Below are 108,713 nucleotides of genomic sequence, written 5' to 3' on the forward strand. Positions count from 1 at the left end.
ATTTCCATCCCCTCCACCTCCATTCCACTTGCACCTCCACCTCCATCATCTCCACTTCCCATCACCCTCCACCTCCACCACGTTCATCACCACCACCTCACCACCTCCAATCTCCCCATCTCGACCTCCCATCACCTCCATCTCCACCACCTCCACCAGCTCCACCTCCTCCACCTCCGTCTTCTTCACTCCACCCTCTCCATCACCTCCACCTCCATCATTTCTATCACTTCCACATCCCTCACCTTTACCTCCATGACCTCCCCCTCCACCACCTCGACCTCTGCCTCCGTCACCACCTCCATCTCCACCACCTTCCCCCTCCCCACACTTCCCCATGATCTTTCTTTTACTCACCCCTCCTCTGCTTTATTCACCTCCCCTGATCTTCATACCCTCATCGACACTGCTGAGCCCCCTCCTCACCCTGGGATTCTCCGAGTATGTGGCCAGCTCTGGATACTCAGCCTTGGGTTCCATCACCACCAGCTGCTGGTGATGACCCGAAGCTGAGTATCCAGTGCTGGCCACATACTTGGGGGGACAGAGTGGCCCTGGACACAGACCCTGGCCAGCAAGCTGGAGGAGGAGTGGGGCGGGGCCAGACTGTCCCATTCTCCTGCAGGCCTCAGCCCCCTCCTTTGTAAGGATGATGCACCCCCTTCAGGCATGTCCTGGTGCAGGCCAGTCCTCCCTGGGCTCCTGAGCTCTTCCAGGCCCTTCCTTCTCCTCACCACCAGCAGCTGCCTCTCCCTCCCGCCTCCTGCCCCGGTCTCAGTCGCTCAGCTCTGCCTCCCTGGCAGGGTCCAGCCTTGGGGCCTTGGGTGCTCTTCCCCACATCCCCTCCTGCCCCCCTCGGCTCCTCCCAGCCTCTGCCCAGGTATCTCCTTCCCTACGAGGCTACCCTGACACCCCTTGTCTGGTCCCACAGCTCTCCCTGTCACCCCTCCACCACCTCTTCTTTAATTTTTTCCCATAGCTCTTAGAGCATCTCAGCCGCTCTGTCCAGGAGCCCCAGAGTTCCGACAGGACGCCCATCTCCAAAGCCAGCCCTGCACCTCCTCCAGGACGCCAGGGACTGATGCTCTGATTACAGCAGCCATCACCCCCACGAGAGGGTCTGATCTGAGAACTCCAGGTGTCCCCCCAACCCGTCTCCCCAACGGTTATCAGTCTTTTTGGAATCTAAGGAGGAGGAGGATCTGGGGCTGGCTCCCGGGGGGTCCCCAAGGCCCTGAGAGGAGTTCACAGATCACCTAGAAGAGACAGAGACCCCAGGCCCACATCTGAGACGAGTAATGGCGTCTTTACCATAGCGTCCCTCCCTCCCGACTCAGGGCAGGGTCCTGGGCCTGCCCCGCCGCCCCAGTACCAACAGGGCGGTGTTTTTATTTGCCGTGCAGGTGGGATCTGGAACTCTCCGGGGGAGGGTCCCGAGAGCCTGGCCGTCCCTGGCCTCGGTCACCTCTGCCGTTCCCGATGTGTCCAGCAGAGGGCAGCCCCGGAAAGGGCCAGGGTGCAGGCTGTGTCTCTTGGGGGCAAAGAGGGCTAGCCGGTGGGGGAGACCCTCCACGTCTGAAGGCATTTCCTACAGACTCCCTGGGATTGGGCCCCCACACACCAGCTCTGTCCCCCTTCCTGCCTTTCTACAAGGTGCTGGGGGCAGCCGACCACCCCAGGGCAGAAGAGGGTGGTCCAATCTGCTGCCCTTAGCCTCGTTTTCCCCAGCTGTAAGACGGTGTTGGTCATGGCTGGGCTGTGGGGAAGGGATTCGCCAGAGAAGTCCTGAATGAGAACGGCAGGGCTCACCCGAGGCTCCCAGCTCCCAGCTGGGGCTCCCCGGGGGGCTGGGCTCTGGGCCCTTGCCTTCCCACCGTCACTCTTCCCCCTCCCTCAAGCGAGGCCTTGACCCTGGAGTTTCTCTCGGGATCTTCCAGGAGAGGGAGAAATGGAGAAACGGAGAGCAAAAGTAGAAAGTTGGGTCATTCCTGGGCCAGGTGAGGCGGCTCACGCCTGTCATCCCAACACCGTGGGAGGCTCAGGTGGGCGGATCGCCTGAGGTCAGGAGTTCAAGACCAGCCTGGCCAACATGGAGAAACCCCGTCTCTACTAAAACACAAAAGTAACCGGGTGTGGCGGAGCATGCCTGTAATCCCAGCAACTCTGGAGGCTGACGCAGGAGAATCGCTTCCGCCTAGGAGGCGGAGGTTGTGGTGAGTCGAGACTGCGTCGTTGCACTCCAGCCTGAGCAACAAGAGGAACACTCTGTCTCAAAAAAGAAACTTGGGTCATCCCAGCCGGAGAACTCCTACACGTTCCTCAAAACCCAGCCGCAGGGCCTCTCCCCAGGAAGTCCTTCCCTTCCCCGCCAGCAGAGCCCAGGCTCCCTCCTCCAGGACTCCCACCAGCCACTGTCCCTCCTCTCAGCCTCGTGGGGACTGAGACCCTTCTGATGCCCAGCGCGGAGTGCAGGTGTGGCAGTGGCCAAGTGCTTGTGCAGCAACTCACCCGTCCCTGGGTTGCCCCACACGAGGGTGGTGAAGCATGAGGGGGTCTCAGCCCAGACTGAAAGCTCCTGCTGAGGACGCCCCGCAGCCGCTGCGAAGGAGCGGAGGAGCGCAGGGTGGGACAGCAGGGGTTCCCCCAGTGCCCTCCGCAGAAAGCTGGCAGCTGAGCAGGAACCCTGGATTCACTCACTGCTGCAGCCCAAGCTCCGGCCCCCCTGCCGACCCCCTCATCCTCCAAGAGGGGACCAGCCCTCCTCCATCCCACCTTCCCCGTCTTACTCCTAGAGGGGACCAGCCCCTCTCCTCCCCCTCCCTCCCCTTTCCCCATCCTCCTCCAGGAGGGGACCAGCCCCTCTCCCCGACCCCTCCTTTTCCGCTCCGCCTCCCTCCCTCTCCCATCCCCTCTCTTCTTCCTCTTCCTCCCCTTCCCTCTCTTTACCGCCTCCCCTCTTCCCCTCCCTTCACTCACTTCCCTCCCATCCCTTTCTTCCTTCCCCTCCTCCTTCCTCTGCCCCTCCTCCTCTCCCCCTTCATCCTCCCCTTCATCCAGACACCTTTGGAGGGGTGGGCTTGTCACCCTGTGTCTCACAGCGGGCCGTGGGTGCCTCTGCACGAGCCTGACCCTGGCTGCGTGCGGGCTGAGTGTGCCATCACTGTGTGGGGCGAGTCTGAGTGAGGTGCTGTGTGTGTGTGTGGAGGGGGGCGTACACTGGCTCTCAAGCACGATGGGGGGCGGTGGCCCCGCGCATCCAAATCCCCCACACCCCCAGTGAGATGCCTGGAAACCAGTGACTATTACAGAGCCGTCCCCATTCTGGGCAGGAAAGCGGAAGTCAGCCTGCAGGGCCCTGGAGGGGCGTTTGTGGGGTACAGCAGGCACGCGGTGTGGGCGTGAGGCAGGAGGGCTGAGCCTGGGCACCGTCTTGGGGTGAAGCCCGCGGAGTGGGATGGCATCCCTGTCCCCTCAACCCCAGGGTGGCTCCTCTCTGCCTCCCCCAGCTCCGCTCCCCACTGGGGCAACAGAGATGTGGGGACTCCGTGGGCTGATGGTCTGGAACGCACACCTGGGCTCTCTGGACATCGGCTTCCTGGTTTATCAAGTGGACGCAGTGACCCAGAACCCTGCGTCCCCCCCGGGCAGCAGTCCCTGAAGCTGTCTATGCATGAAGGAATGACGCCAAAGCACAGGCCGGCAGCCCACTCATTCATTCATTCACTCAGTCATTCACTCATTCATTCAGCATTCATGGAGTAGCAGCTACTGGGCAGACTGGCAGCTCATCATTCATTCCTTTCTTCCTTTCTTCCTTCCATTCATTCAGCATTCACGGAGCCGCTACTGCGTGAGGCCAGGTCGAGGCAGGTCCAGGAGCTGGGCTCTGCCCCCAGTCACGGGGGAGCGGGAAGCTGCGGCTGGGACTCTGAGTCCGGAAGATGAGGAGGGAGGCCGACTTTGGCCGGGTACCGGAGGGGAGGCGCGGGTCCCCGCCGGGCTCTGGGGGGGCCTCCGAGGGGGGAAACACCTGGCTGGAGGGAGGATGGACCGGGAGACCAAGCCCAGGCGCTGGGACAGCTGCAGGGAGGGTCCCCGAAGCTCAGAGGCCAGGAGAGACATGTGCCAGGGTGGCACCAGGAGGAGGGGGCCCTGGAGGCTCCTGGGGGTCCCCAAGATCCTGGGAGGAGATCAAAGACCAGCTGGCAGAGACGGAGACAGCCGGGCCATGCCCAAAGCGGGGAGAAGAAATGCCCCGAGACGCAGCGATGGGCGATCCCCAAGACCGTCCCCCACCCCTGTCCCACAGTGCCCCAAACCAGCAAGCCACGCGCGTCTAGCTGCCGTCTGCCTGTGCCCGGTGTCCTGGAGCCGGCCACCCCTCCCTCCGGCCTCGTGGGACAGACAATTCAATACGGAGCCACTCTCGGGCTGGGATGATGACCAGTTTCCTTGGCGACACGTCCTGCCCTGGCCACCAGCTGCCCAGCCCCAGATGTGGGGGGCACTGACGGCCCCCTGCTGGTGTCTTGTCCCCCTGAGCACCCCCTCATGGCCTCTCCAGAACCGAGACAGTGGTGACTTGCCCAAGGTCACACGTCCAGCTACTCTGAGGGGCCAGAATCACAGGCCTGCACCCTCCGTCTACACCCTGCACCCCTGGGGGAGCCGGAAAATCGATTCCCAGGAGTGGAAGACGGTGGAACCTTCTCGAAGTCGACAGGGCCGAGCCATGCCCCAGGCAGGGACCCCCAGAGGCCTCCCTAGTTGCCCCTCACCTATCCCTCCCACCCCGGGTGGCTTCCCCTCCCCATGTCTGGCCCCGCCCACTTCCCAGGTGACCTCGGAGCCCACCTGGGCCTCCGTGGGTGCCCAGCCTTGGGGGATCCCGCCTCCCTCTCGCCCCCACCCCTCTCCCTCCAGCTTTCCCCGACCGCCTCCCCTGATGGGATTTTAATGGCTGCATTTTCAAAATTAGTTCTGAGCCTTTCAAAAGACTTCACCGGGAAACTGGCTTCCCCCTGGAGTCTGGGGGTGCCCTCCCTCGTGCCTCCATCTGGAGGTTGGGCCGTCCTGGGGTGGGGGCGCAAGGGTGTCAGGGGGCAGCTCTCAGCCCCGGACACTCCAGCCACGGAGCCCCCCCCCCCATTCAGGCAGCCTCATACAGGGCAGAGCGAGTTGGCAAACACATACACAGGCACCAGGCATTGATGAAAAGAAAGATGTCACGGGGACGCAGTGAGAAGTGATTTGAAAAAGATGACAGGGAAAGGAATCGGCGATAAGCCGCGGCCGGAACGGCCACCCAGAAAAGGGGGTGGGGGGGCGGCCCAGCGTTGCAATTATTGGGAAATTAATCCTCAGATAAACACACACTCGCAAGACGATCCACCCCCGACCTATTCACGGCGGCCGCTATGGTGACCGAGAACAACTGGAAACAGCCTAAATGTCAGCGGGGCGGGGACGAGGCCCGGGAAGGCCCGAAACCCACAGATGGGGGAGTAGTAGGCGGCCGGCAAAACTCATTCCTGGCTGAGGTGGGTGGATCACCACCTCATTCCTGGCTGAGGTGGGTGGATCACCTGAGATCAGGAGTTCAAGACCAGCCTGGCCATCATGGTGAAACCCCATCTTAAATAAATAAATAAACAAAAATAAAAAAATAGAAAGGAAAAGAAAGATAAAAAGAACGTATCCCCGGAGCTGCCTAAGGGGAGCCTTTTGCAAGAAGGAGAAACAGACTGTCACACACAGAAGGGAGGGGACTGGAGGGCCCTGGGCTTGCATTTAACTTTGCAACCTGGCGAATGTGTTAACTTCTGCAAAATAATGAAGATTTTTCTTTTTTTTTTTTTGAGACGGGGTCTGTGTTGTCCAGGCTGGACGTGATCACGTCTCACTGCAGCAATCCTCCTGGCTCAGCCTCCTGAGTAGCTGGGACCACAGGTGTGCACCACCGCATCCGGCTTTTTTTTTTTTTTTTTGGTGAGGTGGAGTGCAATGACGAAATCTCAGCTCACTGCAATCTCTGCCTCCTGGGTTCAAGCAATTCTCCAGCCTCGGCCTCACGTGTAGCTGGGATTACAGGCACCTGCCATCACTCCCGGCTAATTTTGGTATTTTTAGTAGAGACAGGATTTCGCCGTGTTGGCCAGGCTGGTCTCAAACTCCTGGCCTCAGGTGATCTGCCCACTGGGGCCCTTCCAAAATGCTGGGATGACAGGCATGAGCCACTGCACCCGGCCGGATCCCTTTAATTTAATACTTTTTTCGTAGAGATGGGGTCTCCCTATTGCTCAGGCCGGTCTGGAGCTCCTGGGCTCAAGTGATCCTCTTCCCTTGGCCTCCCAAAGTGCTGTGACTACAGGCACAAGCCTCCCGGCCTGGCCAAAAGAATGAAGAATATTTTAAGGAACCAGGGAGGACAAACGAGGCAGTGGAGCCGGGGAGGAGGAGCGTGTCCTGTGCTCCGACTGCACTGGAGCTGAGCGCACCCAAGACGGCCGAGGTTCTGGAGCGCCAGAAGGGGTAAAAGGCAGGCCACTGGCGCCCCACGGGCATGGTTTTCCCAGGGGTGGGATTCGGGGGTGAAAGAGCGGGCCCTGCTGGGAGCTGCGCTTTTCTGCCGAGCCCCGTCAGTGACCCTGAGGCTCCGAGGCCGAGGCCGCAGGTGCACAGGGTCCCGGCGCCGGGGCACGTGCGTCCAGGTCCTGCCAGGCTGAGGGTGGGGGACGGGCGCGCTTCCGGATCCACACACCCGCCAAGGACCGACCTGTAGAACACGGAAGCCCCAGCCCTACTCGGCGGCTTCCTGGGCGCTGCGGGACAGCGTTTGCTGGGTGAGGGAAACTGAGGCACGGTCATTTCCTATTCCTCCACCCCCACCCCAAGTCCTTGGACGGGAAAGGGAGCTTGGAAATGCCCCGCTCATGGGGGTCGGCGCGAGGGCAGGAGGGCAGGAGGGCTGGCGGGCGCGGCTGGGGGCGCACGGGGGGCGGGGGGTACGCAGGGTCTCCGGATGGCGCAGCCGTGGCGTCCAGGGAGAGAGGGGGTTCTTCCAGATATCCCTGCATCCCACTTTGGGGCCCTGCTTGCTCAAGACTCTGCCTAGCGGCGCACGGGGGGCCCGGGTCAGTCTGTACTCGTCCTAGGTGAATGTGGGCGTCTACACACGTGTTCCCCGGGTGAGTCTACACCTGTGACCCGCGCACGCCTCTCTGGCAGCCTGCGCCAGGCACATCTCCAGGTCCTTGTTTCTCTCTGCTGTGAATCTGTGGCTCTGTGCTCGTGACTCAGTAGCTCGGCGGGGTCCTTCATCGCCCCCAAATCCACCCACTCGACAAGGCTCAGGAAGGGTGCCGGTTTCTCAGCTCCCCTCTCATCAGCACCTCTTTGGCAGAGGGGAAACTGAGGCTGTAGGTGTCCCAGGACCGCCCAAGGTCAGGTGGGTCTCCCGGCCCTGGTCCAGCCTCTCCCCTCCCCCACCAGAGCTTTCCTCCCTATTGATCAGGGCCCGTATTTAATTAAGAACCTGATTCCAACCCTCACCAGCTCCCTGGTTAAGCCAGGCTGCCTGCCGGGACCGACAGAGGCCCAGCCTCCCTCCTAACAGCCGCTCAGGACTTTCCCACCTCCCTGCCTTTGTCCCTGCTGGTCCCCTCCCACATCCACGCGGGGGGCCAGGGTCGGGCACTGTAGGCCGTTACTGGAAGCCACATTTATATCTTAGGGCTCCAGGGAGCCATGGGCAGGGTGCCAGCCAGGGGGCCACCTTCGAAGGTTCGGGAGACAGCGTCGAGAAGGAGGAGCGGGCTGGGCGGGATGGCTCACGACTGTCATCTTTGGGCTCTGTGCTCGTGAGCTGAGTGGGCATCTCAGCTCTTTGGGAGGCTGAGGAGGGTAGATCATCTGAGGTCAGGAGTTCGAGATCAACCTGGCCGACATGGGAAAACCCTGTCGCTACTAAAAACACAAAAATTAGCCGAGTGTGGTGGCGGGAGTCTGTCATCCCAGCTACTTGGAAGGCTGAGGCAGGAGAATCGCTTGAACCTGGGAGATGGAGGTTGCAGTGAGCTGAGATGGTGCCACTGTGCTCCCAGCCTGGGCAACAGAGCAAAACTCCATCTCAAAAAAAGAAAAAAAAAGAAGAAAAGGGAGTGAAGCTGGGAGACAGAAGAGGAGGAGGAGGAGGAGGAGGGGAGAAGGGGGAGGAGGGGGAGGAGGGGGAGGGGAAGGGGGAAGAGGGGGAGGAGGAGGAGGAGGAGGAGAAGGGGGACGGGGAGGGGGAGGAGGAGGAGGAGGGAAAGGAGGAGGAGGAGGAGGAGGGGAGGGAGGAGGAGGGGGAAGAGGAAGGGGAGGAGGGGGAGGAGGAGAGGGAGGGGGGAGGGGGAGGAGGAGAGGGAGGGGGGAGGGGGAGGAGGAGGGGGAGGAAGAGGGGGAGGAGGAGGAGGAGAAGGGGAGGAGGAGACCATGGTAGTGGTTTAGACTAGAGTGGTGATGGTTGTAGGAGCAGCACAGAATGAGAGGGAGACTCAGGGAGAAGAATGAACCCTTCATGATTAGTTCGAGGACCTCAGGCTAAGCGGACCTCAGAGCCAAATGCCAGCTCCAGCCCGTCACCACTCCAGCGACTCCCCCAGACTCCTCTTTGACGTGGGGGTGAGTGTCTCTGTCTCCCAGGCTACAGAAAGGAATGGTTGGGACTGAGGCCGGTGATGGGAGGGGGAGGTCTGCCAGTGAAAGCAGAAGTGGGGGTGGTCCTGGGGGCTCTGAGCTGGACTTGATGAAGCCGGGACCTGGCTCCCCCATCCTCTCTGGGAGTCTCCAGGGTGGTCTCCCAGGGGAGGGGACTCAAACGCCCACAATACCTGGAGGAACTTCGGGGGAAGCACAGGCCTCACCGCCCCTGAAGGATGTGGCTCTCCTGAGGTGGGGATGCGGAACTGGTTGGTCACCTGTCCCCACCTGAGGATCGCCCCAGCGGCTGGGAACCTGGAAGGCGCCACCACCCCCTGGTCCCTTCTCTGTGGTCCTTGCCCTCAGTCCACCTCTCAGCCTTCCGTCCCCAAATGCCACCTGCCAGGAATCCCATCCCCAACTCTGCTGGAGGCCAGAGCGCCTGGGCATCCCCTGCCCAGTGTCAGACCCACCAGACTCAGTGGCGTAGGGGTCTGAAACCCACACGGCCCCGTCCTGCTACGGCCCCTCCTGGCAGAGGCTGGCTCCGATCAGAAGCAGTGGGGGGCTCTGGCGAGCGCCTTTCTCTGCAGCCTCAGCCCGCTACTCTGTAGGATCCGCATGGGAACCGTGTTGGGCTTTAAAGGTCTTGGTGGGGGGTGAGCTGAGGAGGAGGGAGAGGGCTGTGGGCACCCAGTGGGACCCCTCCCCACCTCAGAGCCTGCCCTCCTCTCCCTCCCCCTTTGCAGGGAGGTGGGAACCTGATCCCTGATTCCTTGGGCTGCTCCATCCCAGGCCCTGAGGTTTAGGGGGAGGGTGCTGGTTTGGGGGCAGCAGTCACCTGTGCCTCAAGGACAGTCCCATAGGGGTCTGGTTCTCCCAGCTTGGGCAGGCTCTACGTCTGTCCCCATTCTGTGAATTCCTGTGGGAACCTGTAGTGTCCCCTCTAGACCCCTGAGCCCCTCCGGCACCTCACACACCCTCTCCAGAGTGATCTCATTCTGTCCCTTTCTCAGATAAGTAAACTGCGGCTCAGGCCCTTTTGCCCAGGATCAGCCAGGGACAGAGCCCAGGGGAGACCCAGATCTCCAAGGCCCCCGGCGCTGGCTATCTCTACTGGCTAGTGGGGCTGGGCATCTTTCTCTGGGGTGTCCGTAAGAGGTGTTGACTCCTTGCAGAGGAAAGTGGGTTTCTTGCAAAAGGCGCAGGGATCTTTACCTCCCTCCCCTCTTCCCCTTCCTTCCCTCCCTTCCCTCTTCTCCTCCTCCTTCTCGGCCCCTCATCCCTCCTTTCATCCAGAGTTTGGGTGGGGCTGTCCAGAGTGCCTGTAGTGGGCGGACACCTGTCCCTTTGAGGGGGCTCCTGGTTGCCTCTCCCCTTTCAGCCTCAGCCCTGGAGGCTGGCATCTGGTAGGGGAAGAGGTGGGGGAGGGACGGCGGGGATGAGCCTGGGTGGGGAAGAGGTTCTGTTGCTCTGACCTTCCCAACTCCACCCCCGCAGGCCCCGGGTCCCTGGCATCCCCCCAGGCACCCACCACCAAGCAGAGTGCCCACTCCCTGCGACAGACGCCCTCAGCATGCAGCTCCATGATGGATGCTGGTTTTTGTCCCTAGGACAATTTGTCCTGCTTAAGGGCAAAGCATCCCATCCACCTGCTGGGGGGGGGGGCTCCCTGCCTCAGTTTCCCCCACACTGAGCTCCACCATCCTTCAGGGATTCTGGGCTCCTGCGTCCCCGTGGTGGCCCTGGGAGGAGACGAGGCCCTTCTTTACCCGCCTCTACCTAACTTTGTATTATCCATATACATATTTTTTCTGATCAGTTACAAAAAAAAAAAAAAAAAATACTTTTCCTCCGGAGTTGCAATTTAAACAATATTTGAAGACGGCCGAAGCTATCGACCCGGCGACGGTGATGAATTAGAGACGGTAATTCGAATTCATCGACCGCCCCCACCCCCGCTGAGGAGCCCGCCTGCCCCTCCCCCAGCCCCTCTCCCATAATTACTGTTGGAGACGGCGCCAGGGGAGGGCTTCGACCAGGCGGCAGCGCCGAAGCTGCCGAAGCTGTGGGACTCGGAGGACCTTGGGGTGGGGGTGGGGTGAGGCTCCCGGCCCGTGGGAATGGCTTGGGGGCTGCAGGACTCCCGAACTAGAGGGGCCCAGAATCTGAGAGTGTCAGACCCGGAATTGGGCGCCCCCACACGCACATTTTACAGATGGGTAAACTGAGGCAGGTAGACTAGGCAGTGGGGCCGGGACTCCAGAGGTCTGCCGTGGGATTCCTTGCGTGCTTTGGTGAAACAAAGAAACCACCCATTCCTGTCTCCCCACTCTTACCCCACGATGGGGAAGGAGGATGTGGGGGTGGGCACAGGTGGCCTCCGGCGCCCCGAGTTCCTTTCCTCGCTCGGTCTCTTTTCCTTTGTCTCCGTGGCGCCTGCACCTCCGCTCCTTTCCGGGCTGCGTCTCTCCTCCCGTCTCGCGTCTCCGTGCTGGGTCTCTCCCGCACTCCGGTTCTGTCTCCCTGTCTCCCTGTCCCCCACCTCCGACTCCACCCACCTCCCTCTCCGTCTGCACCTGCGGGTCTCTCCCTCCCTGTCCCATCTCCCTCGAGGCGCAAGCGCCCGGCGGGACACTCGGTAGCTGCGGAAACACGTGGCCGGCCCTAGCCGGGCGAGCGCGCGAAGCTTGACCCGGGGCGCAAAGTTGCCAGGGGGAGGCCCGCGGGCCCGTGGAGCCGGAGATGGCCACGCAGGAGGAGGAAAGGCTGCGGGGCTGAAATGGGGCGGAGGGGGCCGCGTTCCCTATCTGAGCCCGGGGCGTTCGGGGGCGTCGCTGTGGAGATGAACACGTGCCCGGCCGCCTCCCTCTAACCGCCGCGATTTGCCGCCACTTAACCGCTTTTCATTTGCGCAGCGACCGGAACTAAAGGCCTCGGCCGGAGCCTAATGACCCCGCAGCCCCCGAGGCGGAGTCCAGCGGTGTAGACGTGGCCCCCAGCGCACCTGAGAAGGGAAGCCCGCGGAGGGACGGGGAGGCGGGGGCGGTGCTTTGCGGGGCCACGGCGGGGGCGGCGGACCCGGCAGAGACGCGGCGGGCAACGTGGTCCAGGTTTACCATCCTCAACACCCCAGCGCCCCGCCGGAGACTTGGGGGTGTCAGGCGTGGCGCCCACCCCTCCGGTCCCCCACGCACCCCTGAAACGGCGGCGCCTGTCGTCACTCTCCCTTCCTCGACGGGAAGGCCCGGAACCCAGAGCTGAGACTGTCATTGTCACAAGTCAGGAAGGCGAGGCACAAATGCAGGCTGTTTCCCCACCTGCAACTCCACCCGCAGCGGGAAAGGGAAGGCGGAGGCCTGGATGGTGTCAGGGGAAGCAGGCGATCTCCAGGTCTCCAAGCAGGGCTGGCGGATGCTGCTGACCTGGCCGCAGGGACCCCCCCCCACCCCGCCATGGGACTTGTCGCCTGCGGTTTGTCCTTCTGTGACGCTCTGGCCGATGTTTTCTGTGGCCTCCAAATCTGCAATTCCAGTAGAGTGATGGCAGATTGGGTCGTGTTGCACAACGTGACAGTGAGAAAAATGGAGAGTGCGTGGACTCCAGGTGCACCCACGGTGGACACGGTGCCCCCAAATACGTGCTGGGGAAGAGGCAGGAGGCAGTGGGAATCGCGATGGAGAAACGTCCCTGCCTTACTGGTGTGACGGCAGCCACTTGGTGTCTAAAAGTCACAGCTAGGCCGGGTGCGGTGGTTCAGGCCTGTGTAATCCCAGCACTTTGGGAGGCCGAGGAGGGAAGATCACCTGAGGTCAGGAGTTCGAGACCAGCCTGGCCAACATGGTGAAAGCCCATCTCTACTAAAAATTAAAAAAAAAAAAAAAATTAGCGAGCTGTGGTGGCCAGTGTCTGTAACCCCAGCTGCTTGGGAGGCTGAGGTGGGAGAATCACTTGAACCTGGGAGGCAGAGGTTGTAGTGAGCCGAGATCGCACCACTACACTCCAGCCTAGGCGACAAGAGTGAAACTCTGCTGAAAGAAAGAAGAAAGAAAAGAAAGAAAAAGAAAGAAAGAAAGAGGAAGGAAGGAAGCAGCCAGGCGTGTGCCCTCTGCCCCCTGAGGCCCCGCACTGCACCTCATCTTGAGGGCCGTGGCTGGGTGAGGGATGTGACCACCTGTCTGTGATGGGCACACGGGTGTCTCTGCACTTGTCACGAGGAGAGGACAGACTCAAACCATCCAGGTTCAAGTGACCTCCCTGGGCACAAAGTTACCCTGCCACAGTCAAAAGACAATTTATTTTCCAGTGCTCCAAAGTGGAGAAATCTAAGAGTCCCAGAAGAGGTTCCAGCTAGTCATCTTGCTTGCTCTGCAGAAGGGGAAACTGAGGCCAGCCTGTGGGTCTAGGCTAGGGGGCGTTGTCTGGTCCCCCTGGGGTGAAGGGAGGAAATGGTTTGCTGAGGAGGAACAGCAAAGGGCCCAGCTGCCCTCTCTTCCCTGCCCCCCACCCTGCCTGGCTGGGCTGCCTTGGGGCACAGCCACAAACCCCCCCAGCCTCTTTGCTAGCGGGGCGCCTCCCAGAGCCCCCGCCTTTCTTGCCCTTGTGCTCAGAGAAGCGATCGATCAGGCGCCAGCCGCCGCGGCTATTGTCCCTGTGGCCCGGGTGGGCAGCCCCTCCCCAGCACCACCAGGGAAAGTGACCCCCACCTAGGCCAGGGGCTCTCCTGCACCCCCACCCCCCGCCTAGGAAATGGGGGCCCGGTCGGGCTGGTCAGAGGGCAGGTGTGGACTTAGCTGTTGTCAGCTGGGAGGGAGGAGGGTCCCCGTGGGGCCGGTGGCTGAGTGTGAGACAGAGACTGAGGCAGAGAGACAGAGAGGGAGCAGCGAGAAGGCGCAGGAACAAGAGAAACACGGAGAGCGAGAGAAAAACACAGAGATGCCAGGGTGTTCCGACCCAGAGAGGGGAGCAGTAGACAGGAGACACAAAAACCCAAAAGCCAGGCGGGCAGGGGCGCGCGCACCCGAGCCAGGGCCAAACTGCGCGGGGCGGGCGCCGGGGCCGGGTGTGAAGGCCTCTGGGCCGCGCGAGCCGAGGGTCCCCCGGGCCGCCCCTCCCCCGCCATTCTCGGGTGACCTTTGCCAGCGGCCGGAGGGGAGAGGGAGGGGGTATCGATCGCCCGGCCGAACTACAAAGAAGCGCGCGCTGGGGCAGAGGGGGATGAGCGCAGGCTCGGTATCTGCTGCTGAGCTGCAGGCGCCCGCCGCACCGTCTCGGAGCTCTGTGGCCCAGGGCTGGGGGCTCAGCAGCCCCTCTCCACCAGTGCTGGAGGAGGGGAGTGGCACCTTAGCTGACAACAGCAGCTCGTTCGAGGACACAGCTCCCCTGAACAGGCGCGCGCGCGCACACACACACACACACACACACACACACACACACAATGAGCTTTCCTGAGGGCTGCCTGGGGAGGGCTCCGGGCCTCTCAGCAGTGCAAACAGTACTAGAGAACCCCTACCTGCTCCCGAAAGGGCAGAAGCGGCGACGGGGGGGTGGGGGAGGCGGCACAATCCCTTTCTCCCTTTTGGCAACGGTACAAACGGGCAGGGGCGCGGATCGCTGTCTAGCTCCCTACGAGGGGGTCCCGGGCGGCCGGGCGCACGGGCTGGGCTTCGGGAGCTGGCCCTGAGCATCGGGCGGCGGCCGGCTAGGTGCTGGGGAGTCGGGCCCCGGCGCCCCGCGGGTCTGGCCGAGCGCACCACGCTCCTACCTGCCAAACGCAGCGCCGACATGCGCTGGAACTCCGGCTCCTGCAGCCACTTCCACATCCTGCGGAAGGTCTCACGGCCGGATTTGAGCTTGCTCCACGGCTTGGGGTTGCGCAGCAGGTCGGAGAGCGTGCCCTGCGAGCGACACAGGATGCGCTGCGCGAAGATCGCCTGCGGGATGCTGTAGCGCTTCAGCTCCGCCGTGATGCGCTGCGCCACCTCTTTCGTGTTGATCTCCTCGGCCGCCGCGCCCGCGCTGGGGCCGCTGCCGCCCCCGCCGGGACCGCCGCCTCCCCCGTGCGGCCCGTGCGCCCCGGCTGCAGCCAGCCCGCCCAGCGGCGCCAGCAGCCCCGCGGCGCTCCCGCTGCCCGCGCCGCCTCCGCCCGCGCCGCCTCCGCCTCCGGGCAGCCCGCGGGCCAGTGCGTCCTCCGCGCGTCCCAGCAGCGCGGCGTGCGGCTCGAAGGCGGCGGGCGGCAGCAGCTTGTCCCCGGCCAGGTGGCCCGGCGCGCCGTAGCCGGCCAGCGGCGGGGGTGGCGGCGGCGGCGGCGGGGGCTGCGGGGCGCCGTGCAGCGCGGGCGGCAGCGCGTTGGGCAGCGGCGACAGCGGCGACCCCATGGCGGGCAGCTCCTTGCCGTAGGGTCCGTAGAGGTGGCCCACGGAGGCGAGCGCCGCGCGCTCGTCGCGCATGAGGGTGAAGCTGCCGCTCACGCTGGCGGCCAGACGCTGCGGCGGGGGCGGCGGGGGCGGCGCGGCCGCCGGGTGCGGGTGCGCGTGGGGGTGGCCGCCGTGCGCCCCGGCCACGGCCGCGGCCGCCGCGTGCTGGTGGAACTTGTCGGCCACGGCCGCGAGCGGCGGCAGGTGCTGCAGAGGCGTGAGCGTCGTGTAGGTGCCGCCCAGGCCGGGCGCCTCGCAGGCCATGCCCATGGCCGGGTGCAGCGGGCCCGCCAGCTCCCCGCGGAAGTCCGCGCCGCCGCCCGCGCCGCCCGCGCTGCCCGCGGCCCCGGCGCCCCCGCTGCCGCCGCCGCCGTCCAGCAGGCTCGCCATACCGGCCACCAGACCCGGGCGCCCGGGCGCCACCAGGCCGCGGTGCTGCGCCGCCGCCGATCGCGCGTGGCCCGGGCTCAGCAGCTCGCCCGCCTGCGCGTGGGCCACGCCGTGCAGGCCCCCCAGGCTCTCCAGGCTCAGCTCCATGCTCAGCCGCCCGCCCGCCGCGCGCACTCCTCAGCGCCGGCCCCGCGTGCTCAAGGCTGCCGCATGACTCCCGCCCGCTCCCCGGTGGCTGCGCGCGAGGCTGCCCGGCTGCGCGGCGCACGGCCCGGCCCGGCTGCGAGCGCGGCCACCAGGATGTGGCAGGGGAGCGGCCGCCGGCGCCCGGGCCCGGGTCTGACGTCAGCTCCCCCGCCCACCTGCTCCCGCCGCCGCGGCCTCCCGCAGCCTAGCTCCCCGCCCGCCCCGGGCCCCTCGAGCACCAGGCAGGTCGGAGTCGGGCAGACTTGGGGCTTCGGCGTACCCCCGGGCCGGCTGTACCCGGGGGACAGCGGGCGGGGGTCGGAGGACAGACTCGGTCCAGGTGGGGCTGGGGTCCTCGATCCTGCGTCTCCGATTTCTCGTCTCCGTGTGGTTCTCTCTGGAGTCCCGAGTGTGGCTTTCCCGCCTGAAGTCCCCAAGTCCTTCTCGAGGGAGTTTCTGGAAGTGTGGCTGGACGGTCGCCTCGGATGCACGTGTCCCCCCCACTTCCCTGCAGAACCCCAGGAGCTGGGTCCCTTCGGAGTCACAGCCCCCTTCCCAGGACCTCTTACTGGGGGAAGTGGGGGAAAAGGGAGGTCTGCCGGCTAGAGCAGGGCCTCTGTGCGCCCCAGGTGCCAGCATCTGCCCAGGTGTGGGCACCTGGGCCTCCAAGTCCCCAACTGTACAATGGGCTGTCGGGCTTAGGGTTGCCAAAGCCTCCTTGTCATGGCCCGCTGGAGGCACTGGAGCCTGGCGGTGACCGCTGAGAGCCTCTGTCACCCTGCAGCCCGCAGAGGCTGAGGCTGGATTCCCTGCCTGTCTTGAGACGTCCCTGGTGCAAACTCTTTGGCCCTGGGACTTCTCCTCAGGGTGGGGGAAGCCGGGGCTCTCCTTCTTCTGAGCACCTGGAGACAGGTGAGGCCCAGGAGCCCCGTGGGAACTGGAATAGAGGGCGGCAGGGCTTCTGTAATCATAGAGACCCCCAGGGGACTAGATCACTCCAGTGGGGTAAGGTCAGGGCTGGGGCTAGGGAGGGTCTAGACCAGAACCTAGAGGGGGCCTCGTCTCGGGGGCCAGAGTCTGGGATGGAGAGTCCAAAAACCAGCCTTGGTGCCTTCCTGCTTCCCCGGGGGCCTCTGCCCCCAGATAACCCTTGAGCACTTTCTAGAAGAGGAAAGGGGAGGGTCAGGTTGATGCGGCATCTGGTTTGTGGGAGCCTCCAGTTACCACCCCCCCCAGCCCGTCTCTGCTGAGGGAAGAGAACAGGAGACAGCCGGGGAGTGCCACTCTCTTTCCATGCCACCCTCCTGGGCCAACCCCAGCCCCACCCTACCCCCAGCTCTGCACCTGCATCCAGATTCCCTGGCCCCTGGAGACCTGGCTACACATTGGAAATTCGATTTTCTGAACTAAGACTAGGATTGACTCTGTAACAGGGAAACTTTCTGTGCCTCAGTTTCCCCTCTCTGGTGTGGGAGGGGTGCCTTCCAGCCTGCCCAGCTGAGGCTGATCACAAGAGCAGAGAGGGAGGGGGCCTGATCTGGGCCGGCAGCCTGAAGTGGCCTGATCCAAGTCCTGGGGAGGGGAGGGTTGAAGGGGACCCCTGTTACTACTTGCTGCATAAGGCTCAGCATTTAGTAAGTGCCTGCTGTTTACCAGACATACTCTCTCTCCTCACTCAGCCCCAGATAGGGGGAGTCAAGTCGCCATTTTCCTGGGTGCCTATGTCCCAAGGTGGGGGTGCTGACCTTAGAGCCCCCCTTTCATTCCTACCTCTGCCCAAATGCTAACTCCCGCCCCCCTCCAGTGTCGGTCCCTAAACTTTCGAGTTGCAGGGTTCACGTGTAATTTCTGGACTGTTTACATAATCGCACCCCTGTTCCAGGTGGGAAGAGAGGAGCAGGTCTGAGCAGCTTCGTCCCCCTCCCCTTGAAGGTGCTGGGTCTGGGGGCAAGGAAGTGGCTGCTCTGAGCCCTCATCCTGGGCTCCTCAATCTCACCCTCCAACAATCACAGATAATTAAAAATAATCGTGAGATCTAAAAATCAATCAGCCGCCATAAAACGCTAGCATCCCAGGCGCAGGGAAGTACACGCCAGGTGGGGGCTGGGGGGTCTCTATGGGTGGGAGGATACCGAGGCGGAAGGAAGCTCCCCCAAATGCCGACGTGGGGGAGCTCCTTCGGAGCTGAGGTTATGCAGGCTTCCTTTTTAATATATTTCCTACAGCTTGATTATCGTGTTCATTTTAATAACAAGCGTGTGTGGCTTTTCTAGCAGGGAAAGCATTGTACTAGAAGGAGAAAGAGGAGACGAGGGTCAGGGGCTCAGAGAGGAGGGCGTCTCTCCCCTCTGCTTCCTCGGGACACCCTAAGGTGGCCACAGACCCCTTCCAAAGCTTCCTAGATGCGGAAGGGGCAGCCCAGCCTGGTGGACCTGACCCTATCCAGGTCTGCGAAGCCCCCTCATCCCCCTTAGGCTGATGGAGACCTGGCCTCCCCCAGGGTCAGGGATCTCACTCCTTGTAGAGGCTGTGCGCCCACTGGGAGACTGAACAGAAATTTGCTGGCCCCAAGAGAGGGAGTGTGGCCCCCTGGGGCCCCCAGCCTGCTTCTCCCCACAAGCCAGCGGCCTTTTAGTAATTAGTAAAATAGAATTGAGCCGGCCACGGGGCAGGCCGGCTGCCCAGGCCGGGATCGATCTGGGGTCATTAGGCAAATTGTGGGCGAGGGGAAGGGTGGGCTGGATGGGGACAAGGAGTACCCCTTTCCCGCCCCACAGGGACCTCAGCCACCTCGAGGAAGCTCTCTGCTCTCAGTATCCCCTCCAGGAAAATTGGAATTTAGCTACCAGAGCCCGAGTCCGTGCCTGGGAGTGGGGGAGGGGACCTCAGCAGGTGCTGGGCTGCCCCAGACCGACGACTACCCTCTCTGTGCCTGGCCTGGATCCGGGAGGGGCCAAGAAGAGCAGCCTCTGGTCCCACTAACCTCAGGGCTTGGAGAGTCCTGCGGGTTTGTGTGTGTGGGGGGAGAATTGCAGGGGCTCTACCCACTCCCCAGGCCCCAGGGGTGTGCACTCTTCACCCCTTCAGCCTCCATAAACCGGCCCCTGAGCTGGAGCCCCCCTTAATTCTCCACCCTTTCCCATTTTGGACACACCACCCTCCCTGTTGTTATTGACTCTCTCATTGCAGCTAAAAACATCAATGGCAGAGTTAGATCCCTCAAGTTTCCCTTCCTGGGGCTCCCCCAGAACCTTCCACGATGCTCCCCTAACTGACTTTCTGATTCGATTTGTCTCCCACCGAAATGACAGTCAGCGGGCGCTGCATACCTCTCCCTGCTTTTATTAAAGCGAGGTTGTTACTACATGATGGCCATGGACGACCCCCTCCCCAGGCCCAGCCCCAGCCCTAGATCCGCCCTGCGCCCACTCCCGGCCCCCCGAAACCTGCTGTCGCCCCAAATCCCGGCCGCCGGCGCCTAGTGTTTGCCTGGAGTTCTCCCACGGGACTCCAGCCGCCTTCGTTCTGGCGGGGTCCGGGGACTTTATTTAGATTTGGGGGGAGACTCTGAGCCTTTTCGGCCTGGCGGGGCTTCCGGTGGGGCAGGGCGCGGGGCCCCCAAGGTTCCACGTTGGCCGTGGGGACGTCCCGAGCGCCCCACCAGGGTGCGGCGACTTTGGGGTTTCGCCCCTGGCGGGCCCGGCGTCCCAGATTTCCTGCCCGCAGTTGCGGGGCGCCCGGGCAGATCTGGCCCGCGGGTGGATGCTCCCGCGGGCTCTTCGGCGACAGCTGTGCCCGATCGATCCCCGCGCCCGCCCGGGCTCTGTTGCCCCCGCCGCGGCGAGCGGCTCCATCGAATCCTCATCGCTCTCGGGCCGCGCCGCCCGCCGCGCGCTCGGCAAACACCGCGCCTGTTTGCGCCGGGGCACCGGGGCTGGGCGGCCGCGGCCCGCGGGGGAGCGGAGGGGGTGGTCCCCGGGTCCCCGCGTCCTCGTCCCCTCCTTCCGCAGCTTGGCCTCCGTCGTCCGGGAGTTCTGGGACGCGATTACAGGAGGGAATTCCGGGTCCTCCACTCCGGGCTCCGGCAGGCAGGCGCGGGAGACCGCAGGGCGCGGAGCTTCCGCCGCATCGCCCCGCCTGCGCCTCAGTTTCCCCATCTAGAAAGTAACCCGAGGGGAGGGGAAGGGTCCGGGCTCCGGGGGAAAAGGTCTGGCCGCTCTCCCCTCGCCGCCTCCGCCTGCTTTGCCTCCTCTGCTCCCGGCCCGACCCGTGCAGGCCAGGGAGCCGGGCTGGGGCTGAGGCGCAGCGGGAGGGGTCTGGGGACAGGAGCGCGCCCCCTCCCGCAGGCCTGGTCCCTCCTCGCTGGGCTCCGTTAGAACCGTCTCCTCCCAGCGCGTACCCAGGAGAAAACCAGTTCGCGCTGCAGTTTGCAGTCTGGGAAAAAGGCCTGGCGGGGAGGGGCGCGGGCTGCAGGCCCCTGGAGGGTGCGCGGAGGGGGAGCTGCCTGGATCAGGGGTCGGGCGGCTGGAGAACGCCCTGATCCCGGGCTCAGCTGAGCGCGCGGGGCCTGGGCGCTGCAGGCCACGGACTTCCCCGACGCAACGAAACCCGCGTTGGGCGCCGCGCTCCGGAGGGGCCCAATCGCCGGCCCCGCGGCGGGGTTCGAGGCCCCCGCAGCTGAGCGGGATCCCGGCGCTGAGTTGAACCACCTGAGGGCCCTCCCTGCCCTGCCAGAAGGCAGGTTCCTTTCACCTTTAAAAATGTAAATAGCTTGGTTTAATTGTCTGCGCTCTCCTGCAGGTTGGAGGCGGCCCGCGGATCCTGGACCCGCGCTCGGCGGCGCGCCGTAGGTTAGTTTGCGGAGGCCCCGGGCGAGGGGACCCGAGTAAAGCTGCAGCGGGCCTGCCCTGGGGGCGTCTCCAGGGCCCCCCTTGGCCCGAGGTCTCTGCCGCCGGCTCGGACCCCTGGAAGTATCCGCACCCTGAAAGCCGAGACCAGACGACCGGCAGGTGGGGGAAGCGCAGGCCTGGGGACGCGCACTCCGCGGACGCAGGGACGGGGTGCTGGCCGGGAGTGAGGATCCCGCCCCCCCGAGGGGGACCCCAGGTGGGTTAGGCTGGGCGCATCTGGCTCTGAGCCTCACCTGGGCCGGGCCTGTTCCGGGCAGGGATTGCGCCTCCATTAAGTCTCGGTTTATCTGGACACGCCCGGGCCCTTTCTGCTGGGTCAGGAAGTGGGGAGGGGAGGGCACCCCCTTCCCGCAAGACAGACCAACGCCCAAGTCCTTGCCTCTCTCTCGCTCTGTTTCCCCTCCCGGGCCTCTGGGTGCGGAGGAGGGTTGGACTCGGGGAAGGTGGAAAGGGGAAGGAATGGGCACCTCCTTAGGCCGAATCTGCAGACTGGGAATGGGGGAGGGGAACCCAGCCATTCCCTGGATTTAACAGACGTCTCGGGGCGCTCCTGCTCCACTGCCCCAGCCACCCTAGAGCTGCGGCCTCAGCCCCTGCCGCTCCCGCCGGGGCTCCCGTAGTTAGGGAGGGGGAAAGTCATTCTCATCCCCTGAGGTCAGGACTAGGGAGGCGGCACTCCTCCCTTCCGGCAGGAGGAGCCCTGAGGCGGGGTTTTGTAGGTGGTGTAGGAGTTCAAGTCAGGTAGGATGAAAACACTCCTTGTGATCTGAGGAAGAGGCGGTGGAGCTGGGGCAACGTCGGGTCTTAGCCCAGTTTTGGGGCCCTAATCGGCCTTCATCAGGGAATGTTTGTTGAATGAGTCAATCAGATAAAACTGAATAAAGCTGCGGGTTGTTGGGGGGAGGAGATGTGTTCAAAGGCAGGCCCTGAATGCCCGGCTAAGGACGGGTTGGGCCTTCTCTCACTGGCTGTGAGGCCAAGGAAGGAGGGTCCCGGGTGGCTCCCCCGACCTTAGTATGCACCCAGGGAGGCCATAACAAATGCGGTGGGGGTAGAATGAGTCACCCCCTCTGGGTGCTGTGGGGCAGGCGGTGTGGGGGGGCTGGGAGAGCTTGTCCCTGGGCCAGCAGGTGAGTCACTTTGTGCTAGAAGGAAGCTTGTTTCTCCCTGTTTTTCTCCTTCCGGGCTTCCCAGGGGTGGGGGTGGCGTTCCAATTCCCAGGGGGAGGGGTGCGTCCTGCAGGTCCCCTTCTGTCCCCACTGTGTCTGCAGGGAGCTGTGGGTGGGGGAACTTTGAGGAAGCAACTCGAATTATTCCCATTTTTCAGGTGAGGAAACTGAGGAACAGGGAGGTTCTGAGATCTGCCTCAGGCCACCAGCTGGCCAGCTGACCTCAGGCCTAAGGGACTGGGTGACCTGGAGCTGAGTCCCTGCAGGTGTCCAATGTGTGCACGCAGTGTGGACACACTCAGCATCCGGGCTGGCTGGAGAGGGTTGAACAGATCTCAGTGTCAGAGAACGTCGCTGCGTTGGGGTCCCCCTCTGACTGAGCCCTTCAGGTAATCCCAGGGACCCTCTGGACCCGGCCGTCAGGGAGCTCTTCTGGAGCCGGAGGGGGCCCCCATTCTGGCCTGTGAGCCGGCCCAGGGCCTGGAGGGGATTTGAGGAACCGGCTCCCCACCTCCACCCCTCCCTGCAGCCATCTGGTTAATCATTAGAGGCAGCGGACAGGGGAAGAAGCCATCACCTCCCCCCGTCTGAGCCCCCAGCCTGGAGAGAGCCAGCAGGAAGCAGAGCCCGCCCTGTGGGGCCCAGGGCAGGGCAGAGAGGGAGTCCCAGAGGCGCCTGTTGGTTGGGGAGAGCGCTTGGGGGGTGTCAGAGCAGAGACGTCTCTCTGTGCCTCAGTTTCTCCCACTGGGAAAGAAAAGGGGGATTTGATGCTCTTGAAAGGTGAGGGCAGGATGGGGTTCTCTGAGGATCCTCTTCCCCACTGCTCCCCCTCTTCCTCTCTCCCCCTCCTGCTCCCTCCACCCCACTTCTCCCCTCTCCTCCTCCCCCTCCTCCCCTCTCCCCCTCCCCATCCCCTCCTCTCCCTCCTTCTTCCCCACTCTTCCCCTGTCCTCCTCGCCCTGCTCCCCACTCCTCCCCCTCCTACTCCCCCTCCTCTTGTTCCTCCCCATCCTACTCCCCCTCCTCCCTCCTCCTCCCCATCCTTCCCCCTCCTCCTCCTCCTTTCTCCTCTTCCCCCTCCTTCTCTCCCTCCTCCCCCTCCTCTACCTCTTCCCCCTCCTCCCCTCCTCCTCCCCCTCCTCCCCCTCCTCCCCCCTCCAGTCCCCTCCCTTTCCTTCCTCCTCCTCCCCCTCCTCCCCCTCCTCCTCTCCCTCCTCCTTTCCCTCCAGTCCCCTCTTCCCTTCCTTCTACTCCCCCTCTTCCTTCAGCCCTCCCCTCCCTCCCAGCCTTCTCTCCCTCCCCCATCCACCCCTCCCTGCTCCGTTTCCCTGCCCCCCTCCCCTCTGAGCTAACAGCTGTAAATGCTGCTTCTCCCCGATCCTTAACAAGCGCGGGACCCTCCGTGCCGCCCTGTGGGTCTGCTCAGTAATCACCTCCATGATAAATCCCCGAACTTGGGCTGGGCAGGCGCAGGCGGCTTCGCTCTCTTCCTCCTCCTCGATTTAAACAGAACCAGATGAAACATTTATGCTCTTCTTGAACTCTCAGTAAGCCTCCTCCAGCCCCTCATCACCCCACCTCTGCCCGCAGGTGAGAGAGTGGGAAGCCAGGGACATCATCCTCTCCGTCACAGGCCCCAGAAGGACGGTCCCCTGGGGGCTGCCAGGCCAGGGGGGGTGCAGGGGCTCTCTTGGGGTCACAGCACCAGAAGAAGAGGAGCGGATTGGGAGGGATGGGGTCATCCTGTTGACCCTTTGCTTCTACAAATGAGGAAACTGAGGCAGGTCCAAGGTTCTTGCCTCACAGAGAGGGTGCCTCATTTCCTGGAGGAAAATCGGAGACCCCAGCTCTGAGTGGGGAATAAAAGCTGGGGGCAGGTGTGTGTGCAGCCGGTCCTGCATCTCCACGGGGGGCTTCCGCGTTTCACAAGTGGGGTACACCAGGACCTCCCCGGGCTGCTTTCTGGGGTGATGACCTCTGACCCCAGCCCGCCCAGCTCCGTCAGCCTTGGGTACCTCACCTCATTGCCAAGCACCTTTGTGGTGCCCGGGGATTCACTCCCTGGGGGTGGAGAGTGGGTTCCACACTGAAAATCCAGCCCTACCGTCATTTCGTACATCAGGGAACCCTCTGAAGCCTCCGTTTCCCTACCTGTGGGGTGGGATAAAACACATACAGTGCACCCTCGAGGACATCTGAGCACTCAGGAGAAGCTGTGGCAGGTGTGGTCACCAGGCTCTGCCCACCCCACAAACAGCAAGGGCAGACGGCTGGTGGGAGGGCAAGGAACCCTGGGCAAGGCTCGGAGGACAGACGCTGGAGGCGGGAGGAGGGAGAAGGAGGAGGGAGAAGGAGGAGGAGGGAGGGGGAGGAGGGAGGGGGAGGAGGGGGGAAAAGGGGGAGGGGAAAGGGGGAGGGAGGGGGAGGAGGGGGAGGGGAAAGAGGGGGAGGGAGGGGGAAGGGAGGGGAGGAGGGGAATGAGAGGCTTCCCAGAGGAGCACCCCCACTCCACAGCATGGTGCTGCTGCTGGAATTGATCCTCCCATCGATCCTGGGGGAGCTGCAGCTGTGGGGCCAGCTCTGCTCTGGAGGCCAGGAGGAGGCCGGGCTGAGGAGGAGAGGTTTGCACAAAGGGAAGGGAGGATGCTTCGTCTCCCTCTGCCAGTTCCTTCATAATCCCTGGAGCTGGGTGGTACAGAGGGCACTTCCCAGGTGAGAAAACTGAGGCCCCAGGGGCAGATTCCAGGGGAGGTGGTGCTGGGGCTCCTGTGTAGCTGGAGTTGGGAGGCCTGGGGTTCACCAGCCTCAGTTATATGGATTCGTTCTGCTTTCCCTGTGGGCATCAGGGCCTGGTCTTCTGTTCCTTCTACCTTCCTGGGGCTGGGGCTGTTTTTCAGTTCTCAATGCGTTGAAACGCTTGCTGAGCATGGCGGCTCACGCCTGTAATCCCAGCACTTTGGGAGGCCGAGGCGGGCGGATCACCTGAGGTTGGGAGTTCGAGACCAGCCTGACCAATAGGGAGAAACCCTGTCTCTACTAAAAATACAAAACTGGCCGGGTGTGGTGGTGATTGCCTGTAATCCCAGCTACTTGGATGGCTGAGGCAGGAGAATCACTTTAACTGGGAGGCGGAGGTTGCGGTGAGCCGAGATCATGCCACTGCACTCCAGCCTGGGCAACAAGAGCGAAACATCTCAGGAAAACAAACCAAAAAACGCTGGGGCTGCAGGAGAGTGAATGGGTGTTGGAGGCAGAGTCCAGGCCTCCTGGGAGCCGCTGGCTGCTGAGCTGGGCTGGGGTGGCGGCCCGGATTCTTCGTCTTTAGGAATGGGGGGGCCTCATGTCCCTTCCTTTCCCAGCAGGCTGCCAAGGCGGGGGCACTCCTTCCCATTTTGTGAGAGCAAACTGAGGCCCTGGCTCCCTGACCCTTTGGGCAGTGGAGCTCTCGTGTTCAGCTGGTGCCCCTTCCCCTGCTGACCGGCTTTGGGCAGCTCGTGTCCCTCGGCTTGCCTCGGTTTACCCCCCTGTAAAATGGGGACCACACTGACTTACTGAATTGATATAAGTTGCGTGCTTGTCCCGGGCCATGGGACGCGTTCAGCGCTCATCCGTGTCAGCCGTTCTGCCCAGAGGGCAGCCCGAGGGAAATTCAGGTGTGCGGGGAGCACCCCGGACCGGCAGGAAGCTGCAAAGACGTGGCTCAGGTGTGGACTGGGAGTCAGAGGCTGCCGTGGCCAACAGGGCCCTACTGTGCACCCACCCACCCTGTTCCTGTAAAACCTGTCTTCCCGGGGGCCGGGCCCGCTGGCTCACGCCTCTGCTTCCCAGGTTCCAGACATTCTCCTGCCTCAGCCTCCCGCGTAGCTGGGATGATGGGCTCGCCCCACCATGGCCGGCCTCATAGAGGCAGGATTTCCCCACGTTGGTCAGGCTGACCTCATGGTCCGCCCACCTGTGCTGGGATTACAGGCGTGAGCCACTGCTCCTGGCCTTCTTTCTTTTTTTTTTTTTTTTTTTTTGAGACGGAGTTTCGCTCTTGTTACCCAGGCTGGAGTGCAATGGCGCGATCTCGGCTCACCGCAACCTCCGCCTCCCGGGTTCAGGCGATTCTCCTGCCTCAGCCTCCTGAGTAGCTGGGATGACAGGCATGCGCCACCATGCCCAGCTAGTTTTTGCATTTTTAGTAGAGACGGGGTTTCGCCGTGTTGACCAGGATGGTCTCGACCTCTTGACCTCGTGATCCACCCGCCTCGGCCTCCCAAAGTGCTGGGATTACAGGCGTGAGCCACCGAGACCGGGTTAGAGTGCAGTGGCGCGATCTCGGCTCACTGCAACCTCTGCCTCCTGGATTCAAGCGATTCTCCTGCCTCAGCCTCCCGCGTAGCTGGGATTATGGGCGCGTGCCACCACGCCTGGCTAAATATCTTTTTGTATCTTAATAGGGATGGGGTTTCTCCACATTGGCCAGGATGGTCTCAATCTCCTTACCTCATGATCCGGCTGCCTCTGCCTCCCAAGGTGCTGGGATAATGGGCGTGCGACCCCGAGCCTGGCCTGTAAAGGGTTATTTATGACAGTGGCAGCCCATGTTCAAAGCCTGGGCTCAGCCGCGCACGGTGGCGCGTACCTGTAGCCCCAGCTACTCGGGAGGCTGAGGCTGGAGGATCGCTTGAGCCCAGGAGTTCCGGGCTGTAGTGTGCTATGCCGATCGGGTGTCTGCACTAAGTTCGGCATCAATATGGTGACCTCCCGGGAGCAGGGGACCACCAGGTTACCTAAGGAGGGGTGACCCGACCCAGGTCGGAAATGGAGCAGGTCAAAACTCCCTGCTGATCAGTAGTGGGATCGAGCCTGTGAATAGCCACTGCACTCCAGCCTGGGCAGCATAGCGAGACCCTGGCTCTTAAAAAAACCCCAAAATGCTAGAAATTCAAAGCCTGGGCTCAGACCCAGGGAGGGGAGTTGCCATCCTGCAGGCCCCTGCCAGTGGATTCTCTGGGCTGGGTCACGCTGTGTGTGGAGATGGCGTGTGCAGCCCCGCTCTCCAGCTCATCCTGGCTCTTCCGTCTCTCAGCTGGTGTCCTTGAGGCAACTCTCTGTGCAGCAAATCCCTCCTCTGTAGGAGGAGATTTCTTGCCTCTGGGCCTTTCTTTGCACAGGCTGTTCCCCCTCAGAAAGGGTAGGTCCTTGCTATGCTGTGTCACTGAGGCCTCTTATCCCTCTTTTTTTTTTTTTTTTTTTTTTTTTTTTTTTTTGAGACAAAGCCTCACCCTGTCGCCCAGGCTAGAGTGCAGTGGCGCCATCTCGGCTCACTGCAACCTCCACGTATCCTGCCTCAGCCTCCCAAGTAGCTGGGAACACAGGAGTCCGCCACCACGCCCAGCTAAGTTTTGTATTTTTAGCAGAGACAGGGTTTCACCATGTTGGCCAGGGGCCAGGTCCACCCAGCAGTGGCTGCTGCCCCAGTGCCCAGCACAGAGCCTGGGGCACAGGAGGTGCGTCGAGACTGGGGGATGGGTGAATGAGTGAATGAATGGAGTGAATGAATGAAGGAGCGAATGCAGAGAGGCCCCTGCCTTCCCACCTCTTCATTGCTATGAGAGAAAGGAAGCAAAATTTCAAACAGCTGGAAGATGTATCAGCCAGGAGCCACGGGAAGCAGCCGTTCCCCTGGCAGGACGCATCGACCCACGGCGGGGCGGGCGGGCATCCAGCTTTGTGCAGGCGGAGGCAGAGGGGCTCGAGGTGGGAGGGGGCTGCACCAACCTGCTTGGTGTCGATCAAAACGCGCCCCCCCCCAACCTGGGCTTCAGCAGCCAAGCGCGTGGGGTCTGCCGGCGGGGGCTGCGGGGGCTGGAGGGGGGCGGGCAGCCTCTGCAGCCGCCGGGACAGAAAAGCTCTCTCTCCCGACACACAAAAGCAGGAAGGCCACATTAAGTCCATTATCAATATTTTGCCTGGAAAAAATACAAAAAGCATTTTCTTCTCTGAAAAATTAATAACGTCGAAAGGTGGGAGGCTGGGTTTGATGTCTGGCGAGTGGAGGGGGGTGGCGAGGCTTTGCTTTCCTCCGCCCTCACCGCTTGCTCCGAGGGTGCCTGGGTCCCTTCAGCCGACCTGCAGCCACTGCCACCCGTTCCTTGTCCTGGCTGAGGCCCCAGCAGATCTTGGGCTGTGAGCTCAGGTGCCCAGCATGGCTCCAAGCCTCGGCCTTCCAGATCCAACCCCCACAGCCCCCTCTGAGGAGGGAGCACCTCCCGAACTGAGCCCAGGTGTCAGCCCCTCTCAAGTCTGTCCACATGGGCCATGTTCTCTCATCTTGGTAAGAAACTCCTACTCGACCTGCAGAACCCAGCTCCAATGCCCGCTCTACCAAAGCAGGTGCCTTTGCTTCCTGTTCCCCTACCTCAGGCCTCTCCCTGTGGCCCAGTCTTGTGTCCCTTGTCTCCCCTGAGCCTGGGGGAGCTTCCTGGGAGCTCTGGCTCCCCTCCACGACCTCAGCATCACCCTGTAAAGTGAGACATTGTAATCTGGAAAACGGATGGGGTTCCTTTTTCTTTCTCTCTCTCTCTTTTTTTTTTTTTTTTTTGTATTTTTAGTAGAGACGGAGTTGTACCATGTTGGCCAGGCTGTTACAAACTCCTGACCTCGTGACCCACCTGCCTGGGCCTTCCAAAGTGCTGGATTACAAGTATGAGCCACTATGCTCCTTTTTGTGGGTGGAAGCCTTCCTGGGAGGCCCTCTTCCCTCCTGGCCTCCTCTTGCCCATGAGGCCCTTCATCCTCAAAAAAAGATTCTGGAACCTGGCTGGTAGGAGGTGCACAATTCTCAGGCCTCAGGTTCAGTTTTTTATTTTTTTATTTTTAATTTTTAATTTTTTTTTTTTTTTTTTTTTTTTTAATAAAGACAGGGTTTCACCATGTTGTTCAGCCTGGTCTTGAACTCCCGACCTCAGGTGATCTGCCCACCTTGGCCTCCAAAGTGCTTGGAATACAGGCGTGAGCCACCACGCCCAGCCCCTCAGGTTCAGTTTTAATAAAACAAGGGACTCGGCCTAGGTATGGTGGCTCACGCCTGTAATCCCAGCACTTTAGGAAGCCGAGGTGGGCAGATCACAAGGTCAAGAGTTCAAGACCGGGCCAGGCGCAGTGGCTCAAGCCTGTAATCCCAGCACTTTGGGAGGCCAAGGCGGGCGGATCACAAGGTCAAGAGATCGAGACCATCCTGGTCAACATGGTGAAACCCCGTCTCTACTAAAAATACAAAACATTAGCTGGGCGTGGTGGCTCGTGCCTGTAATCCCAGCTACTCAGGAGGCTGAGGCAGGAGAATTGCCTGAACCCAGGAGGCGGAGGTTGCTGTGAGCCGAGATCGCGCCGTTGCACTCCAGTCTGGGTAACAAGAGTGAAACTCCGTCTCAAAAAAAAAAAAAAAAAAAAAAGAGTTCAAGACTAGACTGACCAACACGGAAAAACCCCCTCTCTACTAAAAACACAAAAATTAGCTGGGTGTGATGGCACGTGCCTTGTAATCCTAGCTACTCGGGAGGCTGAGGCAGGACAATCACGTGAACCCAGGAGGCAGAGGTTGCAGTGAAGCTGAGATCATGCCACTGCACTCCAGCCTGGGTGACAGAGTGAGACTCTGTCTCAAAAAAAAAAAAAAAGATTGGGGGGCTTGGATCTGATTTTAAAGTATCTGTAACTACAGGCATGCACCACCACATTGGGCTAATTTTAAAATTTGTTTGCAGAGACAGGGTCTCACTACGTTGGCCGGGTTGGTTTTGAACTCCTGACCTCAAGTGATCCTCCCGCCTTTGCCTCCCAATGTGCTGGTATTACAGGTGTGAGCTACCGCGCCCAGCACCACGCCCCTTCCGTGGGCAGACTTTGCACTGTTGGAGATACTGAGAAAAATCGGCTGGTGCCCACTGGCCCATCTTCCACAAATGGCATTGGTGCCCGCACCCCCCCACTCCCTGAGGTCATGGCGAGATTTCCATTTTATTGAAGATGCTAGAGCCCAGGGAGATCCCAGGAAGCCCCGGAGGCCTCAGTGGGAAGCAGCTGGGTGCATCTGGGCTGCAGCCACCATGGCTCTCAGGCTGGGGGACAGCTGGCGAATGAGGGTTCCCCAAGGAGCTGTTCTTGGTGCTGAAGCCAGACTGGAGGGTCTCTGGTCTGGGAAGGGGCTTCCTCCCAACCCTGCCACCTGCCAGCCTCTCCCCATGTTGGGGTTCCGTCTCTCTGTGCCCCACTTCCAGGCAGGCTGGACAACCCCGGTTTGGCCACTCTGTGTCTGTCAGTTCCTCAGGTGGTCACCTTCTCCTCTTGAGGGTCTCTGCAGCTCTGCTGCCCCCTGGAACCCTACCCTGCCCTGCCCTGCCCTGCCCTGCCCTGCCCTGCCCTGCCCTGCCCCTCAGTTTAGCACAGTCCTCAGCTGGGAGCACCTGAGCCTAGCTCTGCATCCCCCCCAACCACCTGACAATCTTGGCACCAGGACACTGCTGTATGACCACCTCCCATACCTAGGTCCTGGTCTCTCTCTGAACCCCAGCCCCTTCCCGGCAAATGCACGAGACCATCTGAGCTGCAGAAACTCTGGGAGGACTTCCTGGGGGTGGTGACAACATCAGAACCTGGAAATGGTTTTTCTTCCTGCACCGCCGCCCCCATTTTGAATCTCAGCCCTGCTGAACATGAAAGGCTGGGTGGGTGAGGATGAGGGGGAGCGTCCCCTCCGCCTGGAGGGGAGAAAACCGAGCTCATTAGGGGAGGGGATCAAACGCGAAGCTCCAGGCTGGGTGTGGGAGGAGGCGCTGACAAGAGGGAATATTTTATCCAGGCGGCTCGTTCTCTTCCAAGGCCAGCACCTCGTCAGATATTGAGTATGCTTGTCAATGCTGCCAAGTGTAAGTGGAGGAAAAAAATCGCTTAATGGGCTGCTCCAGGCTCGCTCAGGTGGGTGGGTGCCCGGCCGGCCGAGAGAGGACGGTGACGATGGGTCCTTAAAAGGGCCCCCGCCATCCTCCCCGACTCTGAGGGGCTGGAGGGGGCTCGAGGCATCTGCTAACAACCCCTCGGCGCCCATCCCATCTCCCGCATTCCCACTGCCTGTGTGTGGCTGGGGGGTCTCCACTCATTTTAATTTTACAAGCCAAGCTCTATATTCGGACTTGTTCCACAGAGCTTTTCCTGCACCCACGGATGCCAGGCCTGGAGCTGGGTGTGGAGGGTGTGCTGGTGATGGAGAGGCTCCCACTGGGAGGGTGGCTGACTAATTTTTTTAGAGACAGGGTCGTGCTCTGTTACCCAGGCTGGAGCGCAGTGGTGGGATCATAGCTCACTGCAGCCTGGAACTCCTGGGCTCAAGCCCTCCCCGACACTCAGTTCCTGAGTCACTGGGACTGCAGGCCTGCGCCACCGTGCCCAGCTAATTTTTGTGGATTTTTTTTAAAAATTAAATTTTTTTATTTATTTAAAGAAGGGATTTCACCACATTGGTCAGGCTGATCTTGAACTCCTGACCTCAGGTGGTCCACCCACCTAGGCCTCCAAAGTGCTTGGATTACAGGCATGAGCCACCACACCCGGACGGAATTTTTTTTTTTTTTTTTTTTTTTGTAGAGACGGGGGTCTCAAGATGTTTCCCTTTGGAGGCCAAGGCGGGCGGATCACCTGAGGTCAGGAGTTCAGGACCAGCCTGACCAACATGGTGAAACCCCGTCTTTAAAAAAAAAAAAAAAAAAAGGCGGGGCGCGGTGGCTCACGCCTGTAATCCCAGCACTTTGGGAGGCCGAGGCAGGTGGATCACGAGGTCAAGAGATCGAGACCATCCTGGTCAACATGGTGAAACCCTGTCTCTACTAAAAATACAAAAAATTAGCTGGGCATGGTGGCGCGTGCCTGTAATCCCAGCTACTCAGGAGGCTGAGGCAGGAGAATTGCCTGAACCCAGGAGGCGGGGGTTGCGGTGAGCCGAGATGGCGCCAATGCACTCCAGCCTGGGTAACAAGAGCGAAACTCAGTCTCAAAAAAAAAAAAAAAAAAAGATGTTTCCCAGGCTGGTCTTGAACTCCTGATCTCAAGTGATCCTCCCACCTTGGCCTCCCAAAATGCTAAGATGGCAGGCGTGAGTCCCCGAGCTCACCCAGCAGATGACTTTAAGCCGTGGCTGAGAGCGGATCTGGAAGCCCAAGCTGAGAAGGGCACCTTTGCCCCAGAAGGTGTAGAAGGCGAAGGACTTCGTTCAGGGAAGTGGGAAGAGCATCTGGGCAGTGGGAACAGCCTGCAGAGGCTTGGAGGTGCGGAGAGCATTGAGGTTAGGAGGGGCTGATCAGTGGGGCCTGTGGGCCCGCAGGAGCCTCCGTCATTCCTGGAGAGTCGGGGGCAGGCAGGCGACGGGTGGGACTGCACTGTTTTTTTTTTTTGAGACGGAGTTTCACTCTTGTTACCCAGGCTGGAGTGCAATGGTGCGATCTCGGCTCACCGCAACCTCCGCCTCCTGGGTTCAGGCAATTCTCCTGCCTCAGCCTCCGGAGTAGCTGAGATTACAGGCACGCGCCATCATGCCCAGCTAATTTTTGTATTTTTAGTAGAGACGGGGTTTCACCATGTTGACCAGGATGGTCTCGATCTCTTGACCTCGTGATCCAACCGCCTCAGCCTCCCAAAGTGCTGGGATTACAGGCGTGAGCCACTGCGTCCGGCCTGTTTTGTTTTGTTTTTCATGAAACAAGGTCTCACTCCATCCCCCAGGCTGAAGGTGCAGCAGCACAATCACAGCTCACTGCAGTCTCGCCCTCAACCTCCTGGGTTCAAGCAATCCTCCTGCCTCAGCCTCCCTAGTAGCTGGGACTCCAGGTGCCCAGCCAGGAATGAATTATTTTTTTTTTTAAAGATGGGGTTTCACCATGTTGGCCAGGCTAGAACTCCTGACCTCAGGTGATCCACCCACCTCAGCCTCCCAAAGTGCTAGGATTACAGGCGTGAGCCACCGCGCCCAGCTTGAATGAATTTTTAAGTAATGAAAACAAGTTAATGCTTTCAAGACAAGCTGGTGATATTTTCACTTTTGTGGGGTTTGTTTGGTTTTTTTTTTTTTTTTTTTTTTTTTTTGAGATGGAGTCTTGCTCTGTTGCCCAGGCTGGAGTGCAATGGCGTAACCTCGGCTCACTGCAACCTCCGCCTCCCGGATTCAAGAGCTCCTCCTGCCTCAGCTTTCCGAGTAGCTGGGGTTACAGGTGTGAGTCACCATGCCCAGCCTAGTTTCGCTTTACAGAAGAGGAACTGAGCTCCGTAGACACAAGCCACTCTCTGCTACCTGCTGTGAGCTAGTGAGTTGGGGGATCCGGAGACCAGGGACAGGGATCATGGGAGAAAAGTCCTGGGTCCCCGGGGAAGTCAGATCAAAGCCAGCTGCAGAGGAACTGGGTGGTTGGAGGGGGGTTCCCCTGTCCTGCAAATTTCAAAAAAGCTGACTTATAAATAGGTATCTGTACTTTTGGTCACATTTTTAATGTTTTTGAGCAAGTAATATATGTATACATGTGGTAAAAGCAGAACTGAAAACAGCAACCCTGCAGCAAAAGGAAACCCGCCCACCTCAGCCCTTCCTGCGCCCCTCGGTACCCTTGGGCACAGAAGCTTGGGGTTCCCTTTGTCATCTGTCGTAGAGTCTCATGATACATCGTAAAGAGTATCAGTGGTTGGCGCGGTGGCTCACGCCTGTAATCCCAGCACTTTGGGAGGCCGAGGCAGGTGGATCACTTGAGATCAGGAGTTCGAATCCAGCCTGGCCAACGTGATGAAACCCCGTCTCTGCTAAAAATACAAAACTTGGCCAGGCTTGGTGGCAGGCGCCTGTAATCCCAGCTACTTGGGAGGCTGAGGCAGGAGAATTGCTTGAACCAGGGAGGCAGAGGTTACAGTGAGCCAAGATTGGGCCGCTGCACTCCAGCTTGGGTGACAGAGCAAGACTGTCACACACACACACACACACACACACACACAAATCTGTGTATATATACTGACATATTCTGACCTAATGTGACCAGTCTGTACTCACTGTTCAGCATGTAGGTTTTTTTTTTTTTTTTTTTTTTTGAGATGGAGTTTTGCTCTTGTTACCCAGGCTAGAATGCAGTGGTGCAATTTCAGCTCACGGCAACCTCCACTTCCTGGGTTCAAGCGATTCTCCTGTCTCAGCCTCCTGAGTAGCTGGGATTACAGCCACGCACCACCGCGCCCAGCTACTTTTTCTGTTTTTAGTAGAGACAGGATTTCATCATGTTGGCCAGGCTGGTCTTGAACTCCTGCCCTCAGGTGATCCGCCCACCTTGGCCTCCCAAAGTGCTGGGATTACAGGCGTGAGCCACTGCACCCGGCCTTTTTGAAAATTTTGTGACTGTGTTTAGCTCTTGTTGTCCAGGCTGCTGGAGTGCCAGAGTGTAGCAGTGCGATCTCGGCTCACTGAAGCCTCCACCTCTCGGGTTCAAGCCCTCGGGCTCCTGCCTCAGCCTCCCTTGTAGCTGGGATTACAGGTATGCGCCATTATGCTCAGCTAATTTTTGTATTTTTAGTAGAGACTGGGTTTCACCATGTTGGCTGGGCTGATACCAAACTCCTGACCTCAGGTGATCCGCCTGCCTTGGCCTTCCAAAGGGCTGGGATTACAGGCATGAGCCATTGCACCTGGCCTTTTTTTTTTTTTTTTTTTTTTTTTCACACAGGGTCTTGCTCTGTCTCCTGGGCTGGAGTTCAGTGGCACTGTTTCAGCTCACTGCAGCCTCAACCTCCCAGGCTCAGACAATCTTCCCACCAAAGCCTTCCGAGTAGCTGGGACCACAGGTGCTCACCACCCTACCTGGCTGTTTTTTCATCTTTTGTTTGTTTTTTTGAGACAGAGTTTTGCTCGTTTCCCAAGCTGTAGTGAAATGGCGAGATCCCGGCTCACCGCAACCGCGGGTTCAAGCAGTTCTCCTGCCTCAGCCTCTCGAGGAGCTGGGATTACAGGTATGCGCTGCCACACCTAGCTACTTTTTGTATTTTTAGTAGAGTCAGGGTTTCGCCATGTTGGCCTGTCTGGAACTCCTGACCTCAGGTGATCTGCCTGCCTTGGCCTCCCAAAGTGCTGGGATTACAGGTGTGAGCCACCAGGCCTGGCCTGAGTTCGCATTTTAAAATTTGTTAGACATTGGCCTGTCATGTTCCAGAATGATCTACTTGAATTGACCCAACCACCAAGAGCCTGTAAGTGCAAGTCACTGAGTGTGTGTGAGTGTGTGGGGGGTCTGGTGTCTCTTCTTCCCCTGGGCCGGTGGAGGTAGGGCCCAGGTGGGGCCTTGTCGGCACCCATCCCCGGAGAGGCAGGAGGAGCCGATAAGCAAACACATCAATCACTCAATCACTGGATCCCTGGTATTGGGTTAATCAAGCTGCCAGATGGGGAGACTGCTTCGGAAATCCATGCGTCCCGCCATGTCCAACAGGGACAGCGTGCCTGGACACAGCTGCCGCCCATCAGCACAGGGCCGGGGAGGACGGTGTAGGGGGGCCTGTTGTCGGGGCCTCAGCTTCTCCATCTGTCCAGGGGGCTTCCACGCTGTACCCCCGAGGGCCTCCAGGGCACAGCCCGGCCGATGTTCCATGTTCTCAGGGCGAACCCAGCACCGCGGTGCCAGGCTCTGGGGATGGACCCCTGCTCAAGACGTCTGCTGAGGCCACCGTTTACGGAACAAATGCGTAAGTGGAACCAGCGGCTCCTCCCTCCGTTCAAGACCAGGCGCCTGGGGCTGATAAGCGGTCAGACCGGGGCTGGCGGGTCCGGGGGGGCTCCCGAAGAGGTGGCTGTGGACGAGAGGCCTGAGATGAGCAGGGGTAAGGGGTGGGCGTGGACCAATGTCCCCACGAGGAGAACAGGAGAGGGTCAGGGATCAAGCACGGGGGTGGCGTGGTTGCAGGTGTAGACGAAGGTGTGCACAGGAATGCACACCCTCACGCATGTACACTGCCATGTACACAAATAGCTATGCACACACAGGCACACACTTGTGTAGCCTCTGGCTGTCACGCACGTGCTCACAGAGGTGCACCTACACACCCTCACACCGCAAATGCCGGCACAGACATGTCAATGCACGCTCACACACGGACACTCACAGGCAGACACGCTGTCCTAGGTACCTACACACACAGGGGCTCTCACCCTCAGATGGCCGCCCGTTTGCACATAGCCATGCACACACATGTGCACTGACCTGCACACATGCACACCCTCACGAGCTCACGTACACACGTACCCCACAACACTAACAATACACACAGTCACAGACACTGGCAGGTCTCTGCTTCCTCCCCCCACGTACTCACACAAAGCACTTACACACACACCGAGACCCGCATTCACACGTGACCAGAGGCACAGCCACTGGGTGCACGCTGTCACATGCACACACTCACACATGCACATTCACACGCCACACTCGTCCACACACCCTGCAGCTCATCCACACACTCACACGCAGAGCCACGCCTTACACACTCGCATACCCTCTCCTAGGGCTGTCGTGGAAGCATCCCTCTGTGAAAACCCAAGCAGCCATTTTCCAAACGGCGTAACCTTTGTGAAAATCCAGGGTTTTCATCTTGCACGAGAATCAGCCAGCCTCTGCCTCCCTCTCCCTCCCCACTCAATAACCAGGTTAAAATAAAAATTGAATTCCAGGATCTGCTTGCAAAAATAACCCCCACGCCATCCGCCGGTCAATGCAACCTTCCCTAGCTGTGAGGAATTAGAAACGCAGCAGCAGAGGAAAAACAAGGAGCCATCAGGTGGAACATGATGGGGAAAATATGAAATAAAACGCAGACAACGGGGGGCAAGTGAAGAGTGAGGCTTCTGTGCAGGACAGAGGCTGGGAGGCTTGAGCAGTGTCCATGGCTGAGTTTGGAGGGTGGAAAAGGCGACATTCTTCTTGTCTGTTTCTTTTAGGATGGTTATAGAGCTGCATAGGTTTTCTCCTCCATGACCACAGCGATTTGGGTGGACGTGGGATTAATGGAGACCTTTAAACAAATCTCAGCCCTGGACTTGGTATGGCACGCGTGTCAGAACCATCATGCGTGCTAAATTTTTTTTCCTTTTTTTTTTTTTTTTTTTAAATCCCAGCACTTTGGGAGGCCGAGGCGGGTGGATCACGAGGTCAAGAGATCGAGACCATCCTGGTCAACATGGTGAAACCCCGTCTCTACTAAAAAATACAAAAAAAATTAGCTGGGCATGGTGGCGCGTGCCTGTAATCCCAGCTACTCAGGAGGCTGAGGCAGGAGAATTGCCTGAACCCAGGAGGCGGAGGTTGCGGTGAGCCGAGATCGCGCCATTGCACTCCAGCCTGGGTAACAAGAGCGAAACTCCGTCTCAAAAAAAAAAAAAAAAAAAAAAAAAAAAAGATGGGGTTTCACCATGATGGCCAGGCTGGTCTTGAACTCCTGACCTCAGGTGATCCACCTCGGCCTCCCAAAGTGCTAGGATTACAGGCGTGAGCCACCGCGCCCGGCCCTACGTGCTAAATACTAAAACACTCACAGATGTGTCAAATACTCCAGTCTTGTTTTTCACCCTAAAAGGAAAAAGAAATCATCTTGGCGCCACACAGGGACCCCTAGCATTTTATAACCGGACCATCTTTATTACTCCCCTACACCTTCTTTTGACACAGTCTGGTTGTTCATTTGAATAAGCCCAGTTGGTTGATGAGGGATTTGGGATTTTTTTTTTTGTGGGCGGAGGGTGGGCGGGGGCAGATGGAATCTTGCTCTGTCGCCCAGGCTGGAGTGCAATTGCACGATCTCAGCTGCAACCTCCTCCTCCCAGGTTCAAGCAATTCTCCTGCCTCAGCCTCCTGAGTAGCTGGGATGAAAGGCACCTGCCACCACATCCAGCTGGTTTTTATATTTTTAATGGAGACGGGGTTTCACTGTATCGGCCAGGCTGGTCTTGAACTCCTGACTTTGTGATCCACCTGCCTCAGCCTCCCAAAGTGCTGGGATTACAGGAGTGAGTCACTGCGCCAGGCCAGGATTTTTTTTTTTTTAATTTATTAAATTGGAAGGTTTAGGGCACTACCCACATCCCCTTTAAAATAACCATCAGCTTTGCTCAAGACCACAGCCTTCACTTGGGGCTTCCCCACGCAGGGCCTCTGTGGAATGGGAGTGTCCTTTGGACATGAAGATCTCACACTGGCCTTTCACTTCGACATTGCATTTATGATTATGATGATGATTATTTTTGAAATGGAGTCTTGCTGTGTTGCCAGGCTGGAGTGCAGTGGCACAATCTCGGCTCACTGCAACCTCCACCTCCTGGGTTCAAGCGATTCTTCCCCCTCAGTCTCCCGAGTAGCTGGGACCACAGGTGCGTGCCACCACGCCCAGCTAATTTTTGTATTTTTAGTAGAGATGGGGTTTCACCCTGTTGGCCAGGTTGGTCTCGATCTCTTGATCTCGTGATCTGCTGACCTCAGCCTCCCAAAGTGCTGGGATTACAGGCGTGAGCCACCGCGCCCAGCCTGCATTTATTTATTTATTTATTTATTTATTTTTTGAGACGGAGTTTCACTCTTGTTACTCCAGTGCAATGGCCCGATCTCGGCTCACCGCAACCTCCGCCTCCTGGGTTCAAGCAGTTCTCCTGCCTCAGCCTCCCGAGTAGCTGGGACTACAGGCGTGCACCACCATGCCCAGCTAATTTTTTGTATTTTTAGTAGAGATGGGGTTTCACCTTGTTGACCAGGATGGTCTCCATCTCTTGACCTTGTGATCCATCCGCCTCGGCCTCCCAAAGTGCTGGGATTACAGGCTTGAGCCACCGCGCCCGGCGCATTTATTATTTTTAAGCTACCTCTACTATGTTTTAGGCCAGGTGCAGGGACTCAGGCCTGTAATCCCAGCACTTTGGGAGGCTGAGGCAGGAGGAATGCTTGAGGTCAGGAGTTCGAGACCAGCCTGCCCAATGTGGCGAAACCCCATCTCTACTAAAAAGACAAAAATTAGCAGGATATGGTGGCACGCACCTGTTATCCCAGCTACTTGGAGGGCTGAGTCAGGAGAATCACTTGAACCCGGGAAGCTGAGGTTGCAGTGAGCTGAGACCACACTACTGCACTCCAGCCTGGGCAAGAGAACTAACCTCCATCTCAATATATACAAATATATATATAATTTTTTAGAGATGGGGTCTTGCTCTGTTGCCTAGGCTGGTCTTGACCTCTTGGGCCGAAGCGATACCCCTGCCTCGGCCTCCCAAAGTGCTGGGATTATAGGCATGAGCCACACCACACCCGGCCCATTATCTTTTTTAACTTTTTTAGACAGAGTCTTGCTCTGTCACAGGGGCTGGAGTGTCATGGCTTGATCTCAGCTCACTGCAACCTCAGTCTCCCGGGTTCAAGCGATTCTCCTTCCTCTGCCTCCGGAGTAGCTGAGACTGCAGCGTTCACCACCACGACTGGCTAATTTTTGTACTTTTAGGAGAGATGGGGTTTCACCATATTGGCCAGGCTGGTCTCAAACTCCTGACCTCAAGTGATCCGTCCACCTCGGCCTCCCGAAGTGTTAGGGTTACAGGCGTGAGTCACCGCGCCTGGCCCCAGCCTGTTGTTATTTTTTTAATTTCGTCTTTTACATTTTGGATTCGGGAGTATATATGCAGGTTTGTTCCATGGGTATATGGTGTGATATGCCGAGGTTTGGGGTAGGACTGATTCCACTGTCACCCAGGTGCTAAGTGTGGCACACAGGAGCTTTTCAGCCCTTGTACCCTTCCACCCTCTCTCCCTCCCTCCCTCCCGACTTGTCATTCCCATCTTCCTGTCCATGAGTACCCCACGTTTAGCTGTCACAAGTGAGAACATGGGAGCTTGCTTTTCTGTGCCTGCGTTCATTCGCTGGGGATAAGGGCCTCCAGCTGGACCCCTGTTGCTGCAAAGGATTTGATTTCCTTCTTTTTCGTGGCTGTTCAACATCGCATTTAAAAGTAAGGAACGGTCCCTCCTTACGGGGTGGTGGGTTCCAGGCTGCGAGGGTGCGGGACCAGGCAACGCGGGAAGACGTTTTAGCTTTGCTTGGAGGGTGCAGATGTCAGCACGGCGTGGCAGAAGGAACTTGGAGCCCCTCACCCCACCCCACCCTCATTTTCTGGGCTCCAGGCTCCTTGCACCCCATAAACCCTGTGCGCCTTGGGTAACCCCCAGTCCTTGAGGGCCTCGGTTTTCCCATCTAGGGAATGGAGGGCAGCCCGCCCAGGGAGATAGCCAGGGCGGCGGGCAGGGGACCCGATGTCCAGGAGGGGGGTGCCGGCCACCCCTACCCCCACCCCCACCCCCACCCGGCCGGCCACTCGCCCCCCGCCGCGGGAACCGTGCGTCCCCAAGATAAGAAACGGGTCAATAAAGTTTCTTTCCAAGATAGTCCAGCTCCCTCCGTTCTCCTGGGCCCCCTCCCCGCGCCGGGAAAGGTCAAGACGCGAGGCGGAATCGACCCGCGCAGGGAGCCAGGCCCCCGGCCAAGCCCCGGCCGCACTGACCAAGTGACCACGTGGGGGCGGGGCCGGGACCGCCGCCGGCCAATGGGAGCGCGCCGGGCCGCGGTTGCCGAGCAACGCCCGCGGGGGGCGGGGCCGGCCGGGTGCGGGGAGACCCGAGAGCCGCCGATCAATCCCGGGGCGCCGCGCATGCGCACCCGCGCGGCCCGGAGCGGGCTCGGCGGGCGCCCAGCGGCCATCGACCGCCGCCGCCCCAGGCGCTGAAGAAGCTCGGGAAGGGCTTCCGGGAGGGGCCCGGTGCCCCCGCCTCGGCCTGTCTCTCCGTAACGGTGATGGCAACAGTAGCGACGGCAGCACCGCCTCCCGCCTGCTGGACTGCGCCGCGGAGCCTCCCCCAGCACCCAGCCCAGGGCTTCCTCGGGGTCCGCGGCATCCTGCAGGTGGGCGCAGGGGCCCTACTGTCCGGGTCCCAATCCGGTTCCCCTTCGCTAGCTCAGGCAAGGGGCAGAACCTCGACGTTCCCGCCTGTGAAATGGGATGGAGAGATTGTTTATACCTGGATCGGGGGTGGGGGGCAGGGGTGACACCTGTGACCCCAGCGCTGTGGGAGGCCGTGGCGGGAGGATCACTTGAGGCCAGGAGTTTGAGGCCAGCCTGGACAATATAACGAGACACCCCCACCCCCCGCCCATCGCTATAAAAATTGACCAGGTCTGGTCGTGCCTTTGGTCCCAATTATTTGGGAGCCTGAGGTAGGAGGATCATTTGAGGCCAGGAGTTCGAGACCAGCCTGAACAACACAGGGAGACTCCAGTCTCTGGAAAAAATACACAAATTAGCCGGGCGTGCCTTTGGTCCCAATTACTTGTGAGGCTGAGGTAGGAGGATCACGTGAGCCCAGGATGTCAAGGACGCAGTGAGGCAACATCACACTACTGCATTCCAGCCTGGGTGACAGATCAAGACCCTATCTCAAAAAACAAAACAAAAAAGCCCACAGGTTCATCCTTCTCCAGTGTAGAGGCCAGAAACTTGAAATCAAGATGTGGGCAGGGCCATACTCCCTCCTAAAGCTCATGCCTATAACCACAGCACTTTGGGAGGCCGAGGTGGGAGGATCGCCAGGAGTTTTCCACCAGCCTGGGCAACATGGCAAGATCCCATCTCTACAAAAATAGAAATTAAAAGAGCAGGCAGGTGTGGGGGTGCCTGCCTGTGGTCCAATTACTTTTTCTTTTCTTTCTATTTTTTTGAGACAGAGTTTCGTTCCCAGGCTGGAGTGCAATGGCACCATCCTGGCCCACTGCAACCTCCACCTCCCATGTTCAAGCGATTCTCCTGCCTCAGCCTCCCAAGCAGCTGTGATTACTGGCTTGCACCACTACACCTGGCTAATTCTGTATTTTTAGTAAAACAGGGTTTCATTACGTTGGTCAGGCTGGTCTCAAACTCCTGACCTCAAGTAACCTACCTTGGCCTCCCAAAGTGCTGTGATTATAGGTGTGAGACAACGCACTCGGCCTTTTTGTATTTTTTTTTTTTGTTTTTTTGAGATGGAATTTTGCTCTTGTTGCCCAGGCTGGAGTGCAATGGTGCAATCTCGGCTCATTGCAATCTCTGCCTCTCGAGTTCAAACAATTCTCCTGCTTCAGCCTCCCCAGGAGCTGGGATCACAGTCCCTCGCCAGCACACCTGGCTAATTTTGTATTTTTAGTAGAGAAGGGGTTTCTGCATGTTGGTCAGGCTGGTCTCGAACACCCGACCTCAGGCGATTCACCCGCCTCAGCCTCCCAAAGTGCTGGGATTACAGGTGTGAGCCACCACGCCCAGCCTGTAAAAATTTACTTTTTAAAAACAGTGGTAAAACATTTATAGATAAAGTTTCGCTTCTCAAGATTTTTTTTTTTTTTTTTTGAGACTGAGTCTCACTCTTGCGCAGCCTGGAGTACAGTGGCGTAATCTCAGGTTACTACAACCTCCCGGGTTCAAGCAGCTCTCCTGCCTCAGCCTTCCAAAGTGCCAGGATTACAGGTGCATGCCACCATGCTCGGCTAATTTTTGCATGTTTTGTAGACAGGCTTCTGCCATGTTGCCTAGGCTGATCTCAGACTCCTGGGTTCAAGCCATCCTCCCCGCTCGGCCTCCCAAAGCGCTGGGATTACAGGCGCGAGCCACGGCCCCCGGCCGCCATGCTACTTTCTGTCTCTCGATCTGATGACTTGAGGGCCTTTTTATGCGTGGAGTCACACAGGATTGGTCCTTCTGTGTCTGGCGTCTCTCACTGAGTGTGATGTCGTCAAGGGTCATCCATGCGGTGGCCTGGGTCAGAGCCTTGTTCCTTTTCGTGGCTGGGTCCTGTGTATCCTTCTGTCTGGTGGTGGACACTTGGGTGCTTCCACCCATTGGCTACTGGGGCTCGTACCGCCCTGAACCTGGATGCCCCTCAGTGTCTTCTGACCTCATCAGTTTCCATCAAATAGATCCCGGAGCAGCCTCACATAGGGTCACGCGGGGCTGAGCCTCAAGATGTCACTTGTACCCTGAGCAGTGGCTCACGCCTGTTGTCCCAGCACTTTGGAAGGCTGAAGCACTCGAGGTCAGGCATTTGAGACCAGCCTGGCCAACGCAGTGAAACCCTGTCTCTACTAAAAATACAAAAAAACCCCTAAAAATAATAAGGCTGGGCACAGTGGCTCACGCCTGTTGTCCCAGCACTTTGGGAGGCTGAGGCGGGCAGATCACAAGGTCAGGAGATCGAGACCATCCTGGCTCACATGGTAAAACCCTGTCTCTACTAAAAATTAGCCGGGTGTGGTAACAGGCACCTGTAATCCCAGCTACTCGGGAGGCTGAGGCAGGAGAATCGCTTGAACCTGGGAGGCGGAGGTTGCAGGGAGCCGAGATGGTGTCTCTGCACTCCAGCCTGGGTGACAGAGCAAGACTCCATCTCAAAAAACAAAACAAAAGAAAACATGGCCGGGCGCGGTGGCTCAAGCCTGTAATCCCAGCACTTTGGGAGGCCGAGGCGGGTGGATCACGAGGTCGAGAGATCGAGACCATCCTGGTCAATGTGATGAAACCCCGTCTCTACTAAAAACACAAAAAAATTAGCTGGGCATGGTGGCCCGTGCCTGTAATCCCAGCTACTCAGGAGGCTGAGGCAGGAGAATTGCTTGAACCCAGGAGGCGGAGGTTGCGGTGAGCCGAGATTGCGCCATTGCACTCCAGCCTGGGTAACAAGAGCGACACTCTTTCTAAAAAAAAAAAAAAAAAAAAAAAAAAGTTTCTAAGAAAACAAAAACAATAAAGGAAAAAATTAGCTGGTCCTGGTGGCGGGTGCCTGTAATCCCAGTTACTCAGGAGGCTGAGGCAGGAGAATCGCTTGAATCTGGGAGGCAGAGGTTGCAGTGAGCCGAGATCGCGCCATTGCACTCCAGCCTGGGCGACAGAGCAAGACTCTGTCTCGGAAAAAAAAAAAAAAAAGGATTTTCAGGACGTGTCGGGTGAGTGCAGGTGACACATGCAGGCCATGGGCCGTCGGGGTGGAGGACAGAGAGCCCCCATGTACCCAGCCTCTGCGCCCCCTGCAAGCCTGGGTGCAGGAAGCCTGGCAATGGTGACAGCAAGACAGGATAAAGGTGTGGGGGGATGGTATTTGCTTGAATCCTAGCTGTGTGACCATGGGCGAGTCACTTCCCCGGTCTGTGCCTCAGTTTCCCCATCTGTAAAATGGGGTTGGTGAGATCATTGGCTCCCAAAGCCTCAGCACGGTGCCTTCCCGGTGCAGAGAACGTCCTCCGCGAGTGATTATATTAGGGTGGTTTTGAAATCATTCTTCCGTGTCATCCGGGCTTCTGGGCTCCCGAAAGCCCACGCCCCCTCTCCTGGCTCTGTCCCTCCACGGGCGGGCGCTGTGCCTCTGGCAGCAGACGAATGCTGTAGTTATTTCTGATTTATCCTGGGCCCCCAAAGACATACATATTCTTCAATTATTAATCATCCAGGTGTGAGATTCGTGGGAATGGAATTGGCTCCCTGAGCTTTGGAGAGGGTGGGGGCGGCCCCTGCTCTGGCACGGGTCAGATGGGGGCCCCGGTGGGGGCCGAGACTCTGAGTGGGGCCCTCCAGGAAGAGAGGGGGCCTCGTGAACTGGGTAGTGGGGGGGCCCTGGTCACACTTGCCTTTTCTCTTTATTTTCTCTTCTCTCTCTCCCTCTGGGACCTGGTTCTGGGGGCTCCTTCTGGGTGTGAGTTGGGGGCTGTGCTGAAAGGCCAGAGGGAGCTGTGGGAGGTAGGATCTGCCAGCGGGCCTCAGTTTCCCCAGCACTCGGAGGAAGGTTCTGGTTTGTGTCTCTTGGGCTCGGCCAACCCCAGTCCCTGCTGCCAAGGCCTCGTTCTTCCGCCTTCTATGAAGCGGGCAGGAGGTCCCCGCAGCCAGTCCAGGCTGCGCTGGGAGGAGGCCGCGGGCTGGGGTGCCTCTGGGAGACGCTGCCTCGGGGGGCTTCTGGGGAACGGCTTGAAGGATGAGGAGGGCTTTCCCCGGCATGCAGGGTGGGGGCGACCTCCAGGCCGGAGGAACTGCCAGGACAAGGCTGGGTGGGCACAGGGTGAGTGTGGCACGGCCGGGCGGTGCTGCGGCGTGAGGTGGGCCTGGTGGCCTCACTGGCCGTGAACGCGTCACGGAGTTGGGAGAGCCCTGGGCCGAGGGCTTGGGATGGCCGGGGGGAGCCATGGCGGGGCTTAGAGTGGAGGAGGGCCGAATTCACACCTGGACTCGAGAGGTCTTTGCAGGGCCATTGTGGGGTCCGCGGGAGACACTGCAGAGGGAGGAGGGCAGGACGTGGTGAGCAGTGGGCCGTGGGGGGAGGAGAAGAGGGGAGGTCAGCGCGGAGGCCAGCGGGACACACTCGGCTCTGGGGAAGGAGCTGCCCGGTTCGTGTCACACCTCTGCTCTAAGTCCCCTGTGGCTCCCTGCCACCTCCAGGATGAATAACAAATGCAGCCCCCCTCCCCCCAAAAAATTAGTCTACTGAGGAGGCTGAGGCAGGAGCATCGCTTGAACCCGGAGGCAGAGGCTGCAGTGAGCCGAGATGGCGCCACTGCACTCCAGCCTGGGCGCCAGAGCCAGACTCCATCTCAAAAAACAACAAGACAAAAACCATAAAACAAAAGGACAAACGCTACCCCCAGCAAGTGGCTGCCCGCCCCGCGGCCTCACCTCTTCCCACTGACCTGCTTCCTAATGCGTGTCGTGGCCACTGGTGCTGGCAGCCCCCTGAGTGCTCTAAGCTGTGACCTGCCTGGAAGCCTTTGCACCAAGGAAGAGGCTTTTCAGGCAGGAAAACCTCTTCCCCAGCTGAGAAGGAGAGAAGGCCCCAGAAGGTCACAGGAAATTCCCAACTGGGACACTAAGGAAGCCATGAACTGCAGGCAGGGTGCGTGCCACAACACCCATCTCGCAGACATGGTGATGGAGGCACAGAGAGGTTAAGAAACCCACTGAGTGGCCGGGCGCGGTGGCTCAAGCCTGTAATCCCAGCACTTTGGGAGGCCGAGGCGGGTGGATCACGAGGTCGAGAGATCGAGACTATCCTGGTCAACATGGTGAAACCCCGTCTCTACTAAAAATACAAAAAATTAGCTGGGCATGGTGGCGCGTGCCTATAATCCCAGCTACTCGGGAGGCTGAGGCAGGAGAATTGCCTGAACCCAGGAGGCAGAGGTTGCGGTGAGCCGAGATCGCGCCATTGCACTCCAGCCTGGGTAACAAGAGCGAAACTCCATCTCAAAAAAAAAAAAAAAAAAAAAAGAAACCCACCGAGTATCACACAGCAGCCGCAGTGAATGAGGCAGGGTTCGTCTGAACTCTTTGTTGCTGGAAGCATCTGGGGAAGGACTTTTTCTTTTCTTTCTTTCTTTCTTTCTTTCTTTCTTTTTTTTTTTTTGAGACTGAGTCTTACTCTGTCCCCCTAGCTGGAGTGCAGTGGCTTGATCTCAGCTCACTGCAACCCCCACCTCCTGGATTCAAGGGATCCTCCTGCTTCAGCCTCCCGAGTAGATGGGATTACAGGCATGCGCCACCACGCCGGCTAATTTGTGTATTTTTAGTAGAGTGAGGTTTCACCATGTTGGCCAGGCTGGTCTCGAACTCCCGACCTCAAGTGACCCGCCGCCTCAGCCTCCCAAAGTGCTGGGATTACAGGCGCGAGCTGCCCCGCCCGGCCTGGAGAAGGATTTTGCAGTTCCAGGCCCATAGATAGCACTGGCTGGGTAGAGGAGGGGGCGTTCTTTCCCCATCCCCCAACCCCCCACCTGCCCAGTGTCCTCAGGCCTGGAGCCCGGGCCTGCCCACGGGATGGGGACCTCTTGCCCAGGCCCTCGGGCCGGGGCCGCCATGGGGTGCAGGCAGGGAGCCTGGTTTGCTCGCCCCGCCTCCCCTACCCCCATCCCACCCCCCGCCCCGCTGTGGCTGCGGCACCGATCAGCAGAGAGCGATCGATGGCGTATTGAGCACTTTTCAAGCTTCGGTGATTTTTGTGGATTCAGTGTAAACCGCAGCCTGGGCCCCGGCTCCCATCGACCTCGGGTGGAGGAACCCCCTCCCCACCATCGGCGCTGACAGCTCCTGCCGCAGGCTCTGCGCCCCAGCACCCGGTGCGGAGCCGCCCCTCTTCTCCCGGATCCCCGCGGAGAGCACGAGCACTCACGGGGCGGGGCGGGGTACAGACGGAGCCAGGGGAGGGGAGAGGCTGGGAGCGCTTGGAGTGGGGGAGGGGAGGGGGGAGGGGCAGGGGCGTCTGGAGCCCTGGTGGGTGGTGGTGGGCAGGTGGTGGTGGGCAGGGAGGGCCAGCTCGGTTGTTACAGGGTCCCTCAGGAGGACCAGGCTGGGGCACTGGGCTTTCTACTCACCCAGGAGTCCCTTCTGGCCTGGAATCCTGCTCTTCCCCCCCAGGCGCACCCACCCTTGCTCCCAGCTCCAGTCCCCTGCTGTTTCTGCTGCAGGTGAGACCCTCTTACCGCACTCCACCGCCACTGTCCTTTACAGAGAACTGAGCCGGGACCAGGTGTCCTCACACAGGTTCAATATTGGGAAAGGGAGCTCCAGAAAGCTGGGGTGCTGCACGAGGAACCAGTGCAAAATAACCCACTCAGGCCCCGTGTTCACCCACCTACACCCACCCACTCACCACCATCCTTCCACCACCGCACCGCCTGCCTCTCCACCAAGACACTCTGGCATTTATCCATCCATTCTCCCATACTCATCCATCCTCCCATTCATCTACCCATCTACCCATCTATCCATTCATCCATCCATTCATCCGACACCCATTCATTCTCCCATCCATCTACCCATCTACCCGTCCATCCATTCACCCATCCATCCATCCATTCATTCATCCATTCACCCATCCATCCATCCATTCATTCATCCATTCACCCATCCATCCATCCATTCATCCATTCACCCATCCATCCATCCATTCATCCATCTGTTCACCCATCCATCCATCCATTCACCCATCCATTCATCCATCTATCCATCTTCCCATCCATCCATCCTCCCACACCCATTCATTCTCCCATCCATCTACCCATCTGCTCATCCATCCATCCATCTTTCTATCCATCCATTCGTCCATCCATCCATTCATCTGTCCATTCACCCACCCATCCATCCATCCATCCATCCATCCTCCCATCCATCCATCCATCCTCCCACACCCATTCATTCTCCCATCCATCTACCCATCTGCTCATCCATCCATCCATCCATCCATCCATCCATCCATCTTTCCATCCATCCATTCGTCCATCCATCCATCTATCCTCCCATCCATCCATCCTCCCATACCCATTCATTCTCCCATTCATCTACCCATCTACCCATCCATCCATTCACCCATCCATCCATCTTTCCATCTATCCATTCATCCATCTATCCATCCATCACCCATCCATACTCCCACACCCATTTATTCTCCCATCCATCTACCCATCTATCAATTCACCCATTCATCCATTCTCCCATCCATCCTCCTATCCATCCAGCCACCCACCCATCCACTCATCTATCCATCCATCCACTCACCCATCCCTCCATCTATCTTCCCACCCATCCATCCATTCATCTATTCATCCTCCCACCTTCCACCCTCCATCCTCCCATCCATCCATCCATCCACCCATCCATCCAGCCATCCATTCTCCCATCTCTCTGTTCATCCTCCCACCCATCCACCCTCCATCCTCCCATCTTCTCACCTATTCTGTCCTCCCACTTATCTATCCATCATCCTCCTGTCCATTAATTTATCTTTCCACCCATTCATTCTCCCATCCACCCATTCATTCTCCTCTACCATCCATCCTCCCATCCGTCCACCCGTCTATCCATCCATCCATCCATCCTATCTATCCTATATTCACCCATCCATGGATGGATCCATCCATCTATCCATCCACCCACCCACCCAGCCATTTATCCTATCCATTTATATATACATGCATACACCCTCCTCTCCATCCATCTATCCTCCCATCCAGCCATCCAGCCATCCATCTACCCATTTATCCTCCCATCCGCTGATCCGTTCATTCATCTATCTTTCTAGCCATCCATCCTCCCATCCGTCTACCCATTTGTGTATTCTCCCGCACATGACACATGTATTCACTCGTATATCCATCTACCCACCCACCTAGCCAACCAGCCACCCACTGATCCATTCGCCGCACCATTCACCCATCTATTCATCTACTCATTCATTGTTTATCTTTATTTTGTCATCCACCTGTTCGTTGTTCTGTCCATCCACTCACCCTTCCACCCATCCGCACACCCATGTACCATCTATCCATGCAGGCATCCGTTCAGTTCCTCCAGTCAGCTGCCCTCACACTCATTCACTGATTGATTCCCCTTCCACCCACACCTCTATCCATTTACATACCATTCACTCATCTACCCTACCACACATCTGTTCATTCGCCCACCCACCCACTTATCCACCCATCCCCGCCGACCTCCCACCCATCCATTTATCAGTGCACCCATCCGTTCATCAATCCACCCATCCGTTCATCAATGCACCCATCCGTTCGTCAATCCACCCATCTGTTCCTCAATCCACCCATCCGTTCGTCAATCCACCCATCCGTTCGTCAGTCCACCCATCCGTTCGTCAGTCCACCCATCCGTTTGTCAGTCCACCCATCCGTTTGTCAATCCACCCATCCGTTCGTCAATCCACCTATCCGTTCATCAATCCACCCATCCATTTGTCCACCCACAAGCATTTTCAGTGATCACTTTTAGGCTGTTGTGATTCTCATCCAGGTGAATCTGACCTGGCTCCTGACCCAGTGACTTCCCAGATGAAAGACATCCCCCCACAATATAATCAAGGAGGTTCAGCCTGACATGAGGTGTGGCCTCATCTGATGGAGGTGCTATTTCACAGATGAGAAAACTGAGGCCCACAAGGTTAGGAAGGCGGGACCTAGGACCGCCAGGTGCCGCGTTCAGCCAACACACCCACGGTTGACTCGCTCAGCACAGCTTTACTGGGCATGTGTGCCCAGCGTCAGAAATGGAGCAGGGGAAAGGGAGGTGAGACTCCCAGAGGCCAGCGCACATGACTGGACCATGCTCAGAGCCGCTTTCCAGCTCCGCTCCCTGCTGCCTGTCTCTTCCTGTCTCCTGTGTCTGTGACTTCGCCACCGTCTTGTCACCCAGCACAGTTTCTAGAGCACGTGCGCCGAGCATCACAAACAGAGCAGGGAAAGCACACGAGGTCCCACACGGAGCTTTTCTTCTTCTTCTTCCTCCTCTTTGTCTTCCTTTCTTCTCCTCCTCCTCCTCCTCCTTCTCCCACCTCCCCCTCCTCCTCCTTCTCTTTTCTTTCTTTTCTTTTCTTTGAGACAGACTCACACTCTGTCGCTGAGGCGGGAGTACGGTTTCGTGAGCTCGGCTCACTCCACCCTCCGCCTCCCGGGTTGAAGCAATTTTCCTGCCTCAGCCTCCCAAGTAGCTGGGATTACAGGCATGCCTGGCTAATTTTTGTATTTTCAGTAGAGATGGGGTTTCGCCATGTTGGCCACGCTGCTCTCGAACTCCTGACCTTGTGATTCGCCCACCTCAGCCTCTCAAAGTGCTGGGATTACAGGTGTGAGCCACCACGCCCAGCCATGGAGAGCTTGTATTCTTTTTTTTTTTCTGAGACAGAGTCTTGCTCTGTCGCCCAGGCTGGAGTGCATGATTTCGGCTGGCTGCAACCTCCACCTCCCAGGTTCAAGCGATTCTCCTGCCTCAGCCTCCCGAGTAGCTGGGACTACATGCACCACCATGCCCAGCTAATTTCCATATTTTTAGTAGAGACGGGGTTTCTCCATGTTGGCCAGGCTGGTCTGGAACTCCTGACCTTGTGATTCACCCACCTTGGCCTCCGAAAGTGCTGGGATGACAGGAGTGAGCCACCGCAACCAGCCCTAGAGCTTGTCTTTTTTTTTTTTGAGATGGAGTTTCACTCTTGTTGCCCAGGCTGGAGTGCAATGGCGTGATCTCGGCTCCCCGCAACCTCCGCCTCCTGGATTCAGGCAATTCTCCTGCCTCAGCCTCCTGAGTAGCTGGGATTACAGGCACACGCCACCATGCCCAGCTGATTTTTTTTTTTTTTTTAAGTATTTTTAGTAGAGACGGGGTTTCACCATGCTGACCGGGATGGTCTCGATCTCTTGACCTCGTGATCCACCTGCCTCGGCCTCCCAAAGTGCTGGGATTACAGGCTTGAGCCACCGCGCCCGGCCCCTAGAGCTTGTCTTTTAAGGGGACAGATGGCAAAGCCAGCATGAGAACAGACAACTAGACCCTTTTGCGTTGAGGCTGATTTCAAAGCAAGACGGAGCTCTCTGCTCCTGGCTGAACCCGCTGTTGGGGGCGGAATGCCCACCTCCCTCCCTCCTCCCCTGGCTTCGGGGATGCTGAGCCCTGGGCACTACAGGTCCCAGACCTGAGGAGGCAGGGAGGAGGGGGGAAGCCGCCATGTCACCGCGAAAGAAGGAGATGGAGGCTCTGAAATCCCCCTTCATAATTAATAAATGAAGAATATGGTTGTTAATCAATGGAGCTGTGAAGAGAATATTGATTCCAACCTCACGATATTTTTTTTTTTTTTTGTGCCGCTTAGATTTTTACACCTCATTTAGAACAAGGCTTCCCCAGGGAACTCTTAAAACCAAAGATATTTTCGAGATTCTAGTGGGGCGGGGTGGGGGAGCGAAGTAGGGGTTGGATCACCAAAAGAGGGGGACAAGGGAGGGGGTGGCAGTGGGGAGGGGGTATTATTCCTCATTGAAACGGCCGAAGCACTGTGCCTTTCCTGAAGCATCCATTTGAATATTTGATTAAGGATCAATTAGTGTGGGTGTTGGGTAAGGCCGTGGGGGAAGTCAAGGAGGCAGAAAAAGAAATCCTCTTATTACTTTTTATTACACAAACAATGCGTGTCTTAGGCCGTAAAATCGTAGTAAAATTTGATGGCTGATGGGACACCATCAACCGTCACACCCAAAAGTTATCCGTCTCACCGTTCCAGAGAGAAAGCCTGGGAAATGCCTTCCCTGTAAACACGCACTTATGTGCAAAATAACCTTACGTAAATATTGAAGAAGTTTACAGAAATGGCTTTGCCCATTTTCTGTGACCTGCCGTCCACCGTTACCATTTCTTGCTTTCTGATTGAAAATGTAATTAGAAAATACTAAAAACAAATAGGAAGAAAATGTCACCATTGGTATTTAATTTTAGTTCTTTTTTTTGAGACCAAGTTTCGCTCGTGTTGCCCAGGCTGGAGTGCAATGGTGTGATCTTGGTTCACTGCAACCTCCACCTCCCGGGTTGAAATGATTCTCTTGCCTCAGCCTCCCTAGTAGCTGGGATTACTGGACCCACCACCACGCCCAGCTAATGTTTATGTATTTTTTTTAGTAGAGACAGGATTTCGCCATGTTGGTCAGGCTGGTCTCAAAATGCTGACCTCATGATCCACCCACCTTGGCCTCTAAGAGTGCTGGGATTACAGGCATGAGCCACTGCGCCTGGCCTTTTTTTTGGGGGGGGGGCTGGGGGGCACCTCTGTCTTCCTCTGTCATCCAGGCTGGAGTGCAGTGGTGTAATCTCAGCTCACTGCAACCTCTGCCTCCTGGGTTCAAGCAATTCTCCTGCCTCAGTCTCCCAAGTAGCTGGAATTACAGGTGCTCACCAACACGACTGGCTAATTTTATATATTTAGTAGAGATGAGGTTTCACCATGTTGTCCAGGCTGATCTCAAACTTCTGACCCCAGGTGATCCGCCTGCCTTGGCCTCCCAAAGTGCTGGGATTAGGCGTGAGCCATCATGCTCAGCCTCACGTTCCCATCTTGTTAAACCACAGTACAGGCTGGACACAGTGGCTCACGCCTGTAATTCCAACAGTTTGGGAGGCTGAGGTGGGCGGATCACTGAGATCAAGAGTTTGAGACCATCCCGGTCAACATGGTGAAACCCCGTCTCTACTAAAAATACAAAAAATTAGCTGGGCATGGTGGTGCGTGCCCGTAATCCCAGCTACTCAGGAGGCTGAGGCAGGAGAATTGCCTGAACCCGGGAGGCGGAGGTTGCAGTGAGCTGAAATTGCACCACCGCACTCCAGCCTCGGTGACAAGAACGAAACTCCATCTAAAAAACAAAAACAGAAAAACACAGTACATTCGCATATCTACCATATCAACATGAGTAGACGAGCACTGTAAAGTTTTGTGTGTGTGTGTGTGTGTGTGTGTGTGTGTGTTTTGAGACAGGCGTATTCCACCGCCCAGGCTAGAATGCAGTGGTCCAGTCATAGGTCACTACAGACTCGAACTCCTAACCTCAAGCAGTCCTCCCACCTCAGCCTTCTAAGCAGCTGAGACTATAGGCACACACCACCACACTTGGCTAATTTTTAAACCTTTTTGTAGAGACAGGGCCTTGCTATGTTGGCCAGGCTGGTCTTGAACTCATGAACACAAGCGATCCTCCCGGCTCATCCTCCCAAAGTGCTGGGGTTACAGGCATAAGCCACCACCCCAGCCTCACATCTGACGAAATTTATTTGGACATCACCAGGTTTTTCGCAAATGTTCTTTCTCTCTTCCGTATGCCTACATTGCATTGGCACCTCTCTTGTTTTATTCATGATAATTTAGGCTTTTAAAACTGTAAATGGAGGCCGGGTGCAGTGGCTCACGCCTGTAATTCCCAGCACTTTGGGAGGCCGAGGTGGGCAGATCACCTGAGGTCAGGAGACCAACCTGACCAACATGGCAAAACCCCATCTCTACTAAAAATACGAAATTAGCCGGGCTTGGTGGTGCATGTGCCTGTAATCCCAGCTACTCGGGAGGCTGAAGCGGGAGAATTGCTTGAACCTGGGAGGCGGAGGTTGCAGTGAGCCAAGATCACACCACTGCGCTCCAGCCTGGGCGACAGAGTCAGGCTCTCTCTCAAAAATAAGTAAATAAATAAAATAAAACAAAAATAAAAACACAGGCTGAGTGTGGTGATGGCGCCTTTAGTCCCAGCTACTCAGGAGGCTGAGGCAGGAGGATCACTTGAGCCCAGGAGGTTGAACCTGGGTGAGCTATGATGGCACCAGTGCACTCCAGCCTGGGCAACATAGCAAGAAACCATCTCTTTAAAAAAAAAATGCAACCCTTTAAACTTTTTATTTTTTTATTTTCTGAGAATGGAGTCTCACTCTGTCACCCAGGCTGGTGGAGCGCAGTGGCGTGCCGTCGGCTCACTGCAGCCTCTGCGTCCCGGCTTCGATCGCTTCTCCTGCCTCAGCCTCTGGAGTAGCTGGAACCACAGCCACGTGCCACCACGCCTGACTAACTTTTTGCATTTTTAGTACCGGCGGGGTTTTGCCTTGTTGACCAGGCTGGTCTTGAACTCCTGGCCTCAAGTGGTCCACCTGCCTTGTCCTCCCAAAGTGCTGGGATTACAGGCTTGAGCCAGCAGGCCCCGCCAGCAAGAAGCATTGAGACCAGTTGTGCAATCAGTTTACCCTAGCAGGGACCCTGATTGATACAGACATTTAGATTCTTGCCAATTTTTGAAAAAAAAAAAAAAAAAAAGTGAAAGATACTGGAAGGAGCACTATACAGATATCTCTTTACAATTTGTGAGAGAGACTTTAGATTCCCAGAAATGGATTTTCTTTGACATAACGGAATACACAACCCATGTTTTAGACATATATATATATATTTACTTTTTTTTGAGACAGAGTCTCTAGTTTTTGTTAAGATAGCATCTTGCCCTGTTGCCCAGGCTAGAGTGCAGTGGTGCAATCATAGCTCACGGCAGCCTTGAGCTCCCAGGCCCTAGGGATCCTCCCGCCTCAGCCTCCTGAGTAGCTGCACTTAGAGGTGTGCACCGCTGTCTCCAGCTTCTTTATTGTATTCTTTTTTTTTTTAGACGGAGTCTTCTCTGCTGCCAGGCTGTAGTGCCATGGCGCGATCTCGGCTCACTGCAAAACCCCCACCTCCCGGGTTCAAGCGATTCTCCTGTGTCAGCCTTCCGAGTTGCTGGGATTGCAGGCGTGCCCCACCACACCCAGGTAATGTTTGTATTTTTAGTAGAGACAGGGTTTCACCATGTTAGCTAGGATGGTCTCGATTTCCTGACCTCGTGATCTGTCTACCTCAACCTCCCAAAGTGCTGGGATTACCGGCATGAGTCACTGCGCCCGGCCTTTATTATATTCTTAATGGTACCCAGTTCTGCCAACCACAGCCTTCCCCTCCAAAAAGGAAAAGATGCCTCAATTCCCCTCTAAGTTAATATATGCTTTGATTAGTTTGTGGCTACATGATACTGTAACTTTATAATTTTTGTCATTTTACAATACATTTCAACTTCTTGCAAAAACAAACGACCTTCCTCTACTCTTTTCTTAAAAAAAAATTCCTGGGGAGTCTGAAATGTGTATTCTCCCATGTGAATTTTAAAATAATTGTATTCAGTTCCCCTTGGCTCTGAAAAAAAATCGGACTAGAACTTTGATTGGTATTGAAATAAAGACCTATGGATTAACATAGAGGAAACTGACATTTTAATAGTATTTGGTCATTTCACCTGGCCGTTGGGATGTCTCTCCATCGCTTCCATGTTTTGGTTTTTTTTTTTTTGTCCTTCGATAGTTTTGTATTTTTCTTCCCTCCACCTCAGCTTTATTGAAATATAATTGACTATTTTTTTTTTGAGAAGGAGTCTCGCTCTGTCACCCAGGCTGGCGTGCAATGGCGAGATCTCAGCTCACTGCAACATCCCGATTCAAGCGATTCTCCTGCTTCAGCCTCCTGAAGAGCTGGGATGACAGGCATGTGCCACCATGCCTAGCTAATTTTCGTATTTTTAATAGAGACGGGGTTTCAGCATGTTGGCCAGGCTGGTCTCGACCTCCTGACCTCAGGTGATCCACCTGCCTTGGCCTCCTGAAGTGCTGGGATGGCAGGCATGAGCCACCGCACCCGGCCTGACTAATGTTAAAGTACATTTAAGTTGTGCACGTGACGTTTTAATATACTCATACGTTGTGAACTGATTACCCCATCAAGCTAATTAATACATGGGTCTGGTGGATTTTTGGAGTTCCCATGTGTGTCTTGAGTTTTCTTTTCGGAAGCTTTCGAGTTTTTGTCTGTTTCGCGTTTGAGCTTTTATTTTGCTTCTGCATGTTATTGTGAACCAGCTCTTTTTTTCCCAATATATATTCTCCCTGGCTGTTGCCAACTGGTGGAAAGCTAGTTGGGTTTTTTTTTTTTTTTTTTTTTGAGACGGAGTCTCACTCTTGTTACCCAGGCTGGAGTGCAATGGCGCGATCTCGGCTCACCGCAACCTCTGCCTCCTGGGTTCAGGCAATTCTCCTGCCTCAGCCTCCTGAGTAGCTGGGATTACAGGCACGTGCCACCATGCCCAGCTCATGTTTTGTATTTTTAGTAGAGACGGGGTTTCACCATGTTGACCAGGATGGTCTCGGTCTCTTGACCTTGTGATCCACCCGCCTCAGCCTCCCAAAGTGCTGGGATTACAGGCGTGAGCCACCGTGCCCGGCCAAGCTAGTTGGTTTTGTAGCACTGTAAGTGTCTTGAACACAAGCAGAGTTCTTCGTAAGCTCTCTGGGGGTTAGGGGTGGAGAAGCATTTCCTAATGTACAATGACAGCATCTGAAAATAATGACAATGCCAGGCACGGTGGCTCAAGCCTGTAATCCCAGCACTCTGGGAGCCCAAGGCAGATGGATCACGAGGTCAAGAGATCAAGACCATCCTGGCCAACATGGTGAAACCCTTTCTCTACTAAAAATACAAAAATTACCTGGGTGTGGTGGTCCATGCCTGTAATCCCAGCTACTCAGGAGGCTGAGGCAGGAGCATTGCTTGAACCTGGGAGGCAGAGGTTGCGGTGAGCCAAGATTGCACCACTGCACTCCAGCCTGGGTGACAGAGTGAGACTCCATCTCAAAGGAAAAAAAAGACAGAAATTCTAGGCATGGCCTGAAGTCCCAGCGCTTTGGGAGGCCAAGGTGGGAGGATTGCTTGAGGTCAGGAGTTTGAGACCAGCCTGGCCAACATAGCAAGATCCCCATCTCTACAAAAAACAAACAAACAAAAAACAGAAGACACATTGGGGGCTTCTTTCTTTCTCCCTCTATTTTGAAACCAAGTCTCGCTCTGTCACCCAGGCCAGAGTGCATGGTGTGATCTCGGCTCACTGTAGCCTCTGCCTCCCGTGTTCAAAAGATTCTCCTGCCTCGGCCTCCCAAGTAGCTGGGATTATAGGTGCCCGCCACCATGCCTGGCTAACATTTGTATTTTTTTGTGGAGATGGGGTCTTGCTGTGTTGCCCAGGCTGGTCACAAACTCCTGAGCTCAAACAATCCTCCTGCCTTGGCTTCCCAAAGTGCTGGGATCACAGGGGTGAGCCACCTCACCCTGCTTCTCCTGAGGGTTTTGACTTCGGATATTTCACTGGGTTCCCCTGCGTGCTAGCTGACTTGGTACTTCTGTGTCCTTGACTGGGTGGACATGTCCTGCTGGTGTCTGTTGCTCATCTGTGGCCGCTCAGGGCTGGGGTCGGCTTGCTGCCATTGAACGATTAGGGGACATGTCTGAGATTCCAGGGGGCTGCTGTAACAGAGTGTCACAAACTGAGCGGCTTAAAACAGAAATGTGTTTTCTTGGCCGGGCATGGTGGCTCAGGCCTGTAATCCCAGCACTTTGGGAGGCCGAGGCAAGTGGATCACTTGAGGTCAGGAGGTCGAGACCAGCCTGACCAACGTGGTGAAACCCATCTCTTACCAAAAATAAAACACTGGGTATGGTGGTGCATGCCTGTCATCCCAGCTACTCGGGAGGCTGAGGCAGGAGAATTGCTTGAACCCGGAAGGCGGAGGTTGCAGTGAGCTGAGATAGCACCATTGCATTCCAGCCTGGATGACAGAGTGAGACTGTCTTAAAAAATAATAATAATAATAAAGCTGGGCACGGTAGCTCATGCCTGTAATCCCAGCGCATTTGGAGGCTGAAACGAGGGGATCAAGAGGTCAGGAGTTCCAGACCAGCCTGACCAACGTGGTGAAACCCCATCTCTTACCAAAAATAAAAAATCAGCTGGGTGTGGTGGTGCACTCCTGTAATCCCAGCTACTTGGGAGGCTGAGGCAGGAGAATTGCTTGAACCCGGGAGGCGGAGGTTGCAGTGAGCCGAGATCGCGCCATTGCACTCCAGCCTGGGTAACAAGAGCGAAACTCCGTCTAAAAAAAAGAAAGAAAAGAAAAAGAAATGTGTTATCTCATGGTTCTGGAGGCCAGATGTGCAAAATCCAGAGCTGGATTCCTCTGCGTTCACCCTTTCTTCTCATTTCTTGTGGCCCCGGTCTTCCTCAGCATTCTCTGGTTTGCAGCCACAAAAATCCAGCCTCTGCCTCTGCCCTCACACGTCAGCGTCCTGAGCGTCTCTGTGTGTCTTCACACGGCCTTATTTCCCTTTCCGAGATAACGTCTCCCACCGTCACGCAGGCTGGATTGCAGTGGTGCAATCATACCTCAATGCAGCCTCGACCTCTCTGGCTCAAATAGGCCTCCCACCTCAGCCTCCCAAGTAGCTGGGACTACAGGCATGCACCGCCCTGCCCAGCTAATTGTTATAATTTTCTTTTCTTTTTTTTTTTTTTTTTTAAGATGAGGCTTCACCATATTGGTCAGGCTGGTCTCGAACTCCCAACTTCAGGTGATCCACCCACTTCAGCCTCCCAAAGTGCTGGGATTACAGTCGTGAGCCACCACGCCTGGCTTAATTGTTATAATTTTCTGCAGAGACGTTTTTCTGCAGAGATATCTGCTCTGGAGATCACACATACTCAGGAGTTCAAGACCAGCCTGGACAACATAGTGGGACCCTGTATGTAAAAAAAAAAAAAATTTTTTTTTTAGATGGAGTCTCACTCTTTCACCCAGGCTGGAGTGCAATGGCATGATCTCAGCTCGCTGCAGCCTCTGCCTCAGCCTTCCAAGTAGCTGGGATTACAGGCATGTACCACCAGACCCAGCTAATTTTTGTATTTTTAGTAGAGATGAGGTTTCACCATGTTGGCCAGGCTGGTCTTGAACTCCTGACCTCGTGATCCACCCAACCCAGCCTCCCAAAGTGTTGAGATTACAGGCGTGAGCCATCGTGCCCAGCCAAATTTTTTTTTTTTTTTTTTTTTTTTTTTTTTTTTTTTTTTTTTTTTTTTGAGACGGAGTTTCGCTCTTGTTACCCAGGCTGGAGTGCAATGGCGCGATCTCGGCTCACCGCAACCTCCGCCTCCTGGGCTCAGGCAATTCTCCTGCCTCAGCCTCCTGAGTAGCTGGGATTACAGGCACGCGCCACCACGCCCAGCTAGTTTTTTGTATTTTCAGTAGAGACGGGGTTTCACCATGTTGACCAGGATGGTCTCGATCTCTCAACCTCGTGATCCACCCGCCTCAGCCTCCCAAAGTGCTGGGATTACAGGTTTGAGCCACCGCACCCGGCTCCAGCCAAATGTTTTAATTAGCCAGGCATGGTGGTGCATGCCTTTAGTCACAGCTACTCAGGAGGCTGAGGCAGGAGGATCGCTTGAGCCCAGGAGGTCGAGGCTGCAGTGGGCCATGATTGTGCCACTGCACTCCGGTCTGAGCAACAGAGTGAGACCTTGACTGAAAAAAAAAAAAAAAAAAAGATTGTTGATAGCAGATTTGCTCACAGTAGTCCCAGAGGGCGTATATTCATGTAATAGAATGCTGCAGAACAGTTAAGTACGTACGAGCACCAAAGTAGCCAGCATCGTGGATGAATCTTGCTCAGATGTAGTCTTTATTTTATTTATTTATTATTACTATTTTTTATAAAGGCGGGGTTTCACCATGTTGGTCAGGCTGGTCTTGAACTCCCGACCTGAGGTGATCCGCCCGTCTTGGCCTCCAAAGTACTTGGATTGCAAGTGTGAGCCACTGCGCCCAGTCTCAGATGTATTCTTAAATAAAAGGAGCCCACACAGCTGAACACATGTAGATTCCATTCGGGTGAATTTCAAGAGCAGATGTTGTAACCTCTTCTTTTATTTATTTATTTTTTTTCAGTATGGTGATGCAGTCGTGGCTCACTGCAGCTTCGACTCCTGGGCTCAAGCGATCCTTCCTCCTTAGCCTCCCCAACGTGCTGGGATCACAGGCATGAACTACCATGCCTGGTCCTTCACTCTTATTCATTCTCGGCTTGGAGTGATATCAAGGCCAATTCAGGGGTCTCTGTTGGCCCCGGAAGGCGCTCTGCTCCCAGCCCCTCCTTGCCACTGCTAATCAAGGACACCGAGGCGGGGGTGAGTGTGGGTCCTCCAACTGTACCTGTCTCTGCTTTTAGAATGTGGGAGGCGCTGGGTGGGGTGGCGTGTGCCTATAGTCCCAGCTACTCGGGAGGCTGAGGCTGGAGGATCGCTTGAGCCCAGGAGTTCTGGGCTGTAGTGTGCTATGCCGATCGGGTGTCCACAGTAAGTTTAGCATCAATATGGTGACCTCCCGGGAACGGGGGACCACCAGGTTACCTAAGGAGGGGTGAACCGGCCCAGGTCGGAAACAGAGCAGGTCAAAACTCCCGTGCTGATCAGTAGTGGGATCGCGCCTGTGAATAGCCACTGCATTCCAGCCTGGGCAACATAGCGAGACCCCATCTCTATTAAATAAATAAATAAATAAATCTTTAAAAAAGAAGGTGGGAGGGAGGCAGGTCTTGGCGTGTGACCTGGAGAGTCAACAGCGACCCCACCTTCCCAAAGCCTGGGAGGCCAGGTGCGGTGGCGTTTGACCTTGTGGACTGGGCAGTGAGGGGGTTGCTGAGGGCTGGCAGCATCTGTCTCCCATGCCGATCAGCCCTCTCCCAGCAGATCCATGTGGGTCGATGCAAAATTAATTAGAGTAATCAACTTGGCCACACCGCAGAGAGCACACTTGCAGGGTTAGGTCACTAATTGGTAGGAGCTGCCAGTGTGTCCCATGTCTTTAAGGTATTAGCACCCCCTCCCGCCGCAGATTAATTACCGTTTAGCAGCTTCCACCCCTTGGTGGCTCCCAGACCTGATCTTGCTGGGGAGGAGGTTTGCAAGCTAACATGGGAGGGGGCAGCAAAATGGACTCTGGCTCTGCTGTGTCCCCTCCTCCAGGGAAGTCTGTGCAGGGAGACTGAGACCCAGGGAATAGCAGATGGCTGCATTCTGTCCTGGAAGTGCAGCACCTGTGAGCCAAGAGGGCCTTGGAAGGGACAGCAGGCATCCCCATCGATGCAGGACTCACAGGGACAGCTGACCACCTACCAAGTCTATTCACCTCCTCACCCATCCATGTGTATTCTTATCCATCCACCCATCCACCCTTACCCATCTAATCATCCATCTGTCCATCCATCCATCCATCCATCTATCCATCTATCCACCCATCCACTCATCCATCCGTCCATCCATCCATCCGTTCACCCATCCACTCATCCACTCATCCACCCATCCACCCATCCATCCATCCATCCATCTCTCCATCTATCCACCCATCCACTCATCCATCCATCCATCCATCCACCCATCCATTCATCCATCCATCCACCCCTCTGTACATCTATCCACCCATCCACTCATTCACCCATTCATCCACCCATCTATCCATCCATCCATCTATTCATCCATCCATCCATCCATCCATCCATCCACTCATCCACCCATTCATCCACCCACCCATCCATCCATCCATCTCTCCATCTATCCACCCATCCACTCATCCACCCGTTCATCCATCCATCCATCCATCCATCCATCCATCTCTCCCTCCATCTATCCACCCATCCACTCATCCCTTTATCCATCCATCCATCCATCCATCCATCTCTCTATCCATCTATCCATCCATCTACTCATTCACCCATTCATCCACCCATCTATCCATCCATCCACTTGGCCATCCATCTACACATGCACCTGCCCATTTATCCATCCACCCACTCACCCAAGCACCCATCCATCCATCCATCCATCCATTCATCCATCCATCCGTCCATCCACCCGCCCATTCACATACTCATCCATCTATCCATCCTTCCATCCATCCATCCATCCATCCATCCATCCATTCATCTGCCCATCTATCCATCCATCCACCCATCTGTTCATCTGCACATGTACCTACCCATCCATCCATCCATTCCTCTGCAAACCCATCCGCCCATCTACCCATCCATTCATCCATCCACCCACCCATCCATCTACATATGCACCTGCCCATCGAAATATCCACCCACCCATCCATCCACCCATTTGCACTCCCCATCCACACACCCACCCATCCATCCATTCATCCCTCCCTTTCTCCATCCATCCACCCACCCACCCACCCACCCACCCATCTACACATGCACCTGCCAATCCATCCATTTATCCACCCACCCATCTATCCATCTATCCATCCACCCATGCATACATCCATTCACCCCTCCCTTCCTCCATCCATCCACTCACCCATCCATCCATTCGTCCCTTCCTTCCTCCATCCACCCACCCATCCATCCACCTACACATGTACCTGCCAATTCATCTATTTACCCACCCACCCTCCCATCCATCCACTCATCCATCCTTCTGCCCATCCACCCATCTATCCATCATCCATCCATCCATCCACTCACCCATCCATCCGCCTAACGTGCACCTGCCAGTTCATCGATTTATCCACCCCCCCACCCATTCCTCCATTCATCCACCCATTCACACATCCATCCATCTATACATTTGCCCATCTACCCATCTATCCATCCACCCACCCGTCCATCCATTCATCCCTTCCTTCCTCCATCCATCCACCCACCCATCCATCCATTCATCCCTTCCTTCCTCCATCCATCCACCCACCCATCCATCCACCTACACGTGCACCTGCCAATTCATCTATTTATCCACCCACCCTCCCATCCATCCACTCATCCATCCATCTGCCCATCCACCCATCTATCCATCATCCATCCATCCATCCATCCATACACCCATCCATCCATCTACACATGCACCTGCCTATCCATCCATTGACCCATCTATTCCTCTATCCATCCATCCACCCACCCATCCGTCTGCCCATCCACCCACCCATCCATCTGCCCATCCACCCATCCATACATTCACCCACCCATCTATGCAATCATCTGCCCATCTATGCATCCACACATCCATCCATCCATCCATCTACCCATCCACCCATCCATTCATTCACCCACTCATCTACCCACTCATCTATGCAATCATCTACCCATCTATGCATCCACACATCCATCCATCCATCCATCCATCTGCCCATCCACCCATCCATTCATTCACCCACTCATCTACCCACCCATCTATGCAATCATCTACTCATCTATGCATCCACACATCCATCCATCCATCTACCCATCCACCCATCCATTCATTCACCCACTCATCTACCCACCCATCTATGCAATCATCTACCCATCTATGCATCCACACATCCTTCCATCCATCCATCTACCCATCCACCCATCCATTCATTCACCCACTCATCTACCCACCCATCTATGCAATCATCTACCCATCTATGCATGCACACATCCATCCATCCATCCATCTACCCATCCACCCATCCATTCATTCACCCACTCATCTACCCACCCATCTATGCAATCATCTCCCCATCTATACATCCACACATCCATCCATCCATCCATCTACCCATCCACCCATCCATTCATTCACCCACTCATCTACCCACCCATCTATGCAATCACCTACCCATCTATGCATCCACACATCCTTCCACCATTCATTCACCATCCATTCATAGAGTCACCCATTCACATATCCGTCCATTCATTCATCTGTCCACCTATCGTCAATCTGTCCATCTATACACCCATCATCTGTTCTAATCCACCTTCCATAAATTCATCCGTCCATCCATCCATCCATCCATGCTTCCATCTCTATACACATTCATCATCTCCTCTTCTATCATTTATCCATGCACCCACCCAACTCTTCATCCATAGGCTGTCTGCCCGCTGAGCCATCAATCCACCTCTTCCATCCACCTATCTACTCATTCACCACCCATTTACTTATACACTCATATTATATATTAATATATTGATATTTACAAACAAGTATTTTTTTTTTTGCATTGGAGTCTCACTCTGTCACCAGGCAGGAGTGCAGTGATGCGATCTCAGCTCACTGCAACCACCGTCTCCCGGGTTCAAGCGATTCTCCTGCCTCAGCCTCCCTGGTGGCTGGGATTACAGGCATGTGCCACCACACCCAGCTAATTTTTGTACTTTTTTTTTTTTTTTTTTTTTTTTTTGGAGACCAAGTCTCACTCTGTCACCCAGGCTAGAGTGCCGGGGCACGACCTCAGCTCACCGCAACCTCCGCCTCCCGGGTTCAAGTGATTCTCCTGCCTCAGCCTCCCAAGTAGCTGGGACTACAGGTGCGCACCACCACACCCAGCTAATTTTTTGTATTTTTAGTAGAGACGGTGTTTCACCCTCTTAGCCGGGATGGTCTCGATCTCCTGACCTCGTGATCCGCCCGCCTCGGCCTCCCAAACAGGTGTGAGCCACTGTGCCCAGCCTCAAACAGGTATTTCATGTATATTTATTTATATAGGCACTTACTCCTGTACCTAGTCTGCCTGCGTATTCTTTTGTCCATCGTGGCTTCATTCATTCATTCATCTACCCTTGTACCACCTAGCCGTTCACCTGTGCCACTCTCTCCCCCTGAATCCCTCCTTTCACCAGTCACTATCTCATGGACTGATCACTGTGTGCTGGGCCCTGTTCCAAGTCCCCCCGCCTCCACCTGTCCATCTTTCGGGCTGTCTGTCCAGCCGTGGTCCTGTCTGTAAGTCTCTCTTCTCATCACCCAGTAAACACAGTGAGTGCAGGGGGAGCTGAGGTGGGGACTTGCATCAGCAAAGTATCTTCAACCTAAGAAACAATGTGGCCAGGTACAGTGGCTCTCACCAGTAATCCCAGCACTTTGGGAGGCCGAGGCAGGCGCATCACGAGGTCAGTAGTTCAAGACCAGCCTGACCAATATGGTGAAACTCCGTCTCTACTAAAAGTACAAAAATTACTCAGGCATGGTGGTGGGGGTCTGTAGTCCCAGCTACTCGGGAGGCTGAGGCAGGAGAATCGTTTGAACCCAGGAGACGGAGGTTGCAGTGAGTTGAGATTGCCCCCAGAGACTGCATTCCAGCCTGGGTGACAGAGCAAGACTCTGTCTCAAAATTTTAAAAAAATTTAAAAAAGAAAGAAAGAGAAAAACTTCAGAGATTCATGTCCAAGGATGCTCACTGCTATGCGTTTTCATTCTTAAAAATTGTTTTCTGGTGATGGGGTCTTGCTGTGTTGACCAGGCTGGTCTCGAACTCCTGGGATCAAGCAATTCTCCCACCTTGGCCTCCCAAAGTGCTGGGATTATAGGCATGAGCCTCTGTGCCTGGCCTGTTGTGACTTTTTTCTTTTCTTTTCTTTATAGACAGGGTCTCTGTCACCCAGGCTGGAGTGCAGTGGAGCGATCTCAGCTCACTGCAGCTTTGACCCCCAGGCTCAAGTGACCCTCCGGCTTCAGTCTCCTGAGAAGCTGGGATTATAGACGAAAGCCACTGTTCCTGGCCCAAGGTAACATGTTAAAATTGTAGACGTTTTGGAAAAGATGGATACCGCACTGGATCTGAACGTCTGCCCACCTTCACTCAATTGTTCCTGCCATTTGAGTAGTTTCTTAGCTCTTTTGTTTTTTTGTTTTTGTTTTTGAGATGGAGTCTCGCTCTGTCACCTAGGCAGGAGTGCAATGGTGGGATCTCCACTCCCTGCAACCCCCGCCTCCTGTATTCAAGAGATTCTCCTGCCTCGGCCTCCCAAGTAGCTGGGACTACAGGCACCCGCCACCATGCCCAGCTAATTTGTGTATTTTCAGTAGAGACGGGGTTTCACCATGTTGGCCAGGCTGGTCTCGAACTCCTGAACTGGTGATCTGAACACCTAGGTCTCCCAAAGTGCTGGATGACAGGGGTGAGCCACTGTGCCCGGCCCAGTTTCCTGCTTTTCTTTCTTTCTTTCTTTCTTTTTTTTTATTTGAGACGGAGTCTTGCTCTGTTACCCGAGACTGGAGTGCATTGGTGCGATCTCAGCTCACTGCAACCTCCGCCTCCCGGGTTCAGGCAATTCTACTGCCTCAGCCTCCCGAGCAGCTGGGATTACAGGCACGCGCCACCATGCCCAGCTAATTTTTTTCTTTTTTTTTCTTTTTTTTTTTTTTTCTGAGACGGAGTTTCGCTCTTGTTACCCAGGCTGGAGTGCAATGGCGCAATCTCGGCTCACCGCAACCTCTGCCTCCTGGGTTCAGGCAATTCTCCTGCCTCAGCCTCCTGAGTAGCTGGGATTACAGGCACGTGCCACCATGCCCAGCTAATTTTTGTATTTTTCGTAGAGATGGGGTTTCACCATGTTGACCAGGATGGTCTCGATCTACTGACCTCGTGATCCACCCGCCTTGGCCTCCCAAAGTGCTGGGATTACAGGCTTGAGCCACTGCGCCCGGCTAATTTTTGTATTTTTAGTAGAGACGGAGTTTCACCGTGTTGGCCAGGTTTATCTCCTGACATCGTAATCCGCCTATCTCAGCCTCCCAAAGTGCTGGGATTACAGGTGTGAGCCACTGCGCCCGGCCCAGTTTCCTATTTCTAGTACCACAAGGGTCTTGCCTGTTTTGGGGCCCTGCCTGTTTCCGGGAAGTGGTGTTTCCTAAACTCACTCGTGCTTTGCAGGGGAGAGCCCAGAGGCTCCAGGGAGCGGAGCTCAGCCCAGTCCCGCTCTGAGGAGACCCCAGCCTGGGGTGTGACTCCCCCAACCCTGCAGTGCTCTTCCCACCACCCCAGGCTGTGGATTCTGGCCTGGAGTCCGGGGAAAGGAGAGGAAGCTGCTTTCATCTGCTCGCTGGCCAGGGACCCCACCTCGCAGCTGGCGAGGGGCCCTGGCGGGAAGGCTGTGGGGCCGGGGCCCAGGAACGTGTTCAAACTCGAGCACTCAGTGGACAACAGGCTCAGCCAGGGCCGGGAGGCGGCCAGGAACCCCCAGGGCTGATCCTGACTCTGCCCGGTCCTCGGCTGGGATGGGGGCTCCGCAGGGCACTTCTGCGGGAGATCTCAGGTCTTGCTTTGGGTCCTGTGACGAAGAGGGAGAGGGAGGAGAAGAGAGAGACAGAGAGCGAGGTAGAGACGGAGACTGAGAGAGACAGAGACAGAGACAGCGGCGGAGACAGCCTACTCGGGAGGCTTCGCAGGAGAACTGCTTGAACCCGGGAGGTAGAGGTGGAGACAGAGAGAAAGAGGCGGAGACAGAGAAAGAGATAGGGAGAGACAGAGAGAGGCAGAGACAGAGATAGGGGAGAGATAGAGATAGAGACAGAGAGACAGAGATAGAGAGACAGAGACATAGTCAGAGGAAGCAAAGACAGAGAGACACAGAGAAAGGGAAAAAAACAGGGGCAGAGAGACACAGAGAGACAGAGATAGAGAGACACAGCCGGAGAGAGGCAGAGACAGAGACAGGCAGACAGACAGAAAGAGACACAGTCAGAGAGCAGCAGAGACAGAGAGACAGGCAGAGCCCACAAAGACACAGAAACATGGAGAGCTAGAGAGACAGGAGCCAGGGACACCGGGGGAGACACCCACCCATGCGAGGTGGGAGACCAGACCGGTGGCTGCAGGTGTGCGGAGGTCTGCCCCTCTGCCCCTCTGCCCCTGTGGCCCCAGCTCCAGCCGCCAGAGCCCAGCCCCCACCCCCCATCGAGAGGAGAGAAGCCTCCACCACCGCCTCTGCTATTGATCAGCCTTGGTAGCTGCAACACAGCTGGCAGGGATGGGGTGGCCTCATCTCCCTCCGCAGCAGCCGCAGCGCGGGGGGACCCAGCCCAGAGACCCCAACACCTCCAGCCGGCGGCAAGGGCCAGGAGGAGTCCTGTCCCGTCTCTGCCCCTTGGTAATAGGGATGGGGGTCAAGGTCTGGGTCCCCCTTGCCCCCACCCTCTGGTCTGCCCAGGCAGCATCTCAGCCTCTGACCCCCTAAAAGATATGCATGGAGCATCCTTCCTGCCCCAGGTTCCAGGGCAGGGCGGGGGGGCCGGGCCCCCAGTACATATTGGGTCTCAACGCCTGTTTGTTCTGGAAAGGGAGCGTCCTTGGGGACCTGAAACCTGCACCCTCCCTGCCAGTTCCCAGCGAAAGCCTTGAGGCCGGGCACAGTCAGATCCCACCCCTGGGCCCCGTGGGACCTGGGCCAGCCCCGGTGGCCACGCCTGTCAAATGGGGCCACATCTCAGCCACAAGGGAGGTGGTGACAGTGACTCCAGGGCCTCAACCCCTCCTAGCAGGCAAGGACCGAAGTCCAGGCCAGCTCCTGTCCCCTGTCTCCGTACGGGGTTGGCGTGGGGCTGGGAAGCGACCAAGACCAGCTCGTCCTTGGCTCTGGGAGGCTCGGCTGGGGGCAGGACCCCACCAGCTTCCGTGTGCTTGTGCCTTCTGAGCTCTGCCAACCCGTGTTTCCATCCTCGGGGGGTCACGAGGGCAGGAACCGCCAGACCTGTCACAGACCAGGGCACTGTGGCTGGAACAGAGGCCCCGCCTGTGCCTCCCAGGACCGCTAGCCCTCGCCCTCCAGGGGCATAGGTGCCAAGAGCCACTCGACTCTCAACACCCGGAGCAGCCAAACCCCCAAACCCAGGGTTCCCCTAAGCCTCGCCTGGGGCCTTCCCCACCTCCTAGGTGCGGGGTCTCCCTCCCCTCCCCAGTGGCTGGGGCCAGGCTGAGCATACCCTGGGCTCTGGTTCATTCTAGCATGAGGCTTCTGCAAGGCACATGGCACAGCCCATGCCCCCAGCCCCACTGCCAGGGCTGCCCCGGCCTGGGGAGGAGGTAGAGCCCCTTGTATTTCATAATGCTCAAAACACAAAACAAAACAAACAAACAAATTCAAAAATTAACTGAGTGTGGTGGCTCACACCTGTAGTCCCAGCTACTCTGGAGGCTGAGGTGGGAGGATCGCTTGAGCCCAGGAGGTTGAGGCTGCAGTCAGCTAGGCTTGCACCACTGCACTCCAGCCTGGGTGACAGAGGGAGACCCAGTCTCAAGACATAAAAAGAGAAGGACATTCCGTGCCAAGGAGCCCGTGAGCCACGGCTAGGGGTGGCTTTGGAGCATTTGAAGTCACCTCCAATGACCCAGCCCAGGTGTCCCTGTCAGGGGAGGGGAGGCCAGCTTCGGTCCAGCAGGCAGACCAGCGTGTTGGTGTGGGGGCACCCAGATCTTGACCCCCATCCCTATTCCCAAAGGGCAGAGACAGGACAGGACTCCTCCAGGCCCTCGATGCCAGCTAGTGGGTGTTGGAGTCTGGGCTGGGTCCCCGGCATTGTGGCTGCTGCGGAGGGAGATGAGGCCACCCCGATCCCCACCGGCTCCAGCCACAGCAACCAAAGCTGATTCAGGCCTCGACTCGGAGACAGGCCGGATCGGCCGGGAGGTGACACGGTGATGCCACGACTCCCTCGGCCGATGCCACGTAGGGAGGGGGAGACACCCGGAGACCACCTGGCGAGCTGGCCCCAGGAGGGTGGGAGCACCAGGGCCTCCCTCGCTGTGGGGGTTCCCGCCCGCAGACAGCCCGGGCCGCAGGACCTGGCTCCCAGCCACTCGGAAAGGCTTCGTCAACTAAAGACTGCTTGGTCAACTGTCATCTCCATTAACGCAGAAAAATCATTAGGCACCGGTCCCAGGACCCCGATCGTAAACTGGCCGGTCCCCGGGGCCCTCACCCGGGCGGCAAATGGCATCCAGGGGAGGCCCCAGCCCCGAGGCGCCCGCCCCGCCCGGCCCTCCGCGCCGAGCCTCTTCCGATCGATTTTATGAAGCAGCTCGGGTTCGTCAATGCTCCCACTTTATGCCCCTGTTTAAAAATTCTTAATTAAGCAGGTTTTTTCTGTTTACACTTGAACTAATTACACTTTTAAAACCAACAATAAAACATTAGGCCCAGGCTATTAAGGGCTTCGGTGCAGGCCCGCGGCCGGCCCAGGGGGCAATTCAGGAACTAGGCCCTTCCATGGGAGATAGGAGTGCCCGGCGGCAGGCGGGTGCCTGGCGTCCCTCAAGAGGGTCCCCGGGCCTTATCCGCCTTCCTGGAGGGTGGGGAGGGGACAGCAGGCGCCCGGATGAGCCATGCTTCCGCCCGCCCGGCCGATGGCCCTATCGATCGGAGCAGCTTCCCCACGGCTCATCTTCTGGGGCATCCTCGGAAGACAAGGTCCGTGCCAGGGAGGGCCCAGGGGTGGCCAGAGCGAGAACCGGAGGGCTGGGAGGGTCTCAGGCAGAAGACTCTGGTGCCTGGTCAGCAGATGGTGACAATGGCCCCTGGACAGTGTCCTGAAGGTCATTCAGTGGCCCTGCCCCAGGGCTGGGAGCCTATTTGGGACTGGGGCAACGCGTGTTGGGAACCACTGGCATTCCCAACAAAGCCCCCCATCCCCTGATGGGCATCTGAAGCTCTGTCTGAGCTGGACCGAGGCTGGCCTCCCCTCCCCCCGCAGGGGCACCTGGGCCGCGCCATTGGCGATGACTTCAAATGCTCCAAGTGCACCCCCAGCCATGGCTCACGGGCTCCTTGGCACAGAATGTCCTCCACCAATTTCCTTCTCTTTTTATGTCTTGAGACTGGGTCTCCCTCTGTCACCCAGGCTGGAGTGCAGTGGTACAAGCCTAGCTGACTGCAGCCTCAACCTCCTGGGCTCAAGCGATCCTCCCACCTCAGCCTCCAGAGTAGCTGGGACTACAGGTGTGAGCCACCACACTCAGTTAATTTTTGAATTTGTTTGGTTTGTTTTGTTATATGAGACGGAGTTTCACTCTTGCTGCCCAGGCTGGAGTGCAATGGTAGCATCTTGGCTCACTGCAATCTCCACCTCCTGGGTTCAAGACCATCCAGCCTGATCAACATGGTGAAACCCCGTCTCTACGAAAAATACAAAAATTAACCGGAAGGCAAGGAGGGGAAGTCAGGCCTTACCTGGATGGCAGCAGAGAGAGAGAGAGCTTGTGCAGGGAGGCTTCTGTGTTGAACCATCAGATTTCGTGAGACTCCTTCATCCTCATGAGAACAGCGCAGAAAAGACACGCCTCATAGTTCAGACAGCTGCCACAGGGTTCCTCCCACGACACGTGGAAATTGTGGCAGTTACAATTCAAGAAGAGATTTGGGTGGGATCACAGCCAAACCATGTCATCCACACTTGACGAATGTTTGGATTGTTCTGTGGAGATGGAGGGTCTGTGTTACCCAGGCTGGTCTCAAACTCCTGGGCTCATGTGATCCTCTCACCTTGAACTCCCAAAGTGCTGAGGTCCCAAAGGCATGAACCACCATGCCAAGCCTAAAATTTTGTAAATGTGATTTATGATTGTGAATTTCAGCACTCATCTTTCTGTGAGGCAGTGTCCAGTTTAAATACGAATATTGAAACAATTCCATCATTTGGTCTAAAAATATCAGCTATCTGGTTCTTTTTTTTTTAAAGATAGTCTCACTCTGTTGCCCAACCTGGAGTGCAATGGTACCATCTTGGCTCACTGCAACCTCTACTACCTGGATTCCAGTGATTCTCCTGCCTCAGTCTCCCTAGTAGCTGGGATTACAGGCATGTGCCACCACACCCAGCTAATTTTTGTATCTTTTAGTAGAGACGGGTTTTCACCATACTGGCCAGGGTGGTCTTGAACTGCTGACCTAGTGATTCACCCACCTCAGCCTCCCAAAGTGCTGGGATTACAGGCATGAGCCAGCACGCCTGGCCAGCTATCTGGTTCTTTAAGAATATGTGACTTGTCTGCAGAATCACCTGAATTAGGCCATTTCTGATTTGTAGATGGAATGAGCATATGTTTGATTCTGACTAGAACAATTGAAACATGTAACAAAAGTAACCTGTTTTTTATTTCACTTCTCTCTTTCTTTTCCTTTTTTTTTTTTTTTATTTTCTTTTGAGACAGAGTTTCGCTCTTGTTACCCAGGCTGGAGTGCAATGGCGCAATCTTGGCTCACTGCAGCCTCCGCCTCCTGGGTTCAGGCAATTCTCCTGCCTGAGCCTCCCGAGTAGCTGGGATTACAGGCACGTGCCACCATGCCCAGCTAATTTTTGTATTTTTAGTAGAGACGGGGTTTCACCATGTTGACCAGGATGGTCTCCATCTTGTGATCTCATGATCCACTCATCTTGGCCTCCCAAAGTGCTGGGATTATAGGCGTGAGCCACTGCGCCCGGACCTCTCTCTCTTTTTTTTTTTTAAGAAATGGGGTCTCACTCTGTTGCCAAGGTGTATACAGTGGTGCAGTCGTAGCTCACGGCCACCTCGACCTCCTGAGCTCAAGCGACCCTCCAGCATCAGCCTTCAGAGTCGCTGGGACTGTGGGTATGTGCCACCATGCCTGACTTACTGGTTTTATTATTTTTTTTAGAGATGGGGTCTGGCTATGTTTTCCAAGGTAGCCTTGAGCTCCTGGCCTTAAGCAATCATCCCACCTTAGCCTTCCAAAGTGCTGGGATTACAGGTACGCACCACCATGTCCAGTCTTTATTTTAATTTTTTTTTTTTTTTTTTTTTTTGAGATTGAGTTTTGCTCGTTACCCAGGCTGGAGTGCAATGGCGCGATCTCGGCTCACCGCAACCTCCGCCTCCTGGGTTCAGGCAATTCTTCTGCCTCAGCCTCCTGAGTAGCTGGGATTACAGGCACGTGCCACCATGCCCAGCTAATTTTTTGTATTTTTAGTAGAGACGGGGTTTCACCATGTTGACCGGGATGGTCTCGATCTCTTGACCTTGTGATCCACCCGTCTCAGCCTCCCAAAGTGCTGGGATTACAGGCTTGAGCCACCGCGCCCGGCTAATTTTTTTTTTTTTTTTTTTTTTTTTTTTTTTTTTTTTGAGACAGAGTTTTGCTCTTGTTGCCCAGGCTGGAGTGCAGTGGCGTGATCTCAGCTCACTGAAACTCCCGCCTTCTGGGTTCAAGCGATTCTCCTTCCTCAGCCTCCCAAGTAGTTGGGATTATAGGCGTGCACCACCACGCCCAGCTAATTTTTGTATTTTTAGTAGAGACGGGGTTTCACCATGTTGATCAGCCTAAATGGTCTTGAACTCCTGACCTCAGATAATCCACCTGCCTTGGCCTCCTAAAGTGCTGGGATTACAGGTGCCTGCCACCATGCCCGGCTAATTTTTTTTTTTTTTTTTTTTTTTTTTTGTATTTTTAGTAGAGATGGGGTTTTACCACGTTGGCCAAGCTGATCTTGAACTCCTGACCTCAGGTGATTCACTCACCTCGGCCTCCCAAAGTGCTGGGATGACAGGCGTGAGGCTCCGTACCCGGCTCTTTTACTTCTCAGTGCACGCCTATACTACCAGCTCTCATGCACTCACCTGGTCTTCGCTTTGGGTCTTGCTGAACTCTCGTGAGCTGTGGGACACTGGACCTCTGAGGCCCTGGGCGCAGTGACTGCTAAGTGCAAACAGAGCAGCGTGGAATATCTAAACACACACGTTTTGAGACTCTCCCCTGCTCATGGGCATCTTCCACTGTTCCACAGGACTTCACTCATAAAACACAAGTTCAAGCCGGGGGCAGGGGCTCACGCCTGTAATCCCAGCACTTTGGGAGACCCAGGCAGGCAGATCACCTGAGGTCCGGAGTTAGAGACCAGCCTGGCCAATGAAGCAAAACCCTGTGTCTACTAAAAAGTACACAAGATGCCGGGCGCGGTGGCTCAAACCTGTAATCCCAGCACTTTGGGAGGCCGAGGCGGGTGGATCACGAGGTCAAGAGATCGAGCCCATCCTGGTCAACATGGTGAAACCCCGTCTCTACTAAAAATACTAAAAATTAGCTGGGCATGGTGGCGCGTGCCTGTAATCCCAGCTACTCAGGAGGCTGAGGCAGGAGAATTGCCTGAACCCAGGAGTCGGAGGTTGCGGTGAGCCGAGATCGCGCCATTGCACTCCAGCCTGGGCAACAAGAGTGAAACTCCGTCTCAAAAAAAAAAAAAAAAAGTACACAAATTAACCGGGCGTGGTGGCGGTTGCCTGTAATCCCAGCAACTCGGGAGGCTGAGGCAGGAGAATCGCTTGAGCCCAGGAGGCGGAGGTTGCACTGAGCCGAGATCACACCACTGCACTCCAGCGTGGGCAACAGAGTAAGACTCAGTCTCAAAAAAAAAAGAAAAAAAGAAGAAGAAGAAAATTGATTCTTCCAATACAGCATTCTGACCAGGTGTCATGGCTCACACCTGTAATCCCAGCAGTTTGGGAAGCCAAGGTGGGTCGATCACCTGAGGTCAGGAGTTCGAGACCAGTTTGACCAATATGGTGAAACCCCCTCTGTACTAAAAATACAAAAATTGCCGGGCGCGGTGGCTCAAGCCTGTAATCCCAGCACTTTGGGAGGCCGAGGCGGGTGGATCACGAGGTCGAGATATCGAGACCATCCTGGTCAACATAGTGAAACCCCGTCTCTACTAAAAATACAAAAAACTAGCTGGGTGTGGTGGCGCGTGCCTGTAATCCCAGCTACTTAGGAGGCTGAGGCAGGAGAATTGCCTGAGCCCAGGAGGCGGAGGTTGCGGTGAGCCGAGATCGCGCCATTGCACTCCAGCCTGGATAACGAGAGCGAAACTCCGTCTCAAAAAAAAAAAAAAATACAAAAATTAGCTGGGCATGGTGGCACACGCCTGTAGTACCAGCTACTTGGGAGGCTGAGGCAGGAGAATTGCTTGAACCTGGGAGGCGGAGGTTGCAGTTAGCTGAGATTGCGCCATCGCACTCCAGCCTGGAAAACAAGAGTGAAACCACATCTCAAAAAAAAAACCACACACAGCCGGGCGCGGTGGCTCAAGCCTGTAATCCCAGCACTTTGGGAGGCCGAGGCGGGTGGATCACGAGGTCGAGAGATCGAGACCATCCCGGTCAACATGGTGAAACCCCATCTCTACTAAAAATACAAAAAATTAGCTGGGCATGGTGGCACGTGCCTGTAATCCCAGCTACTCAGGAGGCTGAGGCAGGAGAATTGTCTGAGCCCAGGAGACGGAGGTTGCGGTGAGCTGAGATCGCGCCATTGCACTCCAGCCTGGGTAACAAGAGCGAAACTCCGTCTCAAAAAAAAAAAAAAAAAAAAAAAAAAACCAAAAAAAAAACCACACACACACACACAAATTAGCTGGGTGTGGTGGCATGTGCCTATAGTCCCAGCTACTCAGGAGGTTGAGACAGGACAATGGCTTGAACCTGGGAGGCAGAGGTTGCAGTGAGCTGAGATTGTGCCACTGCACTCCAGCCTGGGCAACACAGCAAGACTCCATCTGAAAAAAAAAAAAAGAAAAGTGTTAGTCTGTGTTCAAGCTGCTGGTAAAGATCACCCACCCATACTTGAGACTGGGTGATTTATACAGGAGAAAAGGGTTTAATGGACTCACAGTTCCACATGGCTGGGGAGACCTCACAATCATGGCAGCGGAAGGCAAGGAGGAGCAAGTCACGTCTTACATGGATGGAGGCAGGCAAAGAGAGGGCTTGTGCTGGGAAACGCCCCCACATAGAAGCAGCAGATCGCATGGGACTTATCCACCATCACAGGAGCAATACTGGAAAGGCCTGACCCCACAATTCATTTTTTTTTTTTTTTGAGACGGGGTCTCGCTATGTTGCCCAGGCTGGAGTGCAGTGGCTATTCACAGGCGCGATCCCTGTGATCAGCACAGGAGTTTTGACCTGCTCCGTTTCCGATCTGGGCCGAATCACCCCTCCTTAGGTAACCTGGTGGTCCCCCGCTCCCAGGAGGTTACCATACTGATGCCAAACTCAGTGCGGACAGCCAATTGGCATAGCGCACTACAGCCCAGAACTCCTGGGCTCAAGAGATCCTCCTGCCTAAACCTCCCCAGTAGCTGGGACTGCAGGCACCCCGCCTGCCCCCACAATTCAATTACCTCACACCGGGTCTCTCCCACAGCATGTGGGAATTTGAGGTGAGATTTACAGGGAGTCACAGCCAAACCATATCAAATAATAATAATATAATGGTAAACTTTATGTTACATCAATTTCACCTCAATTTTTTTATTATACTTTATGGATTGATTTACTGATTTATTTTCGAGACAGGATCTTGCTCTGGCGTTCAGGCTGAAATGGAGTGACACAGTCTTGGCTCACTGCAACCTCCGCCTCCTCAGTTCAACTGATCCTCTCGTCAAAGCCTCCGGAATAGCTGGGACCACAGGTATGAACCACCGTAACTGGGTTTTGTTTTATTTACTTATTTTCTTTGAGATGGAGTGTTGCTCTGTCACCCAGGCTGGAGTGCAGTGGCGCCATCTCGGCTCACTGCAACCTCCGCCTCCCGGGTTCAAGGGATTCCCCTGCCTCAGCCTCCCAAGTAGCTGGGACTACAGGGGCGCGCCCCCATGCCCAGCTAATTTTTGTATTTTTAATAGAGATGGGGTTTCACCATGTTGGCCAGGCTAGTCTTGATCTCCCGACCTCATGATCCACCCGCCTTGGCCTCCCGAAGTGGTGGGATTACAGGCGTGAGTAACTGAGGCCAGCTTCTCTTTTGTTTTGTTTTGTTTTGTTTTTTGAGACCGAGTTTTGCTCTTGTTACCCAGGCTGGAGTGCAATGGCGCGATCTCGGCTCACCGCAACCTCCGCCTCCTGGGTTCAGGCAATTCTCCTGCCTCAGCCTCCTGACTAGCTGGGATTACAGGCACGCGCCACCACGCCCAGCTAATTTTTGTATTTTTAGTAGAGACAGGGTTTCACCATGTTGACCAGGATGGTCTTAATCTCCTGATCTTGTGATCCACCCACCTCGGCCTCCCAAAGTGGTGGGATTACAGGCGTGAGCCACCATACCCAGCCAATAACTGGTTTTTGGTATGGTTAATTTTTAGTAGAAACGAGGTCTCGCTGTATTGACCGGGCTAGTCATGAATTCCTGAGCTCCAGCAATCCTCCTACCTAAGCCTCCCAAAGTGCTGGGATTGTAGGCATGAACCACTGTGTCCAGATCTTTTTTTTTTTTTTTTTAAGAGGGAGTCTCACGCTATCACCAGGCTGGAGTGCAGTGGCATGATCTCACCTCACTGCAACCTCTGACTCCCGGGTTCAAGAGATTCTCCTGCCTCAGCCTCCCGAGTAGCTGGGATTATAGGCACATGCCACGATGCCCAGCTAATATTTGTATTTTTAGTAGAGATGGGGTTTCACCATGTTGGCCAGGCTGGTCTCGAACTCTTGGCCTTGTGATCGATCTGCCTTAGCCTCTCAAAGTGCTGGAATCACAAGTGTGAGCCACTGTGCCCGGCTGATTTTACCTTTTCTTTTTTTTGAGACAGAGTCTTGTTCTATTGTCCAGGCTGGAGTGCAGTGGTGCCATCTCGGCTCACTGCACCCTCTACCTCCCAGCTTCAAGTGATTCTTCTGCCTTCGCCTCCTGAGTAGCTGAGACTGCAGGCGTTCACCACCACATCCAGCTAATTTTTGCATTTTTAATAGAGATAGGGTTTTACCATGTTACACAGGCTGCTCTCCAAGTCCAGCCTCAGGTGATCTGCCCACCTCAGCCTCCCAAAGTGCTGGGATGACAGGCAGGAGCCACCGTGCCTGGCCCTATATTTTCCATTTTTTAATTACCCCCTCCTTTTTTTTTGAGACAGAGTCTTGCTCTGTCGCCAGGCTGGAGTGAAGTGGTGTGATCTTGGCTCACTGCAACCTCTGCCTCCCGGGGTTCAAGCGATTCTCCTGCCTTGGTCTCCAGAGTAGCTGGGATTACAGGCACTTGCCAGCACGCCTGGCTGATTTTTTGTATTTTTAGTAGAGACGGGGTGCAGTGGGGACCTCTGAACTGGGACAGCTTAGGCAAAGGGGTAGCCGGGCACCAGGCTGGGGACCTCCCAGGCCTCTCCACACGCAGAGGCTCCGGCTCATTCCAGAAGGGCTGCCTGGATTTTCGAGGCAGGCACAGATCATGGTTTCTGTCTCTTCCTGACAGGAGGGCTCCCCTGCATTTTGGACACCAGCTGTCCAAGGCCCCCTTCCTTCTCACGGACCTGAGACAAGTGAGGGGCTCAGGTGAGTTAACACCTGACTGAGGATGAGCTTCTCTCCTCCTGGCAGGGCCCTGGGTGAGACCCCCATCAGGGGCCACCAGCAGCTGGTCAATCCAGAGTCTGCCCTGGGGCTGCAGGATTGCAGGGTGGGGTGTATTCCTGGGCTGAGGGCAGCTGATTCTGTTTTGGGGGAAGATCCACTCTGGGGAGACCCCTGTGTCCAGCGTGGCCCAGTTGGTGGGAAGGATGGTCTTCAGGTCACAGTGGCCCCTGCCCTGTGTGGGGAGGGACAGAGGGCACAGCAGGTGGATGGCAGCAGGTGGGGAGCCTGGGGACCCCTTGGGGACAGGCACGTGGCAGGAGACAATGGCCTGGGGTGGAGGTCACGGCTGGAGACGCGGGACATTCCCAGCAGCCTGGGGCGGGGGCTCCACAGGGGCCAGTCCAAGCCCCCTGCCAGCGGCCAGCCTAGCTTTCTGGCCCAGGCGTCTTCCAGAGTCTGGGGCGGGGGGAGCATTTCTGAGAAGGGAAAGAGTCCCTCAGGGTCTCGGGGTTTCTGAGAACCGTTTCCACCTCTTCTCAGAAGTGCCTCCCCTAGACCCATCCCTGGGCCCCAGCCTGACAGGAATTAAACCTCCACTCCAGGGCTCTGGGAGGGGGTGAGCTCCCCGTCCCTGGGGAGTGCAAGAGGCGCGGAGATGGAGGCCAGGCTGGAGACGAAGTCTTCCTCCGAGCCGGTGAGGGTCTGTTCCCAGCTCAGACAGGGGCACGAAAGTAAGCTGTGGCCCCTTCAGTGTTGGGGAAACTGAGACGCAAAGACGAGAAGACCCGCTCAAGCATTCACTGGAGTTCAGAGAGTGGAACCGAGTGGGTGGGGCGTGGCCTCATCAGGGAGCAACTGACGAGGGGAGGGGCGCATGGGCGGGGCTTTGCGGGGGGCGGGGTAGATGGGCGTGGCTTCAGTGGAGGGCGTGGTGAGCCGGCCTGGTTTTGGTCTAGGGGCCGAGAACGTGGGCGTGGCTTTTATGGAGGGGTGTGGCCTGCTTGTGGCTGGCTTACGGCGATGGTTGGTGGGCGTGGCTTTGTGGAGGGCGTGGTGGGAGGGCGTGGCTTTGGTGTAGGGGCTGGTGTGGGCGTGGCTTTGTGGAGGGCGCGGTAGGAAGGCGTGGCTTTGGTATAGGGGCTGATGTTGTGGGCGTGGGTTTGTGGAGGGGCGTGGTCTGCGTGTGGCCTGCTGTCTCGGGGGCGTGGCGCCCGGTCCCCTGGAGGAAAGAGGACTTTTGCGACCTTCCTCCCTCCGTTCCACGTCCAGGCTCCGGAGAAGCGACACACAACGAAGTCAGCCGGCCTGTCCGTGCAGGAGCCGAGGGCCTAGCCGGGCAGGGGTGTGGACCGCGGCGGTGGTTCATTGGACACGGACTTTTTTTTTTTTTTTTTTTTTTTTGAGATGGAGTTTCGCTCTTGTTACCCAGGCTGGAGTGCAATGGCGCGATCTCGGCTCACCGCAACCTCCGCCTCCTGGGTTCAGGCAATTCTCCTGCCTCAGCCTCCTGAGTAGCTGGGATTACAGGCACGCAGCACCATGCCCAGCTGATTTTTTGTATTTTTAGTAGAGACGGGGTTTCACCATGTTGACCAGGATGGTCTCGATCTCTGGACCTTGTGATCCACCCGCCTCGGCCTCCCAAAGTGCTGGGATTACAGGCGTGAGCCACCTCGCCCGGCCCGGACTAATTTCATTCTCGCCACCCAGCCCCTGACTTGCTGGTTTGGAACTACACCCTACTTCACCCTCGCCGCAAATCACCTGTCTCACATATGGGGAAACTCAGGCTCTGAGAAGCCAAGCGGCTTGTCCGAGGCCCACAGAGGGTCTGAACTCGGGTCTGGCTGCCTCTAGAATGTTTAGAGAGCCCGGGTTCAGCCTCACCCAGATGATCAATTTCCCAACTCATACAAAATCGTCCTCAAACTGCCAACCTCCATCCTACCAGGCGGCTCCAGAAACAAATGCCCCCTGTCTGTTGGGGCTGTAATCCTAGCACTTTGGGAGGCCGAGGTCAGGAGATCGAGACCATGCTAGCTAACACAATGAAACACAGTCTCTGCTAAAAATACAACAAATTAGGGCTTGGTGGCAGGCACCTGTAGTCCCAGCTACTCAGGAGGCTGAGGCAGGAGAATCGCTTGAACCCGGGAGGCAGAGGTTGCAGAGCCGAGATCACGCCACTGCACTCCAGCCTGGGCCACAGAGTGAGACTCCCTCTCAAAAAAGAAAAGGAATGCCCCCTGTCTGTCTGGCGCGGTGGCTCACGCCTGTAATCTCAACACGTTGGGAGGCTCCGGTGGGAGGATCATGAAGTCGAGAGATGGACACCATCCTGCCCAACATGGTGAAACCCTGTCTCTACAAAACAAAACAAAAATTAGCCGGGCGTGGTGGCACACGTCTGTAGTAGGGAGGCTGAGGCAGGAGAATCACTTGAACCCAGGAGGTGGAGGTTGCAGTGAGCCAAGATTGCACCATGACACTCCAGCCTGGGTAATACAGTGAGACTCTGTTTAAAAACAAAAAAACATTACAATCCGGAGAAGGGCCAAAAGAAAAAGAAAAAAAAAAAAATCAGTTAGGACTGGTGACGTGTACCTGTGGTCCCGGCTCCTGTGGAGGCTGAGGTGGGAGGATCTCTTGGGTCTAGGAGGTCGAGGCTGGCACAGTGGGCTGTGCTTGTGCCACTGCAGTCCAGCCTGGGAGACACGGTGAGACCCTGTCTCCAAACAAAAAACAAAAACGTCTGTTCCTAGTCCGGCGTCTGCTGCCTGTCTCTGCAGGCTTTCACAGCACCCTCGTTTCCAGCTGGGACGCTGCTCCCAGACCTCCTCCTGTCTCCCCTCCTGCCCTCCAGGTGATCCCAGAAATGAATTTTTTTTTTTTTTTTTTTTTTGAGACGGAGTTTCGCTCTTGTTGCCCAGGCTGGAGTGCAATGGCGGGCGCGATCTCGGCTCACCGCAACCTCCGCCTCCCGGGTTCAGGCAGTGCTCCTGCCTCAGCCTCCTAAGTAGCTGGGATTACAGGCACACGCCACCATGCCCAGCTAATTTTTTGTATGTTTAGTAGAGACGGGGTTTCACCATGTTGACCAGGATGGTCTCGATCTCTTGATCTCGTGACCACCCACCTCGGCCTCCCAAAGTGCTGGGATTACAGGCTTGAGCCACCGCGCCCGGCGTCGCCATTTTTTTTTTTTTTTTTTTTTTGACAGAGTTTCACTCTTGTCACCCAGGCTGCAGTGCTGTGGCGTGATCTCGGCTCACTGCAACCTCCACCTCTGAGGTTCAAGCGATTCTCCCGCCTCAGCCTCCCAAGTAGCTGGGATTACAGGTGCACATCACCACCACGCCTGGCTAATTTTTGTATTTTTAGTAGAGATGGGGTTTCACCATGTTTGTCAGGCTGGTCTTGAACTCCTGACCTCAGGTGATCCGTCCACCTTGGCCTCCCAATGTGCTGGGATCACAGGTGTGAGCCACCTCGCCCTGCCCATCCATGGTATTCTAATTAGACATTCATTTGTTTTTCTTTTCGACGAGAACAGGTCATGTCCAGTGTGATCACCACACTGCCTGCAGCCTCTGCGCAGGGGTTGGTGCACAGCAGGGATTCAAGAGCCTTGTGTATCAGGTCTGAGCCCTGAGTTTAAAATTTTTTAAAAAGCTTTGTGTAGACATTCGGGAATGTGGGTTTTGGTCCCACTCAGAGGGAGGGCCTCCAGACCTCAGGGGCATGAACGTCAGATGGCTGGGCTCATCCAGAGGTGCCCCCCGTGAACTGCCTGCCCCCGGCACCTCCTAGAATCCCCCCTGCCCCTACATTCAAGTCCATGGATACCTGAAGACTGGGGTGCAGGGCCTTCCGGGGAGGGGGGGGTCTCAGCCTCTCCTGCGTCCCTGCCTGGGTGAGACATGGCAGGTATGCCATCTCTACCACAGGAGGTACACAGCCCTTAACCACAAAATCCCAGACCCTTAAAGCAAGGGGTTCTGGGGCTCTTTACTGGATTCAAATCCAGACAAAGCCATTTACCGGCGGTGGGACCTCTCACGAGTCTCTCAATGCTGGAAAAGGGGAGATGAATGGAGAGCCTTGCAAGCCCCTTGTGGGTCTTAAAGTAAATGATACAGCCCGGGTGAGGTGGCTCACGCCTGGAATCCCAGCACTCTGGGCAGCCCAGGCAGATGGATTGCTTAAGGACGGGAGTTCAAGACCAGCCTGGCCAACATGGTAAAATCCCGTCTGTACCAAAAAATACAAAAATTAGCTGGGCGTGGTGGCACACACCTGTAGCTGAGGAAGCTGAGAGGTGGGAGGATCTCTTGAACCCAGGAGGTTGAGGCTGCAGTGAGCCGGGATTGCACCACTGCCCTCCTACCTGGGTGGCGGAGCAAGACCGTCTCAAAAAAATTTAATTTAGGCCGGGGGCGGTGGCTCATGCCTATAATCCCAGCACTTTGGGAGGCCAAGGCAGGTGGATCATGAGGTAAAGAGATCGAGACCATCAAGGCCAACATGGTGAAACCCTGTCTCTTTAAAAAAAATAAAATTAAAAATAATTTAATTTAAAAATAGGCTGGGCGTGGTGGCTCACGCCTGTATTCCTAACACTTTGGGAGGCCAAGGCAGGCAGATCGCCTGAGGTCAGGAGTTTGAGACCAGTCTGGCCAACATGGAAAAACTCATTCTCTACTACAAATACAAAAATTAGCCAGGTGTGGTGCCAGATGCCTGTAATACCAGCTACTCGGGAGGCTAAGGCATGAGAATCGCTCGAACCCGGGAGGCGGAGGTTATAGTGAGCTGAGATCGTGCTGCTGCACTCCAGCCTGGGGGCAAGAGTGAGACTTTGTCTCAAAAAATAAGTAAATAAATTAGTTGATTGTTAGCACTGGCATCAGTCACATGACCCAACGCGGTGGTCGTTATACTATTTTTCTTGTTCGTTTGTTTTGTTTTTGAGACAGAGTCTCACTCCGTCACCCAGGCTGGTGTGCAGTGGTGCGATCACGGCTCACTGCAGCCTCTCTCTCTGGACTCAAGTGGTCCTCCCACCTCAGCGTCCAGAGTGGCTGGGACTACAGGCATGCGCCACCATGTTCTGCTAATTATTTTTTAATTTTTTTTGTGGAGGTGGGGTCTTGCTATGTTGTCCAGGCTGGTCTCAGACTCCTGGCTTCAAGTGATCCTCCCACCTTAGCCTCCTGAGTAGCTGGGACTATAGGAATGCACCACCATGCTCAGCTAACTGTTTTTTAAACGTTTTGTTCAGCGGGTCTCACTCTGTTGCCCAGGCTGGTTTCCAACTCCCAGGCTCGGGGGATACTCCCACCTCAGCCTCCCATGGTGCCGGGCTTGCAGGTGTGAGCCACTGCACCTGGCCAAGCTGTTATCATTAGCTGTTTTCCAGGCCCTATGCCAGTTTGCTCACATGGGAGCACGATCCCATCCTGTAGATGTGGAAACTGAGGCTCAGAGGGCAGCCAGTACCCATCCAGACCCCTGTGGCCGCCTTCCGGGTTGGAGAAGATAAAGCCATGAGCCGTTATCAGCGGGGGCTGTGGTGACGGATGAGATGGAGAATTCCCGGCCGTTGCTGAGTCGTCCCATCGATCGGGCGTTTCAGCCTCCGTGGCCGGCCACGATTAATTTATGTGGGACTGGAGAACACTAATTAAGTCTGTTTAAGAGGAAGTTAACTTTAATGCCCTGACCGCCCGCCTTAAGCACTATCAGAGTGGCTGAGAGGTTCTGCCCACGCACGAGGGCCACCCCAGACTTGGGGATACTTCCTCTGGGGACTGCCCGGTGTCCAGCCTGGGATGGAACCCACACTGGCCCATCCCACGCTGTCGGGTCACCAAGAGCCGGCTCCCAGCCCCTGACGGCTTCAGCAGTTTCCACCAGTGCAGACAGGCAGGGAAGTCCCAGACTTGAGAGCCTGGGACTGGCCTCCTGCGTGCCCACCAGCCTTCGTGTGATCTCGCCTCTAGGGCTGAGGCCGAAGACTGGCACACAGTAGGTGCTCAATCCATGCTTGCCAAACCAGAGCTTGCTCATGGAATCCCGAATGCTCCCACTGGAACTCAGTGCAGCGACCGCTCTTGAGATCAGTTGGGGCCCCTCCCTCCACCTGCTTGAAACCCTGTGTGGCTCCCCAGGGCCCTCCGGAGCTCAGAATCCGTAACTAGAACTTTGGGAGGCCGAGGCAGAACCATCCCTTGAGGCCAGGAGCTCAAGATCAGCAACATAGTGAGACCCCATCTCTACAAAAAATTAAGAAATTACCCTGCACTGGGCAAGGTGGCTCACACGTGTAATCCCAGCACTTTATTATTTATTTTAGAGATGGGGTTTCACTGTGTTGATCAGGCTGGTCTCAAACTCCTGACCTCAGGTGATCCGCCCACCTCGGCCTCCCAAAATGCTGAGATTACAGGCGTGAGCCACTGTGCCCGTCCAACCCCAGAACTTTGGGAGGCCAAGGTGAGCAGCTCACGTGAGGTCAGAAGTTCAAGACCAGCCTGACCAACACGGAGATACCCCATCTCTACTATAAATACAAAATTAGCCGGGTGTGGTGGCACGTGCCTGTAATCCCAGCTACTCAGGAGGCTGAAGCGGGAGCATCACTGGAGCCGGGAGGTCGGGGCTGCAGGAAGCTGAGATCCAGCCGCTGCACTCCAGCCCGGAGGAGTCTCTAGGGCGGCCCCTTCACATCTCCCAGGCTTTGCACATGCTGGTGTCTCTGCCAGAGGTTCCTTCCTGCTCCCCTTAGCCGATGTCCCCCCACTCATCCTCCAGGCCCCACTCCCCGCAGCCCTTCCCATCCCCCCAGGGCAAGCCCTCAGCTTCTCTGCCCCTGGTCCCCAATCTTGAGTCTTCCGCTCTGATCCCACCCTAACCCCACAGAGCCGGGAATGCCGGTGTCCAGCTGTCTCCGGACCATGCCCAGGATGCATCCACTCAGCCTCCAATTCCCCCAAGGTGGGGGTCTGTGCACAGAGAGGCTCAGACCATGCTGGCGTCTGAATGAATGAATGAATGAGTGACACAGTTCACATGACAGCCCTGTAGTCAGGTTTTACCCTTATCATTTTATTATTATTTTAAGACATGGTCTCGCTCTGTTACCCAGGCTGGCGGGCAGTGGTGCAGTCATAGCTCACTGCAGCCTCGACCCTCCGGGCTCAGGTGATCCCTCCGCCTCAGAGTACCTGGGACTCCAGAGGCGTGCCTGGCTAATTTTTTTGTATTATTAGAGACGAGGGGTCTCCCTATGCTGTCCAGGCTGGCCTCTAACTCCTGGGTTCAAGCGATCCTCCTGCCTCAGGCCCCCAAAGTGCTGGGATTACAGGTGTGAGCTACCACACATGGCCTCATTATTAATTTTACTATTTTATTATTATTTTGTTACGGAGACAGAGTCTTGCTCTGTTGCCCAGGCTGGAGTGCAGTGGCGCGATCTCGGCTCACTGCAGCCTCTGCCTCTCAGGTTCAAGCAATTCTCCTGCCTCAGCCTCCCTCAGCTGGGACTACAGGCACCTGCCACCCCTCCCGGCTAATTTTTTTATTTTTATTTTTATTTTTTTTTGAGACGGAGTTTCGCTCTGGTTACCCAGGCTGGAGTGCAATGGCGCGATCTCGGCTCACCGTCAACCTTCACCTCCTGGGTTCAGGCAATTCTCCTGCCTCAGCCTCCTGAGTAGCTGGGATTACAGGCACCGCCACCACGCCCAGCTAATGTTTTTGTATTTTTAGTAGAGGAGGGGTTTCACCATGTTGACCAGGATGGTCTCGATCTCTTGACCTCGTGATCCACCCGCCTCGGCCTCCCAAAGTGCTGGGATTATAGGCTTGAGCCACCGCGCCCGGCCTAATTTTTGTATTTTAAGTAAAGACGGGGTTTAACCGTGATGGCCAGTCTGGGCTTGAACTCCTGGCCTCAGGTGATCCACCCGCCTCAACCTCCCCAAGTGCTGGGATTACAGGCGTGAGCCACCACGCTGAGCCTTATATTATTATCAGTGCCTGCTGACTGCTGCCCCTCAGTTTCCTCATGTATAAAATGGGCGGTGGCCAGGTGTGGTGGCTCCCAGCACTTTGGGAGGCCAAGGCGGGCGGATCACCTGAGGTCAGGAGTTCGAGACCAGTCTGGCCAACATGATGAAACCCCGTCTCTCCTAAAAATACACAAATTAGCAGGTGTGGTGGCAGGTGGCTGCAATCCCACCTACTCAGGAGGCTGAGGCAGGAGATGGGCTTGAACTGGGGAGGCGGAGGTTATAGTGAGCCAAGATCGCGCCACTGCACTTCGGCCTGGGAGACAGAGCAAGACTCTGTCTCAAAAAAAAACAAGCCTGGATATTGGGAGGCCAAGGCAGGAGGATCACTTGAGGCCAGGAGTTCGAGACCAGCCTGGGCAACATAGTGAGGACCTCCCCCACTCTGCCATCGCTACAAAAAATTTAAAAATCAGCTGGGGGTGGTGCAGTGCACCTGTGGTCCTAGCACTCGGGAGGCTGAGGCAGGAGGATCACTTGGGCCAGGGAGGTGGAGGCTGCAGTGAGCCATGATTGCATCACTGCACTCCAGTCTGGGAGACTGCGCAAGACCTGTCTCAAAATAAACAAACGAAAACCCAGAGAATCGGAGGCAGCACCCTGAGCCTGCAGGGAACAGTCAGCTGCAGCTGCGCTGAAATGAGTGGGGGGCAGGGGGCCAGGAGCCAAAACCCGGGGCCCCACAGACACCTGCGGCGAGGGCAGTGACTGCTGGGAGCCACCTGCTCTGAGACAGACCAAGGTGAGGTCTGAAAAACACGATAGACAGCTCGACTCGTGAATCACCAGGAAGGTCTTGGAGGGAAACCAAACGGTCTCGGGTGGTGGGGAGGTGATGGGTGCTGGGATCTGGGAGGCTGGAGAAGGCGCTCCCGGGGGAGATGACCCTGATGCTGAGACCCCAGGGAGCCGGAAGGAGATTCGGAAGGGCAGCTCCCAGGCGAGGGCACAGCGAGGGCAGAGGCCCTGTCGGGAAGGAGCTGGGAAGGTTCCGGGAGCAGCCGTGGGCAGAGGGAGACGGCGCGTGGAGAGTGAGCGAAGCCGGAGCCACAGAGGCCAGCCAGGTCGGGTGAGTGTGGGTTTTCTCTTCAGGGCACTGGGGAGCCATGGACAATTCTTGAGCAGGGTACAGCTGTCATCTGATTATTCATTTATTTATTTATTTATTATGCTTACTTTCATTTTTATGTTTTTGAGACAGAGTCCTACTCTGTTGCCCAGGCTGTGGGATCTCAGTGGCCTGATCTCGGCTCACTGCAACCTCCGCCTCCCAGGTTCAAGCGATTCTTCTGCCTCCAAGTAGCTGGGACTACAGGCACCCGTCACCATGCCTGGCTACTTTTTGTATTTTTAGTATAGATAGGGTTTCGCCATGTTGGCCAGGCTGGTCCCAAACTCCTAACCTCAAGTGATCTGCCTGCCTTGGCCTCCCAAAGCCCTGGGATCACAGGCATTATTATTATTATTATTATTATTTTGGATGCAGGGTCTTGCTGTGCTGCCCAGGCTGGAGAGCTGTGGTGCAGTCCTGGCTCACTGCAGCCTCCACCTCCCAGGTTCAAGTGAGCTTCCATCTCAGCCTCCCCAGTAGCTGGGACCACAGGCACACCCTACCACGCCCAGCTAAAAATTTTTTGGTATTTTAAATTAATTTATTTATTTTTAATTTTTTTATTTTTGAGATAGTCTCACACTGTTGCCCAGGCTGGAGTGCAGTGGCATAATCTCGGCTCACTGCAACCTCCGCCTCCCGGGTTCAAGCGATTGTTCTGCCTCAATCCTGAGTAGCTGGGACTACAGGTGCCCACCACCATGCCCGGCTGATTTTGGTATTTTTAGTTGAGATTGGGTTTCAGGCCAGGCGAAGTGGCTCACGTCTGTAATCCCAGCACTTTGGGAGGCCAAGGTGGGTGGATTACCTGAGGTCGGGCGTTCGAGACCAGCCTGGCCAACACAGTGAAACGCTGTCTCTAAAATAAATAAATAAATAAAGAGACGGGGTTTCATCATGTTGACCAGTCTGGCCTCAAACTCCTGGCTTCGTGTGATCCACCCACCTCGGCCTCCCAACGTGCTGGGATGACAGATGTAAGCCCCTGCCCCTGGCCTGTATTAAAAACAGTTTTGTTTTTTTTGTTGTTGTTGTTAGAGACGGGGTCTCGATGTTGCCCAGACTGTTCTGGGCTCATGTCCTCCTCCGGCCTCGACCTCCCAAAGGGCTGGAGGGCTGGGATCACAGGCGTGTACTACCATGCCCGGCCCACGTTTCTTGAGACCACCCCGAGACCCAAATCTGAGCCCCCTTCCTGCACTCCTGGCCCCGCCACCAACTAGCCTCCCTCTCAGGCGACATCTTCATTACAGAGCTGAGTTGTTTAAATAAATGAATTAATATTGACGAACCATCAGTGACCTAATAAATGATTAGTTAAGGTGCACATACATCACGCCGCGGGGACGCCAGGAGCCCTTAATTACTGCTGCGGAGGGGCCGGCAGGGCCATGGCCACTGCCCTGCACGCCCGGTCCCCAGACCCCTGCCCGGCCGTCCGGCTGCCCCCCGGGGTCACAGGGGCTGGGCAGGAACGGAAGCCTTGCCTGTCTCTCTCTGTCTCGCCATCTCTGACACTGTCTCCTGGCAGAGATCATCTGCGGGGCCTGGACAGCCTCAACCCAGCCTTCAAGCCTCCCCACCTGCCCCCAACATCTGTTCCCTGGAAGCCACCAGGGCTGGTGGCTGAAAAAAACATGACTTTAGGGCCAGGCACAGCAGCTCACACGTGCAATCCCAGCACTTTGGGAGGCTGAGGCAGGAGGATCACCTGAGGTCAGGAGTTGGAGACCAGCCTGGCCAACATGGTGAAACCCCATCTCTACTAAAAATACAAAAATTAGCCAGGCGTGGTGGTGCGCACCTGTAATCCCAGCTACTCCGTGGGCTGAGGCAGGAGAATCGCTTCAACCCAAGAAGCAGAGGCTGCAGTGAGCCGAGATCGCACCACTGTACTCCAGCCTGGGCCACAAGGGCACCCAGAGCTTTGGGAGGCCAACACGGGGGGCTCACTCGAGTCCAGGAGCTCAAGACCAGCCTGGGCGACATAGCAAGACCTCTCTCTCTCTCCCTCTCTCTTTCTCTCTCTCCCTCTCTCTCTTTTTAATGTTTTGTTTTGTTTTTTTGTTTTTTTTAAGAATGAGTCTTGGCCGGGCGCGGTGGCTCAAGCCTGTAATCCCAGCACTTTGGGAGGCCGAGGCAGGTGGATCACGAGGTCAAGAGATCGAGACCATCCTGGTCAACATGGTGAAACCCCGTCTCTACTAAAAATACTAAAAATTAGCTGGGCATGGTGGCACGTGCCTGTAATCCCAGCTACTCAGGAGGCTGACGTAGGAGAATTGCCTGAACCCAGGAGGTGGAGGTTGCGGTGAGCCGAGATCGTGCCATTGCACTCCAGCCTGGGTAACAAGAGCGAAACTCCGTCTAAAAAAAAAAAAAAAAAAAAAAAAAAGAATGAGTCTTGCCCTGTCACCCAGGCTGGAGTGCAGTGGTAGGATCTCACCTCCCTGCAACCTCCGCTTCCCAGGTTCAAGCGATTCTCCTGCCTCAGCCTCCTTAGTAGCAGGGACTACAGGTGCGAGCCAACATGCCCAGCTAATTTGGAAGACTCTACCTCTAAAAAAAGGGGGGAGGCGTGGTGGCTCACGCGTGTAATCCGAGCACTCTGTGAGGCCGAGGAGGGTGGATCACGAGGTCACGAGTTCAAGACCAGCCTGGCCAAGATGGTGAGTCCCTGTCTCTACTAAAAATACAAAAAATTAGCTGGGTGCGGTGGCATGCCCCTGTAGTCCCAGTGACTCCGGAGGCTGAGGCAGGAGAATCACTTGAACCCAGGAGGCGGAGGTTGCAGTGAGCGGAGATGGTGCTACTCCACTCGGCCTGGGTGACAGAGCGAGACTCCGTCTCAAAACAAACAAACAAACACACGAAAACGAATCATGACTCTGTTCACAACAGCCTCCTGGGCGCACCACAGAAAAGGACACCCGTCCTCAGCGCAGCCCACAGGGCCCTGTGTGGCCCGGCCCAGCATCTCATCTTCCTTCCCCAGGGCCTGGTTCCGGCCTCAGGGCGGCGGCTGTCCGGCTCCTCCCTGTACCAGGATTGCCACCCACTCTCTGGGCTCCTGCTCACCTCAGGCCACTGCTCAAGTGTCCCCTCCTCCAGGAAGCCCTCCTTGACTCCAGCCCACCCCAACCCGCCATGCTGGGCCCTTGTCAGCTGCCTTGAGGGAGTTGCTGTCTCCACCCGCCGGCCCCACCCTGGGCTAGACTGCTGTATTTAGGGGTCCTCTTGTTGAACGCCCGTCCTTCTCCGCCCTGAAGCACCGGAGGGCAGTGAGAGCCTGGCGGGGTCCCCGCTGGGTCGGGCGGGCGTGGAGTTGGCTTTGGCAAAGTGCACTGAGGCGTGCCTCGGACCGAAGCCTCCTGCAGAGCCCGGCCTCGCTTTCCCCTTCTGTCCAGCGGGAAGTCACCCTGACCACGCGCCTGGCCCCTTCACGCTCAAGGTGATGCTTCCGGCCGGGAGGTGCAGGCTGAGCCCCTCTCTGCCCGTGCTGTCACCCAGGCTGGGAAGACGGCGGGGAGCCAGCGTGGGAGTGCTGGGGGGTGCACCATGGGGGAGGCGGTCCCAGCCCCGGCCCCTGGCCTGAGGCATCGCCACACCCCGAAGACCACAGGAGGGACGTCCAGGCGCCAGCAGCCTTTAGCCCTCCTCCGGCACCGCTGCCTTGCCTGTGCCTCAGTTTCCCCAGCAGATGGGGGATCTCTGCACGGATCTGGCGGAAGTGAGTGAGGGCTGAGGGGCTGGTCCTGGTTGGCGCAGGGTGTTTGCCCGTGATGGTTGCTGGGCTCTCAGGGAGTCCAGGCTCAGGGGACCGGGCCAGACACGAACGCTCCCAGATGTCAAGGGCAGGGCAGGGCCCACAGAGGGCAGCGGCCGGCCAAGGCCATGCGGCCTGCTCGGGTTGGGGGACAGGGTGGAATTGTGGCGCCCAGGAGTTTCCTGAGTCTCTGTTTCCCAGCACAAGACCCACCGGGGCCATCGGGTATGATGCCCCCACCCCCATGAGGCCCTTCACAGGAGGGCAGGGGGCACCTGGAGAGGCCAGGGCTGAGGGCGGGCAGGGAGGGGCCGGGGAGCTGGGAGACGGGGGCGGGGGGGGCAGAGGCAGGGATGGCAGCACGGAGAGAGCTGGAGAGACGAGACAGACGGGGACAGAGACAGAGAGGGACGGGGGACGAGGAGGGGGCGAGGAGACAGAGATGAAGGAAGAGGAAGAGACAGACATGGAGACGGGGTACAAGAGATGGAGAGAGAGACAGAGAGATGGCGGCAGAGATAGAAGAGAGACACAGAGATGGAGAGAGATGACAGTGGGGGAGAGACACAGATGGAGATGAATGGAGAGAAAGATGAAGAAAGGAAGAGACAGAGACGTGGAGAGAGACAGAAAGATGGAGAGAGGGAGGGAGACAGTGGCAGAGAGGGACAGAGAGAGATGAGGGAGAGAAGGAGACAGGAGAGGCCGGGCTGGAAGAGGCTGGGCACATAGGCTCGTCCTTCGGGATGGCCGGCTTTGGGGGTGCTGAGGGGAGACTCGGGGGGTCCCCCCTCCCTGCTCTGGCCCCCGGAGGCTGAGATGCCCTGGCAACCCTCTCCAGCAGAAGGAATCTCCTGCCTCGACCCCTAAGTGTGGCCTCCCTGACATTCCTCTCCTGAGCTCCCTCCTCCCCTGGCCTCCTGTCCATGGTGGGGTCTTCCCCCAGCTCGTCCCTACTGAAGCGGTCCCAGGCAGCACTGTGTGGTTGTAGCTCAGGCCAGCCACATCCCGCCCTCCTGCCTGGAACCTGCAGGGTGGGTCTTGGCCTTCCGGCTCCTCTTCAAAGCTCTGGGGAAAGCCCGGGTCCTTCCAGGGGCTCTGTGCCTCCCGTTCAGAGCCTCAGAAATACATGCCCAGGCCCCTTTCCTAAGAGGCAGCCTGAGGTTCAGACACAGATGGGTGAGGCCGGGCGTGGTGGCTCACGCCTGTAATCCCAGCACTTTGGGAGGCCGAGGCAGGACGATCACCTGAGATCAGGAGTTCCAGACCAGCCTGGCCAACATGGTGAAACCCCGATTTTACTAAAAATTTAAAAATTAGCTGGGTGTGGTGGTGGGCGCCTGTAACCCCAGCTACTAGGGAGACTGAGACGGGAGAATCACTTGAACCCAGGAGATGGAGGTTGCAGTGAGCTGAGATGGTGCCACTGCACTCCAGCCTGGGCAACAGAGCGAGACTCTGAAAAAAAAAAAAGAAAAAAAGATGGATCTGGGTTTAGAATCTCATCTTCTAGGCTCTGCGGCCTCAGACAAGGCCCTCCACCTCCTAGGTCCTCAGTTTCCTCCTCTGTAGACCAGGCAGTAAAATTCCCTGCCTCACAGGCTGCTGGGAGGATGAAGACGCTATTGGTGCACACAGTCGGTGCTCCACAGTGTTAGGGAAGATGGAAGAATAGAGGTTATCCGGGACGATGGGGCTGGGAGCGTCATCCAGACCCAAAGGAAGTCCAGTCTAAGTGGTTTGGATTTAATCTTCTGCTGTTGCCAAATACTGTCATTGGGTCAATCAACAAACATTGGCAGTGGGGCCATTGCGACTGGGTCTCTGGGATGCTTCGGGGTGAATGTGGGTGGAAGCTGGAATCAGCTCCTACTGAGCCACAATTGAGGGCCGGTTCAAGGCCTGGCACACAGTAGGTGTGCAATGAATGTGTGCTTGCCCACCGCCCAACCCCATGGGCACAGGGTCTCATGTGGGAGCAAAGAGCCACAGAGTGGGAGGGAAGCCAGTCCTGGGCACTGCCCATGAGCACCCCACTCATGCTTTTGGGCCAGGGGCTTTCTGCAGAGGCTGAGAAGTAGGAGGTGGAGGGGCCTCCCCCCGGCCTCACCCATCCTCCGGCCCAGCCTTTCCTCCGAACTCCAGGCTGGGGCTGCTTTAGCACCCCGGGCCTTTGGGGGTGCAGAAGCAGTCATGGGGAATGGAGGGGCTGGTCCCCAGCTCCGTCCACAACCCGTCCATTCCCTTCCTTCTATGGTGATCCCACTAGGGAGGCTCCCAGGAGCGAGCCAGGAGCCCCTCTGGCTTGTATGAGCTCCGGCCTCGGTTTCCCCATCTGTACCACGTGATCAGGGCCTCTGCCACTCTAAGTGTTGGGGTGAGGATCAGATTGAACGCGCACAGAGGCTTGGAGGCACAGCAGGAGCCAGTGAGGAGCCCTCTCGGCTCACTGCAGCCTACGCCTCCCGGGTTCAAGCGATCCTTCTGCCTCAGCCTCCCGGCGAGTTGCACCCTGTTGGCCAAGCTGGTCTCGAACTCCTGGTCTCAGGTGATCCGCCTGCCTCGGCCTCCCAAAGTGCTGGGATGACACGTGAGCACCCCCCCCCCCCCCCCGCGCCCGGCCCGTGGTTCTATTTTTATCGGAAACGCTGATTGGATGAACGTGCCCCGCGCATGCCCGGCACACAGTAGGCGCTCAATAAGTGCAGCTGGGCAGGTCAGCCAGTCTTCCGGGGTCTGCGGCTTCGCGGGAGGGCATTGTCCTCTCTCTGCGCCTCAATTTCCAAACCCACAAAACGGGGGGGCCCTGGTTCCCTGTCCAGGTAGCGCAGGGCCCCGCGGCCCCCGGACGCCCCCCGGGAACGCGCCCCCCGCCCCGCCCACGCGGCCCCCACCAGGCCGCGGTTCCCAGCCGGGATCAGCTAATCGCGTTTCCAAGGCTGCGATCGATAACCCCGAGGCGGCGCCGAAACGAGGCTCTTAAAGGGCCAGCGGCCCCGCCCGGGCCGGCGCGGAGAGAGGGTCGTGAGGCTGGGACGGGCTTGGCAGGGTCCACGCCGCGGGCTCGAACCCCAGCTCCAGGCTGTGTGGCCCTGGGCAGGCAGCCTGACCTCTCTGAGCTGCGGGGGCCGCAGTCGGAAACCGGGGTCCCAGGAGGCCGAGGGCAAACCCTTTCCCTGTCTGTGTCTTCTCCCATTGCCCGGATGGGGAAACTGAGGCTTGGGGAAGGAAGGGAGCCGCCTGAGCTAAGCCCACCCTGTCTGGCCTCTGCCCCCCCAAGGCCCCCTGCCTCCCCTAGGCTACCTGTCCCAGAATCCGTACAAACGTCTTTAGCACGAAGAGCCCTCCAGAGCCCGGCCCACCAGCCTGCCCCGGGCCGCCGTGTGCCTGCAGGGTCCTCTCTCCCTGCTTAGCCTGCCCATCTGCTCCCCAAAACCCAAGGCCGGGCACCTCCTTTCTTCTGCCCTGGTAGCTGGAATGGGGAGCTGCTCAGAGAAGGAAGAATGGAAGCTTCCAGAAACGGCCCTGGTGGAATCTTCTAGAAGCAGCAATGGTGGACTGCCCAGGAGCTCTAAGGGTGAGTTTTCTGGCTGGTCCCCAGCTCTGACTACTGCCCGGCCCGGTGGCCTGAAGCCATTGTCATCTCCTGGGTGTGTAAATTGGGATGAGGGCCGCATTGTCAGCGCAGGGACTGTGTCTCCCATGGACTGGGTTCTCCAAAGGACTCGCCTGGACTGGGCCCAGAGTCCGGACATCAGAGAGGCTGTACCTCGAGGGAAACTGAGGCACGGGGAGGGTCAGGGTCAGTGTGCGGCCCAGGGCTCGCCGGACCTCTGGCCCGGCCGACGCTCCCACCTGGGACCTGTCACCCACTGCGAGTCCCAACCACCCCCTGTCCTACTCACACTGGGAAGCCAGGCCTGACCCCACTTCCGTGTCACCTTCCGGGTCCGGGGTCGGGGGCTGCAGGGGTGACAGGAGATTGATCCAGCAGACGACCTTGTGGCCACCGTTGCCAAGGAGATGGCCCCTGGGGGCGGTGGGGGTGGCCAGGGCCAGGGAGTGACAGAGGGACAGAGGGAGGGAGGGGTGAAGGGAAGAAGGGAGGGACAGAGAGAGGGAGGGAGGGAGGGAGGGAGGGAGGGAGGGAGGGTTGGGGGGGCCCCACTGCTATGGTGACACGGCCTCGGGATGCCAGGCAATGGGCGTTCAGCGTTCACCCCTCCCTGGCAGTCTGCCATTGACGAACCACCGTTGGGCTGCTGTCCACCGCTTCGGCTTGGAAGCGAGACACAGTAGCCACCACCCAGGTTCAGCCAGGAGGGCGGGGAGCCTGGGAGCTGGCAGCTCGTCTGCTCTCCAAGGTAGCCTCTGGTCCATTCACCCACCAGGACCAGGGTAGGGATCCTAGAAGAGGGTCCAGTAGTGCAGGGCCCTGCAGGATGAGTAGGAGTTCGCCAGGTGGAGAGAGACTAGAGAGACCGGTGAGGAGGGAGGCAGCCGGCTCATCCAGCCAGACCAGTGGAGAGGAAGGGGTGGGTGAGTGTCAGGAGGGTCTCTGATGGGGGAAGCTCTGGCAGGGGCCAGCTGGCGACGGCTGGGTTGTGGGAGCTGAGCCTGGAGTTCCCATTATGACGGGTGCTGCTGAGCGTGGCTGGAGGACCGCTGGGCTTCTGAGCTGGTGACTGCGTGCCCGCTGGGTGCCGGAGATCAGGGTGCAGCGTGGACCCCACACATGGCCCTGCCTCCTAAGAGCTCCCCTCTGCGTCGCTCCGCACAGGCAGCGGCTAGGGCTGACTGGGGACCTGTGGCAGGAATAAGGTGCCCGGTGCCCGGAGGCTGCAGCGGCTGGAGGGGCGGAGATGCAGTGGGGAGCTAGGAGGCGGGGTTCGGGGGAGACCAGGGAGAGGCCAGCTGCCGGTGACCTGGACCCTCGGGCTGCAGGAGTCGGATCCTGGTGTTGGGATGTTTGGGGCAGCAGGGCTGTGGGAGGGCCTGGGGTATGTGGGGTGTGACTCAGGGGTGTCCTGCTGGGACCCCGACCATCAGGTGCCACTGCACTTGGGGATCTGGGCATGGGCTGTGGCTGAGTGTGCCCCCATGCGCACACACACAGGTACCTGTGTGGACATGCACAAGCTCCCCAGAACCCGCAAACACAGCCGGACACTGCGGCTCACGCCCGTCATCCCAGCACTGCAGGAGGCCGAGGCGGGCGGATCACCTGATGTCAGGAGTTCAAGACCACCCTGGCCAACGTGGTGATCCCCGTCTCTACTAAAAATACAAAAATTAGCCAGCTGTGGTGGTGGATGCCTGTCATTCCAGCTGCTCAGAAGGCTGAGGAATCACTTGAACCCGGGAGGCAGAGGTTGCAGTGAGCCAAGATCACACCACTGCACTCCAGCCTGGCCAATAAGAGTGAAACTCTTCCCCACCCCCACCCCCCACCCCCCAAAAAAGGGCTGGGCGTAGTAGTGCGTGCCCAGGGAGGCTGAGGCTGGAGAATGACTTCAGCCCCGGAGTTCTGGGCTGTAGTGCGCTGTGCTGATGAGGTGTCCGTGCTAAGTCTGGCATCACTATGGTGACCTCTTAGGAGCGGAGGACCACCAGGTTGCGTAAGGTTGGAGACGGAGCAGGTCAAAACTCCCGTGCTGATCTGTAGTGGGATCGCGCCTGTGAATAGTCCCTGCACTGCAGCCTGGGCAACATAGCGAGATCCCGTCTCTAAAAAAATAAAAATAAAAACACACACACAGACACGTGTTTACCAGGGCACACATGTGCAGACACAGCAGGCCACGCATGAACGTGTGTACGTGTGAAAATTCCTGGCACGTAAGTGCAGGTGCACAAAAACAGAAGCATGTCTCAGATGTAGCAGCATGCCAACGCGTCTGCCATGCACACATGGGTGTAAACATGGCTGATCCTATGCGAATACCCGAGCACACGTCCAAGCACTGTGGGAGGCCGAGGTGGGCGGATCACCTGAGGTCGGGTGTTCGAGGCCAGCCTGGGCAACACGGAGAAACCAGACTCTACTAAAAATACAAAAATTAGCCAGGCTTAGTGGTGCGCGCCTGTAATCCCAGCTCCTTGGGAGGCTGAGGCAGGAGAATCGCTTGAACCCGGGAGGTGGAGGTTGCAGTTAGCTGAGATTGTGCCACTGCCCTCCAGCCTGGGCCACAGAGCGAGACTCCCTCTCAACAAAACAACGAAACGCCGGGAGCGGTGGCTCAAGCCTGTAATCCCAGCACTTTGGGAGGCCGAGGCGGGTGGATCACAAGGTCTAGAGATCGAGACCATCCTGGTCAACGTAGTGAAACCCCACCTCTACTAAAAATACAAAAAATTAGCTGGGCATGGTGGCGCGTGCCTGTAATCCCAGCTACTCAGGAGGCTGAGGCAGGAGAATTGCCTGAACCCAGGAGGCGGAGGTTGCGGTGAGCCGAGATCGCGCCATTGCACTCCAGCCTGGGTAACAAGAGCGAAACTCCTTCTCAAAAAAAAAAAAAAAAAAAAAAACTCGCACCCAACAAAACGGCCTGGCAAAACTGCCTGGGCCTCCGGGGCACTCGGGGAGGGGAGCGGCGGGTGCACGTGGGAGCGCGCGCACCGGGAGCGCCCGCCCGAGGGTTTCTGGGCTTCGGGCGCGCCCTGCTGGATGCCGGCCCCACTGCAGCCCCAGCCCCGTCCGGGAAAGGGGGTCCCAGTCCCGCCTCCCTTGGTCTGGGCGTCGCGCAGGGGTGAGAAGGGGACCGGACAGGGCCAGCAGCAGAAGGACACGCACCGCGGGACCCCTATTTTCTCCTCCTTCCGCTCCTTCCATTCTTCCCAGGGCGCACGCCGAGTCTGGGGGAGTCTGGCGAAGCTCCGTGTCCCACACCCCTGGCGTCCCGAGTGGGGCCGAGGCCTTCCTGAGCTCACCTCCCCCAGTGCAGAGTGGGGTCCGCGGCGTGGAGGCTCCGATGCGGAGGGGGGGAGGGGAGGACCCGGGGCCTCACCTCAATGGCCACCAGGTGGCAGCACGTGCGCTCGAGTGAACCCCAGGATCAGCGAGCACCCCCCAACCCCACTGCACCACACCCAAGCACACTGGGAGAGGACGAGTCTGGGGCGGACCCTGGGGGGCCGTCAGCACCAGCCTCGTGCTCTGGGCCTCGGTTTCCCCACCTCCCAGCGAGAGGAACTGAAGACACAGGCTGCCGGGCGCGGTGGCTCATGCCTGTAATCCCAGCACTTTGGGAGGCCGAGGCGGGTGGATTACTTGAGGTCAGGAGTTCGAGACCAGCCTGACCAACATACCCAAACCCCATCTCACAGATGCGTGGTGGCTCGCATGTGTAGTCCCAGCTACCCAGGAGGCTGAGGCAGGAGAACCTCTTGAACCGGGGAGGTGGAGGCTGCAGTGAGCCGAGATCATGCCACTGCGCTCCAGCCTGGGTGAAAAAAGTGAAACTGCTCTCAGGAAAAAAAAAAAAAGGTATTCTTGGCCAGTATATAATCTTAACCATCCTCAACTTCAATGGGTAAAATCCAAAGGTTTAAAGATATTCCGAGGCTGGGCGTGGTGGCTCAAGCCTGTAATCCCAGCACTTTGGGAGGCCGAGGCGGGTGGATCACGAGGTCAAGAGATCGAGACCATCCTGGTCAACATGGTGAAACCCCGTCTCTACTAAAAATACAAAAATTAGCTGGGCATGGTGGCGCACGCCTGTAGTACCAGCTGCTAGGGAGGCTGAGGCAGGAGAATTGCTTGAACCCGGGGGCGGAGGTTGCGGTGAGCCGAGATTGTGCCATTGCACTCCAGCGTGGGTAACAAGAGCAAAACCCCGTCTCAAAAAAAAAAAAAGATATTCCAATCTTGAATTCACAACTTTCCAAATATGGGATTCTCAGGATGGCGCCAGATGGAGAAAATTTCAGAATCCCGGTTACCCCGGCCAGTGGCAGTATTGAAACCCAAATGCAAGTGTGGGAAAGGCCGGGTGTGGTGGCTCACACCTGTAATACCAGCACTTTTGGAGGCTGAGACAGGAGGCTCATTTAAGCCCAGGAGTTCGAGACCAGCCTGAGCAACATAGCAAGACTCCTGTCCTACAAAAATTTATTTATTCATCTATTTATTTATTTATTTTTGAGACAGAGTTTCTTTCTTTTTTTTATTTTGAGACGGAGTTTCACTCTTGTTGCCCAGGCTGGAGTGCAATGGCGCGACCTCGGCTCACCGCAACCTCCGCCTCCTGGGTTCAGGCAATTCTCCTGCCTCAGCCTCCTGAGTAGCTGGGATTACAGGCACGCGCCACCATGCCCAGCTAATGTTTTGTATCTTTAATAGAGATGGGGTTTCACCATGTTGACCAGGATGGTCTCGATCTCTCGACCTCGTGATCCACCCACCTCGGCCTCCCAAAGTGCTGGGATTACAGGAGTGAGCCACCACGCCTGGCCTCTTTTTTTTTTTTTTTTTTTTTGAGACGGAGTTTTGCTCTCGTTACCCAGGCTGGAGTGCAATGGTGCGATCTCGGCTCACCGCAACCTCCGCCTCCTGGGTTCAGGCAATTCTCCTGCCTCAGCCTCCTGAGTAGCTGAGATTACAGGCACGTGCCACCATGCCCAGCTAATTTTTTGTATTTTTAGTAGAGACGGGGTTTCACTATGTTGACCAGGATGGTCTCGATCTCTCGACCTTGTGATCCACCCGTCTCGGCCTCCCAAAGTGCTGGGATTACAGGCTTGAGCCACCGCGCCCGGCCTTTTTTTTTTTTTTTTTTTTTATGACGGGCTTTCACCATGATGGTCAGGCTGGTCTTGAACTCATGACCTCAGGTGATCCACCCACCTCGGCCTCCCAAAGTGCTAGGATTACAGGCGTGAGCCACCCCGCCCGGCCGACAGTTTCACTCTGTCGCACAGGCTGGAATGCCGTAGTACGATCTTGGCTCACTGCAACCTCTGCTTCCTGGGATCAAGTGATTCTCTTGCCTCACCTCCCAGGTACCTGGGATTGCAGCTCCCAGAGGCAGAGACTCTGCAACCTGTAACCTTCGGGCCAGCACCCCCCAGCTGGGTGAGGAGGGCCCTGGTCCTCACCCCTCCCTGCCTCAGTGGTTTCAGAGACCACTGCACCTTTAAAACCATGGGCCGACGAGGTCGAGAGATCGAGACCATCCTGGTCAACAAGGTGAAACCCCGTCTCTACTAAAAATACAAAAAATTAGCTGGGCATGGTGGCGCGTGCCTGTAATCCCAGCTACTCAGGAGGCTGAGGCAGGAGAATTGCCTGAACCCAGGAGGCGGAGGTTGCGGTGAGCCGAGATCGCGCCATTGCACTCCAGCCTGGGTAACAAGAGCGAAACTCCTTCTCAAAAAAAAAAAAAAAAAAAAAAAAAAAAAGTGCCAAAATTAGCTGCTCTGCTGTCATTAATATGCAAAGATGCAAATCAGGAAGTGATTAAGCCGCAGCCCCAGCGGAGGTTTCTGCAGCGTGTGGATTCTGTTGTCTGTGAGGGTTGGTGGGGTGGGTATCCTGGCGGGGGGGATCAGGGGTGTAGATCCCGGAAAGGGGAGTCTTGGGGGGGTAGTCCCAGCTCCTCGGCTCCTGCCCCGCCCCCCAGTACACACACAGGCCCTCCCAGCTGCCCTCCCCGGGACCACCGGGTAGGGGCGACTGGGCCAGGTTCCCTGTGTGATCTGGGAATGTGTCTAGGGGCGGCCCTGGGAGGGACTCTCATCTCATGGCCCTGTCCTGCCTGCTCCCCTAGCCGGGATTCCTCCGGCCTCTGCGGGCAGAGTTTTGGATGCCTGTAGATGATTCCTTCGAAATTCTCCCTCCACATCTGGCTGGGAGCCCCGAGGGGCTGACACCTCTGCCCTGTGGTCCCCGAGCGCAGCGCCCACAAGGTCCCTGCAGACACCTGCACCTGGGAAGTGGAGGCGCGTGGCACAGGGTGTCCGGCCCGTGAGGGGCTCCTGGGCCTCTCCCCGGGGGCAGAGACCATAGGGCAGGCTCAGAGGCACTGGCTGACCCAGGGGTGCAGACAACAGGGGGTGGGGCGGGGTGGCAGCCCTCGAAGAGAGGGTGTAGCGGCGCACCCAACCCCTACCAGGGCCAGTCAGGGGAGGCCCTGTGAGGAGGGGAGAGAGAGACAGACAGAGACAGAGAGATAGAGACAGAGAGACAAAGAGCCAGTGACAGAGAAACAGACAGAGAGGCAAAGAGAGACAGAGACAGGTAGAGAAACAGAGAGAGAGAGAGGGAGACAGACACAGAGACGGAGACAGAGACACAGAGACATAGAGACATTGACAGAGGCAGAGAACAAGACAAAAAGAGACAGAGAGATGGGGGAAGGGAAAGAGACAGAGACAGAGACGGAGGCCAGCGGAGAGAGGCAGAGGGGGACCAGAGAGGGGACCCAGCAACCCCCCCCCACCGGCAGGGGCTCCACCTGGCCCCCAGCCAGACGCCAGCTGCTGCCTCCTGCCCGCCCTCCCCCACGGCCTGAGCCCCAGCTGCCACCGCCACACACGAGGCCACCCTTTGGCGGCCCCAGCAGCTGCCCCAGGACCCCGAGGCGCCCTGGGCCGGGAGGAAATGCCTTCGCCTGGGCTGGGCTCCCTGGCGCCTGCCAGGCCTCCTGAGCCTCAGTTTCCTCACCTGTGAGATGGGGACCCCACCCCACTCGGCCTGGGGCTTTATGGAGCACCTGCCGTCTGCCAGGCTGGGCCGGGCAAGGAATGGGAAGGAGCAGCTCCCAGCTGAGGGAGCGCCGGCCCGGGACAAAGCGCCATCCAAGCACCGGGGAGGCTGCGGGGAGGGGGGCAGAGGGGGCAGAGGAGGGCAGAGGGGGCCTGGGGCACCGGACTTGGAGGAGAATGGCGCCTGCCAAGAGAAAAATAGAGCTCAGGGCCAGCCGGGCCAGTGGGGGGAGGGTCCCACCTGTGATCCCTCGGCTGTGGGAGGCCGAGGCGGGAGGATTGCCTGAGGCCAGGGGTTGAAGACCAGGCTGGGCAACACATCGAGACCCCGGCTTCACAAAACATAAAAATTAGCTGGGTGTGGTGACGTGCGCCTCTGGTTCCAGCTGCTTCGTGGGAGGCTGAGGTAGGAGGATCGCTTGAGCCCAGGAGGTAGAGGCTGCAGTCATGATTGTGCTGCTGCGCTCCAGCATGGGGACAGAGCAAGCCCTCGTCTCAAAATCATAAGGAGAAGGAAGAAAGAGGAAGGGGGGGAGGAGGGGACGGAGGAGAGGGAGGAAGAGGAGGGGGAGGAGGGGGAGGAGGGGGAAGAAAGAGGAAGGGGGGAAGGAGGAGGAGGAGGAAGAGGAGGGGGAAAGCCACAGCCCCTCAGCCTTCGCAGAGCCTCACGCCCCTTCCCCGGTTTGTTGCTTCCCCGGGTTCTGCCCCCGCCCTGGGCCTGCCCTGACTCAGCCCTAGCTGCAGGTGCCTGTGCCCAGGTCTGTGCCCCTCTCTGCCCAGGCCTCCCTGACAGGGTCAGGCCCGGGCCAGGACAGGAGCGTGGAGTGGCTGCTGAATTTCTTGCCCGTCTCTGCCAGGGCGGAGAGGCCTCGGACCGGCCTGGGACCCGGCGTTCTGCCCTGCCCTGGGGGTCGCTGAGGTCAGGAGGGGCCGTGCCACACTCAGGCCGCCGGGTGCTGAGGAGTCCCAGGCGTGGGGGCGGCTCCGTGGGCTCATTTGACCTGGCTCCTCCCGGGCAGCCCTCCCCTCGGGACCGTCCCCGGCCTCCGGAAAGGGGCCTCCCCTCGTCACTCCGCGGGCACCTGCTGGGAGGTTGAGGGGCCCAGAGAACACCAGCTGCCAGCCAGGCAGGACCGGGCTCCCAGGGCCAAACGCTTTTGCCATCCTGAGTCTTTTTCTCCATTAAAAAAAAGGATCGTGGAGGCTAGTCTGTTATTATGCATTCAGTCTTATTACCGTTCCTGGGAAAACTGTGATTGTTCATTGTTTTTCTTCTGCTTTAATTTTTTTTCCTCGGAGGCAGGGTCTCACTTTGTCTTCCATCCTGGAGCACAGACCAAGGCTGCAGTCTTGGGTCTCTGCGGCCTCCACCTCCTGGGCTCAAGCCATCCTCCTGTCTGGGCCTCCCCAGTACTGAAATACAAGTGCCTGCCACCACGCCTGGCTTTTTGTTTGTTTTTTGTTTTGAGATGGGGTCTCACTATGTGTCCCAGGCTGGTCTTGGCAACTCGTGGGCTCAAGTGATCTTTCTGCCTCAGCCTCCCAAAGTGTTAGGATAACAGGTGTGACCCCCACAGTGCCTGGCCCTGATTTTAAAAGGAATTAAAATATGTTTGGCTGGGCATGGTGGCTCACACCTGTAATCCCAGCACTTTGGGAGGCTGAGGCGGGTGGATCAGGAGGTCAAGAGATCGAGACCAACCTGGTCAACATGGTGAAACCCCGTCTCTACTAAAAATGCAAATATCAACCGGGCATAGTAATGGGTGCCCGTAGTCCCAGCTACTCGGGAGGCTGAGGCAGGAGAACACGTGAACCTGGGAGGTGGAGGTTGCGGTGAGCCGAGAAAGCGCCACTGCACTCCAGCCTGGGTGACAGAGCGAGACTGTGTCAAAAATACACATAAAGAAAGGGAGAAAGGGGGAAAGAGAGGAGGGAGGGAAGGGAGAGAAAGAAAAAGAAAGAGAGGGAAAGGAAGGAGGGGGAGGGGAGGGGAGAAAGAAAAAGGAAGGAGAAGGGAGGGAGGGAGGGGGGAGAGGAGGGAGGGAGGGGGAGGGGGAGAGGAGGGAGGGAGGGGGAGGGGGGAGAGGAGGGAGGGAGGGGGAGGGGGGAGAGGAGGGAGGGAGGGGGAGAGGAGGGAGGGAGGGGGAGAGGGGGGACAGGAGGGAGGAGGGGGGAGGGGGAGGGAAGAAGGGAGGGAGGAAAGGGGGGAGGGAGGAGAGGAGGGAGGGAGGGGGAGGGAGGAAAGGAGGGAGGGAGGGGGGACAGGAGGGAGAGAGGTGGAGGGAGGAAAGGAGGGAGGAGAGGAGAGGCGGGAGGGAGGGGAGGGGGAAATGAGGGAGGGAGGAGAGGAGGGAGGGAGGGGGAGGGAGGAGAGAGGAAAGGAGGGAGGGAGGGGGGAGGGAGGGGGGAGGGAGGGGGGAGAGGAGGAGGGAGGGAGGGGGAGGAAGGAAAGGAGGGGGAAGGAGGGAGGGAGGAGAGGAGGGAGGGAGGGGGAGAGGGGTGAGAGGAGGGAGGAGAGGAGGGAGGGAGAGGGAGGGAGGGGGAGGAAGGAAAGGGGGAGGGAGGAGAGGAGGGAGGGAGGGGAGGAGGGAGGGAGGAGGAGGGAGGAAAGGAGAGAGGAAAGGAGGGGGAGAGGAGGGAGGGAGGGGGATGGAGGAAAGGAGGGAGGGAGGGAGGGAGGGAGGGGGAGAGGAGGGAGGAAGGGGGGACAGGAGGGAGAGAGGTGGAGGGAGGAAAGGAGGGAGGAGAGGAGAGGAGGGAGGGAGGGGGAGGGAGGAGAGAGGAAAGGAGGGAGGGAGGGGGAGGGAGGGAAGAGAGGAGGGAGGGAGGGGGGAGAGGAGGAGGGAGGGAGGGGTAGGAAGGAAAGGAGGGGGAAGGAGGGAGGGAGGGAAGGAAGAAGGAGGAACAGATGAAGGAGGAGGTAGGAGGGAGGAAGACAGGAAGGCATTTTCATGGGCCCCTAAAAGCCTCCCGGGCCTGGTCCTGTTGTGTCCTCTGGACAGATGGAACTAACCTCCTTTGACAGATGAGAGCTCACACAGTTGTACAATCACAACCACAGTGGACTCGCTCAGCAGTGCTCCTTGATCAGCCTGGTGGGGCCTCCCCAGAACACCAGGGGTTTCCCGCAGCGGACCCCGGGACAGCAAGAGGCCTCCCCACCCCGAGGGAGACACCCAGAAAGTGCCGATTCTGGAGGAGGAGGGGTGCCCCGTGGAGGTCCGCCCACCCCCATCCCGAGGTTCTGCAACCCGAGTCATGCCGCGTCTTCAGCGAGGTGACGAACTAAATGTTCTTTTCATTTTAAAAAGGGGCCGGGCATGGTGACTCCTGCCTGTCATCTCAACACTTTGGGAGGCCGAGACAGGAGGTTGGCTTCAGCCCAGGAGTTGGAGACCTCACTGGGCAAGATAGGGAGATCCCATCTCTACAAAAAAGAAAGTCAGTGGGCTGTGGTGTGCCTGTAGTCCCAGCTACTTGGGAGGCTGAGGAAGGAGGATGGCTTGATCCCAGGAGTTTGAGGCTGCAGTGAGCCATGATTGCACCACTGTGCTCCAGCAGCCTGGGGAACAGAGCCAGACCCCACCTCTTTTTTTGAGACCAGTTTTACTCTTTTGCCCAGGCTGGAGGTGAGTGTCTCGGTCTCAGCTCACTGCAACCTCCGCCTTCTGGTTTTAAGCGATTCTCCTGCTTCCTCAGCCTCAGCCATCACCCGAGGTTGGAAGTTCAAGACCAGCCTGATCAGCATGGTGAAACCCATCTCTACTAAAAATACAAAAATTAGCTGGGCATGGTATTGGGCTACTAGGGAAGCTGAGGCAGGAGAATCGTTTGAACCCGGGAGGTGGAGGCTGCAGTGAGCTGAGATCGCGCCACTGCACTCCAGCCTGTGGACAACAGAAGGAGGCTCCATCTCAAAAAACAAACGGCTGGGCGCGATGGCTCACACCTGTAATCCCAGCACTTCGGAAGGCTGAGGTGGGAGGATCACTTGAGGCCAGGAGTTCAAGACTATGGTGAGCTGTGATTGTGCCACTGCAGTCCAGCCTGGGCAAAATAGCAAAACCTTGTTGATTAAAAGTTAATCTGGGGGCTGGGCGCGGTGGCTCACGCCTGTGATCCCAGCACTTTGGAAGGCTGAGGTGGGCGGATCACGAGGTCAAGAGATCGAGACCATCCTGGTCAACATGGTGAAGTCCCATCTCTACTAAAAATACAAAAAATTAGCTGGGCATGGTGGCGCGTGCCTGTAATCCCAGCTACTCAGGAGGCTGAGGCAGGAGAATTGCCTGAACCCAGGAGGCGGAGGTTGCGATGAGCCGAGATCGCGCCATTGCACTCCAGCCTGGGTAACAAGAGCGAAACTCCGTCTCAAAAAAAACAAAAACAAAAACAAAAACAAAAACAAAAACATAAAATACACACAGGCAGAAGCCATCATCTTAGAGCGTGAAGATGAGGAGGATGCTGAGAACCCTGGCAGTCTTTTTGCTTTTTGAGACGGAGTCTCACTCTGTCGCCCACGCTGGAGTGCAGTGGCGCAATCTTGGCTCAGTGCAGCCTCCGTTTCCCGGGTTCAAATGATTCTCCTGCCTCAGCCTTCTGAGTAGGTGAGATTACAGGCGCCAACTACCATGCCTGGCTAATTTTTAAATTTTAGCAGAGAGAGGGTTTCACCATGTTGGCCAGGCTGATCTCAAACTTCCGGCCTCAAGTGATCGGCCCACCTTGGCCTCCAAAGTGCTGGGATTACAGGCCTGAGCCACTGCACCCGGCCCCCGTCAGTCATTAATCAGTGTCTCCAGGACAGCAGCTCGCTTCTCAGCCTCACTTTCCAAATATTCTGTGAGCTTGTATCCAGTGGCCGTTTGTGTTTCTTGTTGTGTGAATTAATCATTCATTTCTTTGCATGGTTTTTGAGTTTTTTCCTTATTGATTTGTTGGAACTCTTTATATATGAAGGACCCAAATCTTCTGCCTCTTATGATGTCACAAGTGATGTTTCAGCTGAGCTTCATGCATGCGGCCTTATACATATTGTCAAAATGAAATTTTTCTTTAAGAGAGGAGATCTTGGCTGGGCGCAGTGGCTCACGCCTGTAATCCCAGCACTTTGGAGGTTTTTTTTTTTTTTTTTTTTTTTCCTACATATATTTGCTAAGTCTTAACACAGGAGCACTTTGGAGTTTTTAACACTGGAGTTGAGGGGTGATCAAAGTCCAAGGAGGGCGAATCACGAGGTCAAGAGATCAAGACAATCCTGAGCAACATAGTGAAACCCCGTCTCTATTTAAAATACAAAACTTAGCTGGGCATGGTGGCGCGCGCCTGTAGTCCCAGCTACCCGGGAGGCTGAGGCAGGAGAATTGCTTGAAGCCAGGGGGCGAAGGTTGCAGTGAGCTGAGATTGTGCCACTGCACTCCAGGCTGGCACCTGGCAGAAGAGCGAGACTCTGTCTCAAAAAAAAAAAAGAGACAGAGATCTCACTCTGTCCCGCAGGCTGGAAGGCAGTGGTGCGATCATAGTTCACTGCAACCTCCAACTCCTGGACTCAAGGGATCCTCCCACCTCAGCCTCCCAAGTAGCTGGGATTACAGTTGCACACCACCAGGCCTGGCTGATTTTATTTATTAATTTATTGTAGAGATGGGGTCTTGTAGGCTGGGCGCTGTGGCTCACGCCTGTAATCCCAGCACTTTGGGAGGCCGAGGTGGGTGGATCACCCGAGGTCAGGAGTTCAAGACCAGCCTGGCCATCATGGTGAAACCCCACCTTTAAAAAAAAAAAAGAGAGATGGGGTCTTGCTATGTTGCCCAGGCTGGTCTTGAACTCCCGGCCTCAAGTAATCCTCCCACTTCGACCTCCCAAAGGGCTGGGATTGCAGACGTCAACCACCATTCCTGGCTCCCAAAACAAACATTTTTCAACCAAGGGAAAGAGAAAAAAACGTCCAATGTAAACTCTCAAGCTAATCCCACCTCTTCAAGATCTAAAGTAAGAACTGAAATTCTCCCCCACCCCCCAGAGTAACCGCCAAGCCCTGGGGCATTTCCCCCTGCACTTTTTCGATATGATTTTTTTTTCCCCTTTACAAAAGCTTCACCCAAAAGCAGCATGGGGGGCTTGAACTTGTATTTCATTCCCTCAGAGAGACAGCCTCAGGAGTCTCTTGGCTTCGCCAAGCAGGCGCAGGAACCGACTTGCGAGATGGCCCACGGCGGGTTCCGTGTGTGGCCGGGGTGCAGTGGCTGCGCAGCTGGGTGGCTTCAAGTCAGGTGTCATGTGTCACGAACACAGCTCTAATGAACAGCCCTGCCCACGCCATCGCCATATGTCTTGTTTTTTTGTTTTTTAAATTTACTTAAAAAAAATTTTTTTTCTTTCTTTTTTTTTTTTTATAAAGATGGGGTTTCACCATGTTGGTCAGGCTGGTCTTGAACTCCCGAGCTCAGGTGATCCACCCGCCTTGGCCTCCAAAGTGCTTGGATTACAGGCGTGAGCCACCACGCCTGGCCTTTAATTTTTTTAAAAAAAGAGACGGGGTTTCACCATGTTGGCCAGGCTGGTCTGCAACTCCTGGCCTCAAGTGATCTACCCACCTCGGCCTCCCAAAGTGCTGGGATTCCAGGCGTGAGCCACCATGCCCGGCCGACGTGTCTTGTTTTTAAAGGACTGCCTTGGCATGGGTGAGCACTGGTCATGCCATCATATTTATTAGATTTATTAGACTTTTGTTTTGTATTTTTAGCAGGGACTGGGTTTCAGCACGTTAGTCAGGCTGGTCTCAAACTCCTGATGTGATCCACCCACCTTAGCCTCCCAAGGTGTTGGGATTACAGCTGTGAACCACCACACCTGGCCAGATTTATTAGACTTTTTTTTTTTTTTTTTTTTTTTTTTTTGAGACAGAGTGTC

The 108,713-nt window shown here is 56.9% G+C and overlaps 1 protein-coding gene and 1 long non-coding RNA gene across 6 annotated transcripts in view; one reads left to right on the plus strand and one right to left on the minus strand.

The window, feature by feature from the left end:
• Nucleotides 1-15,632, minus strand: part of ONECUT3 (one cut homeobox 3) — a 24,454-nt gene extending 8,822 nt beyond the window's left edge. The window contains exon 1 of the mRNA XM_010339411.2: nucleotides 14,444-15,632. Coding sequence (XP_010337713.2) covers nucleotides 14,444-15,632 — 1,189 coding nt within the window. The remainder of the gene's footprint in view (nucleotides 1-14,443) is intronic.
• A 24,872-nt stretch (nucleotides 15,633-40,504) lies between these two features.
• On the plus strand, nucleotides 40,505-97,688 carry LOC141581050 (uncharacterized). 5 transcript variants are annotated; one of them, XR_012513491.1, is made up of 10 exons: nucleotides 40,505-40,737; nucleotides 54,799-54,940; nucleotides 59,987-60,225; nucleotides 64,416-64,527; nucleotides 65,431-65,573; nucleotides 76,154-76,271; nucleotides 78,042-89,994; nucleotides 90,321-91,055; nucleotides 94,564-94,668; nucleotides 96,208-97,688. It is a non-coding gene; the product is annotated as an uncharacterized LOC141581050 (long non-coding RNA). The 5 variants fall into 5 exon arrangements; XR_012513490.1 differs by having other exon boundaries at nucleotides 78,042-78,121; nucleotides 78,745-91,055; XR_012513488.1 differs by having other exon boundaries at nucleotides 78,042-91,055.
• Nucleotides 97,689-108,713: the final 11,025 nt, after the last annotated feature.

Source organism: Saimiri boliviensis, chromosome 14 (genome assembly GCF_048565385.1).
Source record: "Saimiri boliviensis isolate mSaiBol1 chromosome 14, mSaiBol1.pri, whole genome shotgun sequence".
NCBI lineage: Eukaryota > Metazoa > Chordata > Mammalia > Primates > Cebidae > Saimiri > Saimiri boliviensis.